The sequence below is a fragment of the Aquila chrysaetos genome, chromosome 2 (genome assembly GCF_900496995.4).
Source record: "Aquila chrysaetos chrysaetos chromosome 2, bAquChr1.4, whole genome shotgun sequence".
NCBI classification, from domain to species: Eukaryota; Metazoa; Chordata; class Aves; order Accipitriformes; family Accipitridae; genus Aquila; species Aquila chrysaetos.
The window spans coordinates 5,171,769-5,309,244 of record NC_044005.1 but is presented as its reverse complement, the minus strand read 5'-3'; the positions used below and the strand labels follow the sequence as shown (position 1 = coordinate 5,309,244).

Sequence of the window (137,476 nt, the reverse complement as noted above, 5' to 3'; positions counted from 1 at the left end):
TGCCCAGCTCTGCCTCCTCCTTGCTCCAACAGCCTATCTTCTGGGCTGCTCCACCAGCACCCTGTTTAAAACAGGAACCATTTGGTTCCCCTAAAATGGAACTAAGAGTCTCTGCGAGGGGTGCCGGCTGCCAAGGGAGGGAGAGGAGAGGGCAGCGGGAGAAGCAGGAGGTGGAAGCTTGTGCTGGCAGGCACCGGGACTTGGCCCCCATGCTCCCAGCCACATGCCAGAGATTTAAGCTTCATAAACAGGCTCCAGCCACCAGAAGGAGATTGATGACATATGGATTTCATACATTCAGCAAATGAAAGAAAAGCTCTCTATGGCTGCATGAGATTAGCAGAATTTACGTGCTGTTCCTTATAGCAAGGGTCCTGGAGGAGGGCTGCATCGCCGAGACGCCGGCGAGGGCGTGCGTTCAAATCTTTGCACCATCACTACAAGTCACTCAGGGTCATGCTTACCTTGATGGCGTTGGAGAGGGCTGACACCCTCCGAGAGCCAGGCAGGAGGCGTAGGGAGGGCACTGCATGGCTGGGGCCACCCACAGGAAAGCAATGGGGAGTGGAGACCTGGAGGGAATTGAGGTCCAAGTGGGTCCAGACCCTCCCTATAATGGAGACAAGCAATTCCCCTCCTTCTCCGTCCTTCCAGTGGCATACATTGCGAATGGTCTTTCAGGCAGGTGCCCAAAGGTAGCTGGTATGTGGCACAAGTCCCTGAGTGCAGCGCAGGGATACTGGCAGCATGGGGGCTACGTGGTGCCATGTGCGTGGCCATGTGGCCTCTTCTCCATTGCCAAAATGAAGGTGGTGCCTTGTGAGGAAAGGCAAAGTGGTTGCTCGTGTGGCTGCAAGCTGTGCTGGGACTCAGGGGATTCGGGATGTCTCCTTGGCTTTCTCTTTTTTAGGATCCTGCTGTCCCATCCCTACACAAGCATTATGCAAAAGCACAGGGAGGTGGCTCTCCATGTGCATGGTTGGGGCCAGAAGCTGTATGGTTGCAGCAAAGGGGATGACGGTCCACCCAGTCTGGCACAGCCTGCTTCATTCAGGGCTTTAATAGGCTCCGTAAAGCCTAGAGAAGAAATAGCGGTGCAGAGTATCGGAGGAAGGGACAGATAGATAAGAGTAAGCGTCAAAAGTTTGGCTTTTGTTCAGTTCCAGGGAAATGTGGAACAAAGTGATTTGGCATTTGCCACCCTGTCATACAATTTAGGCAACACTTGCCGGTATGGAAATAAGTTCCTGACACTGTTTTCAACCTAGCAACCTTGGGCTGCTACAAGTCCTTTGGCCAACTAGTCTAGTACCACCAAAACCAAACAGCAGGACCTTTCACTCAAGAGGTTCAGTTTCCAGAAAAAAACTTTTACCTTCAGGTATCCTCAGGACATGGCTGTTAACCCTGTCAAATATCATGCACCAGTTCATGAGCAAAGTCACTAAAGAAGGAAGAAAAAAAGGTAAAAGAAAAAGCTAGGATGTTGGATAGTGAGCCCCAGCCATCGCATGGCCATGTTATTTTGGTAAAACAGTAAGACAATGCTTTGAAACAAATGAAAATGGTTTTGTGAGTCTGACAGTGGTACAGAGCAGGGGGGAGCTGCTCTCTAAACCCCTTATGTGGCTTGTGTCCTTAGCAGAAGCTGAGCATGCCCCAGGGGATCAAAAATCCCTACAAATGGGAATTCCTTGGCCATCTATAAGGCTATGATTTTGTCATGGCAGCCACAGGAGCCATGAATTTGAATTAACTCCATGAAATCTTACAAATGGATGGAGAAATACCTCTAATTCGGCAGATTCTTTCTTTCATTTCCAAAAGATGGTGTCGTGCCATGAGCTGATGGCAATTCAAATCAGAGGAGATATCACTCAGCAGGGAATTAGTTCTTGTAGCTGTGTCTGTGTCCAAGACATGCAGCTGAGTGGGGATGTGGAAGAAGTGGGGGAACACTACCAAGGTCAGAACAAGATGTGGAAAACAGAAATCGGAGCTCGCAATTTCGGGGCAGTGGCCGGTCTGGCATTGCCAGCTGGGCAGTGTCACTGGTCACACCAGAGTGTGCTTTTCTGTATTTGAAAACTTACCACGTTTGGCCAAATTCAGAGACTTCATGGGTGCAATTTCCAATGAAATACTTGAAACCCTCTTGAACCTTGGTGCCACTGAAGCGATGGCATTCCCTCTGTGGCCGCTGCCCATCGAGGTGTCGGTCAGTACCCGTCAGCAGTGCTCTGGTGAGACGGTGATGGGTATGAACTCACAGATGGCAGCTCCAGCTCAGGGTCACACCTCCACCGGCTTCTCTGCAGAGTAAATGAGCACCTCCACGTGCTGTTAGTGAAGATGTAGCTGTCTGTCTGTGCATGTGTAGGTGGCTCAGGCAGGTGTTCATGACAGATACTTTACCGTTTAAAAGCACCTTAAGCCAAGTGCCTCATTTGGTATCATTCCAGGGACTTTTCCCCCCTCCTCTTACCTACTCCATGACATAAGCCGAAATTCACTGCTCTGAACCTGTAGTCGCATCATCTGCTGGAAACTCCCTTCTTCTTTAAAGTGTCTCTTGAGCAGCGTCACCAGTGTGGCAAGCAACTGTGGGTTTCATTTTCAGCTTGCGTCTCTTTTGGGTTTCCTGGCACCACAGACAATGTCACAACCTCTAAGTCCCTCTGATCCTTCAGCAAGGTCTCCCCTATTCCCACACAGCCCAAATGGAGTGAAGATTTCCCTTAGGAGAGCAGGACAAGGGCAGACAACAGCTTTATGTCTCATTTATTTCAGCAAGGGCTTCACAGCAAAGGCATGAAGCGGGGGTATGGTGGGACTTGTCATCCTCACAATAGAGCATCCCATCCGTAGGCAGGCAGAGTGGGGCTAGGCTGGTGGTGAGATGCCCCAAGGGAACATATTGCCCATCCATAGGGAAATTAAAGGGTTAAATAATGATGGATAAAACCATGCCTGGCTCCTGGGCAGCCAAGGGCACAGGAGCAAGTGTGTGGAAGGGAAAACTCAGCACTTGGCCCTTCTGGGAAGACCAGCAACAGCTTGGCCATATTTGAGCCCTTTAATCCACACCATTTTAATTTACAGGACATAGAGAGGAACTGATTAAAATATGATTTCATTGCAGTGTAGGTAAGTGCCTTGAAATATCACCCTCTTACTCAAGGACCAGCTCTTGAGTTCCTCACGTGGTTTGTGTTTAGCCTTTCTTTGCTTGCTGCTGGTTCGGTTTGGCTTCCTGGCTGTTGCATCGATTAGTGCGTATAATCCTGTAAAGACTTGGCTAAAGCATTAATCAGAGTAGCCTGATGGAAACCGTGACTGATATATGAATGACCTCCAGGAGGCCAAGGTGGTGGCACAGGACAAACTGCCCCCCAAATGGCCAAGAGGGATGGGGAGGAAGGGAGATCCCTCTGCCGAGGGCAGGGTGACCCAATGCCCTGTGCAAGGAGGTGGGTGTAAGATAATAAGTTTTTGGTTTGACCTCCATATAAAAGGGAGAGTCAGGAACTGTCTACGCCTTGTACTGACCCAGCAGGGTCTGCATGGCCTTGTGCAGGAGGAGACGTGTTAACACCTTGTCCCGTGGATCGGTAGCGTGTCAGGACCAGGTGCTGTAAACAGGGAGGCTGGCTACGTCACTGCCATCCCGCCGAGCCTGCGGCTGGTGTATAGGAGGCAAGACTTGCACTGGGCTCTGTGGACAGTACATTCACCAGCCTGGAGGTCTCTGGGGTGGCACCACTGGGACCTACCACAGAGGCAGCCCCATGGCTGCACTGTACCTCCCAGGAGCGTGGCAGTGGCCTCAAGCGCTGTGTTGTCCCCAAGGCCAATTCTCCCTTCGCTCGTGGTCCTTCAGAAGTGTCCTCACCATGTTGCTCACTTTCCATGACCATGGCCTCCTCCAGTAGACACCTGGATCCTACCAGTTTTCATGACCCAACTCCCTAACTTATCTTTCCTGCTTGGAAGGTCTTCCCCATCTGCCCCTACCATGGTAGGAGTGAAAAGAAGAGAAGCAAAGACACTACCCGTGAGAGGAGGCAATTCTGGAAGGCTGTCAGGTGGGACAGAAGGTGGACATGCCATTAAGGAGTGATCTGTGTGACCGTTACACGACTAAATTATGGCAACTCGTTTGCACATGACATAAGGAAGGAGGCAGCTCGTTTATCAAGCTTGGGAGCCACACGCTGGACAATACAAGAAGAGGCTAAAAATCACCTGAAAACACAGGCAGCTGAAGTTTAAAACATTAACAAATTTGGCAATGTCTCCAGCTTAGCAGATCAGTGAGTATTGAAACAAAATGGGGCCAGAAGCTAATTATATGGAAATATTTCTATTTGCACATTTCACTGGAAGGCAAAGCAGAGAGTATAACTAATATATCTCCACAACTGACAGGAATATTAAGTTTTCTGTCATTTTGCTACCACAGCTACCTTTCTCAGCATGCATTCTGTCCTAGTTCCTATTAAGGTGAGAGCAGAATCAAACTCATTAATTGTCTGCATTTTAGATATGATAAGAATTTAGTGGTTGGTGTTAATTAAACTACAAAACAACTCCTCTTGCTGCGGTGTGCATTCCAAGTTGGAGCAATTAATTCACTCACTTAAACTGATCAAGATTTAATTACCATCACTCTGTGCAATTACTCCATAATTAAAGTAATTTGGTTCATTCCACTCGCTGACAGTGTCATTGAACAGCCATTCATAGTACCAAAAGAAGTGATAATTAACTTAAAGAACAGCTCAAGGCAGTTTTACACAGACTTTTACTTATTCCTAAATATACCTATATGAGAGAAAGAAGCCTATCACATAATACAGGTGCTTCCCTGGTAAAGGGTTTCAGATATTTTGTGTTCATTTTTTTTTAGCCAGCACGCTGTAGCAAACCCAATTTTGGATAAGGTTCTTTAGTTGTCACCAGACAACATGCCATTTCGTACAAGCAAGCACAATAAAACCTGGATCCCTCCAGCAGTACAGACGTTCCCTGCCTGTTCCTGGAGACTCCTCATTAGGAAAGAAACAAAATCATCAATAAAAAGCTCCCTCCACCTAGATAATGCTGCCAGCTCTTAGATCTTATCAAGTATCTCAGGACAGAGCAAGTCCCTGGTCACTGGGGGCAAGGGAAGGCAGAGGAGTCTCAGGGTTTTTAACGATCAATGTTCTTAGTCCCCAGGTGTGTTGATAATAGCTTGAAAGCTTGATGTAAACGTACTCCAAAAACTGAGACAAGCGAAGACAAGTTAAAAAAAAAAAGCATGTGGCTTTGAAGCTAATCTCGTGTTTGGAGAGTGGTGGAATCTGGCTCAAGAGGTTTTTCTAGCTTGAAGGGTTGGAGACACTACAAATAAAACCTGATGGCCTTAGAGCCCACCAAGAGCATCTCCATGAAACTTGACCTACCACTGTTACCATCCATTAGCCCACCTGCTTGCCCCTTCGCTCTGTGCAGCATCTTCACCTCCCGGGGGGTGTCCGTACTTACAGCAGCTACAAGCACAGGCTATCGGGGTGCTTCACCGGCTGCCCTTGGTCCTGTCGCAGGGACTTTGCTGGTTGCCACAAGGGATGAGTCAGTTACTCAACATATTTTCACTGGGAACTACCTGCTTTACCTTGTGTAAGGCACTGAACTTGGAACAAATGCAAGGCTAGAGCACTCAGGAGTATTTTTGTATATACCAATGTCATGTTTAAAATAATGTTAAATATCTGGCCTTGGTGTTCATGGCACGTCTATTCAGGAGTCAATTTTGTGCTTATTTTATTGTAGAAAATTATTTTGCTGGTAGAAGTATTCCTCAAGAATTGGAAGTGAATATTGCTGCCCGTTTTCAGAAAAGGGTGTTTGTACTCAGAAGTACAAAGCTGGTACCAGAAACCTCTGTGCTGAGCCACCTTCTAAGAGGCCAGACTTACTAGACCAGTCTAATCTTTCCCCAGTAACCTTGTAAAATGCCCATGCCAAGGTCTCTGCAGGGTGGGCAGAGAAAGAGGCAGACAGATCCATCTGTCCTTGCCTTTGAAGGATGCTGGGGCTGGAGTGGCAAAGATGACCTTCAACAGATTGTCCACCCATTTCAAAGTTAAGCCTTCTCAGCCCACACACAGAAATTCAAAACATGACCTGTCACAACCATTTGGACATGAAATATGCAATATTTGTGCTGAATTTTTTTCCCCACCACAAAAGTGATGTTAATCTAGAGAATCATCTCAAACAAGTGGAAGAAGCACATTAGCTATCCAGGGAGCCATTCATGAGAATCAAATCAGTTGCTGGTATTGGCCTTTGCCAGGCTCTCTACTGTCTCCATCCAGGCAGACATACAGGATTGATGTCACTTAATTTGAGCTATATGAGAATTAGGGGTCTGGTTTTTGTTAAAAGTACAGATTTCCTCTCCTGGACAGAGAGAAACATCACTGGAGAGCATGTCCTGCCATTCTGAGTGGGGCTTAAGGTGGCTGGGATGTGTCATCTCCTCGAAGAGCCCATCTTTCCTCACCAGCATCATGGGGAATCCACGCCAGCTTGAGTTGACCAAGATGAGTCCACCCAACACTTCGATAGGACCGTCTGTCCGTGCTCAGCCTCATCCTACAGCAAACACAACGTCCTCATTTTTCTCATACGCACATCTCACGGGTGCCCTTCCGTGGGTGCAGAGATGGGTGTTGAGGTGAACGGTGTTGGTGGCACTACGAGATGTACGTTCTTCCCTCGTAGCCTGCGCACGTCTTCCTGGAGCACCCTTCCCCTTGCGGGGGACCTCAAGTGTGCGCATAACCCCCTCCAAGAGCACAAGGCACAGGGAGCAGCATCAGGTTTGGAGATCTTTCTTGTGAGAAGAGATGAAAGGAGCTGGACTGACACAAACCAGGAAAAAAAAATGTCAGGGGTCTACGATTGCGTCTAAACCCAGGTAAACATTAGGTGTCCTTGATCTGAGGGACAGCGTGGACGCCAAACACGCTAGGTTCAGCTGATCATGAATCAGCCTGGAGAAAAGAAGTTTTGCAATCATCAGGGCTGGCTGATTCTGATCAGAGCAGTGGGAGGAAAACAAGGTGGTTTAAGCAGAAAGTGAGCAGCAAATAAAGAGGATTATGGACCCTGGCTCTGTGTGGCAGCAGGTCCCATGTGGCCCCACAGCCCTGCGACCCACTTTGGAGGTGGCAGGGGCCCTGCAACTTCTCTCTTGCTTGGTGCTTTTCCATCAGCCCCTAAAGCTGCAATTCTCAGCAATGCAAGACCTCCCCAGAAAGCTGAACTGTGCCATGAATTATTCCTATACCTGCAGCATCCACAAAGCAGAGCCTTTTGGTTGGGCTCCCAAATGCTTGTTAGCCTTCTGTGACTCAGCAGTGGCTAAGTTAATGTCAGCTGTACCCAGGGGAAAATCTTCAATATTTCTTTTTACTTAAAAAGAAAGAAAAAAAATCCCAAACATTATTTTTAAGCTCCTGAAAGAGCATTACAAAAGAATGAAGAGGAAGAAAAAAGAGACTGTGTAAAGATTGCTTACCAGAGTCCTTTTACAATAGTCAGCCACACAACAGAAATAGGTGGACATTAATTCATGCTAACCTTGCACACCTAAATACCATTAATTCATCAAAACTAATAACATTAATTCCTTCAAAAATGAGATTAAAGACAGGCACCCCTTGCAGTCATAATATGTGGCTGATGACACTAAAATGAAACCTCCAGTATACAAAGCTACCAGCAGAGCTTGCAGAATCTCACAAATTGCAGCTGGCAATACATAAATCCTCGAGACAATATACATTATTTTCCAGGGAGCGGGTGTTTGCACGCCAATCGCCAGGCAAAAAGGAAAGCAAAGCCATATAACTTCTCTCCCAACGCGGGAGCTGTTGTCAGAGAAGCATGATGCCACTTGGACCCATGCTTACCTAAATCTGTCAAGCCAGAGCAGGATTTAGGGCGCACGTCCCGGGAACCACATTTGTTTTAAATTTGCAAACCCAGCTAGCAGAAACAAAGCATAACTCAGAGCTGGAGGTGCCCTGATCTTCTGGTAATGGGGACACAACTTCGGGAACACCACCTTCCTTTGCTGGTGGACATCTGAAGAGCTGGAAAAGGTCTTTAGCAGGACCTGCTGATGCCTCTGATGGGTGCTGAGATGGCATTAGGGTGAAAAAGGGCTCAACTATACATTGCTTTCTCCCCGCAGCTGCATCCAAAGGCAGCTGTAAGTCAGCTAAAAGCTTTCCTTTTGACTTCAGTGGGTTTGGGCCGTTGGCCGGGCGGTGGATGGGGAAGTGGCACACCTTAAGGGCAGGCTTGGGCGGTGATGGGTGAGAAATATTAGATAAGGTTAGCACAACTCCTCTGTCTCAAAGCAAATGGAAATCTGAGAGTTCAGCTCCCGTATTCAGGGTCAGAGCTAGCACCGGGATTTGCATCTATCTGCTCACTTTCCATGTCTTATCCTCTGCCTCATCCTGTCCCCAGAGGCATGGAGGAATGCGTGTGCTCCGCAGCCAGCTGCCGTGTCCTGCCTGTCCCTTTCTCCCTCCTTGGTGGAGACGTCCCTTTGTGCTTGTCAAGGGAAGTGCTGACCAGGGCTTAATGTGGACTTTGGTGATGGGAGAGCCCCTCATCTGCTCCTGAAACATCCTTTTGCTGCTTTTACTACTCATATTTCAAGTGCGTGTATCCGATCCCAGTGCCTGGCTGAGCATCGCCAGGGTCCTGTTTAGCTTGGGTCACCGGTGTGACCCTGCCACTGAGGTCTGTCACACATCCTTTCTATTCTCCCTGTTGTACCCATTGCATTTTTGTTTTCGTCCAGACTTGGGCAGAGGGTTTCACCTGCATCCAGCAGGATGGGCTACTGGACCTCAGCCTTTGGCCCAGGGCTGCATTTGCCTGTGACAGCAATGGGGACCGCTGCCCGGAGGGGGACCCTGACAGTCAGTGTGTGCCACGTCCAGCACACCTCCGGGTCCTGGACCCACAGCCATGTGGTACCTACAACTGCGGCTGCACTGGTCTAGGACTTCCACTGACTCCACTTGGAAATAGCAGAGTTGTGGGCAGGCCTGGGAGGGCGTTCACAAACTTGCAAATTCACAAATTTCTATATATTGCACTCAGAGGTCTCCAGTCTACAGATCATGGCCAGGTTGAGAGCAAGATCACCTACTACTGCTGGTGGCCACGGAGACCCAGAGGTGTTTGCAGGAGGCAGCGGGATATGCTGCTTGCACCACTGGCTTGCCCAGCAGCACCACCCAGGGCTTGTGAAGGACGGCGGCTGGTACCGCCGACCATTTGAGGCAGCGCCAATACATCCGAAACACCGGAGGTATTATTTCAGATTAAGCCCAGATTAAGCCCATTTAATTTTAACTCAGATTAAGCCCCTATTTAGAACCTGGCCCTGTTTCCGATGCAGCTGGGCTAACCCCCCCGAGGGGCTGTGAATCACCACGGCGGGTGTTGGGTACCACCCAGCCTCTCCCCCCCATCCTCTTAGCACAGACCAGTTAAAACACTGAGTTACTAAAACGAGGCTTGGCTTGTGAAAACTCATTTAAGAGTAGAGCCACACGTGGCTTTTGGGATAGGGTTTAATGCTTCGTGGCTTCAGAAGGGACCCCAATGCCTGCTGCAGTCCACGGGGGCTTTGGGCAGACGTGAGCGCTGAGGAGCTGCACAGGTTTAATCTCTAAATAACGATGGAAGTGCAAGTGTGTGTATTACTCCAAATGAATGTATCACCCACACATGCTACGCTCTCTGCATATTTAATTACACAGCGCTTTCTCCTGCCCTGCTTTTTAAGAAATACTCCACAATCCATCAGTGCTTTTCATAGAATAACTGATTTTCTTGAAATTTAGGGAAAGAAGAGTTTTGGACCCGTTCAGACTAGCTGGAAAATGGCCATGGGGAGAACATAATCAATCATCTCACTCATTTTTTATTCCTATTTGTGTTACCAGGGAGGTAAATACCAGGGCATCTGCAAGGTCCGAGTCCAGACCAGACCTGGCAGTGAAAGGAGATACACAAGCCCCAAGACAAGAAAAAAATCTCTATTTCTCAGGTGTAGCGGTGAAGTGCAGCACGTGAGGGATGCACATAAGTATGCAGAGTGAAAGAACAAGATGCTTTTTCTTTGACTGAGAGCTACGAGTCTTCAAGGTTTCTTAAAAACCAGGCGCCACAGCAAAGGCAGGCTTTGCAGCGCTTGTTTTTTTATTTGCTAGATTTCTGGAGTAGCTCTTATTCTAACTCGCCCAACACAGCCTTCATCCTAACCCTGCGTTGGCCTGTGATATTAGGCGACTGTGCGGTGTATTTTCACTTCCTATTGACTGGTTGTGTACTTCCCTCCCGCTAATCCCTTGTTAATAGACACTTTCTTTGAGCCAGCTGAGATCTGAGTTACGTTGTCTTTGTGCTTCTTGCAGATTTTATTACTCGGATATCTTTGTTTTCATTATTTTGAGATTTGGGGATTTTGTCTCTTTCCTTCAGATTGATTCACGTGGTTAGAGATGGGCTGGCCTCCCACGGCTCCTGCTTGCATTTGATCCGGGAGCGGTGGGAGAGCAGCTTCTCGGCTGCAAATAGCGCAGTCCCGCAATTCAGCTGGCGAAGCCGAGAGAAGACCCGCTTTTGGCTTGCGCTGGAAAGCGCCTCTCACTCGCAAAACAAAAAATAAAGCAAGTCCGCTTCTCCCCTTGCTGAACTGGGGTGCACTGGTTTTAACTGGGCTCTGCTTGCAGGTGCACACCCAGCAAGCTAGAAACCACCCGCAGTGGCAGGGAGGCGGCAGTTTGAGCAAGCAGGAGAGGGGAGACCCCAAACTCTGGCCATGGGATGCCGGGGGACCCTGGGAGCTTCTGAAATGTGCAGCCTGAGGCTGACGGAGCGTGTCTGGCTGCACGCTGTCATGATGTGGGGAAGCCAACGGTGACATCCCTGGACACGGTACCCAAGGCAGTGAGGATGCACGTGCAACGGCAGGTTCAAGGACACCGCTCTGAGCTTCAGAGGAGGGAAAAAGCACAGCCCATGGGGCAGCAAGGAAGGATAGAGAGCCCAGACAGAGTCCCCCGGCAGCGGGATGAGCAGGGTCCGTCCTCCAGGAGGGATGTGAGACCCTCTGGGCAAATTGAGGGTTACAGTGGAGGGCAAGGACAGGCTCTGGTGGGAAAGCAGAGAGGTGGAGATCCAGCAAAGCCACCAGCAGAAGGGAGACACACAATTAAAGACTTAGTCTTCCCAATCAACATTTGTTCTGACACAGCCCTGGGCAAGGAGCAGAGCTATACAACTGGTTTTTTCATGTATGTATATATAGTTTAGCCCCATCATCCTTAGGATGGGCACTAAGCTGGTCCAGGGAGGAAAGGCAGAACAGTCTGTGTTGGCATAAGTTGTGCAGTCCCTGGAGAGCTGAGGCAGCACGTGGGGACCAGACAGGCCACCAAGGGCAGGTGGGAACCAAAGCAATGTTGCATCGGGTTTCCAAGACAAGGCAGGAAGGTATTTTCTGGTGCAGGAATCAGAAACCTGCCCACAGTTTCAGGAGATGAGAGAAAAATAAAAACCCTAAGAGTTCAGCCAAAGGGACGTGATTTGTGGGTGAGTTTCTCAGCCAGGGCAGCAGAGCCTGGTGCTGGTCACGGCAGAGCTCTGGCCACGATGTCCCCGGAGCTGAGGACCTGCCGTTTGCAGACCATAAGCTGCTTCCAGCCAAATGCCAGAGCCCAGAAAAGTCCTGGCATGTTCAACATCCCCACTTTGTCTTCTCAGTGCCCTCTCCTCAAAAAATCAAAAACGCATCTGATATTTTGATGCTTCCTGATAAAAGTTACATCTGTCAAAATGACCTTTTGGCTAAACAGCAGTAGCTGGCATTAAGCCTATTATTTCATCATGATTATTATTGTTTTATCAATCCAACACAGCTGCCATTTCATCTTGCACTAAGTGAATTGAAGTTCTCAGCTGGGGCACGCCACTCTCTCAGATGTGTGAAACGCTGATAGCCGCAACATGAATCACCCTTCCTTTTCCCTCCTGGGACCCCACACTCGACTCCAAATCTACACTGAGATGGTCAGAAAAGTCAGCTCAGCATCAAGAAAAATAATCTCTTTCCAGATAGTGGATGCATCAGATGAAATTCCTGGTTATCTTTTGTGGTGCCCACGGCTCCTCACAGCTGGGCGATACGAGAACATTCGTCAACTTCTGCAAAAGGAAGAAATGTGATAGAATTGCTGATGTCTTAAAAGAAATAACAACTGAATATAAGGCAGTCCTGTTCCAAGACTGATTTTAAGGCAGATAAAGACGAGGGCTAAAGCATTTCAAATCCAATCCAACAAAGTCCTTAAGCGCATGCTTTAAGGCAAGCCATCGACTCAAAGGGGTTGTTTATCTGGTTATATTTATGAGGGTGCTTAAGTGCTTTGCTGGATCACGGTGTCAGGTGTGAGAACCGAAACACTCTGCTCGCCCGCCTGTAGTGACCTCGGCACACACGACCACGCTGGCGTGAGCTGCTCACAAGCGTCGTGGGGAGACGCACCCAAAGGAAGGTACGGCTGCGACAGAGTTAATTCTGAGGGCAGCAAAGCCTGAGTAGATGGCCGGGGGAGGTGGTGGGGTCTCACAGGAGGTCTTTAGGAGTCAGTTAGACAAACATCTGTCTGGTTTAGAGATTGCTGATCCCACCTGAGGGCCAGGGATGGATTAGGTGGCTTTTTGAGGTCCCTGCTAGCCTTAGTTTTGGTTTCTGTGCAAGGGAAGGGTTGGATTCACAGGAGGTGGTCATGCTGAGCTGGTCCTGCTGAGCCCTGCCTCTGTGCTGCATTGACCATGGGTAGACATGAGAATGGGTATGGGTATGGGTATGGACACGGGCATGGGGATGAACATGGACACGAGCAATGACGTTAGGTCTGAATCACCACAAGGGCCCTCTGGGACCCACCTGATAGCAGGTGCCTGGTGGCACTGGGAGCCCGTGCTGGGACTGGGAATGTCCCAGGCCACACAGTGAAGACGTGACAATTGTTCACCAGAGCAGTTGTCTTCCTCAGGGCTTCCCAAGGACCTCATCTCCAGAGAGTTCAGCCAACACAGCAAGTCCCTTCTCTTGCAACTCTGTGCCTGGAATCCAGACAAACCAAGGCTGAACCCCTCTCCCAGGATCAGGGTGACAATCCCAGAAGAGGACGAGCTTCACAGGATCCCTCTGTATTTAGGAAACGGTGTCGGACAGTGCCTTCGTCTTCTGCAACTCTTCATTTGTCCTTTACAAGGTTCTGTGATTTAAGAACGTGTGTTAAATCTTCTGCAACAATCAATTCAAATATACAAGTTTGGCTATTCAAATTACTTTTCCAAAAGTACTTTAAAATGCATTAAGTTATTAATTGCCTGCTGGCACTTTAATCAAACGGGAAAATTGACATAGCCAGAGGCATGTATTTTTGTGGAAAGGAAATTTATTTAAGAAGAAACAGCGGCTCTTACTGCTTAATTTAAACTGAGAAAACTGTGGAAAATCAACTGCTATGGAAAATTAATAAAACATTTCCAGCTGCAAACAGTGACTAATTGTACAAGATGAAGACTGCCTGGAATTAATAACTTGCAATCTTCTGTGTGAAGAACCCCCTACCAGTTCAATTTACTGGGAGATTAAATTACTTCTAAGTTTGCCATATTAAAACAGAACATGAATAAAATGTTAGTGAAAGCACATCTATTATTTACTGTCTGTGATATGGATATAATTATTTCCAAACAACCACAATGTGACGTGACTGGCAATATTTAAATTATTTGCTAGCGAATGTAGTTATACCACCTTGGTTCCTATAAAAGCAACACAAATGGGTTTCTACAGATGGCATATTCCTGCCACAGGGAATTATCTCCCCACCCTCTGCCCCGTGGTGCCCAGCATCCCTGTCTTACTGCTCCTTTAGCACCACCACCAATACCACCATGCTTCCCCCACTGCCCCATGTCATATGAACTCCATGCCTCCTTTGCTTTGCTTTTTTGTATTTTTTTCCCCCTTTTTAAAGTTGACTGCACTGAATACCTGGTGCAAACAAGAGCTTTGGCAGTGGTAGAGCATAATCAGGCGAATTTTTTTCCCTGCGTGCAAGGGGTCCTTGCTGAACCCTGCGCAGAAAGCTCACCTGCGGAGCCAGCAAACTTGTGCTTATCTTTTTCAAGCTTGCCAAGTTCGCGGAGTGCATAAGCCTGTTCCAAGAGAGCAGAAAATAGGAAGGCAAAAAAGAAACAAATCAAGGTGAGAAGGTATTTGCTAAAACCTGAACAAAACCGAGCGGCATTTTGAAGCCCAAGAGGGAGCAGGAGGTGGGAGAGCCACGGAGGATGGAGGAGTTGCCAGCCCTCGTGGACACCCATGGCGATGCCAGTGTGTTGATGGGTGCTGAGATAAAGCAAAAAAAGAGGTTGTGCAATATGTGCTTTAAGTGGAGATTTTTAATGACTAAGTGGGCTGGGAATGAGGAGGGACCATCTGGGAAGTGTTTGGGGCCGATGTGGTTGTCTACATTCCCACTGCCCTGCCACGAGATGCAAAACACTTCCAGGACCTTAACATAAAATTGACACCCCCATAAAAAGACCCCAAAATATAAGGTGTTGCAGAGAGAGGGCATGGGAGGAGGTTAATGGGCTGTGGGGTGCCAGTCCTTGCCCCTCTGCTCAGAGAAGACAGGGAGGAGAACCACGAGGCAGCATCCCCACTTTAGAGAGGGGAAACTGAGGCACGGACCAACCTGGAACAGCCCATCTTGGTCTCTTCTGTCAGGTGGCTGGAGATAGGACAAGAGGAAATGGCCTCAAGTTGAGGCAGGGGAGATTTAGGTTAGATATTAGGAAAATATCTAGATATCAGGAAGCGAAAAAAAAGCGATGAGAGCGACAGAGCTGGACAACCTGCAGCGGGAATGACTCAACAACTCATTCCAATAGAAATCAATTATTTACCATTAAATGGGACTGTCTTTAAAGCTTTGCACAGGTGCAATAAGCCAAAGCTGTCCAGGCAGCGGTGTCAGAGAAGGACCAGAGCAGCCTCACTGCCCTGCCCCAGAGCCCACCTCACCCCACAGCCCTTCTACAGCCCTGACAGTCACTGCTGCCCGAGTCAGAAGAAGTTAAGCACGGAGTGGTACCTTCACATCTTTTCCTCACCGCCACTGCTCTGCCACACAACTGCTTCCAGCCAGAGGTGGTCCTATGGATCTGCAGGGGTTCCTGCAGTGAAGAGGTCCACAACTTCATCATGCATTCTGCGATGAAGGGCTTCCTACAGCTTCTTGGAAATGATGCACTAACCTGCTAGTCTTGGTTTTATGAAGCAAAATGAAACACCGTACCCTTCTCCACCATCCCCACCGCTCAAGGCTCTGCAGACCTCTGCCACCTCCCTCTTCTACTGACAGGTTTGTGATGGGGCACTTGCTGGGACAGGATCTCAGCAGAAACCATTTACGCTTGTGTTTAAAGGGATTTGGGCATGCTCTGTGAAAATAACTGCACTGCAAAAAAGGGAAAGATGCTCTGTGGTAACTGTCAGCATCCTTATTTGCCATTTATGAGTCCTAATTGGTTTTCCAGTGTCCTTCCCGGCTAGTGGTGAGATGGTCCTTCCCACTTTCGGCCCAAGAAGGTCTCATCGGGAGGATGCTGAACCCAAGCAGAAGGCCCTTCAGAGACAAGTCAGCTCACTCCCAGCTCCTCAGCTTGACACTTGGTGAAAAGCAGCTCATGTTCAGAGACAGCCTTTTGCAATGTGCTTCCAAGGCCTGTGTACGATAATGAGCCTAATTGTGGCCATCAGGCATTGAAAGATTGGAAGTCCTTCCTCTCTGTCCACAAATAAATGAGTTGTAGCTCAGCTCTGTAGGTTAATATAGAGAACGTGCACGGATGGAGATGGAGTTTCCCAAAGACGCTTTCCCGTTTCGATAATTGATCGTGTCGCATTTAATTGCCATAGGCCTGTCACTGTGCAAACCTGGGGACCTCTTCTCTTGATGTCAGCTTGGACCCAATTGCCTAATTGCCTAATTTAATGTGGAAAACTTGTACACACACAGAGGCACATGGACACATATAACTTAACCCAGCTGTAATCACACAGACTAGACCCAAGGTCTTGTTCCCTTAAAGAAATAGTTAAAAATGATAGAAGTTTGGTTTCAAAGAGCCTCCTTCATGCTGTAGTTTGGATCCCAGCAATAAGAGGTATCAGAGACCATGGGAGCCACCATGGTCCCACCACGCAGCACCTTTGCAGGATTGCCCAGGAGCTCAGCCCAGGCCACCTTGAGATGCTCCAGACCTGGATGCACCAGCCACAAAGGTGCATTTTGGGCTTTGTGGAAGCACACTGCTGGGAAAAGTTTGGGGTGTTACGGGTTTCCTCGGCGAGTGATGTGGGGTTTTGGTGCCAGAGTCACAGCAGGTCCTCTGTGGTGGTAGCAGGACCTAGAGAAGACAGAGGGAGCAGTGTTGTAGGCAGCAGCGCTCCTGCCACCGTGACTTGTTGCCACCATGCCCTGCTGCCACCATGCCTACTGCCACTGTGCCTTTTTCTCAGCCAGGGAGGAGAATTAGCTTTGCTCTGGAGTGGGTTCAAGAACAAGAAGAAACCAATAATCCCCCCACGGCAGGGTGCAAGTCTCATAAAAGCGAGCGGCTGTAACGCTTACCTGGAGACCTGGTGAGATTTGTTGGCCTGAAGGTCCTCTTTCCTCCCCGGACGTGCAGAACTGGGAACGTGCCTACAGCTGCATTTCCACTGACCAGGGACAACCTGCACCAACATTGGCCGTGGTGTGACCAGTGAGGAGCAGGAGGAAAAAGGCATTTCCATACAGGTGGTGACTGGTATTTAAAGGCAGGACCGGCCCCTTTTCCAGCCCTCACACCGCTGTTTACCCCTGTCTGGGACAACCTGTTCTTTCTTTGCTTTGAAGGTCCCATTTCCCATCCCATCTCATGTCTGCCACGCTTGTCCCACCCATTCCTGCCACCATCAACCATCACGTTTCTCTCTGACGTGCCACCAACCCTCCCTTTCTCCCCTCCTTTTGTTGCTTCCCCCCCCCCTTTCTTTTTTTTCTTCTTTTTTCCCCTTAAAGAGCGAACAAAACAAAACAAGAAAAAGCAGTGCCAAGCCGATCCTCTTAACCCAACGTTCTTACCCCGGGGAGGGCTCCGGCAGCGCCGAAGCGCGCGGCGAAAACCCCCACGCATTTTGTCCTGTTTCTTCATAGCAACTCGAGCAAATTGAAAGCCGCGGAGGGGTGTGCCCCCAGGCACTTGGTAAATCCACTTCCTTTGTCATAACAAGAACAAATCCCACCTTTGAAGTTTTTCCTTCTTGTTACAAGGGGAATGTCTTTTGTTTAATCCATTTTAGCCTTTAATGCCTGACCTGGATCAATCCTGTTGGGTAGATTACACACTACTCACGCCGACTTTAAACTACCCTACAGGGATTTTTATTTCCCCCCCCCTCTCCCCGCCACATTGGTGTGAGAATCTCAGCAGTAATCGGCATTACGACTTTAGACCATCACTCACTTTGAAGGAGGAGACTGTCCTTTAACAAAGGGGAGGGAGGGGGAGGAAACCCTCAAATATCAAACAGATTTAATCAGCTTTAAGGTCTTTCAATCTCATATTCATACTGGATCTTTATTAGTTATGAAAATCAGTGCAGAACTTGGCTGGGCTCTGTGTCTCTGTGTCCTCCTCAGTTTCATCCTCCATTTGGGACTGAACTCACTCGCCCTCGCAGCCTTCCCAGTGCTGGTCTGGGGGAAAGCCTGGGAAATACTAGTCCAGGACTGCTGCAAACAAATTGTCAGGGTGTCCAGCACCCACGCCACTGCACTGTCCTCCATCCCATTGCTCATACAAGTGGAAGACGCTGAAAACTGCTACCAGGAGGACCCAGACATTCATGATGCTGCACGGAGTTTAAATCTATACCTGAGTCTGTAACGTCCATCTCGTTAAACCTTACATTAGGACTTGCTGTAAAAACAGGTGACCTCAGTTCTTGCCAGCCCCTTATTTTGCAGAAGAACCTGTAGCATGGGCTTCTTTTGCCCTCTAATAACTATTTATAGCAGATATGTCCTGTCCCGAAGCCTTCTCCTTCCTCCCAAAGCCTGCGGCATCTCTCTTCTTGATAGCATTGAAGCATTGGCTGTGCTGTAGGTCTCGTTGGCAGATTAACACTGGCTTCCTTGTTTTTTCTTGTGGTTTAAGTCTAATCACCAGCCTTGTTCTTGAAGGAATTACAAAGCAACAGGGCTCAGGCACATGCAGGGCTGCAGGGGACCTCCAGAGCTGATGGCAAGCAGCATTTCCCAGTCCTCCCCAGCTCCGGCACCAGGATGGAGCTAATAACGGTCCCGTCAGCCTTGCTTTGCTCCTGGTGGCCACAAAGTCTGTGCTGGGGAAGGTCTGAATGACCCAGTCCCTTCCCAGGAGTTCTCTGTCCTGGAAAGCTCCAAGACAGAGGCTCCACACGGTCCTGTCATCATGTCATTGCTCTTCCAACTCAAACCAGTTTTGCCTCAAGTGCAGTGGCTGCTGCTTTGACCTTTCCCCAAGGAACAAGCGGGCCAACTCCTGCTCCAGGAGGCTCGTAGCACATCTCCCCTCACCAGCCATGGCCCAGGATCACTTCTGTTCCTCCCCTCTGGACTCTGTCCAAGTTGCTTACAATGTTTTGAAGCCCCAGTCTGGACACGGTGCTTTCCCTCATGCCTGGTAGGAGCACACAAAGCAGGATAACTCCCTACCAGGGCTCACATGTGACTCTATAATAAATCCCCAAAATTAAGTTTTTCTTTAGTGCCACATTGGCCTTAGGCTGCAATTTTCTCTGCTTTCACAACCTGTCCCCCAATGAGCTGCTTCCCCATCTCGTCTCCATTTCATACTTGTGTGTCTAATTTTTCCCTCCTAACTGTACCCAGAAGCCCCTGGGCCGTGAGGACTTTTATCTGCTCATTTCTGACCTTGGTTCATCAGGGTCATTTTGGATTCCTGTACAAAACCTCTGGTCTCTCCCCGTCTCCAAGCTTCACAGCGGGCAGGTGTACCGGCTCGGCGTCTCAGCCTACCAAGCATGAGAAGGCAAATGGAAGACCTGAATATGCCAGGGACATCTTGTATCGCAGCACTTGAAAACCCTCAAACCTCTTGAACAGCCAGTCCTGCCCCATGGGTAGGTGCCCTATTGCCCCAGGGCACGGCTGAGACGAGGCCAAGACAGAATTTGGGACTTCCCCATGAGAGGGGATAAGAGGGAGACTTGTCTACCTGCTGGGGTCCCAGTTAAGTAATGACTTGTAACCAGACTCAGTGTCACTAAAGAGACACCTTTTAGGAGCTGGGAAGACTGAGGACATGAGGACATTGAGGATGTGGGACTCCCGTCAGAGACCAAGGAATGCCAAGACAAGATTTCGCTGAAGTTGGGAGATTCAGTGACATCTTCCACCCTCACTCCTCCAGCAGCTCATGACCAGCAACCAGCCAAGGTCAGCGCAAGCACCCATCCCACAAGAGGTAGGAACCGTCTGCTCACGCCACCACCGGTGGTCCCATTTGGGGACTTACCAACAGGAGCCACAAAAAGCCCACCAGGACCCTGCTGCATCACCCTGGAGGAAAAAAACAAAGAGTAGGACCATTTTACAGCAAAAATACCCCCTTGGGTTAGAGTGGCCATAGGTTAGAGCACAAGACTTTCCATCCCCATTTCAGACAGCATCAGCCTGGGGGACAAAGTGGCTTTTCCTTGGTTTTCATAGGGCCAAGCCTCAGCGATGGGGGTGGCAGAGCATTTTGGCACATGGAACCAGTAGCCGGCTTGGGAAGGGGCCGGTTAGCCCCTAGGCATCCTTCAGGACAGTCGAGTAAGGAACCATCTTCTTTCACTTTTTATGAGATTGATATGCTTTGAAATTAGTAACCCTCCATTAGCTCTCCAAATAGCTCTGAATCATTAGGGTCAGTACGTTTGCACTCTTCAAAATGAGCTTTTACCTGAATTAGCATCTCAAAGAGGCAGGACTCCCTTCCCCGGTTTTAATTCCAGCGTCGCGCTGCACATCAGGATGGTTTTGGTGGCCAATCCAAGCCCCGCATCCCAAATACATTCAGGGGAACCTGCTGGCTTGTTTAAAATGTTCTTTTTCCTTCCCATTCTTTACTAAATGCCCATTATATTAATGTTTAAAATCCATTTAAGTTCATCATGGGTGGCTTTGTGAAAGGACACCGGCTCCATCATTGTAATTAGATGATTTATTGCCCTCTCGTGGTGACACACGCTAACTAGAGAAGCTGTGATTTAAATTGGATGATCCTTCCAAGAGTGTTTGAGTGAGAAATAAAGGGAGAATTATTAATACTATTAGAGAGCAGCAGCGTATACGTGCAAGGGATATACTGTGCTAGGAGAGGGATTAGCCAAAACTTGCTGTTTTGCAGCTGAGCGCTGCTTTCACGGGTGTCTGGCCCGACGTGAGACCGGCATCTTACATCAGCCAGAGCTGTGAGCTGGGTAAGGTGCTGGCACAGTGATGGGCACGTTGTTAAAAACGAAAATGTTAGCCAAAGTCACTGGGTTTAGAGTGGGAAGCCACGAGGAAACCATCACCCTGGGATTTACTGCTCCAGCCCAGCCAAGTGTCCTGGTTCTGCCCCATGGATGGGGCCATCTCTGCCCTCACTTTTCAGAAATTGCTGGCCCCAGGAATAGGTGAAGGGGTTTCATTTTTTTTTTTTTTTAATTGACATTTTGGTTCCTCTCCCCACTGATTAAAATAGATTAAGAGCTACCTGGGTTTACAAACTTTCTTCTCTTCAAGCATGCAACCCTCCTCGTCCCCACTGTTGGGAAAGCTAGATGACTCCCAAAGTTAACCCACTGTAAGATAATTTTCCACCAGTGTAAGTGAATTCACATTAACATTTTTCATGGATTTAATTAAAAAACCAGGCAGGCCTGAAATGCAATAATTTGGTATAAAACCCAAGTATAGACCTAGCCTGAAGCAGTTATTCAAATGCCTGGGTTAATACAGTGTAAAACCATGAGCACATCCTCTTACGATGGGGCTTAAATCTTTTAAGAGTGGCTTATATCAATCTAGTTTAAGTCAATTCCTCACCGAGTTAAGCTGAATTGAAAGAAACACTCAGACCCCAAACACAGAACCGGTATTACCTAATCTCTTTGCACATAGCAATGGCTTCGGCCAGGCGCCTGCCAGCACGGTAGGAGAAGACAGGGTACCAGGGAGCCTTGACCAGACCCCATTGAGCACCAGGGCAGAAAGTTTCCCAATTTGATCCCTACTACTCTTTGCAAACACAGCTGCCCCCTCTCAAAGGTCCCCTTTGCTGGAGACCATGGCATGACCATGCCCTTGCAGAGGACAGAGGTCTCCAGTTGACCATGCCTTTGCGATGAGTCTTCATCCCCAAATCATAAGCATCTGCTCTTCAAACTTTGGAGAAAAATCTCTAATATTGGGCCAATCCAAAGTGAAGGGCAAAGCCTAAAACCAGCAAGAAATGGTTTCCTGGCAGGAGGTAACTGCTACAAAAGAAGTGCCAGAGACAGTGGATGGATGCTCTGTGACCACCAACATGTGTGTGCAGATGGAGCCTTTCCAGTGGTAAAGGAAAAATAAAGGAAAAAAAGGTTTTTTTCCTACCTGACACAAAGCCTGGAGGCCACACACCAGTTCCATGCCCAATTGCATGAGCTCCACGGTCAAACTGGGGGTCATGCTGCCTGACAGGAGGCCCAGGAGCTCCCATCAGGAGCATCGTGACCCGCACACAGAGGTAAACCTTTTTGTGGTAACTAAATAAAATCAAACCTCGATTTTTGGCATAGTCATTATGAAACTCCTTGCTTGGCTCTCACGAGCCCACGGGCCATCAGCCTCGGATCCACCAGCACCCTTCATCTCTGCCCTCCTCACCCCCCCAGCATCCCCGCCCCGGGGCTGAGCAGCACCTTCCCAAAAGACAGAGGCAACCCCAAACATTGTGACCTCCAAATGCTGCCTTGACTTGTGTTCAGCCACGTAGACCTCCTGCCCTCTGCATCCCTTACCAACAACAGGAAGGAAACATAAAATTACCACTGGTGGAATCATCAAAAGCCCTTGGAAGAACCTCAGGAGATTAAATAGACACCGCTTTGAGGGTCTCACTGTTCCTCCTGTTCCCAGAACTGGAGTTACTCTTTGGGCAGGACAGAAGCCAGTTTTTAATCCATTTCACGTGCAGTGACACGCATTTGGGTGAATGGTAATTGTGAATATAAAGCCATATGGAAAAAAATAACCCTCTGCAGAGTGATGCAGAGTAAGAAGCCTGCTGCTGAGTGCTTTGAAGACTACTAAATAAATAAAAAGTCATTACAGACAGCAACACTACTTAAATAAAGACGTTAATGAACCCTCAATATTTGACTTGAAGAAACTCCCCTGTCCTTCTGCAGACCTCCCGGCCAGCCCATCATCCCAGCTAATCCAGAAATCCATTCCTTTACTTCCATGGCAGAAAAAGACTGAGGGGGAGCAGTTTCGGAAGGACCAGAGTCCTGGCTGTGGTGAGCTCTGGAGGGTGGTTACCGTGCAAATTTTGAGTGTCCTCAGCCAAAAGGACCAACCTGTAACTAAAAAGCATCCCGGGCTACCCTGCAGCCCTGCTCGGATGCTCCCACTACTCGCAGTTATCCGTAAGGTTCTTCGGGCTGGCGCTCGGAAAAGGAGCATCATTTACCCACAGCAACAAGACCCCTTAAAGAAAGAGGGCTTGGTTTTGGGGGTTTTCTTTTTTCTCTCTTAGCACCCAAAAGGGGTCTTCTGGGTTTTTTTCCCGGGTGATGCTGTGTCTCCTGGGTAGCAGGATCTGGCCGTACCGTGCCCCAGCCTCCCTGCGCTGTTCGGGCTTGGGCATTAGATGGCAGCAGCGCTCAGGGATGGAGGGGCTCGGGCAACCGCAGCCCCCCCTCTTTCCCTTCCCCTTCCCTTTCCCCTTCCCTTTCCCCTTCCCCTTCCCTTTCCCCTTCCCCTTTCCCAGCCAAGGACCTTATAACCGGCTTTAGGGTCATTTCTGCAGACCAGAGGGTTTTGCTCGTATCGTGCATTACAGGGCGGCAGCGAATATTGGGCATTGGCGGAGAACACGAAGGTATTTCGGAAAGCAGCTTTGGGTTGTGAGCGTTATCCCGGATGCACTGCTGAGCATGGCCTCCAGAGCATCTTTGGGATTGATTCCAAAGCAGCTCTACCCTCATCCCAAGCTGAGGCTGGAAGAGAAGGGGCTACCCAGGAGCATCGGATGGTGCTGAGCATGGGGGTGGTGGGGGCAGAGAGCTGGGCACGGCTCCCGCAGGTTGTGGCTCCACCAAACTGTAAAGAGATGCAAGGTCACCTCCTTGCTCCACCCGGAGAAGTCATCTGCTGGGAAAAAAAAAAAAAAAAAAAAAATAGAGGAAAAACATCGCTTTTTATAGGACAGATTAGGGACAACATTCAATTTAGGGTGGTGGGGCACAATGTGGGGGCATTGGGATACCCTGCTATAAGCCCAACTTCTGGAAGCAATGTGCAGGAGGAAAAGCGATGCTCTACCTCCAGACATGATTTGGGGATAACCGGTCTGGATCCCGCAGTGTTCTGGTGTCACCAGCACCGACACACCACAAGTACCCTCATCCCCAGAGACACGATGGCAGCAAAACGGGTAATTCCCTTAAACCAACTGGTCAAAGCGGGATGCTCTGCAAAGCCACAGGCATGAGTTAAGAAATCCCCAAGGCTTTTCGGCTTCGTGGCTGGTGTTCAGGAGATGCGGGGGGTCCTTTTCCCCACAGCCGGGTGCGCAGCCTGCGGCAAAGGGGCTGATGTGCGGCCGCTGCTCCATCCAGAGCACTGGAGCGTGGCCCCACTGCTGGGAGCCGGCTGTAAACTGCAATGCAGTCCTCTGCCAAGGAGAACCTTCAGCCCCGTGCCTGATCCAGCTGGGCAGGAGTCAGAGAGCAGCCGTTTAATGAGTATTTTCATAAACAACGATGTTTTCAGCCCCAGCTTTCTGATTTAGTTCCCATCAGGAACAGACCATTACTTTGTAAAAAAAATTGGAGAAGGGAAAAAGGCTCCTTGGCTGTTGCTGCACCAAATTCATGGACGCACGAGAGGACTTGTAAGGCACAGTATTTATTTTTTTGTCTGACATATCCACTCGCTCAGTCTCACATTGTCTTATCTACCATTCCGATAAGAGCCCCAGAGGAAAACCCAGCAGAGAAATTAGCAATCAAGAGCTATTTTATCAGGTCTGTGTGGCAAACACAGGGACAGAGAGCAGCGTGTCCTTTGGCCCCTTGGAGATAGGAGTGCCTGGAAACCAAAGGGCTGTTTTACAAAACAGATCAAAAAGATGATGTGGCTTTGGTTTTTTTTTTGTTTTTTTTTTTTTTCCTGGTACCACTTCTGCAAATGCCTGGCGCACCCATACCCACACCCTGTGGGGAGCAGCAGGTTCAAGCCCTGGAAACCAGAGGGTGCCAGACCATGGAGTGACTCTAGAAAGTGTTTGCTTCAGCAAAAAAAGGCATTATTTTTGGCTGAACCCTCAGGTTTTGCTCCAGAGCCCAAGGAAAGATGCTGACCCCCAACTGCCTACCATATTAGCGGCATGAAAGCACACAGGGCAACTCAGATGGTCCCTGCAAGCAGCGTCCCCCCCCCAGACCTCTTCTCTGCAAATGCAAAGCCCTCACAGCAAAAAAACCACAACAGACTGGAGATATTACAGAGAAAACCACAGATAAGCTGACCACGGTCTCCAAACCGGGGAAACAGCCCTTTCCTAGGTCTGGCATCATGTGCCCCCAGCCAACGTTGCACCTTGCAGAGTGAAAAACCAGCAAGCTGCAGATAAGCAAGTTAAACAGATCGATATTATCCAAATTTATATTTTTTAAAAAAAGGAAAAGATTGCCTGTAACCTTCGGCTGTAACCTTTCTCCATCTCGCTGATGAGATTCAGCAGCCTGCCTGCCAAGAAGGAGTCGCAGGACTTGCCAAGCGCTATCGAGCAGCGTGCCCTCATGACTCAGGGGGATTTCGTGCCTTATCACATGTGCACTGCAGTGATTTCCACCGTCGGGGCGGGCGGGGGGGAGGGAAGCAGGAGGTCACATTCACAAATGTTGTGAAAAAATCCTTAATTACTCCCCCAAGGGCTGTTTCGGAGCTACTGTAGGGCCGAAAGCGAGATTGAAAAGGTTCATTAAGGAAGTTGGCAGGCAGATGTGCCCGAATCACGGAGTCGCAATATGGTCCCTGACCTTAAAACAGGGAACCTGACCACCATGTAATGAAAGCAGAGGATGGAAGAGCTTTAAACCAGCCCTTCTCATCAAGCATTGCGAAGGAGGCAGCTGTAGCAGGGAAGATGCTCTCTTGAAACAAGCTTTTTTTTTTTCCGTCCGGGGATTTTGCTCTGTGCAACATGCAGCAATGCCAAGAGAGGGCAGCCCAAGCCGCCACATCGCCACCTGGCTTTTCCCAAATCTGTACAGCAAGCTATTGGGATGCTGTGAGCAAGCAGAAAAAAAAAAAAAAAAAAAAAAAAAAAAAAGAAAAAGAAAAAAAGGGGGGGTGGGGGTGGAAATACAAGGCATTTCGAGTCCAAATCCCAAATGTGAAAATGCTGGGAGAGAAAATACAGGGGGAAGCCACAAGGAGACCCCCAACTTTGGAGGGACGGAGAGGCTAAAGCCACAAGGTTGCAAACTGCCTGTGGGCAAGAAAATTTTAAAAGATGGGAGATTAATGCACACCCCACTAATAAGGGACCATGAGGGGACACACACACACACACACACTGAAGCCAGGGGCTCCAATGCAACAACTGCATTTCACCCCATGCGAGGGAAGATGAGCCGAGGCCCCAGGGCTTGAGGTGCTCCCAGGGGTTGGGGTGCTCGGATGCTTTGTTTTCAAAACGTTTTAGGGAAAAAAAAAGAAGCTGGGAAAGTTTTCTACCCAGGGCATAAATCAGGTTCATGTGCCCACGGGAGCGGGTCTCGGCTGTCTCGCCCCTCACAGTGGCGATGATTTTTCATGCGGGTGGCTGGGATTTCAGTCTCTCCCGAGCCCATAACACGCCCCTTCCTTGCAGAAAGAAAGCTTTGCACATTTCCAGAGTCTTTAATAAATAGCGACAATAAAACCGGGGGAGATAGGGTAATGGACTGTGTCAATGTGCAAACATGTCTTCGGGGCATTTCCAAGCAAGTGGCTTTAGCTCAGCGGCCCTAATTGTGAGGAAGAAGCAGGTGGGGTGCATCGCGCTCCCCAGGCGATTCAAAATGTGTATTATTCCCAGCCCCGACCGAAACACTGAGCTCCTTTCTTCCATTTCAATGCAGATTTGGGCAGTCTTAGAAAGCAAGCATGTGTGGCTCAGGGGAAGAGAATAGCACCCCCCAAGCTATTGCTCCCAGAGGATTTGGGGAAGGGTTTTATCCCTGTTTGTGGCACTGGATATTTTCCTTTCTGAAAGAGAACAAAACCACAAGACCACTTTCTGCCTCTCGCAGTGCCCAGCTGAAGCTGGGCTACAGCCAAGCGAGAGTTCGGAGATGGCGTTGGTGAAAATCCAGGACATTGAGATGAGGATCTGCCCCTGAAGTGTCTGAATTTTACACGGGCAAAGTAAATTAATCAGGAAGAAAAAGAATTACCCAGCAAATTCCCTCGACGTGTTGTACCAATTTAAAGCAATGTTAATGATGATTTATTGATTTGGAAAGGTACTTACATTTATAAAAGCAGCAAGGGCTTGTCTATAGTGCCAATAATGTAACACAGACCTGCTGGCTCTAATCCTGCAAGTCCTTTATCAGCATGTAAAATTCATCATGTGAGAAGGATGCAAAGGGAAAAAAAAAAACAGGAAACTTTTTTTTTTCCTGCAAAAAAGCCGCTTTTCCAATAAAGGCCAACATACTGTATAACGAGCCAACTATCCTGCAAAGAGCCAAGGAGTTAACTAAGCTGGAAATCAAAGCAGCGATCAGATGGAGCAGCAAGATCACTGGCACATCTGAAGCTCAGGGATCAGTTACTTGAACAACACCGTAAATCCCTCAAATATCCCCAGAAGCAAAAGACTGTTCCCCCAGGGATTCAGGCAAGCAGCTGGAAACAGATAATATTTCCCAGGCGTTCCCAGCAGGAAAGCTGGGAGCAAGGAGCAATTTGTAGGGGCAAGGGATGATGCTTTAGGGCTGGCTGAATAAAAGCACAGAGGATCTGTGAATAAAATTGGAATGACCTTCCCCAAATCCAGCGGCTTCATGTGTGTGTTTAATGGCAGAATTTGGTTTCTGAAAAGCCCCGAAGGCGTTAGGTCAGAGTTGCTCAGTAAAAAGACACTTTTCAGTAAGAAGGGCTTTTTGGGCATGGGTTTACTCTGGGCAGCTCGGCAAAGCGTGATGCCAAGTGAAAAAAGCTTTCAGGAGGAAAAAGTTCGAGAGATGCTGGATGCCAAAAGCCTGGCAGTGGCCAAGGACAGACATCCCTGGGGACACCATGGGACAGGGCTGGCCATAGCTTTTTCCCAGGTCCCCACAGCTCCCTCTGCTTGGTGGCTTGTCCAGAAGAGATTCATCAATGGGACAGAGGCAGGAGGAGAAGCCCCTTACACAGCAAAGGCAAACCAGTAACCTGCTCCAGGCTCACTGTTAGAAAAGTTCTGGGAATAAAGACATTTTTTTGGAATAGGATGCAGAAAAGAAATAATTTCTTGTGAATCTAGCATAGCCCATGTCAAATAGGCAGCGCGGAAAGGACTTGCTTGTCCAAGAAAATCCATATAAGTTCTTCACAGTTTGATCAAACTCCTCACCAGCTTTTCAAAGTAAGGGGGAATGGAGCTTCTTGCACAAATTCTGCCCCTGGGGATTATTCCAGGCTGGACCAACCCAGAGAGGATGGAAAAGCAAGAAACCCAGTCAATTTTCTCAGCCTGGACATCCCCCCCTCTGCATCCCGTGGAGCTCCTGGATGGACCCCCCATGCCCCCCCATACCCAAATACATCCCAGAGGATGGGGTACCCCCCCTGCGGTGGAAAAGAGGGAGGTTGCTCTCTCAGCAGACAAATTATCCACAAATCGTACAAGCCGCGGAGGTTGTTTCAGTTACTAAATGATTAAAGCATCTAATCTCTGGAGCGATGAGGAGGAATATGGTTTGAAAAACGGGATATTTGGGGAGGGGAGAGGGCTCCTCCAGCATCTCTCTGGGGGCTGGCCCATAGGAGCCCTCCGAAAGAGCCCCAGATAAGTAAGACATCATTAATAAATCAATGACAGGGAAATGAAAATGGAAGTAGATGAATCAGCGAGCTGATCGGGTCACAAATGAAAAATAGCACATCTGCTGCTGCTTTCAGTGCATTAACAAATAAGGCCACTGGCTCAGACACACTAATGCTTGGAATAATGAAGCTTCAAGACCGATTAGAGCATAAATCACTTTTTTAAAACATAACCGGTCCCTCCCCGACCATCGGGAGACATATTTGCTGTATCCCGCGCGCTTCCCGGCAGCTGCCGGGCTGGTGCAGCGGACAACGCCGCTGCCCCGTTCTGCTCCCGCTTCCCATAGGGTTGACTCCCACCAGCAGAACGCACCGACCCGCGGCTAATCCATACGTTCAATCCACACCAGTGAACGCCCGCGACCTCCACACCAACCCGCTCGCCGGCTGGACGGGACCCAAGCGCCTTCCCCTCTTCTTTTCCCGCTTGCACCGATTTGGGGTTTTATTTGGATTGAAGAGGGTGGCGACTGCAGGCTGCAAAATAATCTGCTCCGTGTTATCGGCTTGGATTTTGGGAAGGGAGATGAAGCGATATTTCCCTGGTCACATAAGAAAGCAGAGCGCTGGGAGCAGCCCCAGCCTTAACCCACAGGGCTTCCCTGGGGACCTTGGGTTTGGGTGCAGGGATGCGAGGGCGAAAGCATTGCAGGTGGACCCACACCACGTACCGCACATCACAACCTGACGCGAAACAGCCCCAGCTCACGAACTCCTGCATTTATCATCCTTCTCCCTATTCATATTTCTCCGTCTCCCCGCTATCGATCACGGTGACACAGCCCGGCGTGGTGCCCCAAAGGCTCCCCCTCATCCATCAGCTCCGCACCAGCCGCCCCGCCAAAAACCAGCCTCAGAGGGCGTTTTGGGGACACAAACCCAGAGACACCAGCACCGTCCGGACACCCACACCATGACCCACGCATGTGGCCAGTGGATCTCCCCTCCCGGCTGCTCCCCAGTTTCTCCCTGTACATCCCCACCTCCTCCACCCCCTTCCCCGGACACCGCGGTCACTCGCACGTAAACGAGATCTATAAGCTAATCAAGCTACTTCCCCCTCCGGGCTTGATACAGAGACAGATCGTTATTGGTGTTTCTATTTTTAAATATACGAGAAGTGCCTGGATATTGTAGCAATAGGGTCAGCTGTGTCCCCAGCTTCACTGAGTTGTGACCCCCCCCCCCATTACCAGCGACTGGGGTGTGTAAAGAGAGGCACAGCCTGCATATGGAAATTCGGCACCCAAAATATCAATGGGAAGAGGTAGTTCTTCAGCCCCCAAGGACAACTGGCCTGGACAACTGCTTAGGCTGTAAAAAAAAAAAGGGGGGGGTGAAAGGGGAAAAGAGAAAAAGAGAAACCCCAGGCTCCTGGCATGGGGACTATGGTGTGGACCACCGGGCTGCATCACCCTCCGTCCCGTCTGGGCACACACCGGGGCTGACCCTGGGGCTCATCCTGACACCGAGCTCCTCCGCTCAGCTCTGGAGCAACGTTCCCCAAAATTATTATTATTCCACAGCGGCAGCCACACCGCCTGCCTGCAAAAAACCCGAGCAATCAGCGCTTGCTCTTCCAGCCTCGTTAAATCACATTTAAACGAGGGCAGCGCTCTGCTCGGGGGTCGGGGGGAGCCGCGTTCTGCAGCCGCACGCGGGATTATTGTACGACAAGATTACAGAGCCATTACGATTTTATACACCACCGCTATCCAATTACTTAAGTACAAATGCCTCTCCCGCATGCCGAGCGAGCCAGCCCGCTCACTCCCGCGCTCAATTGCTACCCCTGCTCCTACCAGCAAATACGATTCTCCAGGCTGATTGCTGAGTGTTGAAAGCAAACTGGAATTATCAATTTGCAGGAAAGGCTGGAAGAGCCAATATCGCTGCCGGATGGCGGTGGGAGGATGCTGGGCTGGGGGTTTGCGAGGGGATGGTTTAAGATCAGGCGGCAGCGAAGAGCTGCTGGGCGATATCAGGGAGTTTCTGATCCTGAATGAAGAGGTCTGCTCTCGCTGCGAGAAGCTCTATTTATTCTGGCGGCAGCTGCCTCCGTTTGTATTCATATTAAAAGGCAAAGGACCAGCCAGCTACATTCATTCATTAGGAAAAGCGTCGCGAAGGAGCCTGCTCGGGCTGCGATTACCTGTTTGCAAGTGATATTAATCACTGAAGCAAAAACTAATTATGTGGTTCACTAGTTTTCCCTTTCCCTTCAACAGCTCTGCCGTGAAACCCCTGGACCTGATGGGCAGGGAGACGCGCTCTGCCATCGCAATGGCACAAAATGCCTCCTCCTTCCAAAAAGGAAAGCTCAAAGCGATTTAAGACGAGCCTGGAAGAGCTGTGGGAGCATCGCAGGGTTCGTATGTCAAACCCAAGAGATTTGCACCCCGGAGCCGAACGGGGTTTGCACATCACGAGCCTCCAAGGTGAAGCCCGGCGTTGGTGTGAGACATCAGGGCTGTGCAAAGGGGTTTTTTTTTGGGGGGGGGGAAGCCCCAGCTGACCCCTGTGCCCCTTCCCCACCGCTGGCTGCCCTTAGGGGGAACCCCTGAAACATCCTCAATGCATCCTCTGCACAAATTGAAGGGGGTACAGCTTACACGTACCCCAAGGCAACAGCTCTGGCAGCCCTGCGGCAGCCGGGTGCACGCTTACATTTTTGGGAGGAGAAAAATTAAATTTCATATTTTTTTAAAGGTCATTACAGACACCCATCCCAGGGCGATGTGACGGCACTTGTGAATTTTTTAAGGGTGCGCTTGCATGTTGGGAAGTGTTTAAAAAATGCAGATTTCAACCTAAAAAGAGCACCTTGGGTGTGCTTTCAAAAACTGTCTGTCCTTTGAGTCCAAAAGATCCCTCTGCTTGCCTGCTGTGGCAGGGCAGGGTGCTTCCAGCGGAGCTGGGGGCTGCTCAGGTGGAGCCCCAGCAACGCAAGGGAAAGGGAGAAAAGGGAGAAAAGGGAAAAGGGAGAAAAGGGAAAAGGAAAAGGGAGAAAAGGAAAAAGGGAGAGAGGAGAAAAGGGAAAAGGAAAACACAAAAAGGAAAATGGGAAAAGGGAAAGGAAAAGGAAAAAAGGAAAAGGAAAAAGGGAAAGGGAAAAGGAAAAGGAAAAGGGGAAAAGGAAAAAGTCCAAACATTTTGCAATCAGGGAAGCAAGGCAAGGATGGGAGCGGCCATGGCGACCACCGGGGCCGAGCAGGAGGAGCGCACCTCAAGTCACCTCTGAGCACTCGCCAAGGAGCAAAGCAAGAGCACTGCTGATTAAGTGGGTTAATTCCCACCCCTAAATGATTATTTTATCACAGCAGCGCTCCTCGGCGAGGCAGGGGCTCCCCAACCCGCCTGTGCCAGTGACAGCCTTCCCCCAAAGAACTTCCAATCTAGGTCAGAGCTGCGTTTTAAACATCTTTCAATATTAAACAAAACTAAGGCGCTGCGAATAACTCATCGGGGGGGGGAGGGTTCTGCGCCTCTCCATCAGCTTTGTGGGAAAGGCAGCCTTGAAAAAAACACGGATAAAAGGCTCTAGTACTACTGGGGTCTCAAACCTGGCAGAGCCCGAAGCAGTAACAATCCGCCCTGCTAATATTTGATATATTGCTCAACCTCGTGCCATATGATGATGGTTTTGTGTCGATGCTGGATAAACCCAAGAGTTTGCTTTCTGCTTGAGCTCCATGGGTTGAACAAGGGGTCTGTGTTTTCCCCAGCGAAGGAGGACGCAGAACCATCTCCCCGTGCAAAACTTTATGCCGCTCCTTTCCCGTTAACTCAAGCGCGTTGGGTCCGGCGCTGCCAAACCTCCAGGCATCGCAGACAGAATGAATCCCCATGTCTGCAGGGAGCACACGGGATTTGGGGAGCATTGACCATGGGGAAAAGCAGCAGTACCCTGTATTTATGAGCAATTGCTCTGAAATTGCCATTGAGGGGCTGCTGGCGAGCGCGGTCAGCATCTCCGAGGTTGGGGTTTGCGAAGGAGAAGGCGCTTGGTTCGGCTGCCGCCCGGCTTTGCCGTTGTGTGCCCGCTCTCTTCCATTCCAGCTGCGAAAGCGCCTGTCGAAAGGGGTTTCAGACCCGATAAATCCAACCTCAATTTAGTGCCTGTTACACTCCGCAGGGAGAAGGACGCCCCTGTCCAGAAAAATGCACTTGCTGATTTTCATCCTTTTGATTTATAGAGCTTCTAGTTTAAGAGATGTTCCTCTCCTCTCCAAACGAAGCAGACGCTGACAGCTCCATCCATCACCCAGGCTGTCAGAGGCCCAGTGCTTTAAATAAGCTATTAAAGTGAGATCTAGCTGGTTAACGGTCATAACCGACCAGAAATCAGAGAGTTTACTTACTTCAGCACCCAGTAAAATTAATTTCCTTTTAATGACCGGGGACTAGAGGGAGAGATCGCTCCGGTCTGAGAGATGCAAAGATATTTCTGAACCTGGAGGTGGCCAGAGCATCAGCTATAAGCCCACGCTCGCTCCCGAGTGGGAATCTGTCTTCGTTACTGATGGCAAAGCCTAATTAACGGTCTCAAACACCCACGGTGCTCGGCCGGGAGAAGGAGGCAGCAACACTTTCCCTGGCAACCCTCGGGGACCCCTCCGTGACCCGCCGGGGATGTGCTAGGATGAGAAACAGGGATAAAGTGAAACGAGATGCATACAACTTACCAACTTTAAGTAACTTTTTTTATGTATTAACATTACCTATTCTGCTTTTTGTTTCCTTGAACAGTAATGTTCCTGATGAACAGTAGATGTTCATTACTTATAAAATGACTGTGGCAACAGAAGTTAAAGATGAAAGTTTTCTTCTATAATGAACCCTTGAACTTGTTTTGGTAAGCTTTGAAATTACAGCGTTAAAATAATTAGTGCTGTTATCCAAAGTTTATTGCATTGTATGGCTAAAGAAACATGATCTAAGTGTGGTTATCTAAGGAAAAGCACTACAGAAGATTGAAATTGAATGTAGTAACTGTAATTATCTAAAAGGAAGATATTACTGTATGATAAAACTGTCAAAATAATGATGGGGGCTCCTACAAATCATGCAATATATGCATAATAAAGCTAAGCCTACGTCATAGCTTGAGAATTTAGAAATTGTAGTTTGACCTTAATTCACGACGGAACCATTCAAAACATATTTAATAAATGGGTTATAGTACTTCTTCTTAATTAAAAATTAAAACTATTCCTGCTGGGCTGGGACCATGGTGGGGCCAGGTCCTGCTGTGTTCTGCCCCAGCAAAGCCCATCACATCCCAAAAGCGACCAACATCAGCGGCAACGTAACACATTCCTCAGCGTTTTGTTTTTCTCGCAGCTCCCCGCAGGAAAATCCCAGCACTTTGTCTTTTTTAGTGAGCCCCGTGTCCTTGTCATCTTTTCCCTTTCGATTTCCACCAGCCCATTTCATCCCTTCCCACCCCACCATCTGTCTTGTCCACCTTCGCTCCTTAATCCAATCTCCCCGCTCGTATCACCTTGCCTCCGCACCGCGGTTGATTTATTTCGGAGCAGCCGGTTTCTGCGCCGGGTGGGTTGGGACACCTAGAAATTGGCTCAGATTTAATTTCCAAACCTGGGAGGGGAACTGGTGAGGTTTGCTGGAGACGTCTGGCAAGAATAGCTCCACGGGCCCCACCGAGAAACACCACGAGGGGAAAATCTGGACCATGTCCCCATGCCTTTGCCTCTGGATAATTAATGACCACCGATGCCTTGGGGGAAAAACCTGCTCTAAAGCCCCTGCTTGGCTTTAAGCCGCCCACCAAAACAAACTGCTTTGCCTTTACAGCATTTTTTACCCCAGGCTGGCTGGTAAGCCTTGGTTCCCAGCCATTAAAACACTGCTTTTCATCAGCAGAGACAGCTCGCTCGCTGCTCAGTGAATATTTCATTCCTCCAGAGCAGCAAAGCCCCATCCGAGCTGGTCTTGTTGGCCACAGCTACGCTGGTGTGTTGGGGCAGGGATGCCATCCCCCCCATAGCCAAATTCACGAGTGGTGCCGAGTCCCCAGCCCAAACCCCCCTGAGGTTTGGTTTCACGGGCACAGAGCCCCAAAAGCACTTGTCTTTATATCCGCAGGCGAGTATTTGGCTCCGCAGGCTCCGTTCCCAGCCCGGCAGAAGGTGGAGGGCACGGTGCTGCGGGATGCTGCCTCCTCCTGGGACTACATAAGCGGGAAAGCCCCCATGTCCCCCCCTCCCCGGGGACCTGCCGTGCTGCCGCAGGGATGTGGGAACACACCGGGCTGTGGAAGCGATGCTAATACAAATTTATTAAGCTCGGAAGAGGCTGTTTTTGGCAAGCGGCAAGGGCTGCGTTATCTCCCAGTTGCTCACTGGCATTGCCGTCGGGGCACGGCCACCCTCTGCCGCTCCCCACGCTGGCGGGGACAAGGCCACGGTGACCACGGGTGGAGCTGGTGGCTGAACCCCCCACTTTGGGGGGGGGGGGGAGCATTTCTGCCTTCAGATGAATTTATGAAGCATCACTGCAGCCAGCAGAGACCCTGGAGAAGGACGTGGTCGAGGGACCCCTTCTCCACACTGACCCCATGACACAAAGTACGGCCGTGCTGCAGCCAGGGACCATCTCTCGCCCTCAAAGCAGCCCCCGTCTCCATCAAACCATCGAACCAACTACACCGAAAGGCATCCAGGGCTCACACCATCGATCGCACCAAAAGCACAGCCTGCCCGAAGCCGCTCACATCCAAAAGGCATCCCTCCGTGGAGCAGAAGCCGCTTAGCGATCAATCGGTGTTAAAAATATATAAATCCTTCCTTGGGATTCTCCCTCTTGTGCAGGCAGGAGCGGTCCAGGCTCCGGCAATCCCACCTGCTTGGGCAGAGCTAAACACCATGATCCAAGCGAAATGGAGCGGCGAAACCGAGTACTGGGAAGAATTTGGGAGGAAGGAAATGGCGAGGTCTGCAGCGGTAAATTCACCCTCCCTTTGCCCCGCGTTGGGAAACGACGTTCGTTATTGCGCGAATTGGCTCGCCCTCGGCATTAATTACATCGTTATCTTTTGCACGCTTCCTCGGCGGCTGGTTTTGCAGCGAGCGAGGGAAGTTGCGTCCTTTGCCAGAATTAAACGAGACACGGGGCCCTCGCCCACCCTGAAATGAATTTGTAAACAGGGATTTTGCTGGCATTTGCTCTCATCCAGGTAATGCTTCTGGGCAAAGAGTCAAGCCCAGACCTTCTGTCTCACACCATCATTTCAGTCCCTTTAATACCCAAAAAAGCCGTTTCCCTCCCTCCGCTCCCACCACCGCTTATTCCCCTCCCGTATACACGACCGATGCCATCCTGCAGACGCACGCAGCCAGATCAGGGAGCTCGTCAGGACTAAAACCAGCCTGCAAAGAAAAGAGAAAAGGGTTGGTTTAATTCAGATCGGTTCCCGGATCAGGTTTACGGCGCAGCTCCGGGAGGGTTTGCAGCGGCACGAGGAGGCTGGTGCTGGGCAGTGGCACAGGGCAAGGACAGCTCCGCTAGGCTTAGTTCAAAGCAATTGCAAAAATATAGCTTGATTTACCCAAGCGCTAAAGCTCACCCAAGATTAAGGAAGAAATAAGACGTGAGGATAATCCAAGCCTACCAATATTTCTCGTTATAACTATGGAAATCCAATTACAGGCGGGCAGGAGCATCGCGGGCACCTGGACCGCATCCTGCCCTTTCCCATCTCTGTGGGACCTTCTGGCAGGGGAGACGCGGAGCGAGCTGTTCTCCTTCTTGCTCTGCTGTTTGCTCCAGCAAAAAGCAAAAAGAAAATAATAATAATAATAAAAAATAATCAAGGTCACAGCACGAGGGCGAACGGCTCCTTTTGGGCAAGGAGACGGGGCGAAGAGAGGGGTCATGTGTGGCGATGGGGAGTGTGCCTGGCACCGCGGGAAGCTCGGCCAGACAGTGATGAATGGGCAGGACGATGAAAAGATACAGCCGTATTTATTACCGCTGGTCACTTCTGACAGCAGAATGTTAATAAGAATACTAATAGTCAATATTTCTTCGGGAGAGGCTTCATCCATTTTTAGCAGCTTGCTGGAGCACAGTAGATGAGTTTCTTATGGGCTGTTTCTTGCGGCTGCCGACATGATGTGATGAAATCTGAGCTCCTCGAGCTACGGTACAGTGCAGTGGCACAAGTTTATTGGGCTCTCAGAAATCCAATTTTACTGTGTCCAATATTATGAGTTGATTAAACCTGATTTGAATCGACAAACGTCCGGCAGGGTGGGTGGTAGCTTACTGTGAAAGAAGGGAGAGAGTTTAATAAACAGGCTTGGGAGATAAAAATCTACTTTTATTCCAATAAAATTCCCATGTCAGAAAGCCGATGGTAGCGTGAAGGGTAAGACAGAGGGAAAAAAAACCAGAAAAGATGTCTCCAAGCCAGTGAAGACTCAAAGATACTGAGAGTATGAGAGATTTAAAATGGAAAAGCAGACATGAAGGCAGTATCTGGGTGTGGGACTCACGGGCAGATTTGGGGGACGAGGCGCAGAGCAGGGGGTGCTGCGGGAAAGTCCCCACCAAGTCTAACTAAAGCAGCGTGCCAGTACTTCAGTGTTGATCCTGGAAGGGAACAGCCTCTGTTGAGCTCAAGACAAGATCAACTTTTCCTTCCACCTGCAAAAACCCAGCTGGGCTCAAAAATGGGCTGCTTTTTTGCATTAAGACGATGGACCGCAGCATCCAAGGTGCTGCCGATGCTGGGGAAGAGCCTGGGATGGCAAGAGGGAAATGCAGGTACCCTCTGCTCCTGTCCTGCACCTTCATCCAGCCTTGCTCAGCATCGGGATGCAGCTCTTAGGGCGCTGGGCATCAAATCCCACGCCAAACCCCAGCTCATCTCCCACCTCCTTCCCGGTGCAGCTGTCTGGCATCAGAAAATTGGGGATCCCCCCTCGGACATGCCTTCCCCGGTCCCCAGGAGAGGACAGGGTGCCCGGCCATCCCTCACGGCAATCCCCATACCCTCGCATCAGCCCTAAAAGTCTCCAGTCCTGCAGGTTAAACCGCCTCAGCTGGGAAGATCCCCAGCCGGCTCCTGCCTTACATTTGTACTCCCCTTCCGATAAACCCAGAAATCCTTCACTGCTCGGAGCCTCGCCTGCATATTAACCGGCAGCAGTCGGTGTGCTATAAATTCCCCGCATCCCTCTCCGGTAGAGCCGTTAGGCGCTGTCAGAGCCGTATATAAAACCTTCCCCCATGATTTAGATGGGGGGGGGGGGGGCGGCACGGAGATTAAACACAAACCGAGTGCTCTGCAATAGAGTCTCTTTCAACAGCTGCCCGAAAACTGCGGGGTCCGGGTGAGTCCCTGCTCGGCATCACTCGCGCCTCAAAAACCGCTGCGAGGATGGGATATCGGGAATGTGCTGTGCCGAGCCGTGGCGTGGGGCTGAAACCACGGAATGCCGTACCTGGAGGAGAGGAAGGGACAGATCAGAGCCCCAGCTCGTGCCAGAGCCTGGCATCGAGCAGGTTTTACTGCCCTGCAAAAATATATTGTCCTGTCCTCTGCAACCGCAGGAGTCCTTATTATTCAGCCTGCATCCGTGCCGATGGCTCTCTCCCAGGCAGCTAAAGATCACAGCCAGGGCTGCTCGAGACGGTCGCTGCGACTTTTTTCAGAAGGAGCATGTTGTCAAAACCTACAGGCTTTTTGCAAAAGGTTTAAAAGAATTTTACAGCTGGGGAGTGAAGATATAAGCTGTTATTCTTGGTCTTCTTAGAGAGATGATGGGCAGAGACTGAATCAGTCTCTGAGATGATGCTTACAGCTGTATGAACAAAAGCAGAGTGCAAACTTCAACCAGTGTCTCCCACTGAGCCACCAAACATTTGGCTTTCCCCAAATTTCTCTGCCTTGACATCTGGTTTGAGCAAAGAGGAGGCATTTGGCCGTCCCCTCCCTGATCTCCAGGATTCGGGCATCCTACGCAAATCCCCCCCCCAGCGCGTTTGCTAAGGAAGCGTTTCGTGGGTACGGGGGTGTCCCGTCCCCCCCAGCGCCTGGCAGACGGGTGCATCTGCCCCCACCCAGTAAGCCCAGCACATCCCAGCCCGGCTGCTTCCAATCCCACCTCTGCCCAAATTTTAATTAAATGGGAACGTAAAGTACCTTGCATCAACCACAAAAATCCTGGTTATGTTGGATTTCGGTCTTTTTTGAAAAAGATTGCAGCTTTAGCGCAAGCAGATAAGGCAAAGCTCAGTATTTGCTATAAATCTTGCTTCTTGAGTGGCAGCCAGCCCTCGCCGTGAGGCTCCCCGCCATCGCTGGCTCCTCTCCAGCCCGGCGGCTGCATCTGGGCAGCTACTGAGGTACCCAGGGTAGCATTGTGCTGCAGCTTCTCATTTGATAAATGTTACGTTATCGCATGCCCTCTGTACAAGACACCCAAACACCCTTCTGGACGTTGGGTGACACCCATCGCCTTTTCTTTACCGCCTCCGGCCGATGAACACGCATGTCGGGCGAGGACAGGGATGCAGAGGCACAGGGAGAGCTTTGCTCAGCATCCCTGGTCCTTTTGTGGTCCCAGCTTTTGGGTTTTTTGCCCTTGACAGCCAAAGCAAAATAGCAACGTTATTCTGGGAGCTGGGGGTCATTTACGCAGCTGTGACTCGGAGTTTGGAGAGATGCAAAGCAAGCGCAAGCACTTTTCATCACCCCCTCCCCACCTTTCCCCTCGGCTGGACGGGAGCCGGGCCACACACCCAAATGGGTGGACCAACCCCTGGGGAAAGAGATTACGGATGCAGGCTCCATCCCAACCTCACGCTTCTTTTATTGCCCTCGTGGCTATCATAACCTAAACAGGCGAAAGGATCAGCCTGTCCCTCCTTTTCCATCCTCTCCCACCCATTTCCCTCAACATCATATTTTCCCTCCATCGCTTCCAGCTCTCTCCCCTTCTCCCGTGAAACCAGGAGCGTTTCCATAGCCATCAGCCTGGGAGGTTGCCCCCGACGGGCTTTGACACGCGCGGTATCGATGCGTATCTCATTGCAACGCGTGCATCCCCTGTGAATGCAAGTCTGGGGTTCAGGGCACCCACACCAACACGGAACGGGAGAAGTTATTACCAGGACCTAAAAACCACAGCCCTGGCAGGGTTAAATGTACACGTGCAAACCCTCCTTGGTCCGTCGGTGCTGTGGGTCTCCGAGTTACAGGAACAGGGATAAACACAGATGGACCACACAAAAATCTCACTTGGGCTTACGCTTCACTAAAGCATCTCTGAATACACGTGGGCAGCAGCAGGCAGGGTTGGGCTGCCCCGAGCCACCGGCCAAGGGAATCGCTCCCCAAAAACTAGTACAGGTGTTTAACAGCCCCCAGATCTGTGTGGGGGTTTTAAGCACTTTCAAAATAAAACTGGTTTATGCCAGGATGACCCAGAGCAATGGCACGTCTCCAGGGAAAACAGTTAGCAAAAGGCATTTTCAACCCAACTTGTCAAACTAACCGGGCTTTCCTCGGTGGCTTGTAGCTGAGGGATGGAAATCTCAGAACGGGACCCCCCCATTTTCTATAAGAGGAGGGTTGAGCAAAACCTTTAATTTCTCAGGGATACAGTTACACACTGGTATCATTTTGCTGCTTTAAGTGTTGCATTTTGGGGGGCCGTACTCAAATCCCTGGCAGGAAAGGGAAAATTAAATGAATCCCCCAAAATTTTGACCACAAATGCTCCAGAGCTTGGGTTTTTCACCTCAATCTGAGAGCCAGCCCCTGTCCAAACACATCAGGTTTTCCTGGGAAAGCTGCATCTTTCCAGGCACCGGCGAGCCAGCGGCCTCCGGTCCTTCGCAGTAACCCCCAGATCCCTGCAGCAAACAGAGATTTTGCCTGCCAGGGAGAATGAAGAGGGAGATAACACAATTAACAGCTCTTCTGGTGAGAAGGAGCTGTGCTTATTTAAGGAACCAAAAAGCATCCCTGGCTCCAGCACAGGTGCGGGATTGTGCCGTACCAGGACAAAATCCCGGCCCTGCTAAGCAGCATCCCCTTGCCCCCAGCATCCCCTTTCCCCCCAGCATCCCCCTCTTTGCCAAATTCCACCCGCACAGGAGGTCACTCGGTTCATTTTTTTGTTTATTCCCTTCTTCCATTTTCCTGTCCCCAAATCCCTCAGCATTTTAAAGCCAAATCAAAGCCCTGTTTTGGGGTTGGTTTTTTTAATTACTCATAATTAAGTGATTCTTGGCAGGGAAGACGATGGAAAGAGCGTTATCCCACAGACAGGAATTCAGCTAGGAATTTCCTCTTAGCCTCCTAGCCCTAAATACATCTGGAAAAATGTATAATCACTTTATTTATTACAGCAAGTATTTCCTTGCAAATACAACCCTCTTGCAGCATCCCAAAACCTTTATCAAACAGCCTCCAGCAAGACCTTGAGCTGCACCTTCGTTTCGTTATTTGTCGAGCTCTACTTTTCCTCCTGCCAAAATCACTGGGAAAAACCCTCTGGAGTTTTTGGGGGGGGTGTCTATTTTTCAGCGCGGCGGCTGGTGCTAGACAGCAAGAGCATCGCCTGCACCCGCACAGCGCTATATATTGCAGGAGCTGAACATCTGCTGAAAGCTCAGTGGTTTTGGCTGCCATCTCCATCACGCTGGTGCTCTGCCGTGAGTTACAGCGCGGCCGTGACAAAGCCCTCGCAGCCCTTGCTGTAAAAGCAAAGTGGCTTTGGCGAGGGGAGGAAAACAATAAATCTCTGATGAAAATAATTAGGTGCATCTCTTCCGCCCGGGCTGACGAGGACCTGCAGAGCTGGGGATGCTCGGATAACGCGTCCGAGTTTTGCTTACGAGCAGCGCGGTGGCTCCGGCCGAGCGAGACCCCTCTGATGGTCTCGCAGCATCTCACGTGCCACGGCGCAGGGTCCGGGGCTGCCTCGGAGCCCGCGTCCTCTCTAGGAGGGTGCGATGACATTTGGTGACAGCGTTACGGCAGGGCGCGTTGGAGGGCACCCACTAGCACGGGGCTCAAGGGTGCGCAGCGGCCACACGATGTAAGGGCTGGTCCCCCACAGTCACTCGACGGTGCTGTGCCCCCCCCCTTCCCCCCCCCCCCCCGGAGCTCACCGAGCAGCTCAGTACGAGATTTGCAAACCAGCAGCGCACACCGAGATGGGAGAAGCACGAAATCACCGGGTTTCCCGTGCACGAGCCGACGAGTCCCCAGGGACTCAAACAGCCACAAGCCCTCCTGCACCCTTACGCCCACCCGCGGCCCCAACATCTGGCCTCTGCACACACTACGGGTTCCTACGCTCATTGTAAATGTTCAACCTTGAAAAGAAAAAAAAAATAATTTTGAAACTTCACCAGCGATGCTTTTAGCTGTATTCCTACGAGCAGCTTGATTCTGGTGGAGTTTACATGACAAGCATCGTACACACGGATGATACCCACAACTGCATCCCACACCGGCCCCAGGACACATTCCGGACCCAGAAACTGGAGATATGCAGGGAAACAGGGAAATCCAGCCTGTTCATCAGCAGTCTCCTCCAGCCTTTCCTTTTTATTAAGACCTGCCTGCAGTCTCGAGTCTCCAAAGCACCAAACCCTTTGAAAGCAGCAGCATCCTTCCCCCATGCTCCAAAGGGGAAATAAACCCCAAGATCGCTCTTTCCTGACATCTCACAGCACTTTAGGAAGACCACATGGACCTTCTGGGACAGGGAAGGATGCAGCCAAGAGTAAAACAGCCCCAATGTCCCCTTTTCAGGCTCAGAACTATCACCCAGAAATGCTCAAAGGACCGATGGAGCAGGTTTAATAGGGTGGGCTGCTTCCCAAAACGCCAGCGCATCTCGGGGAAACATCACCCTTCTGCTAAACCCCCAAAACTAAAGAAACCGAGTTCACGTAACTCCAACATGCCCTGCCAGGCTGGGTTGCTTTGAGCTCATCACACTCTCAGCTTTGCACTTGAGTTTAGCTCCACTTTTCCAAATAAGCTCAAGGAAAAGCCTGTATCCAGGACTGTCAGCTCTAAATATTCATAAGTCATGAGACTGGCTTCAAAGTCGGCAGATTTTTTAGAAACTCACTCATACATTGCTATTATTCAAAATTGTCATAATTTTTTTTTTTTTTTAATGTTCTATATTTGGCTTTCTTTTGATGTATCTTCTCTTCGGGTTTGTGTTTCTCCCTGCAACCATATGGGCTTTAAAAAAGAAAAAGAAGAAGAAAAGATAGCTGTAATTCTGATACATTCACACAGCTCCAGATGTTAAACCTTAAAACAAAGCAGATGGGGGGGGGAAAGGGGGAGGGGAGTGGAATCAGGATGAAGCCACAATAGCTGGTGGGAAGCTCTAGGAAACTGCCTCCGCACCCAAAATCCCGTCTGGTACCTGGGGAGCCTCGGAGCTTCATGTCCTATGGTCAAGAGCAGTGGGAGGGACAGAAATGGGGTGTGTGTCAGGTACCTTATTGCTCTGCTGGATTTGGATTTGCTAGAAAAGAAGGAAACGGACATAAACCTGCAGGTAAAATCCTAGAAAAAAGCCCTTTTAGGTGACAGTGCTGAATGAGTCGCCACTGCTCACAGGAGCTGGATACGGGCACAGGGCGAATCCCCATTTCCCACGGCTGCATCCTGCACCCAGGACCAGGCAGAAAGAAAAAAACCACTCTGATTCCTGCTCCTGCTGAGGGAATTAAAGGAAAACCCCGTTCAGCAACCCAGTGAGCATCCCCGGAGAGTGTGCCAGTGCCCCCCCTGCAGCACCCAGCCCTGCCTTTGGGCTTCTCCATCCCCAACCAGCGCTTTGCAGCACTCCCCAAATCTGAGCGACGATGGAGATAATCCCAGCCGCCGTGCCAGGTGTCTGCCTCATCCTGCCATCGCACAGCAAAATGCTTTGCATAATCCGATTAAATAAAATTGATGTGTTGCTTGGCACAGCGCGGGGCCGGTGGGAGCACCCAGCTAATCACCGGGGAATAAAAGCTACTGGGACTTTGATCGCCGCTGTAGTATTCTCCGAGGAGCAGCTTTACCTTGTAAATCCTGGAGTACATAGCCTGATGTTATCACCAGGGGGGGGGGGGGGGAGAAAAGAGAAAAATAGGGAAGTGAAAAGCAAATGCCTGGGTGCAGAGTGCTTGTGCATTAACAGACTGGGTGAAGAAGGGCATTTCTCACTGGTACTAGTGGAAGCAGCAGTCAGTCATCGCTGCACATCACGGCTCCTCTCCTGTAAAAACCGCAGGCGAGAAACCTCACGGCAGCCAACATGGTGCTAATATCTAATTAATTGTGGATACCAAGGAAGTACTAGAAAAATAGAAAGATGGTTTAGTGTGGATCCAGGATCAAATAAGGCAAGGGGGGTAACCCAGGCTGCTTCCCACCAGACGGCTGTCCCAGGTGGAAAACCGCATGCATTTGTGCAAGATTCAACTCAAAAGAATAAAGAAATGCAAAAACAACTGGTTCCACTGCATGGTTGTGTAGGAAATAAGCATCAAACACACGTGCTCTCATTCTTAATGAGTTAACGCTCAGGTCTACTAACAGCCCAGCACTGTAGGGAATGCAGAGAGACTTCCAGGAGGCTTTTGACTTCAAAAACCCTGACATTTGAAAGCAGGACTGCGAAATATCAATAAACACAGGCTAAGTGGCTTACGGTGTGGTCAATACCGGACTGGCCTGGGGGAGCTCCCCGGGGTGCAGCAGGGATCAGTGCTCAGCAGCTGCCTGGGGACCTCGGTATTAATGAGCTGGAAATCCATCTGAACGTCTCTGCTGAGTGCATGCAGAGTGTCAAGTACCGAGGAAGGCAGGACGGTTATTAGAGCAAACGGGCTCGTTTGGCAGGCCGAGCGCAGCCCCGGGAATGGGGCTGATGGCAGCAGGGGGGGGCTTCAGGGTGGGGGGAGGCTGTCAGCCCCACCGGGTGGGGGTCTGCAACCAGGGGAGCCCCAATCCCACCCAGTTCAGCTCGACAAAACCAGCAAGCCCCATTACTTACCAGCTGCCCAGAACCTTGCGGGTAAGAACAGGGCGGTTGCAAGGATGGGATGTGATCTTACATCTCTGTATCCCACTGAGGAGCTCAGCAGGAAAGCGCATGCACAGATCTGGTAGAGAAACTTGAAAAAGCATGGAAAAAGCACAAAAACGGTTTTAAGGCCAGAGAAAATACCATGTAGAAAGGCTCATAAGGATCTCATCCTGCTTAAGCTTACGGGAAAGAAGATTGACAGTGGCTTGACTGTATAGGTGCGTGCACCTGAACAGGAAGAAAAACCTGAGAACTAAAGGACTTGTAGCCTGTTTTGGAAAAGGATGGCTAAAAAGCAGGGCCAGACTCGACAAAATAATGAGGTACACCTCATTCCTGGGGAGGGTGAGTAAGAGCAGGACAGCTTCCAAGGGAAGTCAGGGATATTCCTCTCCATATGGCTCAAAAATGAAGATGAGACATGATCTTGGGAGAGATGCATTGGTCGGACGCAAGCTCAAATTAGGCTGGCGACCCGCAACCTGGGCTGGGTTTTTGATCCCTTGTGTCTCAGACCTGTGGATCGAAGGTGGTCCCTAAGCCCCGAGCCCTCCTGGGCTGAGCTCCCAGGCGGTACCCTGAGGAGGAAGGTTTGGGGAGCACCACCGCAGCAGGAGTGGGCACCATCATAGGTGGCACAGGCTCTCAGCAGCCATCTCCTCATCCATCTGCTTTCGGACATGCCAGCAAGGCATTGTCTAAGCGTGCTTTGCCCCACAGGCCTCTAGAGCCACCAAAACCCCAGCAAAAACTTGATGACAATGGCTCATCCCACTTGGGTTCCCATCCATGCGTCCATCTCCCCTCATTCCCTCTGCCCACAGCATCCCACTGTGCCCGGCCTCCGGTGCTGGGACAGTTACTGCCCTTTCCTTTCCACAGAGCCCTTCAACACAGCCCGCAGGCTGGTTTTTGGGGAAACCGACAGATCACCAGAAACCTGTAGAGCAATTGCTTGAGGGTGATGGTGCTTTGGGTTTTCACCATGGAGGGGCTCAGGACAGCTCACAAGGAAAGCAGGAGGCAACTCAACATCGGCGCATAATTCTACAGTGATACTCTATCAACAGGAACAAAACCACAGCAAAACCTGCTGATGCTAGTAAAAAAACAAACCAAAACAAACAAAAAAACCCCAAAACACTGAAACGTCAACCTTTGAGACACACGAGCCACCCCTGTTACACGCCGGTACGGCTTTTCAGCAGGTGAAGACGTGAGAGTTCAACCCTCGTCACATCCCTCTTAAAAGAAGAGTTTATACAAGCCCCAGGGCTGGAAGCTATCAGTTAGTGCTGCTTGATGCTCTGCTGATCAGGGTCCCGAAGGAAATCTGTGCATCGGACGGGGCTGCCAGAGCAAACCCTGGGCTACAGCATCAGTCAGACGCTTGGGTTTCCCATTGCGAATTTATTCTTTGCTTCAAAACCAAGACATTTGTTTTTTCAGAGAAATCCATTAGCGCGAGCATGTCTTCAGTTCAGAAGGGCAGGACCTGGCTGCTTTGATCCTTGCTCGTAGAGCAGAAGAGATGCAGGGGGACAAACGGGGCTGCTGTACACAGAGTGACACTAATGGTGCTTTATCCTCCCAGGCTAAACACAGCCGTGCTTCGGAGAACCCCTGCCAACCCCCCCAGATCTGTTTCCAAAAACTTCCCTTAAAAAAAGGCAGATCCAGAGAAGCGTAGCGCAGTAGTTTCAGCAGCCCCTGCAGCAGGGCATTCACTTACATTTGCCAAGATGAGGGGCCAGGGCCCTATCTCCTAGCAGGCTCTGTGTTTATTAATTGCAGACCTTGAATACGAAATATGCCAAGTCCTTCAAATCTGCAAACAATGTCTGGGTTCTTTTCCCAGCCTGCCTGGTATCATGAATCACTTGAAAAGACTTCGGGCTTTCGAGGAAATTTCTGGTATGTTTGCTGGCACACGTGGTGTTTCCAGTAACAGCAACCACTGTGGAGTCATTGACTCAAACTTCTGAATCTTTCTGGAAATGTCATCTTAGAGATGTTTTCAGTATTTTAATTTATTTGGTTGTTCACAATAAGAGTTTAAAATGCTGAGAGTTTCTACACAACAAGCCATTCCCAACAATTCTGTTTGGAAGCTGATGGAGGAGTGATGATACTCATTGCAGAGCTTACTCAGACCAAACTGGTTGAAGTTTTCTGAGTGGGGGAAACTATCCAAATCAGAATTTTTTCTATTTAAAGCAACCTACAGCAGTGGAGCTTTGTATTTGTGAGCAAAGACCACCACCAACAAAAAACCTTCCCTGGAAACTGGATGAGACAATGCTCAGGATTAAGACAAGCAAGTTACTCCTTTGCCTTAAATACGACACCCTTCCACTGAGGCTATAGATACTGCTTCTTGACTGTAGGGCTGTGAATTATTTCGATTTTAATATAATTCTTCTCTGCTAATTCTGTCCAAGTGAAAAAAAAGAGATTTGCATATTTGTGTGCTTCCATGCGCTGGAAGTCCCACACAGATAGCTGCTTGGCGTGCACTTTCTAGCCTGATGGCTTGCAGCAAGTCCTCCCTGCCCAGGACACACCAGACCTACTGCTGCCAAGTTGAACCACGCATGGACAGACCAAACCTGTGAAGACCAGTGATGAGTGGTGTTCCTCAAGGGTCAGTATTGGGACCGGCGCTGTTTAACATCTTTGTCGGCGACACAGACAGTGGGATCAAGCGCACCCTCGGCAAGTTTGCCGACAACACCAAGCTGTGTGGTGCGGTCAACGCGCTGGAGGGAAGGGATGCCATCCAGAGGGACCTTGACAGGCTGGAGAGGTGGGACCGTGCAAACCTCATGAAGCTCAACAAGGCCAAGTGCAAGGTCCTGCACATGGGTCGGGGCAATCCCAAGCACAAATACAGGCTGGGCGATGAGTGGATTGAGAGGAGCCCTGAGGAGAGGGACTTGGGGGTGTTAGTGGATGAAAAAACTGAATATGACTGAGCAACATACGCTCGCAGCCCAGAAAGCCTGGGCTGCATCAAAAGCAGCGTGACCAGCAGGTCGAGGGAGGGGATTCTGCCCCTCTACTCTGCTCTGGTGAGACCCCCCCCTGCAGTACTGCGTTCAGCTCTGGGGTCCCCAACATAAGAAGGACACGGACCTGTTGGAGCGAGTCCAGAGGAAGGCCACGAAGATGAGAGGGCTGGAGCACCTCTCCTATGAGGACAGGCTGGGAGAGTTGGGGTTGTTCAGCCTGGAGAAGGCTCTGGGGAGACCTTATAGCACCCTTCCAGTACCTAAAGGGGGCTGACAGGAAAGATGGGGACTTTTTACAAGGTCATGTAGGGATAGGACAAGGGGTAATGGCTTTAAACTGAAAGAGGGCAGATTTAGATTAGATGTAAGGAAGAAGTTCTTTTCACTGTGAGGGTGGTGAGGCACTGGAACAGGTTGCCCAGAGAAGCTGTGGATGCCCCATCCCTGGAAGTGTTCTAGGCCAGGTTGGATGGGGCTTTGAGCAACCTGGTCTAGTGGAAGGTGTCCCTGCCCGTGGCAGGGGGGTTGGAACTAGATGATCTTTAAGGTCCCTTCCAACCCAAACCATTCTGTGATTCTCGGATTCCCTGCATGTTCCTTGCCTGTCTGCCCAGGTCCCTGCTGCACCACGTGTTTGAGTCCTTTCTGCATTTGCTGCACACCTGCATGCCCCTGCCTCGGGAACCTCATCTTGGGTAGGAGAGCAGGAGCCCACCTTCACTGCTTGCTGTCCACGCAGCTCAGGAGCCTGCGGATCACCGCAGCGACAGCAAGGCAGAACATCTGGCCCACACGTGTGTTGGGGAAGAAAGATTTCTCTTTGTACGTCAGGGACCGCCTGTAAAAACTCACTGTTCTCTCCGCTGGAGGCTCCTGGCTGTCTAGACATGTTCAGTTACATGCACTCAAATCCCCAGCCGCTCATTTGGCTTGAAGTGACCCTCCTGGCTCTCCTCCCGAGGAGGGGCCGACTCTCCCCGCCAGCACGACTCTCCCCAGCCAAGGGAAAGGCAGGAGGATCTTGATACGTAGGACCCGGCCAGAGGGCTCTGGGACTGGGGTGGTATATCCTGATGGGAAGGGAGGGGAGGGAGAAAATGGATCTTACCGAAGGGACAGCACTCCTCGGAGCCCACGGAGGGTGAAGGAAGAACAGACACATGAAGGAAGACACTGGTTTCTGCAGGGAACATTCCCATTAAAAAAAGGGAAATGTTTATTTTCTGCTTGCAGGGAGGGGGGGGGTAAAACCCTTCAGTCAAAGGCCAGATTTCTTTCAGAAAACCCCCAAATTGTTGTTTCAACCCTCCAAGCAGGGCTGGGTAGCCCTGTAGTTCCTATTCTTTAGATAGGAGAGGGGAAATGAAAAACATCCAACCCAAGGGTAGAGCAGGGAAAAGCCAGAAGTCAGACCTGCCCTCTCTGTTGACTTGCTGCCTCCTCCTGTGCTCCAGTAATTTTTTGGCTTTAGGTGCCCATACAGCCCCCATAGCATAGGGTGGCTATGGCAGCACTCTTACGTGCCTTTCTGCATGGACCTGAAGATTTCAGGTCAAGATTTCCAAAGGGGACAAAAAAATACACGGGAGAGAAAAGGCAAAGTCATTTTCCCAGGAGTATGAAGCAGGACAGAGGTGAGCCCAGGGCTTGGGAACACGCCAGCCTCCCGGTACACACACAGGTAGGGTTTGCTGCATCACATCTGACATGAGAAGAGACTCCACTTTTTACAGACACTGCTTGGACAAAGCCGAGCCCAGCCCTCGTCCGGACCCTCTCATCAGGAGAGGTACTCCGGCCCATTCTCCCTTCCTCCACCCCTTCCCTGGCTCCTCACTTGGATTTAATCGGAGAGAAATAAAGAGGGGAGGGGATGCATCACAGACCTGAGATTAGCCAGATGTTATTCGTTGCTCTCCCCAGCCTGCTGAGCAGGATTTGTGGTCTTAGCTTGACAGGCAATTTGGCCCAAATCCCACATCGCCCTTGAGGCTGAGGCCAAGCCCCAGCTCCTCTCCTTGCTAACACCTGGCTGTGCAGCTGCTCCGCAGAGCCACAGCTGGATTTCAGCAGCTCGGGAGCTGCCTGTGGCACACCTCCCTCGCCTTCGCAAGGTGATGCGCAGGAGGACGACAGAGAAACCATCCGTGAGGAAAGCCACCAGCACAGGCAGCAGCATCCCTCTTCTGGTCTGTGGGCTCAGCCTGCCCCACGGCCAGCACAGCTCCGTCCACCCTCTGCAATTTAACCCCAGACTGAGAAGGGGTGTCAGAGTCGCTTCTTTGGAAAGGGCAGCAACAGTCCCCAATGCCTCACCATAGAGCAAGGGAGCCCAAGTTTAGTTTAAGACTTAAGTATAGCCTTCTGCTGCTCTCACGGAGGGCAATTTCTACCAGAAGTACCAAATTCCTGCTCAGTTCAAAGGCCAGGGCCCCTGTCTCTGCAGTCTGCTTCAGCTAGAGCTTTTAAGAATACAGCATTTAAGGCAAACACTCCACATAATGTATTTCTTTACATATGTAATTATATACATGCATGTTTATAATTTTAAACACTGATGTAATTGGAGTTCTACTGAATTCCTTTCTGCTGTTAAGTACTCCCTCATCTTGAGCCTTTCTTCAGACATGAGTTTTCAGTGAGTTAAAAAGAAAAGAAGTATCAGGCTCAGACTCCTATGTCAAACTTCTGTCTGCCTTAGTTTTACATGAAAGAGATTTCTGAAGTTCCTCCTAAAAATATGCAACCATACAGCAACACCTTGAAAGGGAAAGAAAAGCAGTAATCACAAATGCTCTGGAAACCTCTCACAAAGATCATTTCCCAGCAGCACCAGCTGCAGTAAGAAGTGAAGTTTTACAGCCAGGTTAACACAGAGGCAGGAATACACACTCTCTTCAGCAGGGAGTGAAAAAAAGACCACAGCATCTTTAATCAAGTAGCTGGAAGAATCAAGGGAATGGGATCATTAGGATGACATTTGGTCCTGTGGTCTTGCACAAAACAAAGCGAGGACAGACTTAAAGCTGTAGGTTTAAATCAAAAACCAAAATTGTGGTGTTGCCTGATAGAACTGATACAAAAATCCACAATTTGCATAAAAAGCCCACAACAGGTTACTACTGAGGGGTACTGCAGTGTTGCTTCAGGATCCGAGCGGTGACACTTCTCTTCCCAGGCCTTCAGGTGACACCGCCAACCACCTCAGCCCTGAACACTCCCTGTTCCTCCCTCTCAGCCCCTGTTCCTGCCTTGATGCTCATCTCCTCCTCTAAGGATTAGCAGAAACCTCTCCCCCACCAACATCCCCAGCAGAACTTCTCCTCTTAGGTTGCCTCCAACAGTTTTACACAAAATAGGATCATCCCTATCTTTGGTCAGGTATGAACGGCTGTTCTTCACCCGTGCACTGCATTTCTTCAAGCACAGAAGCCCTATTCAGAAACCCACCGTGTCAGAGACCACATCTACACAGTGCCCATCCAGCAGCATTCTGAGCGTATTTAAGATGTCCTGAAATGAAGCTGGTCCCTATACAGACAGCGATGGTCCCAGAGGACACAAATAACCCAGAGCTTCGCCCTCTCCCGTTCGCCTGGGAGCATCTTCCCTGGAAAGTATTTAGCACTCTTCAATTACAAGGAAGCCTGATAGCCAGCTGGCAGACGACTGCATCTAGAGAAAGTTGCAGATATCCTCGTTTCCCTTTCCTATGCTTGCGCCAACATTTTTTTTTCTACTTACCAAAAAAGGCTGACAATTCATTTTAGCTCATTTAAAAAAAAAAAAAAAAAAAATGAAGCTTATGTACTCACAGGGACTGCATACAAAAGGGGATGAATACACAGATGCAAACAAAACACTGAATTACCATTATGGAAATTAATTTTAAGAGTCACAAAGCATATTATTCCTGGAAATTGCTTTTATTTAGCAATTATGTTAACACCGCAAGAAGGCAGTTGGCATTGAAAACAAACAGTTCAATTTAAAATCAGGGAAGTGAATTAACTGAAATTTCAGGGCACTCACACCTGAATACACTCCACTACCTTGAATACTTAAGAATCCTCAATCAAAGGCTTAGGTTTTTGTTTGTTGAGGAGTAGAAAGGGGATAAAAGGGTAAGAGGAACTGTTTATTTTTTAAGTTACTTATATGTTTTTGCAAATCAATGTTAAACCCTGACAACCAAACAGCAGGGAAAAAACTGAAGGAGTCAGTGACAATATTGAGATAATATTTTAATTTTTTTTAAGTTTTTTTTCCTGTAAAATGGCTTGTACTTCCACAGGTACAACAGCAAAGAAGTTATTTCAATCCATTTCACATGGTGTATAAAAGACCAATTTTACAAATATACCCAGAAGTTTTAACAGCTGCTAACACTGTTTAAAGGTAAACATTACTTCTCCATCATACAGGGCTCGCTGTGTGAACGAGACTTTTCCTACAGTTGTGCCACAAGGAGCCGCCTTCCAGGGGCTCTCTATCATGTATTTGATCCAAGAGGAAAGCGATACCCATCCCTAATCACCATGACACAAACAGAAGGGACTTCCAGGTGACTCAAAGACTGGCTTGTCCACCAGGAAGGTATAAATATGCCCCATTAAAAGGAAGTTTGACAGCCACCAGTTTCGTCTGTAGTTTGGTTGTCCAAGCAACTCATATTTTTGTTCCGCTGCCAATAAATGAAAACTCTGATCAACACAGAAAGTAAAGCTCTATCTTTACTACCTGTCGAGGCTGACTACTGTTCTTTCAAGACCGAAGTGTCTGCTGCAGTCAATGGGACATGGTTTGCACAGGGCTTGCAGAACTACTGCGACTTTATCCTAGAAACTACCCCCATTCCACCCCCCACCCCCCAAAAAAAAACCAGCCTTACCTTCTAAGTTTTTCCTTTTAATTCACAACACCAAGTGCAAAGACTTGTGAAGAGTGCTTATAAAAATCAGAATGAGAAAAATCCGTAAAAGACATTTGCAACTCCAGTTATTATTTTCCTTGAAGAGATAACCAAGCCTGAAGGTATCTTTTTAATTCTCTTCCTTGTTTCTTTCCAAGCTATTATTTACTTGTTTACCTGTGACTACATGGATAATCAGAAAATGAGAGGAGCCAAGAACTCACAAGAGGCTGAAAACTGAGCAAACGAGAAGGAGGAGGAATCCTTGGCCAGAATACTGCAGAATAGTGGGCTGTCCACACCTATTCAGCTCAAGTGCCCAGCAGACTTCTGTTCCTACCTGTTCCCATCAACAGCTCTACCTGTCGATTCCACTTCACATCCAATGCAGCATGTTAACAACAGTCTTGGGGAAAACAAGACCTAACCACCCGTGACAGAGCATTCCTTTACAAGCACAGCTCATTTCCAAGGCATATTTGCAGCTCAACTTTAAGCAAGAGCAGGAGTCAAGCCAGGTCAGCTTTCCTACCACACTACAAATGCATTTAAATGCCTCTATCAGTTCTCATGATGGCCAGATCACTACCAACAGTTCTCTGACCCCAGAAAAGCATCAAGACTATGAGCTGGATGAACAGAAACATGATGGTCTTGGAGAAGCTTCCTTCCACTTCCAGTGCAACAGCACTGAAGGGAGAGTTACCACAGTTGAAACCAAGTTTCTTTTGGGTGCTGTGTGGAGTTAAAAAAAAAAAAAAAAAAAAAAAAATCAATCAAAGTTCTATTCAGAGGCTATTGCAGTTTCTCGCTATGATACACTCAGCACCTCTGCTCCTCTCTCAGGCTCTGAAGTAGAACCTTCAAATTCCAGGAACTGCCATTAAAACATCAAAGAGTGTTTTGTTGGGAAGCCTTTCCACGTCATCCCAGAGCTTCCTAAGGAACTGAGGAGAATCCTTTTCAGAGCATGAACCAGGTCTGAAAGCAGGAACAGCTACAATCACATTTCTGATCGGTTCCTGGCATGCCTTTGCTTCAAGGTGGGTCTGTCCCTGCTGGAACCAGCCCAACAATGGCTTTCGTCTCTTCTGAGCCCCATTCCCACCCTCACAAAGAAAAAAAAAAAAAAATCCTCCTTTAATTATTCTGCCAGTACAGTACTATTACTGTACCCTGAGGCACAAAGTGACCACACTTGAAAAAACTTCGTGATTAAAATGCAGTATCATGCTAACTCTTTTGTACAACTTGGACCACGATTCAAAATAAGAACAACGCTTACCACTCAGTTGTCTATTTAGACTTCAGCACTCTATCAAAAAGCTGCCAGGAAAAAGGAAAGTGTTACAGCTCCAGTGTGCATGGATATGACAGATTTTTTTTTTTTTTTTTTTTTTTTTTTAAGATCAGACTAGAAAAATACTTTTAGCTATAAGTTATGCAGTCAAAGCTGGTTTTGAAGCATTCAAATAGAATCAACAGTAACAGGTGAAAAAAATCCTTACAGAATACATTGCCAGCATTTGAAATGGTATGCAAGAAATATCATAACACTGAAATCATGAAATAAACTTTCAAAACAAAGTTTGAGGGTGGTTCTCAAGTTTACTCACTCCAAACAGAACCAGTCTTATTTATCCAGAAACTACTTTCTCCTATTCAGCTACCAGACCAGCGAAGGTGTGTGCTTACTGAGATGAGAGAAAGAGAAAAGGGCTAAGCAGCCAAATGGTCCATCATTTCATTAGATCAGCGTATGTGGCAGTAGTGATGAGAAAAATAATGCCACAAACTCTTCTGCCTTCCCAGTAAATCCAGCTCTGCAGGACTCGCCCTAGCTTTGAATACTGACTGGTAAATGGCAAAGTACCTGGATTCATGCAAAGGAACTGTGAAGTTTGTTTCCCAGATAAGAGGAGAATTTTCCTTCCTGCAGTACTTCTTGCGTTATACAGAACTGCCAACAGTGAAAGAAACAAAATATCTCGCTTAAAACACAGTCTTTCCAAACTGACACTTCCCTCGGATACAAACCATTAGCCAGTCTTCCACTTCATGCAAGCCAAACACACCACAACCAGATGGTGTACTAGTGTTTCCAGTGAGGATTCTTCTAACACTGTACATTCACCTTGCACAGGGTATAGCAGCTATATGAAGCCCTGAAGCAGCCATTAAACTGCAACTGCAAAGGAAGAAAGTAAAAAAGCTCGATAACAGAGATGCCTGGGAACCTGCGCATTTACAATCCATTTATGCTCAGAGGGAGACTACACATGCAAGTCCTGATCAGCTCAGCTCAGTAATACAGTTGCCACCCCAGACCTGTGAAGCTGTCGTACACAGAGCTCAAGACCTCTGGTCACCAGCCTTAACACATGGCTCGTGGCCTTAATTCAATAAGCAACATTTCCCGAAAGTGTGTTTTCATAGCATCTCTTGTGGGAAACAAAGTTAAGTATTTCACAGAGTCCAGTAAGAACGAGGTGGAGGTGAGACTGCCTCTCACAGATGAGGTATATGCTAAATAGAAATAATGCTGCAGTATGCATATGGGACCTGAGGAACTTGTACTGAATATAAACAAGGGAGAGGCACCTTCACATTTATGACAGAAACCATGACAAGGAATTGAAGGCCAAAGGCGTTTCTTCCCAATCTGGTTGGGCTGCCACTCTTGATGAAGATTAGCCACAAGGTTGACTTGTGGGCGTAAGGACTCAGAATACAGAATCACAAGAGGATCTCATTGAAAAGGCACTAGGAAGAAGCATATAGTTTTAGGTTCACAAGATTCATCCTATTTTCAATCACCAAGTGGGACAAAAACTGTACAGTTTGGGATTTTTAGAGAAAATGCTGCAGATTCTTTTTTAAACAGCAAAAGCATAAAAGAAAAGTAAAGCTATTTTCAAATTATTAGAATGCTGAACATTTATACAGCAAAATTATATTAAAAACAGCAGCAGACAAAGTACGTCCCATCACCATTGGCAAGGGACATGTAAAATGTTTATAAGGTTAACTATAAAACAATTTTACAACCAAAATATGAACAGGCCAATTCAAGTATATATATACAGAATATATTAAAATCATATAAATTATATATTTATACAAAGGGCACAAATATAGCGAAAAGCTATAGTTGATTAAACAGAACTGAGCTTGAATGATCAATTTCATCTAGAGATGTTATAATTTTCTCCCAAATTCTTTTTTTTCTTTTTTTAAACCTGGATAGATTGATACCTCAGATACCAAGAATACAGAAAGCGAAAGGAAAAAAAAAAATCAACAACAAAAAAACACAAATCAAAGAGTTATCATTCTGTATGAAATGAAACTAACAGTGGGCGGGGTACATCTCATATGAAATTCTGATTTAATTATTTCCATAGTAAACATTTATCAGCTCTCTTAAAAAGTCAGGAATTTCAAGTGATCCACTTCAGACGTACCACCCTGGTGCATATATTTTGATTACATTTGAATGTTGTTTAATTTGCAAACATTCAAAAAAAAAAAAAAGGATACAAACAGATCTCAATCTGCAAAAAAAGGTGACAGATGGCAGCAAGTTGAAAAGTGAACAAAAATACTCAGCTGAACTAGAAACGATGCTCTCCTTACAGCATTTTGGCTAGTCAGTGAGCTTAAAAAAATAACTTATTTTTAACTGCTTTTTTCATTTCAAAACATAGCAACATATAACCACAATCCATTGAAGCACTTGAGAATCTAAACAGTCCCATCCGTGGGCTTATATTTAAACACAAACTAAGTGCTTTCCTGAATTCAGGTCTATGTAAATAAGTTCTGTATAACTTGTACCTAAACGTTCTGTCTTGCTGCGGCACTACCCCTTCATTAACGCAGTTTTAAAGGCTCGCGACACCTCAATTAACCCAATGATCCTGGGCATGCAAGGAGCAGTTAGGGCAACCTAAGTTAAGCAGAAATAAAAAGGCCAGACTACACATATACAGAACATTGGCTTAAAAAACGGAAATAAGTATGTAAAAAAGTAAAGCAGTTTCACCAGATGCAGGTTAAAGAGGGGGAAAAAAAAAGAAAGAAAGAAAAAAATCAGCCATATACCATACGTAATGAACAGTGGATATCTATTACATTGAAAGGAAATCAATGCAAACGGGATTTCCTCAGTTTCAAGTAATCCTTGATGCCTTTTTGGCCAGCTGTGTTATACCATAACAGATATTTTAATAGCTTTTATACTCTACAATTTAGGCAGCTAATTTTTCTCTTACATATCCAATTATCTCTAGTGAACATTCACCTATGGTTGTCCACACATTCTGTATTAGCTCCTTCAGAAACTATTCAAGTTAAATTATATTGCAAATTTAAAGACAGTTACATTCTGTATGTTCCTTCTAGATTTGAAAAATAGGTTTTAAAGGCCTGTCAAAGTTTAGAAGAAAAAACCTTTCCATTAAAAAATCTTAGCTTAAAAAAATCATTATTAAGACACCTTCTTCTGATCCAGGGTACTAATAAAAAGATTACAAATATACTACAATTTGACCAAGAAGACTTCATGAATATGCTGCTTTTGAGCATGCAACACCACTGATATCTGTCAAGTTCCAGGTATCAATGTATCCCAATTCCACCACAGTCCCTCAGAATTTCCTTGTCAGTTCCCCATCCCCACCCTACCACCCTATTAATAACATTATAAAAAAAGGTAAAATCTAGAGTTAGTGGCAAAATCTTCACAGTAAATTGTTAAAGAAAATGTTATTGTGGTCATTGCAAAGTAATATCAGTCAATTGGACCCTGAAAAATTAGCTTGATGCAGTTGTGTTCCCCAGACAGTTGTGTTGCACAAAAAGGGCAGGCAGCATGAAATGCATGAGTACCATGAGGCAGTGGGATTTGAGACCAGTATTTTGCAGACTTCTCAGAGCACACATGTCCACAAGGGGTGAAAGCATGAGTTGGAGGACCAGCATCCACATAAAAGCCTGCTTCACAACCAAGCCAAAGAGGCACATAGGGGCCAATGGTTCTGCACATAGGACATTCTCGCTCATTGGCTTCTGTGTCACTGCGATGTCCCCAGTTGTGATAGCCATGAACATGACCACAGCTGAGGTATGCCCAAGGCTGCTTCTCTTCTACCACATCTTTACGGTTGATACTGGGAAATGCTAAAGTGTTTAACCCAACAGGACACTGTGGTCTGGCAGCGTTTATCTCCTGTCGCAGAGCTTCAATGTGTTTCTGAGTTGGAGTGTGAAACAGTCCATCTGCCGTTCTCCACAGAAGGGTGGCTCCACACAGGTCAATGAGAGAGCCATCTTGTAGGATGTTGGTCTCATTTTCTACCTAGTGGTGGAACACAAGGGTAAGTAGTTAAACCTGAGAGCTTTTACAGATGCCATGGTTTAACCCCAGCCAGCAACTAAGCACCACACAGCTGCTGACTCACTCACCCCTCCCCCACAGTGGGATGGGGGAGAGAATTGGGGAAAAAAGTAAAACTCATAAGTTGAGGTAAGAACAGTTTAATAGAATAGAAAGGAAGAAAATAATAAGGATAATAGTAACGATAATAAAATGACAATGATAATAATAAAAGGATTGGAATATACAAAACAAGTGATGCACAATGCAATTGCTCGCCACTCACTGACCGATGCCCTGTCAGTCCCCGAGAAGCGATCTGCCCACCCCCAGCCAGCCCCTCTCAGTTTATATACTGGACATGACATCACATGGTATGGAATACCCCTTTGGCCAGTTTGGGTCAGCTGTCCTGGCTGTGTCCCCTCCCAACTCCTCATGCCCCTCCAGCCTTCTTGCTGGCTGGACATGAGAAGCTGAAAAATCCTTGACTTAATATGAACACTACTTAGCAACAACTGAAAACATCAGTGTGTTATCAACCTTCTTCTCATACTGAACCCAAAACATAACACTATACCAGCTACTAGAAAGAGAATTAACTCTATCCCAGCTGAAACCAGGACAACAGAGAACTGAGTTATGTAAATGTGTCATCTTTCTCACCAAGTCATTATGCTCCCTAGCACGCTACCTAATTTTGTCTTATTGTGGCCCCTCATTTGTCTGAATCCATCTCTTGTCTCTTATCCTATATTTAAGATTATAATGAGCATTGGTGTCTTATTCTGTGCTTGTACAGGAGGTCCTAAATTTGCAGCTGTTACATGCTAGGGCAGTACTAATTATTATTCAGTCTTCCTGCCCATAATTCTTTGGGAAAGGTATTACATTAGTAATCACTAACTTCTGCACAAATACCCCCTACCTCTGAGCATGCTACTTTTTCTCTCTAATATTGATTCTCTGTATGCCTTTGTCACGTTTAAGGTAAGTCATGATAGACAGAAGAGGAAACTTGCCATTCCCTATGGGCTGTATTAGCATATTGCTCCCCTGGAATTCTTTGCTTATGTAGACTGGCAGAGGCTGCTTATGCAGCAAAAGATCCTTTTTGGACTAAAAACTGCTACCCAAGACAGACCAGCTGTCCTGCTACTTGGATACCATTTTTTTTGGCTTGAGGTAAGTGTAAAGCATTTTGCAGAAGCATGAGCTCCCACAGCGTACTTCATCAACAGTGAAACTCTTCCACAGATAGATTAGGGATAAATGACAAATGCAATACTAGCTACATGCACAGGTACTTGCATGGATTATTGTTACAGCGGAGTGAATTACCAACTGAATTTCTCAAGTGACAAGTTCTGCAACTGAAGCCACACAGGCTCAACTTCTGAACAATTAACCACCCCAACTAGTTAGGCCCTTTATTTAATGAGGTATTCCATGCAAATACAGCCCCAATGTGCATTGCCTAAAGGCTTCTCTCATCTGACTAAAAGCAGGTACTTAAAACATTTTCAAGGGATTATGCCAAACACACATTGTACTTTGCTGATATATTCTTTAATTTATTTTAATGCCACAAACATATAAGCAACTTGTGCTATTGCTACCAGTTCAGTAATGATGAATATATATTAAAAAGGTTCTTTATGAAATTAAAGAGGGTAACAGACCTACTGCCTGGCTTTAACCACTAAGGCAAAACAAATACACAAATATAAACAAATACATTAAGTAGGTCACATTAAATCATCATGTCTGCCTATGAATACCATGAATGACAACCAATTTGGCATTTACATTTTAATCCAGTTTAAATTCACAGATTAACTGTGGATCATACTTGCACAAAACACCTAGATGGTACAATAGACTACAGATAAGAGGTCACCAGTGTAAAGTTCTTCTAGCAGAAAAATTTGGCAGTTCAAGCAGACATGAGAGAAGCCTTGATTTGATGCACTTTTCAGATAATTCCTTCAGAAACAGCAAAGCAAAAAGCTTTCTCGTATGCAATGTGTTCAATTCATTATACAGTGTGCATTTGGTTTTATGAACCCAATCAACGAATACTGATCACATCAATACCAGTGTGCCATGTAATTTTATTTAAATGAGAATTCAAGTCATTTTGGATGCAGGGAAGGGAATTTATTTGTTTTAGTATGCCTTTCTTTAGCAGCACTAAAAAGGTGTTTTGCTAACCACATACAAAGGGCGCAATTGCAACATCATCTGTCCCAGTCCCGGAGGCGATGTTTGCCTGCCACCATTAAAGTGACAAAGCAATTTATGTACTGCAGGCTGTCTACTGAAAGCAGAACAAAATAGTCAAACTCCATTTTCCTAACTCCTTTAAGCAGTCAGTTTGCTGCAAAGCCAATGGCAAAGTTGTAAAGTCAGTTCAGCGCGAGTCTGTGGGATACCTCCTATCATCATCAAGCTAATGGGAACTCAAGGTAGCAGCACAAAAGCAACTTTGGCATGGAGAAGGATATTCCCCCCACCATGCACACTTTCTTAGTCTTTCAAGTCCAGCAGCTGGATGATAAAGTTCCAAAAGAAAAAGGGCATCTTCAGCTGCTGTGAAGATGCCCCTTGAACATCCTCTCACTTCCTGAACCCTAACAAAGAACAGAATGGGCTTTTCCAGGTCTGCAGGCAGGACAGCATTCTAACCTACCCAGAAACAAAGAGGACTTCCGGGGAAGCTCATCTGCCTGAGTGGAAATATGGCTGTCTGTGTATTTTGCTGGGCTACTTCTATATGGTGGTGTTTGATTCCACCCTCCCCTTCCCTCCCCCTTTGAGGGCAGGGGGAAAATGGATGAGTGATGACAGCATTCGCCTTCGTAGGCCCCACAGATCTTGGGAAGGGGAAAGAACAAGACCACTATGGGAATTCCCTCCCATCATCTATGGAGAAGTGGACACGTGCTTTCATGGGAACCTCTCTCCTGGTTATGTAGGTGTCTATCGCAGCTGAACCTCTCGCTTTTGCTAAAGGTAAAGCCCATCCTGCTTCACAGGATAAAACAGGAATATACTTAGCAGGGCTTCTCTTATCTTCCTATTGGCAGGTAAATCAAACAGAAGTGGCATGATCCAAACTTGTTTTGCATGCAAGTAGACTCTTCCTTTTAAGATAGTACTGCAAAAGACAGCTCCCCACACAGTAACTTCCAGATGTCCCCATGTCCCAGGAGAACATTTCAGAGATGGAGATTCAAGAGCAAAGTTTATTTAGCTTTTACAGTCTATGCTATTTCAGTTTGAAAAGTGACATTAGCAGAAAACTTCAAGACTGTTCGCCTGTATAAACAGAAACAGAACAGCAGTACAGAATCTACTGTAATACACATCTACTTAGATGATTTCAGTGCCCACTACCCCAGGACAATGCTGCTACTCTGCAGTCACCCTATGACCGCCTCCATTCAATGCCAGGAAAACAAGTATCCCTTGTTTTCTTTTAATTACCAGTTAGTTTCATCTTACCAGTTTCCCCCTTTGTTGAGCCGATCTGGTTTCCCGGAGAGTGTACACATCACCACAGACTGAGATTTCCCGCCAAACTCCAGGTTTAGACTCCTCCGTGAACCCTCCTTTTGGATGCATGACCAGCACCCCATTAGTTGTCAATCCATCCATGTGGCCATCAGGATTTTTCCACTTTGCCGCTTTTTCCTGCATGTGACAAGCACCCCAGGAAAGAAAGAGTTTGTCTAAAAGTTTATAGACTAAAGTTTTACACACTGAAGTTTTACTAGCCCTGTCTAAAACATTTCCTCACCAGCTGGCAGCACTTACACATAGATTTACAAAAAAAAAAGCATTTTTAAGAATACCTTATGCTAGAGTGGTAACATCTTTTGCTTATGCATCTTCAATTACTATTCTATCTTAAATATTAGGGGTTTTTTTACTCAGTTGAGTGCCTCTGACTGCAGTTCAGGTCAAAGTTAAGGCCTCAAGGTCAGTAGCATGCTCTTAACTACCTTAATGGAATACCACTGCAACAGGCACATCCCTTTCCATAATGCAGCTGATGTGTTCCTTGGTCTTCAGCACTCAGAACTGCAACAGCAGCTTATTCACATTGACTATCAAGAATATATCAAACCAACCTAAACAAAATCCACTAACAGTTACTAAAGTAGCACTTCATTGTTAAAGACAATTATGACCATGAGTCCATGCTGGTAATAAATCAGGCACATAAAACTGCAGTTTCTACTTAACACTGCAGCTGGTACACTGGAGTAATAAAAGTCTAACGACAGTATAAGTTATCAACTAGTACAAGGAAATTTTGGGGCTTGAAAATAACAGAATAACAACCAGAGTTTGCTCGTACATAACAATTATTAGTAGTACTTACACCGAGAAATATATTTTTAGATGAGTCAAATCCAGCTGCAAAAATCCTTGCTGTATATGGTGGGCTCCTATCACAAACAATCCTGCATGCAAAACGGGATATGGTGCTTTGCGTAATCTGTGTTTCATCATTATTTTGACTTCCAGAAATAGTATCTGTTACTACAAAGTCTATGGGGCTTTCTGTTGACCTCCCAACCTGAAAAAAAATTAAGTTAATGGCATAATTAGAAAGAGCCACAGAAACATCAAGCATTAAGGACACAGTTTTGCCAAGTTAATGTTGATGACATCAGTAAACTATCGTCTTCTGCATTTTTGGATGGCAAGATCCAGTCAGAGACTAACCGGTATTTTCACATTTGTCCTAGGCAGAAATACATCACTGACATGGCACAACAAATTTTCACTCACTACAAGTGATGTACATGCTTGCCCAACACAGCTGCACTTATATCGTCAACAACATGAAAGTATTATCACCTTGGTATTTCACAATCCAGCCACAGCAAATTACTTACCACTATATTCTGTCAATTAAGAAAACATTAGCTTGAAATGACAAGTTTTATTCAAATTCCTACTACCAAGTTATTTTGCCATAAAAAGAAAGCATTTTTTTTTTTAAGACCCAGAACTCAGTTATTTTGATACATCATAACAAAAAGCTACCCACCTTCATGTTTTCAGAATCTGTAGTTCCAGAGTAGAAGAGTTTTCAGGTAAAACCCACCATATGATTAAATTTATTCCTAATCATGCACATGCATGACTAAAGAAATTAAAAAACTTTCTTCAGCAGAAATAAAACACAGCTGATCACTAGACAAGAATATTTTTCTATCTTGCCATCTATAAATTTTAATTCTAAAACTGGAAACATCTTGGCAACTGTAACAGAAAACTTCATGACAAAATGGATGGAGGGATCTGACTGCCAACCAAACATACAGTGAGAGTTTATCAATACTTCTACAGGCAAATTAGCATTACGCCAACTTTGAGCATAACTGGGAAGTGGAGCTGAGGAACAAGGAGTGGAACAGAGTATTAATTTTACAGGCACCTTGTGATCTAACAGAAGAAAATTAAGAATATTCTTCACATGAAACTACCTTCAATATCAGGCATCTACATTTATATAATATAACCTCCTCACTAAACATGATCTCATTGTCCCCAAGCAGTTACATTCTGCTTAGCTTCTTGCTCTTCAAAGCCAGCTACGGGAAGACATGTATGGTTCTATCATTAACAGACATCTCTGCAAACCAGATTTGCTGTAAAGAAACATTATTCAAGAGTCAAGGAAAGTGATATTATATAATACTTAACCCTTGTTACAACTGAACTGATAGCAACAGTACAGGGATCTCTCCCATACCTCTCTTTTGCTTTCAGTTCAACTCTGCAGTGTTAAACTCGAACACATGTCGAAATCGATATCTTAAGTGACGCATCCAGTTACTTTCTCCATATCACGGGTCTCAACCCAAGTATAAAATGTGATGAGCTTGCTGCAGATAAAGCGCCAAGGAAATACTAAAAAAAGCCTAATCAGAAGTATGCACTTCAATTTTTCACAGAAAGTAACTACTAGAATACCCAAGAGACAGAGTTTAGAAACTGTTTAATATGGGACATTTCTGATTTATATAACTTGACAAGTTGAAGCTAAAACTTATAAAGCTATGTTCTTCTTCTTTTTACAGTATTATTTTTAACAGGCTTGTATTTCCCATCCAATGCAATTCCTGCTAAGAGTCACCACTGACCAGCAGCAGGAAGCTTATTCATCATTCTTGACTATTCTCTATCTGTATGTGAAGCCTCTTAAAGGATCATCAATAACGAACATGAAATAAATTTGTTTGTAAAAAGTTTTTGCCTGTTGCAGTCTCTCAATCAGATCACACTCTCAAACCTTTTAGATGCAATTACAGAAAAGCTTGCCTTATTTTCCCTTAAAGGATGACAAAACACACAAGTGTTTGCTCCCAGTCTTCCTCACATCAAACTAATCGTCAACATGAAATCTGAATGTTTGGATACAAGCATTACAATCTATATACAAAGCTTTTATGCAGTTTTTAAAATCTCTGAAATTACATGTAATGTTTTAAGCAAAGTAATTACTTTATACATCTCATTTGTGTCACAAGTATGTCTATACAACATCAAATACTTTAAGTATTTGTGTTTCTTTTGTTGTTTGGGTTGGTTTTTTTCTGCTGAAAAAGCCTTCTAGAGGATCAGTCTCATGTATTGTGCTACATTTCAGCACTAGAAATTATTTTAAGAAGTGGCCTTTAAAACATGGCAATTTCCTCATGCTCCACATCAAGTCAAAATTTTGGGATTGACATCACCTGAAAAGAAAGCCCTCAGAAACAAAGTAAGAACTTGATGCTATCAACATTTACCCACCAAAAATTTTAACTGATCTGATGCTGTAGTCAAACTACAGTCACTACAGACCTAGTTATATTATTCAAAGCTACTCTTTACAGACTTTATTACTCATTTTTCTTCCATTTTCCTCTATAGCACAGAAGACTTCCTTCTTTCTAGTAATTTTTGGCTATATTTTGGGACTCTTCTTGTTAACTGTGTCATATTATGTATTATTTCACTAAGTTACTTCCAATAACAAACCATAAATCTTCCAACTGATGCATAAGACAGCTGCTGTTGTCTGTACTACAGGTTATTGTTAAAAGCTGCGTAAAAACCAGGCAGTCAATCAATTTGCTAGTGTCTACCGTCAATCAAAGAAGTGCTATTAAAAACACTCACTCCTGAGACAAGGCAAAACCAGACAACCTGCCAGCAGATAATTTAACAGCTGTAGATTCTTGGACTTCAACAGAATTTCACTCTGATGATAGGGAGAATTGGACCATGCATCTTCTGAAGGGCTGCTCTTCAGAAAAAAAAAAAAAAAATCAGTTCTTCATATTGGATGTGCCTGCTTCTTGCATAAACTTGTAGTTATTTAGGGTACAGGCTACACGTTGTGGTTCCTTGTAGTGGTACGAACTACAAGGTTCTACTCCAACTGATGCATCATGCATAGAATGGTTACTAAACTCAGAAGAAAATCTTCATTTTTAGCAGCAGATAGATGCTACAGCGTATAGACTTCAGGAGATGCCAGATGGAACGTGTTAGTACATTCTTTTTTTTATTACATGAAGAAATCTGATCTCTATGTCACTAAGACAAAGCTATATAGTAGCATTTGTACACAAATTTCACCACAGAATTACGTTAAGAAAAAAAAAATAAAAAGAAAGAAAACACACACCCAACACAGCAGAACAAAGGGGGGGGGGGGAAGGGGGGGGGAAGGGGGGGGAAGGGGGGAAGGGGGGGGGAAAGGGGGGGGAAGGGGGGGGAAGGGGGGGGAAGGGGGGGAAGGGGGGGGAAGGGGGGGGAAGGGGGGGAAGGGGGGGGGAAGGGGGGGGAAGGGGGGGGGGAAGGGGGGGGGAAGGGGGGGGGAAGGGGGGGGGGGGGGGGGAAGCTTGTTCCCAAAACCAAGTACAGGAGATAAGAACAGAATCATTTAAGATGTCCAGGACAACCTTCCAAAGCACCTGAACACCTGCAAGTTTCAAAGCCCTGCTGCAGGAGGTTGTGAAGCCATTTTGTTAAAGTGATCCAGCAGATGTTTGTCAAGTGACTGAGCAGGACACAAATAAACAGGGAAGAGAAGAGCACCCACTTCTGCATTGTTTCCAGCTTTCAAGAAGCAAGAACTTTCCTGGTTAGCACTTTAAGTAATATATTCAAACACTTATTTTAAATGAGTATGCTTATTTGTAAGTAACTCTTCATGTTATCTTCAGAAAAAAGCTAGTAGAAGAACAAGGGGTCAGACTACTCCTATATGAAACTTCATCATGCAGCCATTGAATATGCATATAACCTGCATGGTTAAAAGAATGATGTGCATCTGCATGGGGAGGTTGGTATTGTACATGCATGGTGATTTAAATCACTTATTAACTGCTAAGTTATATGCATTAAAATATGGTTGTTTTCATTATGGAAAATGTCAAGAAAATTGGTATTTAGACAGCCTGAACACTGCTCTTCAATGCCTTCTGAATTTCCTTACTGCCCCTTTTATAGTCCCCCCACGTTTTCCATATGTGCCTCACTTCCAATAAGCATCTACTCATGCTTCTTCTTATTTTATGCTTTCCAAGCTTATAACCAAGAAGCTATTTGAGTTTGCAATCTTCAAAATTTTCCTGTTTGTTTCTGGAAGCACTGCAGAATACAAGTCACCAACACATTCCTCACGCTTTCCTTCAAAGAAAAGGACTGACAACAGACTCTCAAAGTGGAAGAAGGAAAAAGGTGACAGCTTTTTGTGAACAGTGCATCTCCCTCATTTTCAAAGGAAATCAGCTCTAACCCAGTGGATTCAGTCCTCACAGGTTAGAAATGGTACCCTGACCAAGAAAACAGACCTCTGCCGTCCCTTTTCCCTATTTCAGGTCCCACTGACTAAGGTGTTACTAACAACCGCCATTCTAAGCTTCTCGCATTCCTTACTATGGTTACCTTATTGAAATCATGCAGCGCTACTATCCCATTTCACAGAGGGGAAGATTGAGATTAAAAAAAAAAAAAAAAAGCTAAGTGATTTGCCTAAGATAATACATACTACCAGCAGCCAAGGAGGGGCCTCAAGATAATCCTGTGATCCAGGCATTATCCTTCCCTTTTCAGCTTCCACATACTTGCCTGTGTTCTACAAAAGCCAGGAAAACACGAGAATAAAACAGCAAATTCCAAGGACTGTCTATCCAAGTGATGCTTGATCAACAGTAAGGCTTTACTCTGTGGATCAACAGGCAACATGTAATTTGTCATCATGTAGCACAGGGCTGCACAAAATAGTCCACAAGTAACTTTTCTCTGACTGCCCACAATCAGGTTACCAAGAATAATTAAAATCTAATGGCATATCTAAATAATGGAAACCTCTTCAGCTGGCATCACTTGAGCAGCAAAATATTGCTACAGTCTACCAGACTATTCCTTTTCCCATTCTCATGGCTATCAGCCCCTCTAGCCAATGCATGGAGTGCAATCCTCAGAAGACAGCCACAGAGAGTGAAAACATGAAGCAGGACACAGTGCTTGAGGTGAAGTTGAGATCAAGTCACAGCATGAGAGTCTACACATCAAGAGAGAAGAAACAGACAGCTCTGAAAAGAGCAATTTTAACAACATGGAAGCCTTAACCTTGACACATTAGCCATCTGAGGGGACACCAGAAGGACTGAGACAGTACCAACACAAGATTCAGCTCAAAAAGTTTGACTGTTATTAAGATGGGATAGTTTGACCTGTTACGAGCCAAAACAGTCATGTAACTACAAATGTATGGCATATAATTGCCTGAACCATAGGCAGCCTCTCACAGGTGAATTCATACATGGGTCAAAATTAGGGGTTTTGTGACATTTCAGCAGGCACCCAAGAGCTGCAGGAAGGAGAAAGCATGATCTGTGTTTGTAAAGCAGCAGTAAGAGATGTGCGCTTCAGTGAGAGCCATGGAAGTGCAGTAGGTCTCTGGGCCAGGCAGTGCAGTCCAAGCTGTCTCAGTGTACTACCCTGTGCAAATTCCTCTTCTACTGAGCATCAGTGGATCTCAAAGGGGCGCAGGGGAAGATACATTGTTAGCTGGGCTACGCTATGCTTAACCAGCTCATTCCTCACTGAGCTAAACCCCTGCTTTAGATCCAAAGCATCCATAATTAGCTCCCTTAACCTACTACCTTAGACCAAGGTCACCTGAACTTTGAACCTGTGGAGCATTGCTTTGCCTATGCTGCATCTCCTTGCCTCAGGCTGCTAGATGACATTAGAGTGACAGCTAAGCACCCCAGCCTACCTAATTCTTTATCAATACCCCCCCAACTAAAAGCTGTAACCACCACGAGGATTATTATGCAATCCAGAAAAGAGCTGTCTATACCATATGACCAGAAAAGCAGCTGTTCTGCAACTCTTCTGTATTCATTTCTTAATGTACACAAGAAGTACAAAAACTCCAATTTTCAAAAATGGCTTTTCAAAATTTGCAGACAGGAAAGAGTTTCACTGTACCTACTCAGGGCCAAAAAAGCATCTTGCAGAGATAAAGAAGTATCACACAGTAACCCAAAAGGACAGGTTTCTTTTACTGCTCAGCACAGAAAAACCTATTGCAGTTCACTCTGGCTGCGTGATCCTTCACGCAGCAGCAAATGAACAAGACTTTTTTAATCAATCCCTGTTTGGACCTAATAGTTCCAAAGTCACACTGGGAAAATTTTATATAGAGCAAAAAAGAGAAGCCACATGAAGCAAAGACATCTTGACAGAGCCATTTCCTCTTCTGTCAACAACACTCAACTGCTGACCCTTCTAAATGTGAAAGACTGAATGAGGAGGTATAACAATTCATGATAAGATACTCTAATTACAGAGGTCACTGACAAGACAGACCTGATTAGTCCAGACTGGAAAAAGTTGTGCATGTTTTGTTTTTTCCAAGCTTGAAGTCTAAGTTTGTACAGAATCTCTGCTCTCTTACTATATATAAAAATAAGCATTGCACAGGAAAATAGCTTAGGTTACCAGAATGTTAGATGATGCAGAAAAACACAAATGCATATAGGGAAGAGTGAAAACATGTTGGATAGACAATAGCTTAGAGAAACTGGGCACAGTCCCCTACACCATTTGATATATTTGCACACCCTTCAGGAAAAGTTTTCTTTATTATTCTATCACTAGTTTGTCTCCTTTAGGGCACAGCTCCTACATTCCCCTCCTACCTTCACTTTTACCCTCCTCCTTTCCCACCCCATGTTCTGCTGTGAGAGACTGAAAGAGTTAATGTCTCAAACATTGTGGGGGGGCAAGTTCTGCATAAGGGTGAACTCTGCATAACAACAAACCGTGCATAGCAAGGAACCGCAGCAGGTGAGAAGTCGGTTAGCCACAGGGCTTGGAGGGCATGCTGGAGGGTGTGCAGTTCCCTGTTCTGATACACTGAGCAGGGCAGCTCACCATGTATGGCCAAAGGTCAAAGAACAGTAATGCCTGCAGGGAGGGAGAAGTTACTCTCCAAACGACCCCCAAAGCCCACTGACCCATTTCCCAAAGGTTCTGGAAGCACAAACCACACGACACCTAATTAGCCTAATGAGTCTGATTGCCCACCCGAAGGAGGGGCAAGGAGATGATAAAGCGACACAAATGGAAGCCCCATGTGCATGCATCCTCCAGAACTGGACCTCTCAGCTGGCTGGACCAACACTGGACCCAGGACTGGTGAAATCTTTCTCTTTTCTCTGTCTCTCTCTTTTTTTCGCCCATAATCCCTACACCTCATCCCTTTAGACATAAACCATTGACCAAGTCTGGGACTAGGAGTGGATCCAGCCACCCCTAGGCTCCTCTCTGAGAAGGAGTTTAGAAAGCAAGGGGGTCCACTCTGAACCTCGTGACTCAATGGAAGGGATCTCCTTATTTTCTTCCCTGAACTGATTCCCAAATAAGCAAGGCTTAGTAGTATGTGTTTGGTGATGTACAGTTAGCACATTACACAGTTTACTGACATAGTTTCATGCCAATTCTTGTTGTGAGTGAATAAAAGCTGAATTTTGTGAGTTAAAGGATCCCTGGTGTTGTTTCACCTTAATCCTCACCTGAGAATCAGCAAACCTGAGTCATCATCCTGAGAAATCGGGATGTGACACCTACTCCTATCTACTTCCTTTTTACTCCAGGGTGGTGCGAGGTGTATTCTTGTGCTTATTGATGAATCCAAAACAGAGCACACATTTCTTCCTAGTACTATTTGTACAGTTGCTACACGGTCCTTGCAGAAAAAGCAGAGTACAGTGAAAAGCAGTAAGGTAGTAAGGATATTAACAGATGCTGACACTGATTTGAGAAAAGCAGACAACACAAAATTTCAAAGTACTCCCATATTAATGAAACTCAAGTTCAACCACGGAAATTCCACAGATCACAGAGAATACCCAGAAGAATACAATGCAGAACTGTGATTCCATATGTTGCTTTTAAAAAAAACAATGCATGTATTGCATAGAGTCTTACCTGAAACATGTCTGTATCTTTATCGTGAGTGTATTCCACTACAACAGTCTGGTTTCTGGATAACGTGTAAGAGATACTGTGCTGACCTTTACAGCTGATCGCCTGTTGGATAAAAAAATGTCTATTATACACAGCTTCCACAATAATAATATTATCAAATTCATTTCACTATATAAACACCTTTACTATGATCAGGAAAAGCAGTGTATCGTAACATTTTATTACAAGGCTGGGTAAACGCATCACAGTAGGATTTTTTGTTTTGTTTTTAATGGAAAGCCCCAAGCTGCACTTGTTTGTTTCTAGTTCAGAAGTACTCAATACCTACCATTTTCACAGTTTAGACTCCAAACACATGGTTTTCTCTCTGAAATTATATTGAGTTCCCAACCCTTACAGGAACTTGTATCCCAGCAAAGACTTGAGGTTTAGGGTTCTTTCGTTTATTTGATTTTTTTTTAAAGCAAGTGAGCAATACAATTGATTTCCAGTTAAAAGTGCCAGGATTTCAGGGATATCATTACAGTTAAGTAGTTTTCTAGTTACATCGGAAAAAGTCTAGCAGTTTTCTATAAATTGTGACAAAGACTGAGCACTTTCAACCTGTTTTTCCTCGTTAAAGGATACTTCTTACTACCTGTCAAAGGAAACTGATCTCTACAGGTATGGATACAGCATCAAAGACTAAATAGTATTTCTGTATTTAAAACAAGACTAGAAGAGAACAACTCCTGCTATTCTGCTGTATCTTACTAAGATTGAATTCCTTACTTGTTAAGACTTCCAAGGTTCACATCTCTAGGTTGCGTTTTTACTAGTCCAGCAACTACTTCAGAGAACAGAACAGAGACATCACCACAGCACAGGAGCAATCACAACTCGGAAAGAAACAGTAAGAAACAGTTTTCCTTGATGAATAAACACAGAGCATAGCTGCCACAGCAGAGAGCCATAAGAAGGGGCAAGGCCCAGCAATACTTTCAGAACCTCTGAGACTCAGCATACAAAATCTGTGGCACTGATGATCGTTTCTCAAGCTTAAAGACTAACACTCACTTCAAATGATTAAGCGGTGTCAAAGCGTAATTGCACTAGCTGTACGATGTAAAGGCACTAGTAAAAGCTTCAGGACAGAGGGAAACAAGCTGAGAAACTAAATCCATTGGCTAATGGGGAAATATATGTAAATATAAGGTCTGTATAACTGCACACAATTATGAAAGGTAATGACTGTTACTGCTCAGAAAACACTTTGCAGACACTTAAGTATTGAATTAATAGGTTAATTAAAGCTTTCTCCAGTTTTCTGCTAAGGGGGGTAATTTTCTAGAAGAGGTTCTCTCACTAGCTCCATTCTTTCATGCTGCTCTTCACCTACAAAATTCACAGACAGAGATGATTAAACTAAGCAACTAAATATATTCTACTTGTCTGTCTGTCATCTCTCAAAAGTCTAAATTATCCCAATGCTGCAGATCAATTATTAAACAAATCATTAAAAATCCTGCTGAATGTTGGAGGTATTAGAAACATCTATGTGCAATACTAAAAACCTTCTAAGGGTTAGCAAAAGTAATTGACACAGAATTATTGAAAAAACATAAGGGAAGAATTCTTTCTTGTAAACCTTGTGCATTTACAGCTACAGATTAGAGAGTACTTTTACAACAAGCCTCTTGCTGAAAGCTCTTAGCAGCTCCAACACTTGCTAAAGATTTAGGCTTAGGTGATAATACCTGGAGGCAAAGGATTAGGCAAGATGACCTTTCCCAGTCCCTTTCAGTACTTTTTTTCTGCAATGAAGCTTTTAACAAAACTTCAACCCATAAAGTCTTGTTTCCCTGATTTTGTTCCAACAGCTGTAACAACAGCGGAAAAGTGAAGTAAACATATTTGGTAATCAGCAGTACACAGAATCTAAATTTCCCAGTTTAAATTTATAGTGTTTTGTAATAACCATTACGCTGGCACACAGTATGTTGCAAGAATAAACAGCGCCTTGAGATGCAATTCTAATAAAGTCATTAACACTTTGTGACCTGCTAGGACATTGAACTGTAGGTCTGAAGCATCTATGAAGAGCTTTTCCTCTATGCATGTTTGACAACTAACAAGGGGATCTCGAGCCCTGAGAAGGTCTCAGGTGTTCCTAGAATAGAAATGAAATAAAGTGATGAATGAGACACGCCTATGCCTTACGTTTTAAGCATAATACGTCAATAATCAATTTATATTCATATTATCACATATCGTCATTTCAAACGTCAGAAAGTAATAGCTTTCACACACAAAATTTTCACTCATTTCCACAAAACCGTGTTGCAGCTGCAGATACAATAGAGGGCCCATGGGCAACTGTTAACATGATGGTCCTGGCTTCAGCTCCAGCCAGTCTGTGCAGCACTGACCACCAGCAAGCAGGTAAAATTCCAGGGCACAGATGCGTGCCCTAAGCTTATGCTCTTGTCAGACAAGGTACTGGATCAAATGGAAACTTCAGCGAGACCCAAAACTGGAAGTTTTAAGGTCCGATGGAAAAACCAAGAGGTGAAATGTAATAACTTCCAGAATTACTTAGTAAGGTCATGTACCACACCTACAGAACTTAGGGCTTAGATACATTAATAATTCCCATTAGGCTGACCAGGGTCAGTATCTCCTCTGAAATAATAGAGTAGGACATAACCTTTTCCTTTTCTGTGTGTGTTCCTTTCCCCTCGCAACTCTTCTTCCTCATCTTATTTCCCTTCCTCTTTGTCTTCCACTATTTAAACCCAGTTATTTTCAGTGTGAAATGCTGCATTTCATTTCCTGGAATTGTGTAATCGTTTTTCAAAAAGCTAAGAACATTATGAGAAATGTTTCAACTTGTGTGCTTTCACAGTCTACTCATCACCAACAGTTGCTCCAATTCAAAGACATTTTACAAGCATTTTAATTGCTGGTCTCAAAAATTGGACACTTCCAAGTAAAAAAAGTAACAGTATTTCAGGAACTACACAAAACAGAAGAACGATGAACTATTCACAATGACTGTAACAAGTGAAAGGTAAATATTTTAATAAAACAGTACTGTAAGTGGAATGCAGCCACAGGCAAAATCATGAAGGATTTTGACAGCATGAGGCGCTACAGAACCACACTACTACATCTCCCAATAAAGTCTGGAGATTGATTGCCCCAACCCCCTTAAAATTGGTTTGTGGCAACCAAAATAGTGAGGTTGCCCTTTTAGCACTTTTAACATTCAAATTTCTAGACGTTTTCTGCCAGGAGGATTTCCCCTTCTCAAAAAACCTTGATGTTGTCACATAATTGCAGTGCTGTGGTAACTGAAGTTGTGAGAAGAGCCCTGACTCTCACAAGCCATACAGCAGCATCACATGTTCTAGCAGATGACTTCAAAGTTTCAGCCTGGACACCACCATGTCCACCTTCCAGGCAGGAACTAAAACATCAAAGAACAAAAACGGGGCACTAAACCTTACTTGTATCTCTTCACCTCCACCCCAAGGCTGCCAAGATCCACCAGAGCAACAGTGCGTATTTTCAAAGATTGTACTCAAGAGTCCACCAAACTTTTGAGTGTGTGGGCCAACATCAGCTTAATTTGAGAGCAGTTTTCTCCTATCATTCAGGTTCTTAAAAGTTTAATGAAAATCATCAATTGAGCACAGGGGAAAAAAAAAAAAACCCACCTAATTTAGCTCCCAAAAGAAAAAAATGCTGGAAAAACCTCACTAACATATATTGCCTGAGCCTGCCAAACAAGTTGGAAACATGTGGCTCCAGACTGGCCATAGCATGTGCCATCTCTTGTCCAGTAGGAATGCTGGTGGGGAGATACAGGCTAGATTAATTCAGCTGCCTACACAACAGTTTGTTTTATATGATTAGCTGTCTCAAGCCACTGAATTCAAGTAATTCCCTTTGGAGGAAACAGATAGCAAAGTGGAGACTAACTGACAAAAATCCTGTGGAGGAACAGAGGGAACAAATAACAGCAGCAAAAGATTTTTCCACAATAATTCCACTGATAGTGACTCTATGTCCACATTGGGGCTGAGGGATTTTAAAAAGTCCAAATGCCAAATGAAAGCAACAAGGGAAACCTGAAGTGCCATATTACACTTGGCATGAAGGGACAGATTTCCCCAGCATCCTTCCAAGACAGAACCCATGTTCGCACAGTAATCCATCCATCTCCATAGGGTATTCAAGTTGGAGGACAGTATGCAGCAGCTGCAAGCCTCACTATATGTTGAGACAGTTTACCTTAACAGGAAGGCTCCTCTCCTCCCCATCGCTCAACGTAAATGTCGCAGCTACCCCCGCTGCATAGCACTCCCACTGCCTTGAGATTTGCACTTCAGTGATTTAGGGTCATCAAAACTGCCATATGTTATCAGAGACTGGAAAGGAGCTGCATCTGAGAAGGCCCACTGTCTCACCCCCACACTAACATGCCCTAAGCAATTTTTTTTTTTTTTTTCCCCTTTAAACTTTGCTAGTAGCTCGAGTTTTCAGTTATATCCTTCCCGCTGGCTGGAATTACACTTGGCCTTGGTTTTACCCCTGCCTCCTTACACACACTTTTCATTCTTGTTCCTTTCTCTCAGTTTTGAGAGCAAAACCTCGTTCCAGCACTCTGCACTCACAATCAAAGCAGCAGCTAAAGGCTACGGCTTACAAATCTGTCAGGTCTCAGAGGAACTAAGATCAAACAGAGACTGCTTTCCCAGCAGCAAGGCTGCAACTCAGCCAGCCCCTGGAACATCCCAGCCCACCTGAATTCTTTGCTCTCCACTCGTTCCCCTGGAAAAGTAGCTGCTATCAGTTTTACCACCTTTTCAAGAAGTGAGAAAGTAGAATTCCCTCACCCTACATATAAACACACCTTGCAGGTAAGGGGAATAAGAATACACAAAGGTTTCATTTCAAAACCAGTATTTCTTAAGTATTCTGCTTTTTTAGCAAAGATATAGAAAAAGGAAGGAACACAAAACTAAAAAAAAATAAATCTTCAGCAGATTGGACATAGGCCCAACCGACTGGCAGCAACACACACCATCGTATTTGCAGACATAGAGTGTTACCCAGGAGCGTGCACAGCACTAAGTGACACCACTTTACTGAGTGCCACCTCCCTCCCAACCACAGAGACACAGCATAGGTGGCTACTGTCCTGGAAATGAGCAGAAAGGTCAGTACATCTGAAAAACTTCAGCTGTTTCCTGTTGCACAATGAGAGATTAGTGTCAAACACATCTCCAGAAATGCCCTTATTGACCAGCAAACTAGAAGGAGGCAAAACGGCAGCAGACCACCCCTTCTGCAAGAGCATACAAAAAGCCTGTAAAATAATTTGACCTACGATGGAATTCTTTTTCAAGAGGTTAACTATACCAGTATTGGATTTCTCCAAGTGCAACGAGAAAACCCACATTTTCCTTGCACTCCTTTATGAGCTATTCTGAGAGCTCTGAAAGCCCCTATTTTGCACATAGTTACAAACTAGTGTATATTCTTAAAATTTGTCTTCTGTAATAAGCATGCCACTCTTTGGACCAACAACAGACATAAGGGTGTAGCAAACATTCTGGCTTCAGGATCAAACCTGAAGAAAGGCTTGCAATGTACATGTGGGGGGGGGGGGTTCTTCCCTAAAAATTATACTAACTGTTTTAGTATGAGATTCTACATTTGTCTACCACACACACTTTACATCTACATACATTCTATGCAGCAACATCTTCTGGTGTGCCACAGCTCTCTCTCACACACTGACACTGATGAAGTTGCTCATTTCCCTTAGTCATCTTCACCCCAAGAGTTCAAGGACAGGTCAGGAGCTCACGACATGACTGCATTAACTTAACACTATCAGGTCAAAACTTCTGTGTTAAGGAGTGTGTCAATAAACTAGAGAAGCAGATCCCAAAATCCACACAGCTGTTAAGCTGCTGCTTACAAGCTTGCAGGGAGCAGGTCTAATCCACTTCTAGAAATTGGGATTTTGCTGCTTTCTTCTGGTCTGTTGACAGTGTTTCCAAGAAAATAAAAAAAAAAAACAAAAAAACACAAAAACCCCTCTACATTTGGAAATTTAAACTTCACAGTTCACTTGTGCCTAGCTAGCTCCCCAAAGATCATGGGAGGGACTTAACATTATCATGGTTACCAACACTTATGCACTATAGCAGAAGTGAGGGCTAAAACCCATTAAGAAAAGAGGCAGATGTCTCACAGGAAGGGCTGCTCCATTAGAACAGGAGTTTTAGTTTAGTTAATTAGGTTGGATTAGGACAATAAAATGATTTATGGCAACACTTTAGTTTTCTTTGTTGGTAGTCAAGCTGACCGACACCACACTGACGTGTTTAAAATTAATGACAGCAGTGCCTTCACGAGTTAAATGCTTTCTTACTTGGCTGCTGGCCTTCAATTTCTTTTATAAAAAGAGAACACAAGAAACACTCAGGGATGTCAGACAAAAGATCTTGCAACTTAAAAGGAAGCTTTAGCTAGAAAGGAAGGAATCCTTTTAAAGTGAAGAACACATCCACTGGATTTTTGGACAGACTGACTGCCAGAGCCAGCAGACATTAGGTTACCGCAAGAAAACACAACAAAAGCTCATGATCATGACACACTGATATTTTTCCCGCATCAGAAAAGTGTGTCCACTTCAGAAGTTTCCTGGCAAATTATAACAAATGTCAATTCATATAACATTAAAACTGTTTGCAGTTTTACTGTCTCAACTTAAACCCAACAGTAATTGACCAGAATTACTGCTTCCGTAACACTAGATTTCAGTAACACTGAAAATTTACACTGACCTCTGGCTACTGATACAGCTATTATATAATTTTCCCTTAGCCTTTTGCAAAGAAAATAAGAGACATTATCATGGAAACCTTTTGGGTTTTATGTGCCTACGGGAGGGGCTGAAATGACCATACCAACCAGCATCACAGGCCCAGCTGTTTAACAAATCTGCATCTGCTTCCTGCACAGCTCCGTACAAGCCTATCCTTCAATGTTCTTCCTTCCTTTCCTTATAAATAAGTGTCTACATTAGAACTGCAACAACATCTATCCACATATTTTTTGAATACCAATGCCAAATACCTTGTCTCTTTCAATATTCTCTTGACAACTAAATGAGTGCTAGGAAATGGTCAAAAAAGACCAAGAGTCAGCAAATACAGGTAATGTAAAAGAATATGCCACCATAAAGAATTAAATTTTGTACACAGCACTTAATGAGCATTTCTGACAAAAAAATTTTAATACATATTCTGATGTTGCAACTACCTACTGGCAAATTATTTCTTTTTCTTCAGTACATGGTAAGCTGAACACAGCAATGCTTCTTGCCTTCTGAAAAACACCAATTAACTGTAAAAACATTACAAATTCCTTATTGGTTTCAGATAGTTTTCTTCATTTGTGAAGTGATCCAAATACTAACAAACAGACTGAGGGAAAGTTAAAAATGCACATGTAGGAAGTAATTGGACAACAGATACTTGACATTTAAAGAAACAGCTTAAAACGACATATGTGTGGCACTGTCTGCCATCCCAGTCATAATAAACAAGCTGATGCATGTAACTTGCAGGCCACCTCTCTTCAATCCCCTGACTGCAAATCACACCCCTCAAACTCATGGTCCACAGGCTCAGTGCCTGTGCAGAAACAACTTCAGCAAATAGTCTAGTTTATTTAAACTTCAAGCGTTTACGGCTTTCAAAGCATTCACAAGTTTGCTCTATGTAACCTTTCATGCTAAGCTTGGAGATTTGAGAGGGAGCGGGCAGAAGGGACAACACATTTGTCTCTAGCATACATCAAAGCCACCTGCTACAAGTGCACGTGAGGTTGTGCACTACTACTCAAGCAATTTACCATTCATCAACTCAATAGGCAGATGTTAAATGATTTTCTCCATTTGCTGAATTTGTGTTTGTGTGCAATTTTAGACAACCAGCCAATACAGTTGTGGTTTAAACCCAACCGGTAACTAAGCACTACACAGCCGCTCACTCACACACACACACCCTCCCTGTGGGATGGGGGAGAGAATCAGGAAAAAAAAAAGTGAAACTCATGGGTTGAGATAAGAACAGTTTAATAGAACAGAAAGGAAGAAAATAATAAGGATAATAGTAACAATAATAAAATGACAGTAATAATAAAAGGATTGGAATATACAAAACAAGTGATGCACAATGCAATTGCTTGCCACTTGCCGACTCAGTCAGTTCCCGAGCAGCAATGCCCCCCAGGCTAACTCCCCCAGTTTATATACTGGACGTGACCTCACACAGTATGGAATACCCCTTTAGCCAGTTTGGGTCAGCTGTCCTGGCTGTGTCCCCTCCCAACTTCTTGTGCCCCTCCAGCCTTCCTGCTGGCTGGGCATGAGAAGCTGAAAAATCCTTGACTTGGTATAAACACTGCTTAGCAACAACTGAAAACATCAGTGTGTTATCAACATTCTTCTCATACTGAACCCAAAACATAACACTATACCAGCTACTAGAAAGAGAATTAACTCTATCCCAGCCAAAAGCAGGACAACAGTGCATACCACCCTTTCTTCAGAAGAGGCATCAAAATATGTCATTTCCATAATTCTCTATTTTGGGTACTGCAACAAGTAAGGAGGCAACAATCTAGAAGTATTTCTAGATAAGCTACTGTAAAGCTAGGTTGGGGTTGACAGACACTTGATTGCATGCTGTTATTCCAGGGAATAACGTAGAGTAGGCTACTCCTCAGACAAAAGTGAGTATTCAAAACACATCTTCAAAACACCTTGTGGGTGTTGACTAAACTGCACAGATTAAAGTTAGGTGGCCAAAACCATCAATCACTGTTGCAGCCACTTACTAGACTCAAGTCCTACCTCATACCTAGGGCTCCTGACCAGCTCTGGTAAAGGAAGCCAAGTTGTTCCACTTAATTCAAAGTATTAAAAGCAGCTCAAAATAGGTGCCAGTTTATACAGGCACAGCTACATGATACAGTGGCTCAAGAATTGTTTTGTAAATCACAAACTTTCAGTGGTTGTGAATCAACACTTTACCTAACCAACGTGTGAATCATTTTCCTCCCAATCTTACCTTTTAGCTTTTCCTAACCCTTAAAACCCCTTTCTTCTCCCCTTCCATTTCTTCCATCCATGTTCAGTAACATTGCGTTGCAAGTGATCTTTCATCCATCTTTGAAATCAAGTCTGTAGTCTTCCTCCTTGAGTCAGCTTGCTAGATTTCCTCCCCCAAGCAGACTAGAGCTAGGAGACAGCTGGGAGGCATAACACAAAGCTGTGGCAGTGTCAGATACATCGACTACTCACAGCATAAGTCATTTACCCCAAACTCCAGAATGCTCCTCTGGGCAAATTACAGCCTGCACATTGCTGCTACACTTTCTATTGCAACTGCTCCAGAGTTGCCTGCTGTAGTCCTGTGTTGCTGACACATTTCACCCGCTTTGGAAACCCAGGAGACATATATGTTTATCACTGTCCTGTACTGAGTTTCATCTATTTGATATGTGACCTTAACTGGTTTTGAACAATTGTTTCAGACTGTCAGTACATGCATACTCCTCTAAATTTTGCAGTTCATATACTGGTAGCCAACAATAATTTATTCATACTTAAAAAAAAAAAGTCATACTATAAATTCTCATTTACTCCACCAGGTATTCTCTTTTCATTATCTCAGCTGATCACTACAGAGTATATAGAGATCTACCCACTGTGTTACAGCTTAGATTTCCATGTACCTGTCAATACAGATTACAAATGAATGATTAAGATACTTTTGGAAGACACATCTGTTCCTGTTTCAGCTTCAACCCACCATGCAGTCATATCATTATCTAAAAGAAAAATGCATATGGGCATGAATTTGCAAAGCCGTTTTCCAGAGTATTTTACTGCCATTTGTGAAGTGGAAGCAAAACAGCCCAGAAAAGTAGGACCAAAAAGTTGGAACATATTCCTACCAGAATACTGATTTGGAACAAGACCTCTTACAATATACTGAACATTCGAGGTCCCCTATCTGCAATAAACAGGGAAGAAGAGATAAGCAGCTGAGCTCTGCTGAGAGCTACTGAGTTCCTAGTCATGCTGCTAGGACTTTGGTAGTACTAAGGCTTACTACCTTCGTATCATGGAGCTGGTTCTCCTCATTTCTGCAGTAAAGAAGCCTAAGAAATCTTGTTTAAAAGCAAGAGAAGCTGAAGAGATTTGCAGTCTACTAAAAGAGACTTTGCACAAGAGACAGTTCAGCTACAGCCACTTTAGGGAGAAAGAGACTAAATGGTTGACTGGAAAAAAGCCTACTATGCCAAGAGCTGTATTGAATACGATGTTCACTGTACTAAGATCACATACTGAAGACCAGTAAGACCCTCCCTGATGTGTGACCTTCTGAAAGCAAAACTTCTGACCCCAAAACTCCTGGCATTAGTTCACTAAGAGTAGGATTTCTTCTGGAAGACTACAAGCCTATAAATTTAAACATGAAGGCATAAACGTGATTTTTCCAGTGCAGCTGGAGCACATCCCCCAAAACTCTTGATACACCCACAAAAATATCAGTAATTAGAGAAGGATGCAACAGTGTTTGTAGCTGAACATTCTGGTGCCAACAGTCTACAATTCATTTATATACATCAGGAACAAAAGCAGCAGATGCCTGGCTACACTTATGTACTTGGATATGCCAAGCACACAAAATAGCCACAAATTAGAATCCTTAACTAAAAGCCAGACAAAAAAATATAGTGATAAAGTCCCCTCAAGGGCTTCTATCAATACATAGACTGAAAGATTTGTACACTCAGCGCATCAGCAGTGAATGCTTCTGTGAATCAAAGCACCCATGAGCACCAATCTAAGCCTGCCTGCCAAAGGAGAGCACATAATAACAAGATGAGAAGCTGCATATCATTCTGTAGCTTCCAGAAACCATAAATTCAATCTGACACAAATCAATTTTACATTAAGACAGCCAAAGACTCTCCAGACAGTTACCTTAACAGACCTGTTAAGCAGCTGCACAAAAAAAAAAAAAAAAAAATCTTTGGGGGGGGGGGGTGAACTTGCTTTTACCAAAAAGCCATTTAGTAATTATAGAAAGCAGTTACATTTTAGAAAGCCCAACAAGGGACAGAAGTTGCTTTCTAGACTTCACACTATAGCTAGAGCATTGTCCTGAGAGAAAGCACTCTTCGATAGAACAAAGCCAAAAGCAATCAGATTCTTTTCTATTGGTCTGAGATTCCTATAGAAATTGCAACAAGTCATCACAACAAACTGGACTTTGTAGCATTTTCCTTCTTGGAGACTGCCAACAAAAAAAATTCCTGCGGAATAGTTCAACTGTTACTTGAACCAAGTTGGACAAATATTACTGACAGTAGCTCTCAGAGGAAAAGCAAGTTAAGCCCCTCTTTCAAACAAAGCATCCTTACTGCAAGACAGTTTGGGTGCGGAAGGCACAAAAGGGTACATCTGTAGGATCTGTCTCCTATATGGATGAAGGCGATAGGTCTGACCAGCAGGCTCTCGGTACACTAATACTCAAGTAGAGGAAACGCATGCCAGTTAGTAGCACATACCTCGCATGTGGGAAATGATCACTTTCAGTTTTTTTTAAAGTCCTACGAATCTACAGTAAACAAAAGTATTTCTAATCTTTCCAGTTATCATGTATACATATCGCCAAGCATCTTCCTGTGTAAAGATCAGAACTTACTCACATTCCTTGTACACAACTTAGTGTATTTAAAAAACCCCACAAACACGCTCTTTGTTTGAACTCTGTTTGACTGAGCTACTTAAGTGATTTAAGTCAACAAGATAACACAGTAAGCAGACAAAATGCAATCCTGATTTATGCTGCTGCACAGGGGTGGAAAAATCAACTTGCAAACAAGTGGGAAACAAGGAGCTTTCTTCACTGTATGTGCCATTGCCAAGCTCATTTCAAAACATAACTGACCGTAAGCCCCTCCAGTGCTGCCTCTGAATCTGAACAGAACTGAAAACAAGTCCAGCTCTGATTGCCAGAACCAGAAGTTTGGAGGTTTTTGGGTTTGGGGGGGTGGGGGGGCGGGGGGAGGCCTTGAATTATCAAGGTGAAAAAAAGACCATCTCTTCACGCAGGAGATGGCATGGCTCTGGGAGTATGCAGTAACTAGTACTGCCTCTCCATCTTGCAAATTGAGGACAGTGAGAAAGCAACAAGTACATATTCCACTCTCAGTCACCCACCTTAACTGTAACAAAGTGTTAACAAGCAAATTCAGGATTCGTTTATCAGACTGTTTTGTCCCTGGCTGTCATTCCAAAAACTTTACAGTCCAAGCTAACAGCTAGGTTCATAAAATACATTCAATACTAGTACAGGGAGGTTCAACTGAAAGCCAGGTATTTAACTTTGCCTATTTAGCAACTTCTGTGTGGAATACCAGATTGGGAAAGTTTCAGTATCAACAGTACACTACAGAGTAAAGCAAGTACAAAAGAACTGTCTAAGAGCACTTCAGTCAAAATATGGCTAAATAGCTTTGATATCAGAGTGGAGTCAAGTAGAACTTTTATAGTCAGTCCAGCACAAACAGTCACCGCTGCAAATATGCCACATCCTCAGCCCCTGCCCCTCAGAGTGGAATGCTCTACCTACCTGATCATTTAGTTAAATTTCAAAACCCAGGGTGTGAAAGGGTGAGCACAGGGCAATTAGCACCCAGGAAAATTCAAGCCTGTAGACAGACATTTGACAGAGTAGCCACATCTGTTTCACTTCTGTCAGATAAAGACCACCACAGCCCATTACTATTCTGAGTTGGCAGCAAAATCCCTCCCTCTACAGCTTTGGAATGGAATAAATTTAGCTTACTCTAGATTGTACTGAAGGATATTCTGCAGCACAATTCCCAGTGTTCAGAGAACGTAATTAGAGGATTAGTCGCTTCTATAGGTCTCAGTTCCTGTTATTTTCATTGTGTTCTCAAATTCAAATCTTCTGTCATTTTTCAGTAAGATTGATTCAGACAGAGGGAAGGAAGGAAAAGTTATGTCCCTAAAATTTAAATCTATCATTCCAGCTTAAAAATTCAAGCCACAAAGATCTGTTTTAAAATTTGTAATACTGGAATTTGGTTTTAGCAGGCTGTGCTAGATGCACTTATATTCAGAAGTTACCACTTACCTCTTCTGCAGTTTATTAAAATTTAAAGCAAGCTTTACAGGCAACTTGCTTTATATTCACATGTAATGTTAGATAAGAGAACGGCTCATCGAAAGCTATGCACTTCATGCAACATGATTTTACCACTGATAGGACCCGTTTCCCTCCCTCCCCCAAACACACATACAGGCACTCTCAGAAATAAGCAAGGCAGAACTCCATCATGTATTAACACATTTTTTCCGCATGTACCTTTAGTAATAAGGCCCAAGTTATCTGAACATATGGTCAAAAGGACTTTTTTTTTTTTTAAAGGTACAGCACAAGACTAGAGTTGCAGTAGCAAAATTACGGGATACGTCACTATTTCTATGAAAAAGAGACTAGAACCCAGTGATGGATGGGATTTGGGGGTTTATATTGAACGAAACAAATGGCGAGAAACAGTATTAAACAATGACACAATGCACTTAGTAGGCCCACAGTGTACATAAGGCACAGTTTTAATTAGGGCTATAGAATATCAAGTCCTTCTGAGGGTAAAGCAGCCTACATTTATGCGGAGAATATAGAAGGCTTATGAAATTACAGACAGCAAAAAGCACTTTAAGTGCCCTTTTTTTTCCCCCCCAGCATGCCTGGGTACAAGTTCTTTACATAAAAATTAATCATGTTTCCCAGTATTAACTGATTTAAATCATGTTTTTAATTTGGTATCTTAAACTACTTGATTTCTTAAATCAGTTGTTTTAAAGCAGGTTTTAACAAGTTGGAAAGTCTTCACTGCATTGAACTCTTCTGGTAGAGCTTCGAATCTCAGTCTTGTGACAGTTAAAAGTATTTAGCAGTCAGAACTATTAGGCTGCCTACAATAAAGATGATAAATGAGTTCGAGATTATTGCTTACGTTTAAGAATTCATAAATTTACATATATGTTTCTGAGAGTTTTAATTGCAATATTTGACCTGTTTGAGTCAAACCACCTCACCATCCACAATTTTACAAGTTTACCGAGAAGGAGGTAAAAAACCAAAACCACCCCCCCAATATTTCGTTTCTTCACCTCTTTTACACTGCAGCACAACAAACATGCAGTGTGAGCAGCCTGCAAGACTCCCTTGTATGATACCATGCTGCGTTGAAGTTATAGCTCTCAACTTCCGAAAGACTTTGCCCCAAGTTTAATGTTTTTTGACTGCTGGCTAGACATTCATTGTTTTCCCTTCCAGGCAGCATGCGAGCTGGAAGTTGCCAGTTAAAAAGCATTGGTACAGACACCTACACATTTTGCATACAGCTGAAGACATTACTGCTTACTCACTCTTTGCAGCCTGTGACCACAGCTCTCGCCAATGGAGCAGCTTGTGGAGAAGTTCCCAAACCTGTTTGGATCTGTGAGCTGAGCTAGCCAATACCTACTATTTAATGCATTTTTGACAAACTAAGCAGTTTGAAGGACAACCTCTTCCATCCACACAACTAGGCCTGAAGCTTAGTCTGTTGACTATTCACATTACACAGGTTTTTAAGCTTATTTGGCACATGAAATGAATACATACTAACTACTGTGTATTACAGACCAACATTCATAAAAGTTGGAGCTTTGATGACTCCAGCATAAAAATTATGCTGCAGGTAAGAACAAAAGACTCCCTTCTGCAAGCCCTCTGCCATTACCACTTTCCAGAGAGCTGCTGCATGAAAGCATCCCAGAATCAGTTTGCATTGTCCCTTTTTTCTGCACCCACCTTCACCTCCAGACTTACCTGCCCTTTAGATATTTGGTCAAGAGAATATAATGACAGCTGTTGCATGATTTGGAAAATTATATATATTATATACTATATATATGTATATAATTAAAAACACTGAAGTCACATGGCTTTGGGTCAAATGTTAGTCAAACTCCAGTACACTTGGCATATCTGGACAGTATCCAAAGGAATCCTCAGGACACTGAATGTAAGAACGGCAGGTGAAGTCAACAGCGTATGGGTAAATGAAGAAGTAGCTATAGGGAATCCTTGGAGCAAAACCTATCTACAAATAAATGATCAGATTATCTAATGCAGGCAGCAGTAGAAAAATTGTGAATAGGCCTTTTTGTTGTTGTTTTTATAAACTAAAACAGCAGTGACCATGAAGATAAAATTGCAAAAACTGATCAGCCACCCCTCTGCCAAGCTAAAAAAGTAATTTAAGAATAGCTAATGTGGGAATCTGCACTGAAACCAATTGATTCTTTCACAAAGCATGAACTGTAAAACTACAAAAACAGCAGGAAAACTAATTAATGACAGTAGATGAAAATGGCAATCCAGATCAAATGCCAAATAGTAAAATAATTAAGAACTTACATATTTTTAGAGAAAATATAATAAATGGAAATCCAAAGAAAAATATAGTATCTTCAAAGTCAATATAACTGAAGAATGTATTCAAATTCGTATTTAATATAATTATAACTGAAAAAAAGCTTTAACAGTTTTCATAACAACCACCCAACAAGCTAGGACAGATTCACTGGTCCTTAAAAGCAAGAACTTAATAACGTAGTATTGTTGGAGAAATGCAGACCACATGGAGTGCAATACCAACACAAGAATTCTTTTTATGTACAGATTGTACACAAATAGTTTGCTTTATTTAAAGAATTACTTTCAGAAAACTGTAGAGGAACCCCTATTCAGTTCTTCTATAAACATGTAAGGAAGGGTTTGAGTATCTATCTATCTCAATAACAGAATGCAATCCCCCACCTGCAACATGACTTTGAACAACTTACTGTCTCAGCATGTCTCGTCCTATCAAAACATTAATTTTTGTATTGACTCTCCCATGCTTTACTTAATCTCTGGGATAATGGCATTCATTCACTAACAGAAAGCCTAGTAAGTAGGAAAGATTTCACAACTAAAACGTTTTTGGGTTTTTTTTTTGTTTTTTTTTTCCAACTACATTAGTCTATCCTGCTGTATCAACCACTATTATTATTATAGCTATTATATATAATAAGTAATTTAGAACACCTTTTATCAAAAGTATCTCATTCTGGCATTTTTTGTTTCTGTACATGGCAACTGATTTAAAATTATTTTCACTCAAAAGACATTTGCTCTCTGACTATTAAGTTAGGTCAGCCAGTAGAGATAACACAGGGATTTAAAATGATGGCAGAAGCTATAACCCAAAATTTACTGTCGATTATAAACCACTTCTTTACACTGCATACAGCATAATTCCAAATTTACAATTCTGCAGATTAAATACAAACTTCAGTTTGAGGGTTTTTTGGTATCGGATTTTGTTATTGAGCCTCTATAAGAGTAACAAATAATCTCTTAAATCTCTACTCTGTTAAAGAGGGATAGCATCTGCTTTGTGTAATGAAGCACCAGAAACAAAAAAGCCCTGACAGCTGAGAGGGTTTCTCCACATCCATGAAGGCATGGGTTTTACCTCCTTCCCTGCAATATGATGCCTCTGCAGACAGAGCTGAGGCTACAAATCACATACGGGCAATAAAGCTGGTATCTTCCTTTAATCTTCCAAGACTAATGCTTCTGAGGTTTTCTATCCACACTGTATACACAGATACTACTCTCTCTCAATATGCACTATCATTTTCTACACCTAAAAAAAAAAAAAAAAGGGGTCTCAATCTTGGCATTTACTCACAAACAGCCCTAATTTGTTTTTACAAGATCTGTTACCCTCCACATCCAGTTTCATGCATTGCAAACAGTGGCTACTATAACACAAGAATGTTTTCCACCATCCTCAAGACACCACCATAGTTACTGCAACACAAGTTATCTCACCCCCCACCCCAACTTCAAAGAAAACAGTGAACACCTGCTGCAGAATAACCAAATACCTTTGTGCACTTAATATTAATTTCTCCCAAAGAGCACTTTAGCTAATTCAGAGTTTAAAAATCTTAATTATAATTTCTTTATCAGCTCCAATTTTCCCCATACCAGATATCCCCCGATTTCATCCAGTTGTCCCCATATAGGTTTTTAAGTACGTGTTTTGCTAAGATCTTTCAATCTGCTCCACGCCAACTTGATTTCATCAAGATATTAAGTCATCTTTCTTACTAGCTTGCTCCAGTAGTTAACCATTCTCTTAAAAAGCTTCCCATCTCAGTTGGTTTGGCTTCAGCTCCTAGCTCTCACTATTGATTCTCCTGCTAGAACAGAATGCCTTTTAGTATCCTGTATTTTCATGGCTGCAGGATGCACAGTAACAGAGCTCAATAGTCTTTGAGAAGCAAACCAGACTGTTCTTCAAGGAGCTTCAGCTTTCATGCAGCAGCAAGTTAAAATTGCTAGGCAGTTGCTGCAGTTCAGAAGCAAATTTGTGAGCCACTTTCTGCCATGGAAATGGCAGTTTCTTGAGTAGCTGTGGTGAGTAACTTGTAGAATAGCTAGTTTAAGCTGCCAGTTTTCACTTGATGCTATACAAGTCAGAGTCTCTCTATTCCCTCCTTCAAATCATTTTTGCAACTCCTGCTTGCCTCTTCTCCAGTTTTTCAAAATGCTTCTGAAAACTTGACAGCAGAATTGCAGACAGTATTTCATTAAGCAGCCTCATCAACATAGACTGTACAATGCTACCATTCCCTTACTCCTACTACTTCCCTTTTCATCCAAGAAAACAAATCTGTTACTCCTTCTTACTGATTGTAGAAAAAAACCCTCTGTTTCCAAGATACAGCCCCTGTTGTAATAGCTATAGACACTACTGATTTAGCTTTGTTAGTATTTTGGTTATAGTTAGATGACAAATAACATGCCTTTTTTAAAAACATGTATCACCAAGCCATCTAGACCACTCTATGCAGCCACCTTTATTTTATTTACCCTTCTGACAGCTAAACTGCTACCAATTTTGTCAAAAGAAGTTTGTGGGGTTTATTTAGGGTTTTCTTTGTTGTTTTTTTAAAATTTTCTTTCCTATAATGCATTTAATGCTGTAAATTGCTTACCACTATGGAATCCCATTAGTAATCAACTCAGGAATTTAAAGTTCACAATTAATTTATTGGGATTTAAATTAACTAGTGACCAGCTGATAATGGTTAAGATGATATCACATAGAGCTCCTTCACATTTCTCTCCTCTTAACTTTTGATACCAGAATATCATTAACTAAAAAAAAAAAACAAACCACCTTAAAGAACAAGGAAAATACAATACACAAGTTATCATCAATCAGCTGTTCTACCATCCTTGTATACAATTCTCACTTCACAGCATCACACAATACTGTGGGACACTAGCAGTTATTTTATCCCTCCCAGTTAAACACAAGTAAGCTTCCTCACATTCACCATAGTAACAGCACAGTTAGACTGTTATCACCAGGCAGCTGAACTACAAGAACTTGTTTAGGATTATATGCAACAGGGTATTGATACAGTTAATCAGACAAGTTGCATGCCAAGGTCCCATATAAATCAGTAGATTATTGACAAAAGCACATTATCCACAGAATTGTGTTCACTAGCGCTGGATTCTCATCCTGTACGCGGAGTTATAAGAAATTCAACTCTGGTCCCTAATCACGCAAGTTTACTTTTTCACACTCTTACCGGACCATCATTAAAACTCTTCAGGAATTCCCCCACCGCTCTAATACCTGTAATCAATTACCAAGCCAGTGTGTGCTCTCTTTGGCCACTTAGGATTCTTGGAAATGCACTCATTTAAAAGCATTTCTTCTAGTATGTACTCAACAAACCAGGACTCACCTTATAACCCTCCAGTGAACAGACACACACTGTTCTGCTTTTTTCCCCAAATACAGGCAACAAATGTATGAACAGGGATGAAAAAGCACTGAAGAGGTGCTGTCCAAGATTTATCTTGCCCACCTACCTTTGGGAAGGAAACACAGCCAGGCTCTCTCGTATTCCTAACAAACTTAAAGTATGCCTCATTACTTTAACTATACAAAAGATACTGTAAGGGACCTAATCCAACTGAAATGGATGAGGAACTAGATCATGGCATTCATGCTATGTTCCTGCCCCCTTCCTCTATGAACAGGAGAGTAAGTAGTTTAGAATACCACATTCTCCCTTCCTACTTCGCCATACGCTTTCTGAAAGTGTCCTTTATTATATCAGCATTTCATTTATGCAAATCCTCAGCAAGTTACAGAAATGCCAGAGAAAGTTTCTTCTCAAGTGATGACTTACAGAGATTCCTTGCGTTATTATGTAGGCAAGCATGGAATTTCTTTCAACTAGAACCTGCTGAATGAGTTTCTCACATATGCTGCTTAACACACTTACCAAAGACTGTGCTCCTGGATGCTCTAATTTGTCTTCAACCCAGATGACAATCCCACTTGCAAAAAAACTAGTCTCATCCTTCATATAGTCCTGTCTTCCATTGAAATGGAACAAAATAATGCACAACAGTAGAACATTTAATTCTCACTGGTCATGGTACATTTTTCCCCCTCCTGCTTGCTGACAGAGTCTGAGAAAGCCAGGATTTGCATGGCGCCAAATCTATATATTGACACATTCTCTTTCAAGAATAATATTTTGGATAGACCACCCCATATCATCTCTATTTGTAAAAATAAACACTGAACAATAGTTAACATTCATTTTCCAGGCATAGACAGAGTACTGTGAATTGTAAATAGCAACTTACACACATTCTTTTCAAAAAATTATAGAAATTCCCTTAACAAGGAGATACAATGCATGTATAAACTACTTGTTTCCCCTGACTTGCACTCAACACTTAAATGCTGGCAAAGATATCACCATATACACTGTGGGAAAAGAACCATGCCCCACTAAAATACACACACAGAAAAAGAGCATTTAATTCTAAATAAAAAAATTCTAATATGAATTATATAGAGTTTAATCATTTAAAGGGTCTTGATATCAGGTGCCCAACTGACACATTCTTACACAGTGGAAAGTATAAGCATCAGACAGTTTTTGTGTCCACAATCCAATGCATCTTTATTACAGTCTTGTGCTGAGGCTGAAACTTTGATTTGATAGCCAAAGTTGTCAAATGAAAGAAGGTTTAAGTGTTATGAAAAGACAAAGCACTACCTGAAGAGGACAACGTTACTACGATGCATAACTGACAGCCTGGAAGGTCTGAAGTATTAAATACTTGCCCTCAGGGTTGATTATCAAATCTAAAACTTCAGGAGATCCTGCTGAAACACAGACTATCCCATAATGAAATTATTGTTATAGCATAAGGTTTTAAGAGTTAAAAGTATTACGTGCCTGTCAATTTGTATTAAGCAATATTAGAATTACACTCGTTTAAAGCCATTTCAGAGATGCAACTGTCCCTGTCTTTAGCTGATAGCAGTGAACAAGCTGATGCAGGAACACAGTCGATACTTTTGCTGCATCACCATCAAACAAGTAGGTTTAAACAGTAAAGGTCTGTCAGAACTCACACAGACTCTCCTGTTGCTACCAGAACAGCAAAAAAGGGTGGTTAAATGTTCCATCTGCAGGAACTACACACAAATACTTGTTGGGTCTGCTGAATCCTGAACTTCACCATGCTGAGAAACAGAAGCAGCTAAAGAGGAGCCACTTTAATGAAGCCCCACGGGAGTACAAAGACAGAGATAATTGAAGCTGTGTATCACTGCACATCAACCTAACTTCTGTTAGGAAGTTCAAACACAATTTCACAAATTAATGCAAAATTTTCCTTTTTTTTTTTTTTTGTTAAAAACAAACAAAAAACCCACACTGCACTTATGGAAAAGGCATTCATAAAAGAACAATGTGCTTAAGTTGTAAGAACAACAGACAGACATTCCTACTGGAGGAAAAAAGCTGAGTTGTTGCTGTGAAGCTTCTCCAGTGCAAACGCTACAGAAAAAATGAGCTGAAATTCTGTCCAGATCTGGACAGACTCATTTTATTTGTGACACTAGGAGATCACAAATCAGTGTTCTGCTGCTAGACACACAGATAGATGACTGACACTTTCTGCGCAGACTAGCATCCAAGCAAAATAATAGTTCTGAGGAAATGATAGCTACGAAAGAACAGCATATATCCCACATTTTTTCCCTTCAGTAACAGAAGGCCTCAGTACCAAGGAAAATACAAAAACAGCAGCAGAGTTTGAAGTCAACTGTAACATGTTATTTTTAATGCTTGCCTCTCTGTGCATCCCACTTAGCAAAGCATATAAAGTACTGATTTTCAGTATGAAATAGTAAAACGAAGAGATAATCTAGTGTAACTAATATTCTAATTACAGAAGCATGTTTATTACTCCAGGATTCCCCTTCACCCTTCACAGAAACATGAACAAACAGCAATGCAATAAAATCCTACAATTTATTGCTTTACAAAGTTAAGCCCTATTTATTCATGAAGATTCAAATCTAGGATTCAATGAAGATTTTAGGATTTAAGCCAGAATCAGCAGTGTTCTGAACTACCTTCATGAACACAGGCATTGAAAACAAATGATTAACAGAACAGTTTGTAGTTCCACATTTTAGATTAAAGTATCTTTTCCAGATCTAATGTTATATGTGAATATTCTGTCAACAAATCCCCTCCCTTTCTGTTGCTACGCTGCCATAATTTGTGTTCAGAGACAAGGAAAGAAACTTGCTATGGCAAAAACAAGTTTCACATTTTGCCAGCTCAAGAGGAAGACAAATAAAAATCAAATGCTACCACTGTGGAGCAATGGATCGACACCGTGCAAGTGTTAGTGGTACAAATAAAAACTGGGACACATCAAGTCTCACAATTCCTGAGCATACTGGACTATTTTTACTTTATGTATTCCAGTAGGAACAAGGCTCTATAACAGTAAAGAGTGCTAAGCACAGTGCATATATGTTTTATATATTAAATGCAAAATGAGAAGGAAAATTCTCTTTTAAAAACCCCATGAGTACAGTTTTAACATTTTTCTTTCCAAAAAGAAAATGTTCAGCAATGTTTCTCTAAAAAGCTCAGCAAAAGCATCTCACCAATACCTATCATAGGCCAACTAGGAAAAAAAAAACCCACCCCAAAAACCAGTGACAAAAGAGCACTGAGTAGAGAGCAGCACAAGATGGGTAATTGGCAGGGCATGGGAGAGGGGAGGTGTGTTTGGAAGGAGAGTAACTGCAGAAGGGCTTTAACCCATCCTTTAAAACCAATTCATTAAATCAAAAGCCCACTTCTTCAAGCTATGTACGATATCTATTCTCATAAAATGTGCAGGAGATCATGTATAATGGAAAAAAGACAAACCGCAAGCTTCTTCATCAGCTTATTTCTACATTATGTCACCTTCTCATAAAAAGTTGTTACAATATATTCTTCCAAAACTATGTCACAGCCTGATCGTGTATGTCAATTGTTTAAGAGTTTAATGCAACCCCCTCTGCCCTAATTTTTAATGCTTTAAAAGCTTGGCAAAGTTAGGAACTAACTCCCAACCTAACAACTTTGCAGCAATTCATCTGAAACACCACATCAGAGAGCAAGTTTTCACTCTGTTTACACATACATACAACCAAACTGCATACTTGATGAGAAGACGACCTGCCCCAGAAACGTATCAATCTCAGTTTCTGCCAAAAGCACTTTAATATAGCCACAATCCCTATTTTAAAGGCAAGGTGTTTCCCCCCTTCAATGTGGAGCGAAACATACACTCAGCATAACAAACTATTAATACAGAACTACTACAGCAAGGCACAATCATAAGTCAGATTAATATGGCACTGACAATGCCAAGACATTTAGTACCTTTTTGGCCTTTCTGCTCTGTATACAATTGCCTGCTGTTGACAAAGTTATGTTAGCAAATTCCATCAAAGGTGACTCTTATTCCACTCCAAGTCTTCCATTACTCTGCATGAAAGAGCATTCAAACATCACACTGGCTATAGTTAGCAGGCACTAAGTAAATAGAGTTAAATATATCCGAGATGCTTCATGAAAAAGGGCTGCAACTGTAAATTGCATGTCCCCCCACAATAGGTTGCAAGTTTCCTTTAACACTAGTCATCTATTTTAGTTAACAAAAGGAGTGTGGTATCTGGACCAATACATAAGCAAAAAAAACCAAACCCAAAAATAAAGTGCATAAGTAGCAAACCATCATGTCAAATTAACGTGAAGTCTCAGGCCAGTCATTGAAATGAGACTGCAAGCCCTTAATATTCAAAAGAGGTTTTCCATTTTAAAGAAAACCTACTTTTTATCTTCATTGTCCTTCAAATACATATTGACACAATGGGAAAAGTTATACAAGTGATACAGAAGAGACATTATGTACTTGTAACAAGTAACCTAAGTGTTCTGTTTCCTTTCTGTTCATCAAGCCTGAGAAACACGAGATTGAGACAATCCTGGAACACTAAACATGCTGCTTTAGATAGAATCAAGGTATCTGTGATTTATGAACTTTTACTAGTACTAATAACTCAATTCACAAGTTGGCAAGTGAAAGCCAAGAAAGTACTGCCTTTAAGACAGAGTATTCAGGGCTAATAAAGCCAGCCCTAAGTATAAGCAGAGCTATGCACAATTAACAAACGATTCTGGGTATAACATTTCCTTGAAGAAGACTTCCTTGACTTCAAAACAAAGAGTATCTGAATCTTGGCAGGAGTACAGAAAAAAATGACTCTGCAGACACTCCTTCAGTGTTTGGCAGAAAAACTACTGAAGGACAACAGATTACATGAGGCTCACAAAATGTCAAACATCTACTATACCCAAACTTGCTCGAGTTCCTTCTGGAGTCATTTTCAGCTGGGGTTAAATCAGCAGTTAAGATACCTAAATTGGTATGACCTACCATTACACACCAGATGTCTAAGCTGCTACTTAGTCAATGCAGCCTTGACCAAATCAGTTCGCTTTGGAACAGGCACGTGCTGCTCAGCTGAGCCACCTTCTAGACTCCACCAGCATGTAGACTAAACCTGCACAGACAAGGCTTCAGCATCTTCACACATACAGCAAGCATGTCTACTGAGGTGTCACTCTCAGACTCAAGCCCAGCCTTAATGGCCCTGACACTCCTTTCAATGACCTCCACAAGTAAGAGCTGCTGAAACAGCTATGATGCCAAAGTGATGGACTATCTCCACTGTATCTAGCTTTGAGCACTGTTGTGGGGTTTTGTTTTTATTTAGTGCAAAGTGGCTTATTCAGGGCATTCTAGGCAGGACTGTTACACTTACAGCTGGGAGCGAGACTATTTGGGTATCAGAGATCATCTAATTCACATTAATGCTCTGCCATCAACACTGCAGCTAAGCATTACATGGCAAACACTAGAACAGAAAGGATTACTGCTTTGTGAAAGCTGTAACGTTTGGTTGTTGAGACAGAACTATAATCTCTCAGTATTTGCATAGCCCGCCATCCTACCTGAAGCAGAGGTACTGTTTGTTACATTCCAAAGTCTAATCCTTTTCAGAGATTTGTTTGAAAGCATCCAACCCTCTGACCTAGGAGGGTGCCTCTACGCTCCTGTTTCAAAGTGGTTTTAGTGCTTTTAAGGCTAAATGTGGTTACCTTCACTGCCACCAAGTAAAACAAATTACTACTTCAGTCTGAAAAAAACCTCAGTACATTCATACTGCCACACTATATGACAGTGTTCCCTCTTGTCATCTGTATTTGGTATGTATATATGTATTTTTCTTTATCAGTATGGCTAGAGTTTAATCAGAGTATTTTCTACACAGAATTCCTGAGCGTTTACTCACACAGTCACAAAGTCAGGGCCCTACTTTTTCATCTTAGCAAGTACATCTTCATCTACAGAGAGAAAGAGGTTGCAGGAAGGGAAATGCCTCCTTAAGGTGATGGAACCAAGTGATGCAATGCCACTGCTTCACCACCATCATCTCACAAATGTCGACTTTCCAAAGCATTAGACAGTGTTACACATCAAGAGTTTACAAAACGACGAAAACTGGAACTAAGGCAATAGCAGACTAGGCAGCAGAAGTATGCAGATACTGGTATAGAGGGAGATTAATCCTAGAGCACTAAGGATTAGAAATGAACTTGGATGTTACAGAGGTTTGCAGGAGAGGTGCAAGGCTGACCTGTCAGGATGTGGGCAAGTTCCTCACACCAACTCCCCAGGAAAAAGCCTTCTGAACTTGAAGGACTGGAATTAAACCCCACAGCAAACAGGAAGAAAAGCATTCTGCCAAAGGGTTTTAATAATGGATTGTAAAGAAGTAGTTGTTGTCCAACATCCAATACTGGAACAAACTACAAGGTACAGAACATATACTCCTGTTTAGACTTATTGAATTAACTCTGTACCCAAATTTTACAAATGTAACAAGTTTTATATCCACTAAAGATACAAATTCTTTCTCTCAAAAAAAGTCCAATATTCTTTAAATAACGATTGGAATGCTTTCTTTTTTCCCAATCCTTAAAATATTTCCATGGCAAAAGCCATAAAACCAGTTTAGAAAAATAGCTGTAAAACATACATTGCATCATCTAAATATGTACATTACATAGGTATTTGACAAAAACAGTTCTGGAAAAGTTTTGAATTAAGAGTAATGAATGGGACTACCTTAACTCAATAGCCTGATTTTTTTTTTTTTTTTTTTTACAATCTACTTGAGACTTTGGGTAAATTTACACATCTAAAAGAACTTAACAGATATGCAATTTCTTTCCTTTATGAAATCCTCTTATATTATTTCCAGGAAAAAAAAGTTCCTCAGGAAGAGTCCTGTTTTTCATATGCATCACATAATGACAGTAATACGCTCAACTCCAGCAGTATCTGCTACTATAGTACAAAGATACTAAGATACAACATTAAATAATCAAGATATTTTTAACCAAGGAAACTAGAGTTAGACCTTCCCAGTAACAGTCAAGATCATAAGAGAGTGATATTTTAAGATATTTAACATGGTCTGTCTCTTGCACAAAATTGCCAACATTTTGTTTTGACTTACAGTTTATTTATTACACTCAAGCAGCAATAGAGCCATTTGTTGTGACAAAACACCAAATAGTAAGATTTGAGAAAGCTTTGAGGGGGAGGGATGAGTTAGGAAGAACACTTTATGAGCTATTAGAAGTTTCACAATCCAGCTTTTCAAGGCCAGCTTTTCATTTGGAAAAAAATAAGAGCAGCTGCCCATGCTGAAGCGAGGTCAGCTTTGTTCCTGCCTGCCTCCCACCTGGACCACCAAGGCACTGCCTTATTGCTGACCTTCAGCAGTGGAAGATTCTTTGGTGGGCTGAAGCAAAAAGAATATGGTATGGAAAACCAAATGCTAGCAAAAGAAAACAGGGAGGAGGAAAAATTTCTGCGTGTCTTACACAGTAGTCTATTGTCTGAAGTTTGTAATAGTAAATGTCATTATATGAAGGCTAGCAGTCAAAAGTAATCCACAAAGCCCCCCAAGAGTTCCTTTCAGTTCTCCTTCTGGTTTTTGTGGGTTTGCAGTCACTGTCCTATTCAATATTTCCTCCAAACCTGCTTTGTAGAAAATTCAAGACTAGTAAGGTTTGGATATATAAAGTACAGTGCCATCAAATGTGCAAATTAGAGAAATCAGCCCGTAATTGTTAGACTTTTTTTGACCATTCATGCACTTTTTTTTGCATCTATGCAGTACAGAAAAAAAGTTTTGCTTTAATAACACTCATCAAGCACTCCAAAACCTCAAGCACAAAAACCACACCTCTCCCTCACCTTCTTTCAACCACATGATCTCCTTAATCACCTCTTCTGGAATCCTGGATTCAGGAAGAGACTGCATGTTAAACAGATGCATAGTCAAAATACTGTGAAGGAAAGAGCTTCAAAGAGAGAGGTTGGCTGGTTATCTGTGTGATCAGCTTATGTCCACCCCATACAGTGAGGGACTCCAAGCAGAACTACCCAAAGACCCAGCTGTGCAAAAAAGCCTCCCAGAGTCCACACTTAAGCCAAGGACTGAAGGACAGGTTTTTTTCCAAGTACAGCATCTAGATATTTCAGCTGTAGTGTTATGTTATGCCAGTGACATGTAACTAAGGCCAATCTCAGGAGCTGAACCATTCTTTAGGAATGGTTCAGTCATCTCAACCCAAGAGAGACCACAATGGGTCTTAACACAGCTAGAGGATTATCAAACCTTTGGCCATTTGTGGTAAAAATGGGGAGTTGCTGGTCCTATGAATTTAGTCATGTCAATATTGAAGACAGCACAACTCATTCAAGAAAGCACATACCTTATAAAGACAGGGAAGGAAAAGGTGGAATAATCTCATTCAGCTGAAATCAAGCTTCAGCAACAATAGCTGCTTAGGAATAGCACTGGGGAAGGGAACAGAAGCTCTAATCTTCAGAGGCCATAACCCCTACCCAAAGAACAGCTTCTACAGAAAATTCCCCAAAGAGCTGGGGAACAAGCAAGGTGGTACAGTTTCAGAAATACTCTGATCATCAGGGATGTGTAAATGTGTATGCTCTGGTCTCACAAAGTCCTAATTCCCAGAAGAAGTCTGATCCTACAAAAGTAAGTATCACTTCAGTTAAACTTAACTGAGATTTGAGATTAACTAGCAATAAAAACCAGAAGTTTGCCTTGCTGCAAAGCAAGCATAAAATGTGGTTTGTATCTCCAGGAAAGTTGCAGGTTCTTTTCAGATTCCCCTGCTGGAGAACAGCCCTCACTGAAGCTGAGCAGTACTGGTTTAGACACAAGAGCTATCAAAGCTGCAAACTGGGAGTGCTTTGTCATCTAAGCCTCCAATCAGCTGAGAAGTCTGGGAGGAGAAACAGAATTGTGCAGCTACAGGTAACTACAAAACAAGCCCCGGAACCAAAGTTTCTTTGGTCACATGGGAGCCATGAAAGAAAACTAACTAAAAAAAAACCAAAAAACCAAAAAAAAAAAAAAACCAAAAAACCAAAAACAAAAAACAAAACAAAACAAAAAAACACATCAAACCTATGTTTGCTCTCCCTTTCCTTACCCTGGGTTAGGGCAAAAGAGAAAGAAAAGTATGTCTCAGTATCTTAAACCTAGAAAACAGGAATGGTTCCCAGGGAGATCTCTGGAACCACAAAAGTGGTAGTTGTCAACATCCAAGGCTGAGAGCACAACACTTCTGAATGATCCCAGTCCAAGACAGATCACTTGAGACACTGGTCTCATTCTCATGAGCAACCAGTCAAATGCCAGGCCAGTAGTCACTGGAGTAAGAGTTCCAGGGGGAATATGCACATCTGACTTCAGTGCACCAAATCCACAGTTTTTCAGCTTGACAGGGACTGATGCCCTCCTTGCTTAGCAGTATCAAAAAGCAGAGGAGAATGCATCCATCATTCCCTGACTGTGGTGAACTCGGTGTAGGAGAGATCTCTCTGAGCTCACACTGATATGGAGCTGGAGGAAAACAGAGTATTGTACAACCAAGCAAGTTGGCAGTGCTGGGCCTTTAATGAGCTTCCTCAAGTCAAAACGATAGGCATCTGCTGTTACTGAAATTAGAAGGCCAAAGTATATATTACCATACACATTATCTCACACCAGGCATCTGCAGAGTCCAGAACTTCCTGAAGTACTGGCAGAATCACTATGGACAAGAGACATATGTAGAATTTAAAGACAAGTCTGTACACAACACACATAGTCTTGCATGGAGGTCATGTAAGCACAAGCTCTGATGTAGACCCAATGGCTAGACAAGCTTGTTTTCATGGAAGGACAGCTCATGAGATGATCAAAAAAAAGATAATGATCTTGTAGAAGCAAACCCATAGTGCTAAAGAATTCTGAATTGCTCTTATGACTGCCAAACACAGATAACAGAGGATTTCTGCACGCAGTGCTAAAGAGCTTGGAGCATTCAGCGAATGAAGCATCATCATAAGCACTTTGCTGGGGATACATCCCTTCAAAAGAGATTATCCTGATAAAGTACTCCCTGTTTTCCCCTAAAATCTTTGTGAGGTCTTTGGAGTTCTGTAGGAGCAAAACAGCAGGATCCCAAAACAAAGTAGTCCTGCATCTAAAAGAAAGCATAAACACATCTCAGTCAAGAGACCCACAAAGTGTGGAAAGAGCAATCTTGTAGTCTCACAAGTCACTCACCCCTCTAGTACTTCACTTAGTGAACAGATAAAATTACTCATTTTACAGATGTAGTCATAAAAGACTCCCAAAAAGAGAAATGCTTAGATTTTGTTCTTTCCATCAACAAAATCTCAAAGCACTCTGAAAAATAAGTATTTTCTAATTTGTAAAACAGGAATAGCAGCTGTTTGTTTCTTTGAAAAGTTACTGTTGGCCCATGAAGCTTGAATTGCTTTCTGTGTTTTCAAAATAATTGCCCCTCTCAACAAAGCCTTAGAGCATAGGAGCCTCATCTACTCTTTGATGCAGTTCCAACTCCTCTGTTCCAGGAAAGCTGTTCCATACTGCTGTGACTGAGTATATGCTACCTATTTTTCCAAAACACAACATTCCATCCATTTAAGACAATTTTGTTTGGACATTACAGTTTGAGATAATAGGAAAAGCACATACATCGTTAGTTGCATGTTCCTCTTGTCACCACACTTTCTTTTGAGCATAAACAACCTATATACATATCATTAGCAACAAACATTCCAAGAACCTTCAACTTCATTGAAAGAGGGTAACACAAGAATAAGATGCCCACTGCCTTATGCCTCTTCATAGTGCCAGAACATCTGTCTTCAGTTCTGTGGTACAAGTCTCAGTCAAGGACAGGCTCTCTGTGCCATATGTGCTATAAAACTACATTCTATACAGCCTAGAATCAAACTGCCTCTCTCTACAGGGACTTTGCAGTTCAAAGCTAATGCAAAAGTCACACTTCAGACTTGTGTAAAGTCCCCCCATGACAGAGGTGATGAAGCACGTTTCCAAAACAGTAGCTAGGAATTCCTGTATTATAGATGCTAACAGTCCCAGACTCTTCCAACGGTTGTATACAAGCCCCTGTAGTCATCAGACTGTTCATAACTGCGCAGCAGCACAGCCCATCCAAACACCTCAAACACAACAGCAGATTGTCATCACTTTTTAATATTCTAGGGAGGTTCTCACTTAGTAATGCCAACTTGCAATGATGTGTTATCCCCAACAGCAAGTTCAAAAGGCAGTGCCACCATGCAGGCAGAAACGTTATGCTCAGGCCATGCAGCTTCATCTGATCTGAAACCAGTCGCAGGTTTTCTCCTAACTTTTAGGAAGCTCAGACCAGCCCAGCTCTCAGGAGACACACACTTCTAAGACGAGATCCATTCCAGCCAATTAAGAGTCCAAACAGAATAAATGGGTAACAAGACAGAGCTTCACTACAGTAGGTGGTCCAAAATTTCCACTCTAAATCCTGAAGAATAGTGGGGAAGCATTCAGAAACCAGTCAAACCGGAACAAATTAGTTTTAAACAAGTTTTGCTACATGAAGCTAAAGTAGTGAAATTGTTACCTTTCAGTGAAACAAGCAGCTCTGCTGCCTGCAGTACATATCCTACTTGCTTTTCCAGTGGCACGAAGAATTGAGGACATTCCCTGATGGGCAGCACAGGTTTGCAGCATCTGACCTTATACCACAGCATTTGAAATTCAGCTGAGATACAGTCTCTACCTACCTCTCCATTACCACAAGACCAAACTCCCCCAGGTTATTTCTAACAGGGTAAAGGAAGTTGCAAACTGACAGACACCGTGCAGTGGCGGGTTACACAGTGGCACCCTGCAGGAAGTGAAGTGGGAGCGTATGGGGAAATGCAATGCTCCCGAGTTTCTTAACACTACCCCTGGTGATCACTGCACCTTCCTCTGCTTTCAAAGGGCACCCATATTCCAGCAGAATCTGCTCTAAATATTGATTTAGAACAGATGTAGTTTAAACAGAATTTACAAGGAAAGCACTTTTTGATCTTTTGTCTACCCTCTGAAGGGAGAACACGAAAACAAGAAACAACGTTAAGTCATAAAAAAATAATTGTTGTAGTCCTCAGCAATTTTTAATTCCCCTTCCTTCACTAACCATCTGGTTTTTGTTAGAAAACACTGTAAAATGATTTTCCAAAACCTTTGACATGCATTCTGCTCAATAGGTCCCAAAAGCCCAGGAAGGAGAGCTTCAAACCAAGTAACAGTTGTTATTTATTAAGCCCTACTAATGAAATTGGTCTAACCATTTTCTTCTAACCATTCCCTACTATTTGGAAGGGCAAGGGATAGGGATTTAGCACATTAAGATGATGCACTTAATAGGAAAAAAAAAAAAAAAAAAAAGGACATTACACCAAGGAAACTATTATTCGAGCAGATTCATTCTGATGAACCAAGAAAAAGCTGCCTCTGCACAACTCTGGACTCTCAAGATACCTATCTGATTAAGTTACTTCAGAACAAATTAGTGCTCCATGAACTGATAACACCATAAATAAGCCCAATAGGAAAGAGAGAAGCCACTGACAGACACAGTATCCTCCTGACAGCAGCTGAGCTCTACAGCTCTCATCCACAATGAACACCAAAAAGCTGTCAGTGCCAAAAGGATTTCTGGTCTTTTTACTCAAAATTTCACAAAGTACGTCAAAGCAGATGCAATATCTACAGTAGATAACTAATCACAAGAATCCTATACTTTCATTTTCTCTCATCACTCAAAGCACAAATTGTAGTTCTCTCCCTAACCTAATAATTATTTGTATGGCTGCATTTTGTTCTTCTCCAGTAGCAGCATGAAACTTGATTTGAGCTGCAGGAACCCAGCCAGTGACTATACAAGCTGCTGTTGTGATAGCACAAAGCAGAAGCCAACTCGGCAGGTAATTGGACTTGAAGTCGGAAAGATCTTCCCCAGTCAGCTTGAAATAGTAATTTCATAGGGGAGAAAATAGGTTGTCTTTATCTACCACAGGTTACCAAAGGAAAACTTTGATCCCAAGACAGACAGACATAACAAATACGAAGATATACCACCATAAAAAGGTATTAAAGGTGGCTTTTTTTTTGTACTCTGCAGCAAATCAAAAGACATTTGCAATCCTCCATCAAGTCAGCGTTAAGAATGCAACCGCTTAGCTATCAAAGCATAACAGTCACTCATTAGAAAGGTCTACTTCCAGTGTTTCCTAGTTATATTCTCTTGCCCACTGACTCAATACTTTGTAAGGTCTCAAATATCGCACATGCTGTTACAGTAGAATTCATTCATGCTTCCAAAGTAATCCTAGGGAATCCTGGAGGGCTAATGTCAACAACTCACCCTTCCTGATGCCGTACTTCAAGTAACTCAAATGCACGTGAAGCACCTTCTTCATTTTTCTAAACTTCACTTCCGTGGGTGTAATTCCAAAGCATGAGAAACCAATAAAGAAATCTAAATGCATGCATACCTAAAGTCACGGGGGATTACATGACTTGAGTGTTCAGTATCACCAGTAATCTCATTGTTAATGTCAGCAGCCAGCAGCTCCCCCTCTATGGAACTGGGGGAGTTGTCTCCCACTGTTCCACAAAAAGAACTCCTCCAACTAACAACATCCAACAAGGAGTTGGTGATGGCTATGAAGAGGACGAAACAGGAGTGAAGATCCACCTGTGTTTGCACAGGGGCAAGTGTTAACCTAACAGCCCACTGAATCAACAGATTGGATGCGTACAGGAACATGAACATCTTTGCTTAGCAGAAACTGGGATCGTACAGTTTTATATAAGACAGGGCATATTATTCACCTACTTAAGGTCTGTAAGAAAGATATACTGTCCTCAAATATTTTTCTACAGCAATATTAAGCTGGTTTTGTTTTCAGTTACAGACACCTCTTTTCCTGTCAGACATGTACATACCCCCAGACCAACCACACCCCCAACCACAAAAAGCCCTTAAAAAACCTCCCACATCCCCCCCCAAAACCCTAGTAAACTCTAGTTTAGCATCCCATCATTCCCAGGTGATTATTCTGAAAACTTACACCCCCCTCTCACTTGAACTTCAGCACTCACTGGAAAATTTCTGCAGAAGTAAAGTTTGTAATCATCTCCAACACCGGCAGACCTAGACTTGAGTTCCACAGCACTAACTATTGTGCGTGAAAGCAACAGTTAAGACAACTCAACCAAACAAAATAAACATTACAACTAACTTTTGATTTTGTTAAATAGCTCTAACGGCTTGAAAATAAAATTCAGCAATCCTAGCTATGTCACAATAAGCTAGTAGTAAACTCACACCTAAGAGTTTGGTAGTCAGAGGAAGGTTTCACAGATCATATGATCATGACTGACAACAGTCTTCCTCTTCATCGTAAGACCCAAGCCCCAATGCAAAGAATGGCCTCTCCTGTGACTTGATGATTTTGAAACAAACTCTCTAGTCTAACAAAGGGGATTATTAAAATCTTGAGTAAGGTTCACACACAGTTAATGAAAGTCTCACACTTCCCCCCACCCCAGACACATACACACACACAAACAAGAGACAGCATAAGAGTTTTAAGCTTCCTTTCTTACAGTAACACCAATTTTGACAATGCTGGAAAAAGTCTGTCTCAAACAAACGGTCTGAGTTTTGTAAAATAGGGGACACTAGAAAATTGCCTGAATGGTACCTAAGCATAGTTAATAAAATAGGTTTTAAAGTCAAGTGCATAATGTTGAAGAGATGCATGCGTATTTTAACAATACTCTGAAAAAACTTGAGGCTCATTACCCCATGCAGTGCCTTCCCCCCAAATATACCCATATACCCTCAGAAGGCTAAACAGTTCTAAATTTTCTTCAGCACCTCCAGAAGGCAGCGTGGCAAAAAACAAGCACTCCAGTGGAAAAAACAAAAGGCACTGATTCATATGCAATTAGCTGAGCTAAATTTACTACTGAAACCAGCACTACTCCAGCTGTCCTTGACACCTGCATAGCAGGGACAATGGAACATGACAAGCATCCTCTTACGATCTATTGCAGTTTTCAGGCTGACACACTAACTTAAAATTGGCGACAGTTACAGTTCTTGAGCTGCTGCATTAATCCAATTAGCACAAAACCAGCTATGTACCTTTTGCAAGCATTCATGCCACAGCAGAGACAAAACAAATGGAGACAGTCAGTCCTTTATCCACCTCTGCTAAATCCACCACCCCAAAAAAGCATCACTACTCTAAAAATAACATGTTTTTTTCTACTCAAAGATTCAGTTTACACAGTGACAGACAAGCAAAGCAAAACAGAGAACTGTTATCTGAAAAGTTAGAAGGAAGGATGTAAAGGGGAGGAAACTTTTTAATATCCTGTGCAGCCCAAGTTCCCACCATTTTAAACTTCCTTAAGTAAGAGTTAGACTGAAAGACTTGAGAGCAGAACAAAACTTTTGAGGTCAAGCTGCACATTATTTTCTAAGAGCAAAGCTTTTCTCTATTAGTCTATGTGTCTGCAGTCATTTACAAAAGCTGTACGCAGAAACCATTCCTAGTAAAACAGATTTAGGCTCTGGTATTTAAGATGTCAGAAAAGCCTACGAAAGCATCTTAAAACATAAGTGTTCTTTCTGTGCATCGAAAGAGCACTAACTGAAATCCACTGCATCACTGTTCTGGCACACATCCACCAGCCTTGCCCCAGACAACAGTCTAAATACACATAAGCTCTTTTAAAAGGGTTCAGAGAAAGTGCAAGACAATACATTCCACCTAACATATCTACCTGAATCCAAATCCTCGAAGAAGGGGCTTTAATGTCTTGGACGCTATGCTATCTTTATAAGGGCACTAATTTGTACAGCAAACATATTTTATCTGCACAATAACAATGCAGATGAACATTAACCAGATACCTTGCAGTGTCTGCCAGGTGTTTAAATATTTTGAAACTCAAATGCCAAAATACTATCTGCAGTCCAAATGCTTAAGATTATCCAGTGAGAACACATGTATATTTCCATCAGCTATGTAAAACACATTTTTTTCATTTGTTACATTTTAAGCAATAGACCGGAGTTACCAACATACAAACATATACTAACGGCCTACTTTGAAGGTTGATTTCATCAGGAAAATTTAACTCACAAATGCTTTCTTTTTGAGAATACCAACACTGAAAAATATTTACAGACACTTTTAATCCAAAAGACTACATATTTATCTGCACTAAGCAGGCCCTATACAATCTTTCAAAAAAAAACAAGCTCTGATACTCTATATTTTGGTAAGTTTAGCTTTTATACTGTGTATGGTATGTATTATAAAAGAAAACATAATCCTATACTATGTATTAAACAATATTCTTCTCTCGATCTAGGTAGACAACACAGTTCTGAGAATGGTGTAGGTTCTCCCCCTCCTCCAATACACATTTCTGTAAAAGTGACATACACCTCTTGCAAACCATCCACTTTTGTGTCACCACAGAACTCCCCCTCCAGTTTGGCCCAAACTCTGGTCACTTTTTGCTTCTAGGAAGGCAGCTTTGAGGAAAGAGATAGCATGACTTTTTGCAGCTTGAAATATGTTCCACCACCAGAATTGTAACCTGGACAGTTCTATGGGTTAATGTATTACTATATTAACATACTTACTTTACTGCTGTTCCTTCATAAATTACTACCTTAATATATTTACTTTACTGCTTTTTCTCCGTCACCTACACTAAACTTCAGGTAAAAACATATACAATATGATTATTAGCAACAAAAATGAAAGGCCCAGAGGGATCGTGACTTTTTTTAATACCGTGTCAGTTATCCTCCTGGAGAGGAAAGAGACATACCAATCTTATACTCCAGTGAGAAAGAAATTAAAATACTTTTTGTATTTGCATCACCTGACTACTCTATGGCTCAGATAAAACAGTCAGCACTGACAAAGTCAGCTTTCTGAACAGGGGCAGAAGGGTCAGATTCCCTCATATCTAAGGTTAAAAAATATTTTAAACAGGTAACTGGATTAAAATTAAAGATATATACACCCAGAAAGAAAATCCACTGCAGACTTTTCATTAAAACAAATTATCTACCACAGAATGAACCGGCAGCAAGGTAAATCAGCAGTAATACGTGAGTTGTTCTCCACCCAGGATCATCAGAAAAACAGGACTTGCCCCACCATCACATACCTTCGATGCTTGAGGAGTAGAAATCACATGAACAGTGCTGGGCTTAACTCCATTTGCCTTAGGTCGCTTATAAAGGGCAAATCTGCTTTTCCTGCGTCCTCTGTCACCATTAGGGAGGGATCCATTATACCTAGAAATAAACAAAAAAAAGAGTTTGCCATAAACCACCACCAATTTGGAATACAGAAAAGGAGAGCAGCAATTTGGTCACAATATGCTGACGTTGTCAAATGCATGGGCAAAACCAAAAAAGTAACAAGCATGGTAAGTTTTGTTTCCTGAATTATGAGCATTCAAACATTCTTTACCTACCAATGGTTGAAAATTTATTCATCATTAATAAGGCAATCAACTACAAACGCAATAGAGTTGTTCAGCCACAGAAATACTTCTTCACCTCTAGAATTAAAGGAATTTTGAAGAACAAATCTTCTCTGTAATTCAGAACATGGGGAGCTTTAAAAATGCTTTTACCCTACCATCCCCCTTCCCCACATCTCATGCAGAAATGGAAAAGACAAGAGGAAGAACAGGGGTGATTTGGAAAAACAAAGTAATTCAGGGGCAAGTAAAACTAAGTGAAAGGGAATTTTACTCTACTCCCACATAAGGTTTTTTTAGTTGTGGTTTTTTTTTTTTTCCCCCTTTTATTTAAGCTCTAATGCTAAAGGCTTCATCTATTATTAAGGAAAAAGGATGCAAGTGTTTTTAATTTATGTGACTGTATCTGAAGACTCACTAATGACTTCCTTTATCAGGTGTAATACAGTAGCCTTTGACAGTTCTTTCATTTCTCTCTGTGGACAGAGACCCAACGGATTAATTATTCAGAGAAGTCTTAAGCCTCAAGGGGACATAGCTCCTTCTCCAGGGAAGGGATCAACTGGAAATTCCTTTGCAATGCATAACCATTGAATTCACCACCACCCCATCCTGAATATTTAGGACAGGTAGACACTTCTCATCACAGCACTGTCACCTGCAACATTCTTGCTAACTCTCAGCTGGTGTATGAAGATCTCTCAGGGCTTTACTGCATAGATGCCTCCTCCATAACTGATCCTCAGAGATTTCAGACTTTTGCCTGAAGAACTACAGATGTTATTCCACTTATAAACCTCATTTGTCTTTCTGGTGGGGTCTGTTCTACACTGATCACATATATCCCTCTCCTACAGTCTTTATGATTAAAAGCTAACATCACAGTCAGGAAAAGAATCTGAAAAGAGAAGGAAGTCACCTTTAACTGTTCCTCTAACTCCCTGGAAAGCAAAAGAGGTTAAAAAAAGTTAGGAAAACTCATTAGCTGGTTAAAGATACACTTAGTTCAGCTCTACATCCACCACGCTATCCGCAGATTAAAATCATTTGTTTGTAGCCTTGCAGAAGGCTAATAGCCATTCACTGCTCAGGCTGTAAGATCAGTTCTATGACAACCGCTGACTAGGAAAAGCAATGCAGTAACCCAGAATCTTTTTTTTTCTTATCTGTACTTTTTGTATGTGTAACTAACTAGTTAGTGTTACAACAGAATGCACTTGGAGAGCCTTGTATCCTTTCGCAAGCAAATTAGAAATGGGTAGTGGATGAAAGTAAGCGGTCTCATTGTTAAGGCTCTGGAGCACTGCCCTGCAGAAGGCTTAATGCTTACTTCAGGCAAGGATCACCTGGTGTCACACAGAAAAATAGTTTAAAACTTCACATGCACAATGTCTAAATACCGGTGGTCTGAACTGCAGGACTGCTGAATGTTTGTGAGCACAAAAGAACAGATTTAAGGACTGAAATAATCTCAAATTTAAGTACTCTAGAACATAAAGACACCTTTTTTTTTTTTTTTTAAATATACATTTAATACATGATGCTAGAGACACATAGTAAATTAAGAGGTTTTCAGCTGGGCTACAATTGAACTTGTTCTCCCACTTCCATTTTCATAAGGAAGACTACTGTATTTTTCTGGAATATTAAAAGAGATTCCCCAACACAGCAGAAAAACAACAGGAGTAAGTCACTATTACTTCACGCCAGGCCTTCTCATACCTAGAAACTTGTTATTAACCCTACACAAGACAAGAGTAGCACTCACTTAACACAGCGGATCCTCGTCACAAGAGACCAATTGCTAGAAAGACATATCAGTACAATCCACAGGCAATACCAGCCCTCAAAACAGGAGTGATTTGATACTGCAGCTTGAATCTTCCTAGATATATACACATGCTTTCTTTCAAACACACTATATTACCATGAATATGCCAGCAAGTTTTAACTTGCCTGAAGACAACATTCTTTCTACAAGTATTTTTATCTGAAAACCCGAGAAAGCTACAACTCCTTCAGAAATATATATATAAGTAGTATCATCACTAGCTTTATATTCTGTAATTAAAATTTTTTTATTTGTGTAACTGTTAAGCAGTACTGAATTTAAGTAGTTCCACTGAAAGTTAAAGCCAGGCTAGTGGGGTTATTTTGTGGTTTTTTTTCTCATGTTCACAAAACAATTATAACTGGGAAAGGCTACTTGATTTCATTTCAGGTCTCTGTGGGATTTAATTGTCTTTTAAAGAAGACAAAGAAAGAAGCCACTCAAGGTTAAAAAGCATTTTGGAAACTTTAAACAGGAAGGAAATAAAAGCAACATGAAAGTTTAATTCATTCATCCTGATTAGCACTGACAAGTTTTCATGAAAGTTTTCTTTGTGCCAATTTCTAAATTTCATTTGCACAAAAGGGCAGGGGGAATTGAATGGTAGTTTTACTATTTGTTATGCTTTAATTATAGACCTGCAAGTTTTATTTTGATCTGACATTGGTAAAAAGAGCTAGGACAATTACTAGGCTTATGTATGTTTTACAGGTGAAAAAAAATGTCAGAGAACTTGTCTCTTTCCTCTCCACAGCCAGCAGATGCCTTCATTTTTTTCTAGGCCAGGACTCCCAACTTGTTCATCACAAACCAGCCCTCCCCATGGCACTTGGGCCACACCTTTCCTTGCCACTACCTAAACAGTCTACATACCAAATGAACCAGTATTAATGCCATGGGATCTTGTCAGCCACTACAGGACCTGCACCCACACGCTCACCCAGCGTCTGCGTCCCGGTAAGCACACAACTAAGATTGCTCTTGAAGCAGCAGACCCACGTTCATTTCTTGGCAAGTCCCTGCCTTACTGAACTGAGCTGTCCCACAGGACACAGTGGGTTTCAGCATTCAGGAGGAGGAATACAGGCATGGCCACCCACACCTTGCCAAGTCAGCTTTTCTAAACACTGCTACAAGGAGCTATAGCAAGAGAAGCAGCCCTCTCCTATCCTTCATTTTTCTCAACTGTTCCACCAAGCAGTGCCTGGGTGAGCCACGACTGCCTCCTCCCTGGCAGCAGCAGGATGGAACTGCACAGGTAGAGGAGGGACAAGGACTAAGGCCACAAATTCCCCCTCACTGAACACTGGGGGACTCTAAGCTTCCCCATAGCCAACAGGAGCTTCATAAACAGAACAGAAGCTCCTTGTCCAATCTTCCCACAACCCCTCTCCACCAGCATCAGCCCATTTCCCTTCTCCCTGCACCCTTCCAATAGCTCCAGAAGCCTGAGGCACCTTAGGGACAAGCACATTAGCATGCCAACTTTCTGCTTCACAAGATGGACAGCACTACCAAAGACAACCTGCAGCTGGAACTCTCCATCCCACCAAAAAGCCTACAACAAATGTTGTTTCCAACTAATAAAATGAACTAGGAGAAATTAAATTTCACAGAGACAGAATGACCGTTTCTGAGACCATTCTGTTCACATGCAGATCTACAGGGCACTTCTGAAGCTCACCAGATGTTCCAAAACATCAGACCAATGCATGTGGTAAGAGTAGCCCTATACTTTTTCCAAATGCTTCTCAGTGACAGCAATACTGGGACAACTAGCATTATGAAACCTCACGGGACAATTACCTCTGCTGATAGCACTATTCCTTGCAAATAAGGGAGTGGTGCTGGTATACAGGCTATGGGCGCCAGAATTATCAAAGCCAGTTTCCTACATATTTATATCAAACAGTCGAGGACTTTGGTATATAATGAAATGCAAACTCCAATTAAGTTTTTCCTATGGTTGGGATATGTAATGAAAGCCTCTCCTCTGCATGGATTCATGGCTGTCTGGAGAGCAAGACCACACATGCTCTCTCCCACAGTCCGAACACTGCGGCAAGTTCCTATTTTCTACAAGTCTTGTAGGAACCTACTTGACTACTTCAGAGATCATCAACAAGTTTTGAACCATTTGTGGGACAGCTTGTTACACAAGCTTTTTTGTTTTGTTTTGCTTTTTTAAAAGGAATCACGCTTAGCCAGCAGCAAAGAGTAAACAAGAGCTCTGTTATTTAGGACAAGAGCTCTAAAAATCTTGACCTGCACCTTGAAAAGTTAAGACTTCAACTCAGGGAAGTAATCCTCAAAATTAAGGGGAGTATCTACTAGCTACCAGACACAGAAGCCACTGCATGTAGCTCTTTTTTTTTTGTTTGTTTGGGTTTTTTTTGTTACAATGCTATGAAAATACAAACTATCATAGAACTTCTCCATACCTATGCAACCTACCTCCTACAAGACTACAAACTGAACAAGTCAGAATTTTCACAGGTAATATTTCCCCTGGACAAAAAAAAGAGTAATTTTGTTTGCTTTCCTCACCTACTATTAACAGTTCTACTGCACACTTTGTCATTTTTAGATGCAAACCATCCCATTTCACAGACTTAGCTACATGAGCAGATGACGTGCTACAGTTCAGTTGTTAACCATAGCTCACATCTTTGCTGCGCTAAACAGTAAAGCTGCAGAAGTGAAGTCAGGCTTAGTGAATTTTTCCGTTTAAGTACATTCTGATTCCGTATTTGGTATCATCCAGTAGTATATACTCTGCACACATCAAAAATTCAGCTTGTGCTTACACCGTATTTTTACCATTATGGAACTAGCGTGGGCCAATCCTGCTGCTAAAAGCAGCAGTCCCACCTTTCATTTGCTAGTTTGTTCCTGCTACTTCTCTCCCTTGTTCACATGAAGGGGAAACAAAACCAGATTTATGCTTTAAATTTAGTTTTAAACGACATCAATTCCTCGCTCTCCAGTTCACTGCAAAGCCACAGAAGCACTTGTATCAGCAACAAGGGGAAAATGGCACAGAGGGCAGGAGAGATTCCTCTGGAAGTATTGCAAGTCTATAGTTATCATGACATCTACAACATTAGAAGTCTAAAGATACATTATTCACCTTTGCAATATCCAGCCCCAGAGCTTTTCATGACTGTACGCTCAAGTCCTGACTAACTGGAAAGCCCTCTTCTGCTGAAGCATCTAACATTTACTCCCTTGAACACAGACTTAAAGTCACATGCTAGTTTATATCAAAACGCAAACAGAAAGCTTCAACATATGCAACGTTGACAACAAAATAAGTGAACTTTCACCTCCTTTTATGTAATATCACTGCCAGTACTTCATACTCTCTACACCACCCTCCTTGTATCATACTGAACAATTCATTTTGTATCTAGGAGAACTGATGTGCTATTTCAGCAAAAGAACTCAAATGGTTTGGGATTTTCTTCTCTTTTTTTTTTTTTTTTTAAAGACAATATTTATTCCAGATATGTTTTTCTGTATTAGACCTTCATAAAACAAGCAGTTGCTGTCTGCCAATTATCTGAGAATTTCAGTAAAACAGAACAGTGAAGTTATTCTCAAACTTAATCTTATTGGGAAGTCTTGCCAAATAGGAAAAGCAAAGATAAGTAGTATTTCTGTACCAACAGGATAGTACTGGTTTATATTCTCCTTTGAACTCCATTCTCTGGTACTGTGTATCAGTATTACAGATACTAACTCAATATGAATTTAAGTCTAAGCCTACCTCCAGCTGATTATTGCTTGCGTCAATTTCTGTCTCAGAAGCAGCCTACATCACCAGAGGTATTGTTAATTGTCAGCCTGTTCCTGTAGTGAAGTTTTGGCAGTGAACACAAGACTGTTTCTTGAACCACTAGTGTAGTGCTTCAGACAACTACAATAGATTACAACAAAAAACTTTAATTTTGACATTTCTTGGCGGCTGGAAGGAGGATACTGTTGTCCTCGTTGTTATCATCCCCCGGCACTCAACAAGCAGCTCAACAAGCCTAGACTGACCAGAAGGTTCCCTTCTGTCTTCCAAAGACACACTTTCCCCACTGCATCGCATGTACCTTTGGCAAAATGTACAGCTGCTTCCTGATCACAGAACAACAGAAAACAGAGCTAGATGGAACTTCAAGGAGTCACCGAGTTCATCCCCAACTCGAAGGCTTGATCCAGTCCTTCCATGACATTTCTGTTTCAGTTAGTCTGGAAAATCCAGGCCTCCTCATCTTGTTCCAACATCTTTAGAGTTAAAATTCTCCCCATGCATGCAGCAAGGGAGATTCAGGTCAAAGCAAGTCTCCTGCACTTCCTGCCAAATCCACCAAAGAACCTAAACAACCTATTCTCTTTTCCTTTTCACAGCAGGCTCACGTGCTAGAAGATTTGATTCCCATCTGATTTTTCTTTCTCTCTGAAGGAAAACGTTTTAAGAAGTTACAGCAGCAAACTAAAGTAGCCTTGAGTTTTTGTTACTGTAATAACTATAGCAATGAGTAACTCATGAGCAAGCAAAGGGCTTCCATCCTTTGAGTTACAAAAGTCACTGATCCAAGACCTTTGGTTTATGCAACCTTGGAGGAAGTCCTGAATGAAAAACACAGTCCTACCTCAGACTCTGCTGGCCAAGACACCTCTATAGGCATAAATGCTTCCTAATCACTACCAGTAGTACAGCTTAATAAAGGAGTCTTCCTGCAGAGCAAGAAAATCCAAACCAGCAAGTTCCAAAGTACCAAATAATCTCCTCTCTTTCCCCAACTAAAAGAATGTTTTTGCATCTGTGAACTTGATTATCCCTGAGAAAGGTATGTTGGAGTAGTTAACTGTGGCTATAATCAGATTTATTTTTTTTTTTTTGCTTGAGACAAGTGTTTGTTCTTACAACTAGCATCTGTGAAGTCATTTTACTCTCATAAAACACTTTAGGAAATATTCCCTTCTCCAGTACTTTTGGAATACTCGTTGGCATACTGATCAATCCTGTGTGTCCACCCCAAGCCTCCTCTTTCCCAGCACCAAATTTTAGCACTGCCTGCCTAGTTTACTGCTACCTGTACAGTCCTAGAGCCTCAAAGAGGTTGCAGTGGTTCAGGGAAATGCAGTCTGACCTGATAACCCCTATAGTTATTAGGCAGATTTTTCAGAAAGAAGTCTGATTTGTATCACGGGCTAGTGATTAGGGTTTTTGTTTGTTTTTTTTAAGCTACCCTTCAAAAGTTGCTCCTAATTGCTCCTGCTACCATTAGGAACCTAGCAGTCAGCTTGACAGAAGCTGTATACTACACCTATGGTACTTTTACCTTCAAAAACAGCCAGCCTCTTTCTGATCAGAATCAGAAGTGTGGATTAACTGAACACATGGCTAAAAGGTTATGCACACCATGGCAGGGGCGGGGGGGGGGGGGGGGGGGGGCGGAATCTTTCAGAGCCACCTACAACAGATCAGATAAGCTAGAACCTACTTCCCTCCTTCACAAGGTATACAAATTAAGTAGAACCTTATCTACTGAAAACACCACAAGAAATCACATGTGAAGTAGCTGGGGTTCTCCAGGGTGACCTTACTTCTCCTTTAGTGTTCTGGAACAGAACTCGTTGCTATTCTGGTTTGTGGGGAAAAAGCCTATTTCTGAGGGGGAAATGCCTGTTTCTGGCTGCTACGGCCTCCTCCCATTCCCCTCCTGCCCGCCAGGTGATAAAAAGCATCTGGTACACTATAGTTAAGATTAATTCATAGGCTGCTTTTTGAACTATTCCACTCCACACATTACCTCCACTGTCTGCAAGACTACCCTGCTATTATAACAACTGTAACATAATAGTTAAAAAAAATAATCAAGTTTGGTTTAGGGAGAATATTTATAGGAAATACAGCTGACTAATCCTCATGCATCTTTAGCTTACATAATATAGGCAATTCAAGAAAATATACACCTAATCTATACTAACTTCACCCTACACAAAAAAGTTAAAGGATGCTATTGGCTTGCAAATGCAAAATCAATTGTGCAAGAATTGCTTTTAATCAGCTTTATTTACACTACATATCCAGTTTCCTCCAAAATCTCCAAACCTCTCTGCTATTTTGGTACTCTCCCCCTCACTGATGTGGGAAAATAGAGTAGGAAAATACAGAAGCAAAGTAGCAAAATCAGTCAGTCTCAAAGTGAGGGACAGAAGAGTCAGAGCCTTATTACTCTACCTACTTGTAACATAAAAATGACAGAGACCCAGTCAGGATCATAGTTTTGACATTCGTGTAAACTACCTGACACTTCTTCCAGGGTGTGAGGAACTTACTACATAAACTTCTTGTAACTCTCTTTGACCATATTTTTCTTAAGTGGCTTGTTAGTTGCCCCAGATTATTCTTCTGGAAAATCATTTGTTACTTCTGCTTTTGTGAAATCCAAGACAGCAGACCCTTGCCACCACTTTTGAAAGATGTAAGTTTCTGTAGAAGTTTCAGTTGGCTTTACGACCTTAGTTTAACTAAAGAAATTTGAGCTCTTCAATTGCACGTGTTAAAGACAATGTGGAAATAGGTATTTCAAGAGGCAGTAACAGATATTTGCTGCATAGGCTTCTGCAATACAACTATATAAGCAGCACAAGAGTTTGATTAAAAGCTAATACTCTAGAAGAGCCTAAAGGAGCACGCTGATGCAGACTACTAGAGCATCAGGATAAGCTTCAATTAAAGCAGTCAAATAACCTGACAGTTCCAAACAACTTAATAGCTAAAAACCTGTATAGGCAGCCCAGTTAAGCACTACAGCCAGAGAAAGGAAGGATTGTAGTCTCACCTACAACACAGGTTTCTTAGAAGCCTTCCATAACCATGATACTGGTAGGGAATAAGAGCAGCTACCTTTAACAGGAGAGAGAGAAAAAAAAAAAAAAAACAACACAACACCAAAACCCCATATTTACGATATTATTATACCAATTCCAATATAAGTAATATGCCAGAAGAACATTTGAATGCAAGCGGTTTTCCTTTTAGAAAGCAAAGGGTAAGGGAATCTGTTCTTTTACATAATGACTTCCTTAACAATCCTTATTTCCAACATTTTACTGCTCCCCCCAGCATTCATTTAACAAGGAGGCAATTTTATTCAGTGCTTTAAGCCCATCTCCAAAGCTGTCAACTAAAACCATTCACCACTGCATAAAACCAACAATGCTAGTGCACAGCAAAATACAGGGTATAAACTAATCAAGTTCATTTCAAAGCATGCTTTTTATTCTAGCTAAAAGAGCATAAGAGGTGGTCAAAGCACCATGTTTAGAGAATCCTCTTTCCAACCCTAAACCTCTCATACTATAGAGAAATTGCTATTCATCTGAGAACTATCTATAATCTAGCCAAATGCCACTGAAATTGTTTGATACGGTATTCTGTTAAACTAAATACAGATAGATACAATAGAAAGTGAGATCTAACTTTTACTGCGTTCAAAACAAGCCAGATAAACACAAAATCCCTTTCAAAGAAAAGTACTATGCACAGCTGGGTTTTGATGCAAGAGAGAAAGAAGTGAAGGAGGAAGACTGTTTATCCAAAACACCAGAGGCTTAGGATCCACATACTTTTGTCTGGAAACAATTTACAATCTTCTCTTAAATACCAGATCAAAAAAAAAGCTGCAAGTTTCAAAATTAAGACAAATTAGACTTCATATAATGCAAGGGGGCAAGAGACCTCAAAACACGCCTGCCCTGACATACCAAACATGTTCCCAACCTATCTATTTGTGCTTCATACATGCTTGAAGGTGCAAAAGCAAGCTGTTCAAATTTTAGTCTGAGGAATGAACAGTAATAACACCATGTTACATCTGAAACTTCACTACATTAAACATTATGGAGAAACTACATTTGATTCAAAGGACCATTTGGGCCATTAAAAAAAAAAAAGCACAATCCAGACAATTCATTTCCTAAGCAATCAAATGCTTTCCCTAAAACACTATCAAGGACTATTTGACAGTTCACATTTTCATAAGAAAAAGTGATAGCTTTCTTATAACTTCAGCTATCCTCCAAATAAAAGCAGTTGTAATATCATTTTTGTGATTCCACAGACAAGAAGTTCCAGGATGTCTGTTACTTACAGCTTTTTCAAACACTCAAGCATGACAGGAATCTTCTTAGGTTCATTCCAGTATCATTTAGCACAGAGAAGGAAATACAATTTGCATCCATTTTGTGAATATAGGTGATCTCACAGGCAGTGTACTGAATAGAAAGTGAAGCACTCAACTACTGTATCCTGACCTGCAACATCTGTGTCAAATCCTATCTATTTAAACATTCATTTTAGTTTCCCAGGGAAAAAACTGCCTTACGAATGCACAGCTCCCTGTTCAATCCCAACTGCTTAACAGAATCCCAAATGTTTGCCTCGGAAACAGACAATAAAGAATTGGGTTTCCTTCTTCATAGCACTTGCAAGCATTACTGCCTCTCTTAACACAGCAGCTTCCTTAATATCACTGGTGTTGTATTATCATCAACTGCTACAGCAGCACAAGCAGCCAAAGGCAAGATAATCTACTGCACAGCCTGCTCCAAGCAGATTTAGAGCAGGTAAGTAAAGAAAAACCAAAGAATTACCTTTCCACCTTCTGGCATCCAGCAAGATCTAGACGTCAAAAGTTTCCAGATGGAGGTTATTTTAGAGGGCTGCTGCACTAGCACCTAGTTAGACCAGATGTACCAACCTAGCTGAGAATCATTCTCTGGTTACATTTAGCACGTAGTATTCAGTGTGTTAGTGTCAGAGGTTCCTGCTTTTAATTCTTATTCTCCAAACAATATAAATCAGAAAAGAATGGGCTTTCTATGAGGTAGATGTAGAAATAAAACCAGTGAGACAAAGAACACACAGAAGCCTGAAGAACTGCACAGCTCAAAGTCTGGAGAGCACCATGAAGCAATGCAGCATTACACCTAGAACAGCTAGCAAGGAAGCTTAGCAGTACCTGTTCTTTGGTAACAAGTGTGTTATGTGCCCTAAAAACCATACAGGATAAATTATTCTTCATACCCAGTTTTAAAGAACTATCTGAAACCTACCAGATCAGAGTGTGTACCATAAGTACACAAGCATCACAGCACAGCTGAAGCTGTGGCTGGTTTTGTGTGTGTTTTTTTTTTTTAAAAGTCTTAAACCAGAAATTAACAGTGCAGCAATGCAGAGAACTACACTTCAATATATCTTCTTCAGACTTAAAACACTCTGACAACTTACTAATTGACAGCAACCTTGGGTGTTTGCTTTCATCATAATCTATAACAAAGTTAATCAGTCACCTCTAGGCAGGAAAAGATTTTGCAAGGCTGTTAAATGTTTGCTACTGATCAGCAAAACTAATTCTGATCTATACAGCTTTATGACAGCAAAGTGTTTCAGTTCCACACTTTTACCCACAGAATTTTGAGATTTTTCTTCCCCTAAGAGGGTTTCCCAAAATGTTACATCAAATAAACATTGACCCTTCACAGGTCTCAGAATTGAGGTATCTGCATGCAATTACTAAGAATGAATCAAAGTCACAGAAGTGATGTATTCCTAAACTTTTTCATTTGTAAATGCTCAGAGATTCTGATCTCTAGAAGAACCTCATTATACAGCTTCTTGCAGCAACTACTTGAACAAGAGATTCCACACTACTGTTGTCTCCAGATGGGAAGGCACATTGTTCTCAGTGATGCAGCAAGACATGGTTTTATGCAAGATAACTATGTAAGACTGCATTTATATACAGATGCAACCACTGAAACCTTAAAGCCACACTGAAGGCTCTATAGCAGCTAAGTTTCTTGGAGGACCAAAGTTTTCACTTAGCTTATTTGCAGTGGTAATCCAGCCTGCCTACTTCTGGTCACATACTCTACAATCTGAAGTTTCATAAAATTTGCATTTCTGCATTCCAACAGATATTAAGTAATGCTCACAAGTGGCACAATGGTTTGTAGAACAGAAAACAAGTTTAAAACCACATAGAGTTCTCCCTCGAATTTTTTCCTTTGGAAATCCAGCTCTTTCTTAGCCAAAACCCACAAAGACAGTCAGCATACTATTACTATTTTTGTTCACCAGCTTTCAAAAAACAAGCCACCCCATATGTTTCTCTCTATTTATCTAGATTGCTTTGATTTTAAAGGCAAGGATGTCCTATGGGGAAAACCAGACCAAGAAAACAGAGGGTCTGTTTAAACCAGTGTTTCCCAAAGTACAGGCTATAATTCCAAACAGTATTACAGGACTTAGAAGTAGCATTTGCAAGCCAAATGGAAATTCAGCTGTAGAAATAAAGCTCATGAGCCCAAGACTGAAATTGGAAGTGGATTCCCCAGCAAAGCATGTCTGAAAAGAGCTAGTTCAGAGACACAGAAATCAAGTAATCAATTACAGCTGTATGGCTCAAGAGATTCCCTTTTGCCCTCAAGTTTTTATACCTGACATCGTTCTCCATAAGGGCACCTTGGCCATGATACACTGTTTTTAACTGAATAGGGGAGTAGTACGATGCTAAGGAATTTTGCACCCCACTGCCCTGCCAGTGCACTAGTATACGCCTGTACGGACAATCTATGTCCTTTCTATGTGGGTTTTGCAGATACCCGAATTCTTACCTCTTCTCCCTCACCCAGCTAAATATACTGCATATGCATTTTAGAAAATAAAGAGCACATTCCCTTGCTACTCTGTCAATACTTCGGCATTATACCCATATCTGTAAGGTCTCCCACAACTGTTTTACTTTCCTCCTACAGCTCTACCAAAAGCAGAGGAAAAGCTATTGCATTTGCTTCTTATTATGCAGAAATCTCTAAGGTGAGAGATGTCATCGCTCTACCACCTTGAGGGGTAGCAGAAGGTAAGAATGACGTACAGAAACACTCACACCCTGTCAGTCTGTTTCAATATCTTTGTCTGTAAAACTCAGAAGTAAATCTTCTGGAACAAGACTGAAGTCCACTAGACAGGCATTCACATCTGGACAAGTCCCAAACAAACTTCTCCTTTCAGAGTTTTGGCCAAGGACAAAAATCCTCAACCAGGCTATTTTACAACCACTTGGAAAGGGAGACTTTTCACATCCAGAACATTTAACATTTATGTTGAGTAACTAGTCAGTAACTAGAATACTAGTCTTAGTTCTGAACTGAGCTCATACATGAGAGGCAAAAGTATGAGGCTGCTAAACTACATGAGACATTATTTGCAAACCCCAAAACAAAGTTTCAGGTTGTGTTCAAAATGCCTCCAAAAAGCTGGTTTTCCAAGAAAAGCAGACACTTAAGAGTTATTCTTCAGGGACATTTTTTTCCAATGAAAAAGCAGAGATTAACTGATCCAAAGTAAAAGCACATATTACCACAAGACCAATATTCTATACTGAGTGCTTCATGGAACACGCGTCCATCAGGATTTTAGTACCCCAGTAACAACCAGAAAATTTTTCATCCCAAGGCACTGTGCCGACTTGTACATACAACACAATGAACATCTACTATACTGAAGCTTTCTTCACAAACACCTGTGACAGACCTTATGGTGTGGCCCAGGCTGCCACTAGGGGATTACACCGCTGTTGTACATCCAAACCTCTTGCCCATAGTTACTTGCAGTGCCAGAACATCTGTGTCCATTCCCATTCAATCAAAGCTGCCATGCCACCATTACTGCAGGCAGTAGAGGTGAAGCAATAGTAGTGACAAAGAGAACAATCAAAAAACAAGGAGTTTCATAAGCCAGAGAACCCACAAAGCATGATTTCCTCTGGGTACCTGTCTTGCAGTTGGATTCCTTCTTTGTCTACTGAGGTGACAGCTCCAATTGAAACTTTTCCTCAGAGGTGAGAATCATAGTCACACGGATTCCCTGATATCTAACGAGGCAAGGATGTGGAGGGCTCATTCATCTTACAGACTCTCCTCAACAGAGCTCAAACAGCATTGGGAGGCTTTGGAATAAAATCAGTTCAATGACATACTTCATTTCCAGTTACAGACTACAACCTCACCTGTCACTACATCTTTCAGTAAATCACAGCATATTCATCAGAGGCAGATAGAAAATGACTGGAATAAGGAGCTAATAGTACCAGCAGAGTTGAGGATGTGGCGTCCTCCAGCAAGAAGACTGCCTAGACAGCCAGGAGCAGCAACTACCTCAGACATGTGACTTCACGCCGTCTGTTTGGGTCATTACCCCAAAACCAACTACCCTGCTCTGCCTCTACCCAATGGTTGCATTTTACAGTCTCAAAGACGCACCATATCCTTAAACAGTTTATCTCGCACCACTTAAATACAAGCAGTTCTAGAGGCTACAAGAAGTTACCATGATCAATTTGAAACAGGCACCTGTTCAGAGCTTCTCTAGATTTCAACTAGGCTTAATTTATGCCAAGACAAACTGCATACCTGAACAGTCATTACCTGGACTTTTGTTCTTCCAAAGCAAAGAATGATAAAACAAACAACAAAAAATAGGAAGCTAAAAGGTCCTGTCAAATACTGTTTGCTATACCACTTATTTTTTTTAATTTTGACAACAGCTGTCACATTCTGCATAGGTCTGTACCTCAAATAAAACTGTTTCTCCAAAAACGGTCAACAGCGTATGTAAAACCTAGGAGTGGAAGAAGGAAGAAAACAAAAAGTTTAGATTATCCCTAACCAGACCACTCTTTAGACTTAGTAATGAATATAGATGGGAAGTTGCCTTCATTTAAGTAAACAAAAGACTGCTTACAATCACTTACATAGGCTTCACTCAGTTCATACACAAGTAAGAATGATGGCAGGTGCGGGGGGGAGAACATCACTTTGCACATCTGGTTTTAATGAATGATTTGTTGTTTTTACAAATGAATACACTAATTTTCTGGATATTAAAGAGCATCGTACATGTTTACCTGCCAATATTTCTTTTAGTTTAACTCAACTACATGTTTTGCTCTCTTGACTTATGCATGACAAACTGATCTTTAGTGTATTTCTCTAACTCTATATAGCACAAAGCATCACACTTTTACCACCCGACATATTCATAACAAATCTCATGAGTTCACAAAACCGAGACAGCTGTTTTTTCTCAACTGCCATCTCTGCCCAAAACTTACAAATCAGCCCATACTCTTTCTGGCTTGGGTCTGAATAGAGTCTGCAACTGGAATCTAGCCAACCCCAAATCCAGTTCCTTCCTTCCTGCCTGCATTGGCTCCGAAATGCCCAGAGGAGAAAGAGCAAATCACTTTTGCCACAGAAAGATCTGCTTGCCCTTTAACAAAGTATTATTTTACAATTGTTCTCTCTATGCTGAAAGATTTCCACTAGGTAAAGCCTTAATATAAACCAGTCTCCTCCAAGGAGTTTAAGGTGCAAACTAGCAATATACGATCAGAGGCCAATTCCTGGATTGAATTTAAAGTCACATTGTACATAATAAACTAGGAGGGTATGCTGAGCTTAACTTAGAGCTTGCTAATCACTTAAACCCTAGCTTTGCTTACAGAGGGAACTGTACTTTATGTTTTGTAGTTAGTCTTCCTGCATCCTTACATGGAAAGGTATTTGCTATATTACACCAGCCCCTGCATGCTGTAAACTCAAAACTTGCAATAAAACTAGATATATAGCACTCAAGTATTGCAGCTGGAAGTGTGATTGCGCAACCAAAGAGATAAGGCAGGGCTGAGCCAGCAATGTAACAGCAGTATTTTGTGCTCAAATACTAGGAGTAAGGCACAAAACAAAAGTCAAAAGTTAAGGTTCTTTTGCTCTGACAGCAAGCAGACTGTGAAAATACTGCAAACAGTGGCTTATTTATCTCTCAAAGTCAAAAGAAGGAACATATTTAGAGCTTTTGGGAAAGCTCTGTCAAAGTCTTTAAATGGGTGCAGGGGCTCACTACCAAAAAGGGTTATTTAACAAACACTTTTAGAATTATGGGAAAAAATTGCAGTGCACATCCCTAAAAACAAATGAGTAGCTTGCAGTCTGCACCCTGGCACCTTCAGGAAGACACCTTACCTAGGAAAAAATCTCACCACAGTCAGCAAGACTAAAGCATTGCAGCTTCCACAGACACTGCCTATAGAGGCACATTCCTGTAACCTCTAGGAACACCAATACCATCCCAAGGGCAGCTGGCTTGCCAGTAGCCTTAAAAGGCATGTCTCGTGTTTTCAAACTTTTCATTAGTCCAGTGAAGACCAGCTAAAAACAAGAAAGGAGAAAAAAAAAAAAAAAAACACACAAGACTCATCCATTTGGCTATTGCCAAACCGCCTTCTCCAGATTTAGCTCTGATGGAAGAAGTTACTCAGCTGCTCATGTCAACCAAAGTTCGCCTTCTCATAGATCTGCCCTAAGACCAATTTGTTCCATTTGCCTAATCTGCTGGTAGTTTTTTGGCAAAAAACACAAAGGTATGACAGCCCATTTAATTAAATCTTCTAGCAGAATCAGATTAGGGAACACTCTTACAAAGACATCCGCTGTCTCCACTGCTGTTCTGCCAGAGGGGGTACAGACCTGCAGGAAGGCACTGCAACCTCTCCGATCACACACGTGGTTCTGGAATAGGACTTCTGCCCACACCCTACGACAGAAGGGCACACACTAAATTCATTAATTCAAAACTCACTCCCTGATGCACAGTGAAACTATTCCAGCAAATTTTAAGATTCAGAACGTAATTCAAAGTAGGTCTTACACGTCTTTTAGTGGAAAGGTTAGGATGACTACAAGGTAATGAATCCTATCTAGTCTGAAAGATTCCTCTCCAATGCCAAAATGATTTTTGAATCCAAGTATTGGGTTTCACAGCTGCTTGCTCTCAAGAGGTCAAGCATGGACTAGGAGGAAGGCAAGTTGGAAGTACAGCAACATTTTGGTTTATTAGTCAATGTTCCACAAAAAACACAGTCATCTGTGAGATACAGAACCCTGTCACAGGATGTGCAGGGAAGCAGGAACTGTACAGCTCTTAGTATCTTTCAACAGCTCAGTCTTTCCTGTGAAAGAGGGACATACACACACTACTCCTGTTTCAAAGGCTACGACTCCACCATTACTAAATCAGACATCAACAATCAAAATAAAGTCATGCTGTTGCACATGAAGAAATACAGCTGTGCTTATATCAAAGTTTCAGCCCATTAACTTCTGTGTCTAGACTAAACAGTTCTTTCACTCTTCCTAAAGGCACGTGCTAGAGTTTGCACATTTGGCCTCCCATTTATTTGTAATACACAAGAGGAGATTTAAGCTTTTATATGCTTCAATTTGTTTAGTTTACTTGCATACAGTGACTAATTGTCTTCACTGTCAGTACCACTTTGTCTTCATCCATGACATTTGCATGCCTTAAAAGGATACATCTCATAAGTTCAAAGCCTACCTGTTTGTTTAGGCATTACTAAAGCCATCCAGTTTGAAGAATAAAATTGTTTCATGACAGTTTATGAACTTACTGGATTCTAACACAAAGGTAGCATACATATTTGACGGTGAAGAGTAATTTGAGAGCCTATTAAACACATCACTACAGTTGAATATGAAGATTGCCTTCCAAAAGTGTTTATCAGCTAGAAAGACTATTCCAACGCTTCTCCTTTATCCTCAGTTCCTTGAACATAAAGAGGAAAAAGGAGAATTTTGCAACAACGGGGATCAGTTAACATTACAATACTCAAGGGGAAGACCATATTGCTTCTTGGCCTTCTTTTTAACCTACTATGAGCCAGCTATCTCTAATTTTTCTCGCCTGTCCCCATTCCTTTGGGGAGGCAGCACAGTAAACTGACATTTTAAGTTAGTATTTGTCTCACACTGCAACTGGCTGCTTTCACCTCAGTTTAATACAATTAGTTGCTACATAGTAATGTAGCTATATCATAGTTAATATAAGCAATAAATATGACAGATAAACATTAGGTCTTTATTGCCAAACACTTCATAAGGGCATGTGTGGCCTTCGTACCGCTCCCTAGCACAAGCCTTCTGCTACATTAGATTAGGAACAGCCCCACATCTAGTTCATCCTCCTTGAAGCATGCTAGTATTATCTACAGTGAGGTCAGGATACGCAGTGTGCCTAAGTCCAATATTAAAGATGATATTGTTAAACGGGGAACAAAAACCCACCTACAGTAAATCACTTCCAGAAGCACAAACCAGGGCTTGCTTACTTTCCCTCCCTACAGGAGAAACAAATTACTATTGATAGAAGCATGCCTGATAGGCCCTTCAGCAATCAGCACCTTCATATCATGCCTAATCAAATTGAGCTCATCTCAAAACCACTTTGCTTTTAATACAACAAACTCTTCAGCATTGTAGATGTTGTCTGTAACCATTTTCACAACTGCTGTTTATAATATCTTTCATCTATATGACATTTCTGTTGTGAAACAGAGGAAAGCTTTTAGCTGAATTATTCTTTCTTCACCATGAGCTAACAACTGCCGCTACTATGAAGCTGCATGCACACTTCTGACTGACCTCATAGGACTCATATTCTAGCCTTGGAAGAACTGAACAAAACTTTAGTGCAGAACAGCTGCTATTTGACATTTTTTGTAACAGAAATTACACTAATCAGAACAAGTAAAAACTACAACTACACAATGCAAGTCCAGTATCACCTTGTTCACACATCATTCATAATGCATTCATATTAAAACACCGTGTTCTCCTGCCACACAGCCCCTCAGTAACAAGTTTTCAAAGACTGAATGTTTATATTACAACTGCTGAAGCTTTGCTCTGCAAAGATTTCCTACAAGGACCATCTTCTTGTATCTTAAACTCTAATAACGCTACCCAACAAGTGCTGTTTGTGGAAAGGGCAGTAGAAAGATGTTTATTTTGTAGAGTCAGTCAAACCCAAAGACAGGTTACTCATTACTCTTACTGCTGAACTCCCAGCACCACGATGCCTACTCAGACATTAAGAAAACCCCAGAGCTTACTGCCTGCCACCCTTCCCATCCCCCAGTCTTTGTTTAGTTTTAAATGGCATGGCCAGAAGTGCACCCATTATATAGTCATCAACAGTACACAGAGACCCAGCAAGAGAGTACTTGCACAGGAGGTCATATTACAAGGTTAAATGTACAAGTCATCACAGAAGGGGCACATCTGGTGATCCAGGGAGGATGCACAGTGGTGCACACAGCTGAAGAGCTGGGACAGCACTGCTCCAGCTATTCCCCTGCCCTCAAAGCACAGTAATCTGCTGCTTTGGAAGCCCCTACTGCTCTTGACTGTACTATTTGCTTAATATGAGGACCGAGACCTATTCTAGGCCACTGAGTAATAGGATTAAAACAGTCTAATCCCAGATGTTACTTAGAGTTTGCCAGAAGTTATGAATTGGTCCCCCAAACTTTGTGAATGACACTATGATCTCAAGACCCAGTACTAACCTGTATAAAGCTACACCAGCAGACGTCTAAAAAATAGGAGGCAAAGGTAAAAGAGGCATAAAATTCAGAACTGCACCTTGTCAAGAGGGAAACAAGTCATCTAAGAGAAAAACGGGACCCCTTCAACACACTATTAGCATATGCAGGTGATAAAAGTGAAAAATCCGAGGGCACCATTTAGCGATGTATTTATAAAACAAACAAAATGAGAAGCTTTGCCTTACGAGTCTCTGGAAGTGGGCATGCTCTCTATGCCAGCATTCCCATTCCTGTCCCTCAAGGTTTAAGCTTGTGACGAGTCACATGCAAGCTCTTCAGCAGTGACCTTGGGACAGAGCGAGAATAAACATAAGGATATTTGTTGATAAAAGGAAATGCATCCTCAATACAAATGACACTTAGGGTATCAAACAGTACAAGCGGAACAGGATTTGACAGCACAAAGTACACCTGGAAACCAACTAGAGTTTCTGCTTCAAGCTGGGAGCTCAGACTGAATCCTCCTCTACTTCACTTGCCTTGCTGACCACAGGACAAATAAGCCACATTTATGACAGTGCAGAATAACCAAACGCAACTCTAGATGTGTCATGAGAAGCACTTCTGCTAAACATGAAGTAAGACTGTAACTGTACAACATGCTAGAGGAGTCTCCTTTGGGAGGTTTCATAGCCATACTAGTCAGATACTCAAGACAAATTCAGAACCAAAGCACGCGCAGACAATACCACCAGGAAAAATGACACAAGACAACAGGCTGGTTCAGGCTACCTAAACAGCTGTTGCCTACAGGCATGCCTATAGTATTTTGCAAACAGTTGTAAAACTTCTCTGCTGGCACTCTAAACTAATAAACCCTACCTTCAGCAAGGCATGTTGGCTCAGGCTCAGTGCCATACTATGCTCACACAGCTTCTCATTAGCTTAGAGCACAGGAAAAGAAGGTATCAACTTGATACTTGGAGAAGATGCAATGTGCTATCACTACTGAGGAATAAGGACTAAGCAAGTCAGAGAGCAGCATTAGCTCCATAATAAATGAGTATAAACCAGCCATAATTTAGTTTGAACTGGATAATAAAAAGTTCCTGACTTCTTAGGAAAAATCTGTTCTCGAGCAACCTTGTAATCACAGTTGAAAAACAGCCCGCTGTTAAGATGGAGCGTGAAATAGCTTAAGCAAGATGCTGCTTTCAGCAACAAAGAACAAATCTTAATAGCCTAGAAAGTAATTTCTAGGTTTATATGCATATTTTAAAGTAGAACCAAGTGGACTTTCACGGTATCTACTCATTTATAAATTTCAGCTGAAAATGGAAAACTATGCATCCCTGATTCTGCCAAAATAGGAAAGCAGAAGCTATTTGCTTCTACATGAGAAGTGCATCAGTCAAAAGCAACATCTTACATTTCAGACTTGTTTACTCAGAGTGAATGGTCTGTTTTCCATATTTTAAGAAAAAAACATTAAGTCTTCCACTCCTACATGTGTGACCTACTGCCTGTACATGCCAAGGGGATTACAGTTTAACCTCCAGAATGGCACTCGGTTTCCTTTTTATAACAAGCATTAAACATGCAGATGTTCGATGCTCTGATTTGCTTCAACAAATATAGATCTTTAGCTTCTAGAGTTTGAAGTTTCTGTTCTCTGATTTTACATCAGTATTGAGACGCTGTGAATAAAGCCTACAGCTGGATACAAATCTGCACTCTGAGAAAGTCAAAAGTACTCCAAGGATTAGGATAGTCGCAGAGAACCAACTCGAGTATGTTTTCTTTCTTAGCTTAAATGAAGCACAACCTTTGCTCTATCCAGCCATACACAAGCTTTCGCTGAAAAATCCACAAATCTTTCCTCAAATACAATCCTTTCTACTATTTTTTTCTACAATGCAGTTAATGTTCTATTCGGACATAATACTTCTGGTGTTTGATTAATCTACTTGCACGCTCTGAACTGGCACTGATCACATATTCTCAATATGCAGCATGTAAGATACATCGTAAACTAAGCACAAGACATAAAGGTCTCCAAGAAGCCACTGTCAATATCAAATAAAAAAAATAGATCAGTTTCTCCAGAACAGCAGCCTTCCAGCTATGACTGTTGAAGCAAATGATTCTCAGAGAGAATCATAACCTCGAATGTATCTAATGGGTGGCTACCATTATTTGCTACAGACGCTCCTTTAAATGAAGCCTAAAGTACATTTTTAAACAAAGTTCAAAAGCAGAACCCGAGTCACCTGAGCAGTTTCACCAATATATCTACACCATATAGTGCAGAAAATTACAGAAACATTAAACAAAGCTTCAGCTTGATATCAAACAGCAAAACTGTGTAAGTGCAACATAAGTCCCTAGTTTAATGCCGTAGCCAGTACAACCCTCCCTCTGCCTTTGGCCCATAAACAGAAGCAAACAGATATCAAGGACAAGCAGAGATACCATATTGCATCTGCATTTGTCAACACTACTGGAAAACTACATCAGCTTCTTCCTGAACTGCACAGCAAGAGATTAACAAAAGAGTTCCATGAAAAGCCAAACAGATAAGGTAAAAACCGGAAATGTGCTTAAAAAGTAGGAAACGCTTCAGGAACTTTATTTAGCTTGTCAAGGAGGTAGTGGTTAAGGAGCAACTTTGATCAGTCAGAAAAAGCCTGTATGAGAAACAGAAGTCTAGAAATGGAGGTGCCTTCAGATTAACACAAAAAGACATGTTTCAAATCTAAATTTGCTCCAAGTATGAAGTGTTCCATCTATCAGAACAAGTTACCACAGAATTTATCACTGTAAATATAGATGAGACTTTTATTCTATTTTTTTCAAAAGGTTAAATTTAAGCAGAACTACAGCCTGTTTATTTGAGGATGTCCAACAGTCCACATTAAACAAAGCTCACATAACAATTCATAGTGCCTCTAAGTTAACCAATTCATTTATTTTAATGGTTGACTGTGGAAAATTTATACATAAAATGTTGACAGTGATTTCAAAGTGACCACTATAACAACGCTGAGCGACAGCCCTTAGAGGTTTGTCTAGTTAGATAAAAAAATTTATTAGATATTGCAAAACCCATAGGTCTAGGTGACAAAGTCTTCCTCAGCTGAGGACGCACCAGGCTGCACCTCCTTGCTGATGAGTAACTAACAGAAGTCTTTGGTTAGTAAGAAATATTACATTTACATGCACACTCCTATCAGAAACCCAATCCAAAACTCTCCTTAGTATTGGTTGCAATACATCACATTGAAAGTATCTAATGTCAGGTACAAAAACTTCTCACTGCTAGAGAACTCAGCCATTGACTGAAACTTAGGCTTCTTTGGTATTCCTCCTTCCACTTACATCATTTTAATCAAGTGACTTTTTTGAGAAGTTAAAGCTGCCCTTCAACATCACTAAATATTGGAAAAGTCATCCCAAAGGAAGAGAGATTTAATGGCACCAGGCCATTGACACCTGCCTTCACTGAATGCTACCCCACACAGCCAGGGATCAGCACCCAGTGCACCAGACAAAGCCATGCTGGCCTGAATGCCATTATGCCAGAATAAATTATTCACAGTGCAATTCAAACCTGGGGGGGGGGGGGGGGGAAACGGGTAGTGGGAGGAGGTGGACAGGACATACACCTCAAGAGGTTAATTTTGATTTCCCTAGCACAGTTCTTAACTGTAAGTTGCTCTGTATTGCTAACCAGATACCAGACAAGTCAAATGAAGGTTACTGACAAACAACGTACTAATACCGTGACACTCTCTTCAGGTACTTGTTACTGTATTCATTATCTCCTTCAAAACTCCCTTCAGCCCCATGTTCCAAGAAATATATAATGGGCCATTATATTGACAGGACTGCAAATAAAGCTTCCCCCCCCCCCCCCGCCAAAAAAAAAAAAATTAGAATATGAATGTTTCTGCTTCACCAAGAAATCCATAGCCTTTTGTGAACAGATGATGCTACAAGCAGACATACACAAGCAGATTCACAATCAAGCAGATGATCTCTTCTTTACCAGCCATCTTGACCTGCCTGGCTTGATTTACATAAACCATCTTTATTCTCTACAACATTGATTATGTAAACCTCGACAAAATCTTAACCAAACATGCACTGCCACATCACTGAGGGTAAATATGCAACGGACTGCTGGGATAAGGTTATTAGAAACGTATTTGCTGACTTATAATGACTTGACTTCAAATGCTTTAGGCTTTACCGTCTGATCACATTAATGATCAGACAAGCAATCACAACTATTGGAGACAATACAGGAACATGTTCTGGTGGGAGAACTACCTACTGCCAAAAGAACACCCTCCCCTTGATTTAAAGGTCAAGTATACAACAATCCTACTTTAATACTGCTAAGACAGAGTAAGAGCAAAAGATAAAGGGAAAGTTTTGTCATCTTAAAAACAGGACTCACAGCAGTTTGCCAAGTATGCCAATTCCTTTGTTCATCATCCTTTTCACCACCTAATTTAAAAGTCTCACAGCTCAAGACAGAAGTTATTCATCAACATCACAACCAATGCTTTTTTTTTTAAACCACACCGTGTCTCAAAACAACTTTTTTTTTTTTTTTTTTAAGCTAGCTGAGGTCACTCTATCAATTTTAATCAAGCAGTTGTAATGAGAGCTGTGATGCTACGCTTCTGTCTGTCCATAGGTCTCAGTTTCACTCTGGGGAGGAGAGCAGATTTACATTGTCTTACTTAAATGGAACTCCAGATTACAGGACTTTAATACAAAACAGGTATTAAGAATTTTTTTTTTTTAAATACTGAACAGATGCTTAAGCTGTCCCAAGCATTCCTAATCACAAATGTTGAGTCACCAAAGAAAGAGAGAGAAATCTTTGTATTATTTATGGCACTACATACAACATTTAAGACATCTCTGATAGGAAATGCAGTAATCAACTCCTAAAGTATCAAATGGATCTTAAAACCCCAATCTTCAGTCCAAAAATGGAAAGCATAGTTACTGAAGTCACGGCATTTCCTGGACTTCTTCCATCATGTCTACCTATTTCTACATCACATCCACCAAGCACATTGTGTCAGTAGGCTGTGACAGCCAATGCCCTATTGTTTCAGTGTTGCCCACAGAGACATATTGGCCAGAGAGATTCAGCTGCTCGTCTGCAGACTTCTTGTTCGTAATCGTACTTACAAGGACGAGAGGATTTGTTTGCTTTTTTAGTACATGTAACACCCAGAAGATACAACCTCAGTAGTTTTAGAGAGCAGCTGATACTCAAATAACAACTAAACTCAGTCATACAAAGTTTATTTAAATTTTATTGGCATGTTTCAACACACAGCAGTGAAGATCAAGACCTCTGGCAGAACCGATAAGCTGAGATCAATGCATCTCCATATTAAAGGAAAAGCACACCAGAATTTGCTAGGTGAAGATCAGAGCCAAAACATTTCATACTTCTGTGCTTTCAACTGCTGCTAAAAATAGTAAAGCAACAGAAAGGAAAATGCTTCCAGCTGTGCACAAAAAGCCTCTGCAGCACAACATCAATTTATGCACTCTAATTTAATTAAAGATTCAACATTATACTATGACTTTATTGTTAGAGACAGTGTTGCACAGCTGAGGTTACCCTCCATTTCCACAACTGAAACAGTAAGAAGGTTTCTTTATTAAATTTAGTTTGATATGGGTATTTCTCCCAAATCAAGTTACTCGACTTAAATTCAAGTCTTTCAAGTGCCAGCTATGCCACGTTCATGGTAACAGCTGTATCTTATTCCACGGTAACTGTACCTTGACCTAGTCTCGTGATAAGAAAGATTTAGCATCCCTTAAGGAAAAAAGGTACACCGTTGGACACATGAGTACCCAGTCTCGACTGCTCTTTTTATCTGCTCCCAGAGATTCAGACAGTTATTCTGCAGAGGTGAACACAGTTCTTTGTGAAATGACTTGGCCAAAACAAAACAAAAAAATCCCTAACAAACCAGCATAAGGTTTTCTACGACCCTGCAGCAAATACGTAACAGATTCTGGGGGAGGCTGAATAACGCAGCAAGGCTGTAACTGTTCCGCTTCACGGCTGGCTTGAAACCTTTCTAATGTATTTATTATTAAAAATTATTCCATTAACCATATGTTTCTACATACTAAACTATAAAAATTAAGCATCTCTTATAAGGTTCACAAGGGCTCTCAGCCAGCACAGCTTAGACGCTTCTCCCTCATCTGCTTCTACGGTGTTCAGCAGAAAGGCTTCAAGCTTTTAACAGCAGGGCAAGAACATAATACCAAGCGGATTACTTTAAGATCCGTATCAAGCTGAGAAAATAAACATTTCCACCACGAATCTGAATATAAGTGCTTCACCCTCCTCCCCCCACCCCCGCCTCTCCTCCTAATTCCAAAGTCATCTCCCCTGCAATCTGCAAGGAGGACGCCGTCTCTCGGAGCGAGGGGAGAAACCGCCAGGGAGAGCTCAGCCAGCGGCTGCGTCTCCTTCAGCACCTGCGAGCGGCACCGGCGGCAGGACGGCACCCGGGGGCGCGGAGGAGTGTGTGTGTGGGGGGGGGGGTCTCCCCACGGCCTCACCCGGCACAACTCCGCACACCGCCCCCCCCGCCTCACCCCGCACAAAGTTTGTTTCCAACCCTCAGGCCCCACGGTCACCGTGACCGACAACCCGCCGCCAGCAGCCTTCCCCCCCCCCCCCACCCTCCCGCCCCGCGAAGAGCCCCGAAGCCGCGGCGGGAGGAAGGCCGAGCCGTCCTCTCCCCTACGGGCAAAGTTACCCGACAAGCGGCCGGCCCCCACGCAGCGGAGCGGGGGGGGGGGCGCGAGCGGGGGACCCCCAACGGCCGCCCAAGGCGCGCGAGCGGGCGCCGGCGGGGGAAAGGCGGGAAGCGGCGCGCGCCCCCCCCTCACACACACACACACACCCCGCCCCCCGCCGGGGGTCTCGCGCCTCCGAGCGTTACCTCAGCGGGGAGAAGGCGGCGGGGGCTGAGGGGAGGAACGGGAGGGGATGGGGGGGGGGGGCACTCCCGCCGCCCCCCCCCCACCTCCCCGACCCAGTTCGGGCCCCCGCCGCTCTCTCCGCACCCCACACACCCCTCCCCCGGCGGTGTCCCTCCACAGCGCTCACCCCAGCACCACCAGCTCCCCGTACTTGACGGGCTCCTTGTTAGGCGCGCAGTGCTCCTCCTGGCTGGGGGAAAACATGGGGCCGCCGCGGAGTCAGTCACCCGCCGCTACAGTCCCATCCGCCGCTTAGGGAGGGGAGGCGGGAAGGGGAGGGGGGGAAACGACGGTCCCGAGCGGGCTCCGCGCTGCGCCCCGCACTGAGCCGCCGGCCGCCCGACAACGGCCACTACACCCGGGGGAGGGAGGAGGAGCGCCGAGGGGGACGTACCAACCCGCCGCGGTAGGGGGCGGGAGGAGCAAAGCGGCGCCCGCCCGGCTCACGCGTGGCCCCGCCCCCCCCCCCGCTTCCATTCACCGCCTAGCTGAGAGGGCGCGCCCGCGGGGGGGGGGGGGGGGGGGGCTCCGCCCCTCTTCTTCGCACCCTCCCCTCTCCCCCCCCCCCCACCGCTAGCAAATGGTACGGCCTCGCTGTGTTATGTAAACATAGAGTAAAGGGGACGGGGCCGCTCTTAAAGGGGCCGCGCCCCGCGGAGGGGGGGAGCGGGGGGCGGGGCCGGCCAGCACGCGCCTGAGGGGGGGGGGGCTCTGGATCGGCGAGGGGTCCAGGCCGCAGCCTGTCTGCTGAGGGGGGGGGGGGGGTCTCGGGTTCCACATCCCCTGAGGGACTGGATCACTGCGTGGGGTTCTAGATCACCGCCTGCCCCATGTCTAGACCCACACCTGCCTGGAGGCCCGAGGTTCTAGATCACCCGGGTCACCTGTCTGCACGGGGGGGGGGGGGTTCTAGATCACCTCCAGGGGCTGTGGGCCACCTCCTGCCCCAGAGGGTGGTTCTGGGCTGCCTGCAGCTGGGTGGGGAGGTTCTAGATCACCTCCCCCAGGGGTTCTCGATACCTGTGGTGCTCTGGATCCCCCCCCCCCCCCCCCCGGGGAAGTTCCTAGGTCACCTCCCACCCCAGAGGAAGGGGGGTTCCAGACCACCACCCACCTCCTACACCTTCCCCGCCGTCTCCAGCACGTCGGTCTCCGGCGGCGGGGCCACCGTCGAGGTTCTGCGCTCGTGTCCAGGGAATGGCCGCTCTCCCGCCTCTCGTCCCCGGATGAGGATGGAGCTGCAGAGCCCACCTTCCAGCCTCTTCTTTCCCGTGCCGCCCTCTGAGGCTGCAAAAATGCCCCCCCCCCCCCCCCCCCCCCCCCCCCCCCCCCCACGTCTTGGTTCTTCGGGAAGAGCTTTGCGAAGCCGGCGCTTTTCAATGCTCCGACTCATCTCTCCAGGCGCGACCGCCATCCCCAGCTGCTTTATTCCTTCAAAAAACTTTCCAAAGGCAAAGGAAAAAGTCTGGAACAAAGGTGGGTGACCATGGTATTCCCACCCCCCACAGCGCTCAAGCGCAAACACATTTTCGCTCCATTTCTGACAAATTGGGGTGAGATCAGTCATTATGTCAAAAAATCGGTGGGCAGGCAAACGCCCGGGGGCACGTGCCCAGACACCAAGGCCTCGTGCAATGCAAAACCGGGCTAAAAAGGCAGCGGGGTGCAAAAAAAACGCAAACCCCAAACTTTCTGCAGTGACTTCCAAGGACTTTTCCCTCCCCCAGCCCGCTGCTGCCTCGGCGTCTCCCCCACCGCCCCCTTCGCTCGGAGCTTAATTTCCTTTCTCCTCGGTACCCGACGCAAGCACAAAACCAACAAAGATTAGCTCGACATTGATCCGCGTCGAGGATGGAAATTCTCATTAGCTGCTATTTGAGGTCTCCAACCCGGGAGCCCGTTAACGAAGACAAAAGTAATTGCAACAGCCGCCACGCTGCTCCTGGCCTTTGCCAAAAACCATCCGCCGGGCCGGCACGGTCACGCTCAGGATCGAGTCCTGCTCCTCCTGCCGAAAGCTTTCCCTCCGCCTGAAATTGTATTTAGCTATTAATTTTCCCGGTAATGTTATTTTTCTGTCGTTTCTGGTGAAGAGGTGAAATGGAAAAACCCAGCCAATCTCGCGGGGCTGCAAAATGGAGATCTTCCCAGGGGCTGTGTGAAGAAGACAAGATTTTATTAAAGACAGAGAGCTGAATTATTACAGATTTATCTTCTTTATTGCCCTAACAAAATAGAAAAGAAAGCCAGGCTGTAAGTCACTGTCAAAGAAAACAAATACGTCCCCAAAACCAGTGTGAAAAACAAACCTCCTGGCTGCATCCTCTTCAACTTCTCCCCCCCGAAAGCAAGACCTTCGTGGCAGCTTGACTTTTGCATGGCATAAACAAACTTCAATACTCTTCCAAAAAACGCTCCCGAACAGCTCAGCTCAGCCCAGCTTCCCGTAAATCAAACCTCCCGTTAACGTGGCTGGATTTGCAGCATCTTCTGTGGCTCCCCCAGCCCCACACGGGGATGGAGGGACGAGGAAGGACCTTGAAGATCTGATTTTGCCCTTTTTTTCCACTTTCTCATTTTCTAACACTCCGCTTTTTGGAGAACAGGGAAAAGTTGCGCAGAGCTTTGCACACAAGGCTCGTAACTGCAAGGTTCTGCACCCTTTTGCCAAGCCTGCACATTTTTTTTTCGGCAATGCCAACCAGTGCGTTTGCCGTATTTAAATACAGAAATGCAGAAACTATTAACTGCAGAAAATGCGCTGGTTTGCATGGCTGAAAAATAAAGGCACAGGCCTGGAAAAAAGAGTCCAGTGGGATTCACAGGGGAATACTTGCACCTGATATATTTGTAGGAGGCGGATGAGCTGTGCTGGGGAGGCACCTGCCCACCATGTACCTGTGGTGGGAGACAGCGAGATAATCCGTGCCGCTTGGGTTGATGCATTATTTTTTTCCTTGGAAATGTGCTTCATTTGTACATGCACAATCTCTCCATTCTGCATCTCCCCACGGGATATTTTAGGCTGGCAAGTGAAGAGGGAAGCTCAGCCCCAGCCTCACAAGGTGTTTTAAGGGTCCTGTGTCTTTTCTTCCCAAATCGTAGGTTTTCTCATTGCAGTTTCCAAGGACCTACTGCTTCCAGCACTGGAAAACCGCTTTTAGTTTTTTAATTTTTTAAATTTTTAATTTTTGACTAATGAAGCGCAGCCGGGAGGAGGGAGCAGCTTTGCTGTACGTCGCACGGCTCCCCCTCCCGCACAGGTCTCAGCCCCAAATCCCAGCACCACTATTTCCTCCAGCTCCAAAAATCCCTTTTGCAACTTGTACAAGCAACGCTTGGCTGGCATTTTTCCCAAAATCCATTGAAATAATTGAGAAATGTACCCACAGCTACATCCGTTATTTTTCAACGCAAAATGCCTTGCGGTCTCGGATTCGAGATGGCTCGGCGTGGCTTCTCGGGGAGGTTTGGTTGTTTTCCCCCTGGAAGTGGGAATCACGGATAACTTGGAGCTCCTTCCCGGCGGCATCGGCGCTGCGAGAGGGAGTTTTCTCCCAGGTTTAGCATGAGCAGCTGCTTGGCTGGAAGAAGGGATATCCAGCCAAACCAGAAGAGCCTTAAAATCAATGTTTGAAAAAATCCCAAACATGAAAAAATAGTACATGCCCATTTATTTTTAAAATGCAATAAAAAGTTACTTTAAATGCAGGAAGATTAATAAGGCTCTAATTCAGCAAAGTACTTACAGATGTGCTGGACTCCGAGTAAGTAGTTCAGCGCTTTTATGAATCAGGGCTTAGGGACCGAGCTTGAAATACAGAGAAAGCATTGAAAGATGTAAATAGCCCTCGCATCATATCTGTGGCTTACACTGCACGTGAAGCTCACGGTACATGGGACCGGCGCATAAATAGGGATAAAGGTTTCCATTCCCAGCCCTATATTATTGCCATTAATAGAAAGGTTTCTAGGAGCGGGATCAGGTTTATGTTCAGCCATCGGTGCGGACGGTC

The 137,476-nt window shown here is 44.0% G+C and overlaps 1 protein-coding gene and 1 long non-coding RNA gene across 5 annotated transcripts; both read right to left on the bottom strand.

Annotated features, from left to right (window-relative positions):
• Nucleotides 1-9,525: 9,525 nt before the first annotated feature.
• LOC115337179 lies at nt 9,526-17,570 on the bottom strand. Of its 4 annotated transcripts, none has more exons than XR_003922051.2 (4): nt 17,304-17,570; nt 14,259-16,912; nt 13,037-13,370; nt 9,526-12,291 (listed from the first exon to the last, which is right to left on the bottom strand). It is a non-coding gene; the product is annotated as an uncharacterized LOC115337179 (long non-coding RNA). The 4 variants fall into 4 exon arrangements; XR_005931675.1 differs by lacking the exon at nt 17,304-17,570 and having other exon boundaries at nt 9,527-12,291; nt 14,259-16,584; nt 16,809-17,256; XR_003922047.2 differs by having other exon boundaries at nt 9,528-12,291; nt 14,259-16,584.
• A 33,989-nt stretch (nt 17,571-51,559) lies between these two features.
• On the bottom strand, nt 51,560-133,806 carry PELI2 (pellino E3 ubiquitin protein ligase family member 2). Its single transcript, XM_029999299.2, has 6 exons — nt 133,588-133,806; nt 106,800-106,929; nt 70,458-70,559; nt 62,329-62,526; nt 61,446-61,634; nt 51,560-57,920 (listed from the first exon to the last, which is right to left on the bottom strand). The coding sequence occupies exons 1-6, from the start codon at nt 133,662-133,664 to the stop codon at nt 57,354-57,356; spliced, it is 1,263 nt and encodes a 420-aa protein (XP_029855159.1). The 5' UTR covers nt 133,665-133,806; the 3' UTR covers nt 51,560-57,353.
• Between the last annotated feature and the right edge of the window lie 3,670 nt (nt 133,807-137,476).

Coding starts and splice junctions, on each gene's coding strand:
- PELI2 (XM_029999299.2), bottom strand. CDS start 133,664: ATGTTTTCCCCCAGCCAGGAGGAGCACTGCGCGCCTAACAAGGAGCCC. Junction 70,560..106,799: donor CTACTCCTCAAGCATCGAAG/GTATGTGATGGT, acceptor TTTATCCAACAG/GCGATCAGCTGTAAAGGTCA. Junction 62,527..70,457: donor AAGATACAGACATGTTTCAG/GTAAGACTCTAT, acceptor ATTTTTTTTCAG/GTTGGGAGGTCAACAGAAAG.